The sequence below is a fragment of the Melospiza melodia genome, chromosome 21 (genome assembly GCF_035770615.1).
Source record: "Melospiza melodia melodia isolate bMelMel2 chromosome 21, bMelMel2.pri, whole genome shotgun sequence".
NCBI lineage: Eukaryota > Metazoa > Chordata > Aves > Passeriformes > Passerellidae > Melospiza > Melospiza melodia.
The window spans coordinates 7,262,763-7,404,036 of NC_086214.1; the positions used below are offsets into that span (position 1 = coordinate 7,262,763).

General features: G+C 50.8%; 1 protein-coding gene across 6 annotated transcripts; it reads left to right on the plus strand.

The window, feature by feature from the left end:
• Positions 1 to 3,262: 3,262 nt before the first annotated feature.
• On the plus strand, positions 3,263 to 102,772 carry CAMKK1 (calcium/calmodulin dependent protein kinase kinase 1). 6 transcript variants are annotated; one of them, XM_063174079.1, is made up of 16 exons: positions 3,263 to 3,399; positions 44,678 to 45,196; positions 54,646 to 54,693; positions 56,643 to 56,696; positions 64,384 to 64,435; positions 65,606 to 65,739; positions 66,353 to 66,389; positions 68,274 to 68,295; positions 71,026 to 71,114; positions 81,941 to 82,140; positions 82,767 to 82,820; positions 83,662 to 83,735; positions 87,942 to 88,029; positions 89,249 to 89,377; positions 90,278 to 90,381; positions 98,141 to 102,772. In XM_063174079.1, exons 2-16 carry the CDS (start codon positions 44,756 to 44,758, stop codon positions 98,211 to 98,213), a joined length of 1,599 nt encoding a protein of 532 aa, XP_063030149.1. In that variant the 5' UTR covers positions 3,263 to 3,399; positions 44,678 to 44,755; the 3' UTR covers positions 98,214 to 102,772. The 6 variants fall into 6 exon arrangements, with proteins under 6 accessions (XP_063030149.1, XP_063030145.1, XP_063030146.1 ...); XM_063174075.1 differs by lacking the exon at positions 3,263 to 3,399 and adding an exon at positions 4,420 to 4,483; XM_063174076.1 differs by lacking the exon at positions 3,263 to 3,399 and adding an exon at positions 4,745 to 4,845.
• Positions 102,773 to 141,274: the final 38,502 nt, after the last annotated feature.

Here is a 141,274-nt window from a genome sequence, read left to right on the forward strand (position 1 = left end):
CTGACAGAGGACTCTTGCCTTGATCATGGGTATTAGACAACAAAAGCAAGCAATGAGTGCAGTGTGACTATTCCCATTTTATGGAAACAGAAACCAAGATATGAGCAAAGAATTTTTCAACATGGATTTAAATGTAGTGAGAATTTTCTGCTTCTGACCAGCTTTTGTTATCTATAAAGGCTACTAGGTTGGACCTTGTACAGATATATCTTTTCACTCCCTCAGGCAGGGTTATCTTGAAAAAAATCAAGTAGCACAGATATTCCAGAAGAGCAATTACAGAAAAACTTATTTGGCAATAATTATGCTGGTTAGTGATTCAGCAGAGATGAGGAATTATATTTCAATCTCTGCAGAGCTGGCAACATTTAATCATTATGTTTGTGCTCAATTCCCAGCACAATGAAGCCCTGATTTCCACCTGGTGCTTCCAGACATGTAACAAGGCAAATTAAAATGAGTAACACTCAAGAAGTAGATAACTCCTTTCCTGTGCAGCCTCTCCTATCTTTAAGCCCACTCATTCTTTCCCTGGCACAGCAGACTCCCTGATATTTTTAACCCAGTTCTCCTCTTAGGACATCCTTGGATTTTTCCCTAAAAAAAGCATCTGCCTTTCTGGTTACACTATTTCCCTTTCTCTTTTGTTGTGGGAGCATGTTTTCAGTTGGATAAATCCTCTGGCTGACACACAGTGGAGGACTGGCAGGAACATGCATATCCTCCCAGCTCTGGAGGGTTCTTTTATTTCCTTCTGTCCCACAGCTGGGCATTCTCAGGCCAGACTGTGCTGGGTGGCAAGAGGAGCTTCTTGGCCATTTGAACATTTGACATCTGCAGCTCAGCCTGCAGCCTCTCTCCTAGGGACAGTGCAGTTGTTACAGCCCACTTCCCTGCTGCCAGCCCTGCATTAATTATGCCACACTGTAATCTTTGGCTGCCTTTGGTGAAGTGCTCTCTCCTTCTGTTATTTGTTTCTAATTGCTTTATTGCCTTATTTTTGAAAGAGTAAAATTCAAAACTGTCCAAATGGGTTCTGAATATAGCAACGGCCTGGTCACCTGATGGGCTCCTCAGCTGGGGTGAATCAGAATTGCTCCAGTTAACAGGGCTCTGCCTACCAGTACCAAGCACAGATCCTGCTCAGCTTTATGGAACCATTAAGAGATTTCCTAAAAAAATGATGGCTTTAAATCTTTTTTTACCTAAATGGACTAGTGACATGCCTGGGGAAATAAAAACTCTTTACCTCATGACTGTAACTCAAGGACAGGTTAAATAAACACATTCCCAGTCCTTGCACCCCAAAACCATGCAAAATCATTTAACAACCAACCGTGCTCAATCATTATTGAACAGAAATATCAAAGTCTCATTTAACATTGTTATAGCCATTTAAGCATCAGAGAGACGTTGTCTGTGACTCTCTTTCCACTGGCCACAACTGTTCTGCAGTGTAATCACCTGTGTATGATAAAAAGGAAAGCTGAGGCACATGATTTGTTTCGGTTTTTTTTTTTTGTTTTCTGGAAGAAACAGCACGTTCTGACTGAGCTGAGCCAACCAGGTTATTACATTAAATCAAGTGCTTGCAGTCTTTGCCAGAGTTGATTGTTTCAAATCTTGATACTGGTGCTAAACTGTTCTTCAGACATCTGGTGATTTAAATCACTCACTGGTGATTTAAACTGCCTGGTGCTAAAGGAGGTAGATCCTTAGGGGACAAGTATCAGCACTTTCTAAACAGCCAGCATCTCATAAACATCTCAAAGCCAAATGAATCAGCCCAAATGACTTCTGAAACCCTTGCAAAACCTCCTCAGCAGTAATTAAGGCAAGAGGAGCAGGAGGCTGAAAGGTTCATTCATTGCTCAGGAGAGGCTGAGTTGGCCCTGCATGAGCAAGGCCCTGCTTGATAGCATTGAAAGCCTCTGTGAAACAGGTCAGTGCTTTGGCTTACATGTTATGGTCTGTCAGAGCATCTCTCATGCCCTGAGCCACAGGAGCACAGCCCCTCCACAGGCACAGGCACATTCCTGGCTGGTGGGCACATACTCCAGGCAGCCAAGGAGTTTGCTGGGGCTTTCCCTCAGGCCTGGGAGGAAGTTTTGCTTTTGCTCATGGGCTTGTCTTACTTTTCCTGAGAGATCACCAAGGCAAACACACAGCCCAGGAGCTCAGGCTGCTGGCTGCCTTGAGATGATGTCTGACCAGTGTCATTAGCTGACATCCAGAGCTGCTGGAACACAACAGCAGCTTTGGAACACACAGTCAAGGAGATGGGGCTCTCTGCTGTGCTGTGACCATCACAGAATCATTTCAGTTGGAAAACACCTCTGAGATCAAGTCCAGCCACAAACCCAACACTGACACTAAACCATGTGCCTAAGGGCCACATCTACATGTCTTTGCTTATCCTAAAATGCAGCAGGCTCTGCCATCCTCTCACTGATTACCATGCTGCTGTTCACCTGCCCCAAGAGCCCTTCACTGCCCCAGTGCTTCCTGTTCATGGAAGATCTCTGCTGGGTTTTCTCTGTGAAGAGCTGAAAACACAACCCTTTGTAGCTTTCTAACAGGGATCGTTTCACCGAATTCAGCAACTCTTTAGAAGTCAAGATTTGAACCACGTAACATTTCAATTCCAAGTGGTTTTGACTGAAAACTGGCAAAGAGGATGCACAAATATTTTAGATGGAAGTGAAAGGGTACTAGCCCTGAATAAACCTGTTCATCTGTAGAGAGTTGCTCAGCTGCCTGAGACCAGCCAGGGTGACAAAGCACATTTCTGCAGGAAAAGTAAGACTTGGATGCACATAGCAAATAGCAGCAGGCTGTAGCTGGCTACAATAAATATACTCACAGAATGAGTAAATGAAAATAATGATGCTCTTTGCTAGGCTTACAAGATGACTTTGCTGTTTTAATGCATAATGCCTCTTAATTACATTTCGATACTTCTCTCAAAACAGTTTCAACAGGGGAAGCTTTTTGGAGATGAAAAAATTTGTAGTAAACACAAGATGCATTATTATATGTTGTTTCGAGTTATGAAACCCATGGTAAGGAATTAATTTGTTTCCAAAGCAGAGGCTTATTTGAGACTCATTGGAAGCAGGCACAGGCATTTCTATCTGCTTGTTGTCACAGCAGGAAGGAGCAGCAGTCTGCAGTGGGTTGAGTCAGGATGTGGATTTAATCCATTTAGCTCTCTGGCTAAATCCAAGATTCCTGGCGGGGACCCTGACTGTGACTGGAGTCACAGCAGAGCCCAGCGAGTCCTGCCACCAGTCACTTGTCACAAAATCAACATCTTCAAGAATGCCACTGCAAAAGCTTCACTGTTGGGCGCAGTGGGAACCTCTTGACACACGGTACAGCCCATCACGAGTCAAGAAGGTAAGAGAGAGTGGGGAGGAAAAATAAAGCCAAAATATGAGCCAAACCAAAGAGGGCATCTGCTTGTAGGAATTCCTTGAAGAACAGCAGTGGGATCAGGTGGTGTGCAAGACCCGCAAGACTTGAGGAACTGTATATTTGGGCTGGGTGTTAACTCTAGAGACAGAGCCTGGGTGAGGGGACATTGTGTACTGGGATCCTGGGTGAGGGGACAGCTGTGTCTGGGATCCTGGAACACCTGTTTGCTGGGATCCTGGGTGAGGGGACGGCCGTGTGCTGATATCCTGGGTGAGGGGCACCCGTGTGCTGGGATCCTGGGTGAGGGGACATCCGTGTTTGGGATCCTGGGTGAGGGGACACCCATGTGCCGGGGTCCTGGATGAGGGGACACTTGTGTGCCAGGATCCTGGGTGAGGCGACAGCCGTGTGCCGAGGTCCTGGGTGAGGGGACACCCGTTTCCGGGATCCTGGGCGCCTCACGCTGCCTCTCTCCGCCCGGGGCCGCCGGGCCCTCCGCTCCCACCGTGCCAGTTCCACTGTACCTGATCATACATATTATGGAGTATTTAGGGAGAATTTCTTCACAGAAATTATGATTAGGCATTGGAAGGAGCTGCCCAGGGAGCTGGGGGAGTAATTTTCCCTGACGCGGCTCTCAGTGCTCTGTTCTGTCACAGGCTGGACGCGACGATCTCAGAGGTCTTTCCCAACATCACCGATTCTGATTAGCAAAAAGCCCCGTGTTTTCACCCAAAAGCGCTTCTGGCTGGACACCACACGCCACCCAAAAAAAAAGAAAAAAAGGGATTTTCGGTTTGGTGTTTCCTTTTTTTATTAGCCTTTTTGCCCCTAACCCCAGCGCCCCCTCGCCACCTGACCCCCCCCCCCTCCATCTCCCTCACGGCCACACGCGCGCGCGCCCCGGGAGGCGCGGCCGCCCCCAGCCAATGGGCGGCGCGGGCGCGGGCGGGGCGGGGCGGGGCGCGGCGCGCGCCGGCCCCGCGCGGCCAATGCGGGGCGGGGCGGGCGGCGCGAACGGCGGCGCCGCGGGGCGGGCAGGACCCGGCGGCAGCGCCGAGCGCAGGTGAGCGACCCCGGGTACGGGGAGACCCCCGCGAACGGAGCCCCCCGAGCTGCCAGCCCCGAGTGCCGCGCTGCGGGCACAGCCCGCGGGGACAGCCCACGGGCAGCGTCCCGGCGGCGGCGGAGGGGACGCGGGTGGGACCCGGTGGTCGGCGCGGGTGGACGCGGGCGGGCGCCGCATCCCCCGTGCTGCGGGAGCCGCCGCCGCGGCGCGGCCGGGGATGCGCCCGGCAGCTGCGGCTCCGGAGGTGATGGTTTTACCGAGCTCAAAAATAAATGGGAAAAAATTAAATCCTTCCGAAAGCTGGGGTTTTGAGCAGTGTGAGCAGTGCCAGCCATCTCTCGAGGTGGGCAGAGAAGAAGGTGAGAAGTGCGGTGGGCTCCGTGCAGGTTTGTCACGGCTTCCTAACCCTCCTTGCTGCCCTTGGGATCGGCCTGAGCTCCTCAGAGTTTGGGTTTTCTCGTGGGCGGGTGCCCCGGGCCGGGCTGCCCTGACCCGGGCCGGGCCGTGCTATCCTGCCCCAGGCCGGGTCGTGCTGTCCCCCGGGCCGAGCCGTGCTGTGCTGCCCCGGCCGTGTCTCGGAGCTCGCACCTGGCAGCCAGGCTGGGTGAGACGGGCTTATCTTCCTCTCTGCTTGCCTCGGCTCTGAGGGACAATAACCTGCAGCTCTCTGTGTGCTGTGAGCAAGGAAAACTGCTGATCCTGCAATGGTACCACTTTCTTTAGCTGCTCTGATGAAGGTAAAATTAACATTCTGTTGTAGTTGTAACCCAGTGGAGAAGGTTTTGTTTAATAGGAAGCTGTTGCTTTTCTGTTTACAGTAGCCTGCAATTCCACATTAATCTTCCCATCATGTGTTAACTTCCTCCCTGGGAGGCATTTCTGGCAGCTTCAGTTTGTTCTGGAGTTTGACACAGGATGGCTTTGAAGTGTTGCTTTCCAAACTGGATAAGGCGAGCAGAGCGCTGCTATCTCAGTTGCTGGAAGAGAAGGACCAAAGCCAGCGTGCTGGGGCTGTGCTCCAGCGTGTCCTGTGCATGGTTTGGGTGTGAGCCCTGTGCTCGGGCTGGGGAGCATGGTGTGAATGGGATTAAACTCCAGGCAGAGCAATGATTTTGCTTTCCTGGGCTTGTTCCCTTGGCTTTTGCCTGGAGAAGGTCAGATCTTAGCAACCAGGAGCGTAAGCACCAGGCTTTTATCATTCCAGCAAGGAGTTGAGGCATGTCATGGGTTGGTATGAGCTGAAGGCTGGGCTTTAAGTCTCAGCAGGTGCCAGGCCACCAGGTCCCAACAGATTTCTTTCCTCAAGGGAAGCTGTGTTTGCTGGTGAGAAGTTCCTTCTGTCTGGAGCTGTCTCCAGCTATTTCTCCAGGAGTTTGGGATGGCTCATGTGGGTTGGTGTGGGTTATGTGTGAGTGCTCCCAGGACAGCTCCTGGCTCAGAGAAGGTGGGCAGAGCTGCCCATGCAGGTGCTCCTGGAGTGAAGCTGCCAGGGGATCTCACCTGTCCTAGCATTGCTCAGAGCTGTGAGTTTCCCCTTCACTCCACACAGCCAGGGGATGCTGTACTTCTGCCATGGCAAGCAAGTTACCCCTTCATCTTTGGGATGAAAGCAAGGCTGAGCTGTCAGTCTAAAAGCCAAGTGCAGAGTTGGCATGAGATAAAATGTTCTTGGCTTGTGTCTTAAACTGTAGCAAAGCAGACAACTCTGAGGACAACGATGTATACAGTAACCCTTGTGAAAATTCTTCCTCTTGTGTCTTTGTCTTCATTGTTGCTCCTCTGATTTTCAGTATTTTTTTCCATTTTTTTGGAGAAGCAAACATCCAGCATGGAGGAAGGTGACCCAGTCACCAAAAATAAGTGGTTGAAAAGGGAATGTGTGTGGCTAGCTGTGGGAATGATTGAAGTGTGCAAATCAACTGTTGACATAATGCAGTCATCGAGGCAGTCTGAAGGTTGGTTAGGGATATTTGTGATGGATAAAGTGTCAGGTACAGCTGGTAAGTGGATAATACAAAAAAATTCAAAAATACCATGTGGTCAAGTATGTTGTTTTAATTAAGACAGTGGTTAAGCTTAGCATGGTTGGAGAAAAGTGTCGGAAACCTTCTAAATAGAACAGATCCTAATAACTGATGAAGTGGAGAAGGATGCTGATCTGAAAGATGGTGTGGTGGGAAGGAGCCACAGTGATTTCCATCCATGAGTGGGAGGGTGGCTGTTGGTTTGTGCTGGTGGGTGAGGTGTGAGTACATGTTCCAGCCCTTCAGAACAGGGGTGTTTCAGGCTTGTGTATTTGGGCACAGGTGGTGACTTCATGGATTGAGTCCTTAATCACAGAAAAAGATTTTATAGACTGTGTCATTGGTGCTGAGGTGCAGTCACGGACTGCAGAACTTGCAGTTCTAACTGGCTTAGGAATTTGCAGCCTGGATTTGTTGGTCACTTCTAATGGTTTAAGTTTTTAGAAAGATTTTCATGTTTCATTGCACTCTTCAGTTTTATCATGTATTTTATATATTCATACCTATTTTATATATTAGATATTCACTTTATTTCATAGTTTTGCACAAGTGATATGGATATAACCAGAGGGAGAAGCACAAATGTCATATGTCACGTACCTGACAGTGTAGAAATTTTGTTTGTTTTCAGGTGCTGATGTCCCTGGATGGGGAAGTTCTCCTGAAAGCCCAAACCCTTTTGAGGACACAGCTTCTCTGTGGGCTGAGGCTGGCAGCTGGAAGGGAGGGCTGTCCCATGGCAGCTGGGAGCTTCATATGCCACAAAGCTGCTGCTTTAGGGAGTGGATCTGGCTGCGTATAAACCCTTGTGTTTTATTTCTTGATGGCACCCAGTGCATGAGCTGAGTCATGCTTTGTGCATAAGGTGTGGTTTGTTGAGGACTTGTTTCTTTTGGGTTGTTGCCCTGGGAAGACATTACTTTTGGGTGAGTACTGCTGAAATAGTTGTAGTTTTTGCTAGAATCTGTGTGGGATTAATTTAGGCTGCTTGTGCCTGGGGTGATTTCAGTGTTTCTGCAGAGTGGTGGCTGTGAAATGTTGTGATGAATTATCAGTATTGTTCAGAGAATTGATGGTGAAGTTGTTAGCTATTTAACAGTGGCTGCTCTAATTATTCTGGTGTGAGTGTAAACAGCAAGGCTGTGATGTGCTGGAGCAGCACTGGAATATGTGTCTTTCTGAGAGCCAGACAAGCTTCTCCTTTCTCCTGTTCCCGGGCTGTATTCTCTGTGTATGCCTTGGACAAGCAGAAAAGCCATGCAAGTCCAGCTTTCCTGTCTGCTGCTCCTGGTGCCATGTGGCAACTCCTTCCCTGAGGGCAGTGGAGCCAGATTCTTGGCCTCACTTTTTCTGCTGCCTTCTGCAGTTCCCTGTCTCCAGTGGTTTGCACTCACTCACTCACAGCAGTGGAAGTGAGGACTGTCCTTTTTAGAGCTGGGAGGTTGGTGGGAGTCCTTGCTGCAGAGCAGATTGAGCACAGAGCTGTGTGCCAAGGTGGAAGAGAGCAGGTCCCTGAAGCCTGCAGCTTCTGTGCAACATCCCATGAATATTTCTGGGGTGTGCTGATTGTTTTTCTCAGCCAAGTGACACTGTGACCTTGTGAGGACAGAGCATTGAGTGCTGGGGAAACCCAGGCTAAATGACACTTTCTGAGGATGTGTTAGTGTTGTATTTGTGACTGGTTGGGATGGAGGTGAGTGTGAATCAGTGGTCCCAAGGGGTGTGAGATCATCCTGCCCTGCTGACCAGGGCTGTGGTGCCTGTGTGTGGCAGTTCAGAGCTGTGCTGGAGCCCTGCTCCCAGCCAGGTGCTGCTGCTCTCCTCCTGCTGTTCCTCAGCCCTGCCTCTGCTGCAGAGATTGGTCACAATTCTGCCTTGCAGTCTTGGGAGTGCAGCAGAGCTTGGACCACCCACTCCATGGTTTGTCTTGGTTGTGCTTTGCTTTTGCAGGGTGTATTTATTAACTCCAAGATTGTTTTGCTGTCATGAGACTGTCATGGGTGCCTGTCTCTTCTTCCCTCTCCCACTCCCAGCAGTAGTTCAGATTTCCATTCTACACAACAGAAGTGAGTCCTAAACCCCCAAAAGAGGTGCTGAGGATGGATTTGCTGTACACAAATAATATGGGCACAGCCCTCTGAAGACCACAATTGGAGTTTGTCACATCTACAGTAGATAAAGCTGAAAGAATTGGGCAGCAGTAGCAAAAAAAAAAAAAAAAACCGAGCCAGCACAGCTTTGCAGAGCAGTGTGTGCATGTGTGTACCTACCTGAGGCTGCCTCTAATTATCACAGCTCCCCTGCTGTCCTGCTGATGAGTCCAGCCCTGTCAAAGTTACTCTCAACTACCTCCAGCCTTTGTGCTTCCTCACCATGGTGCTGGCAGCACGCAGGCATTGCCAGAGCTCTTCTCCTGCCCCTGCACCTCCTCATGTGCTGGATGCTGCTGGTGGCCTCTGTGTGCTCTGCTGCTCTAATGTGGTCTCTCAGAAGGAATTTGGGATGCTCAAAGGGACTCCCCTGCCTAGAGGAGGGTCTGTAGCTGTTGCTCCATGCTGGGTTTCTGCTTCCAGACCCTCCCTCTCCCTCATGCCAGCCTGCCCATGGAGTCCTGACTGTTTGTGGACAAGGAGCTGAAGGATGTGTGAGCTGCCTGCTCATTAGGAGCCTGGCAGGGATGTGATGTGAGCATGAACCACAGCTCCTCTGGGGAGGGAGGCTTCCTCCTGCAGTGTGTGAGCACTGACTGGTGGCAGCATCAAAGAAAAAGGATGGATTTGCCTCTCAGTGAGTTGAGTGCTGCCTTGGAGAAGTGGGTTCTGTTGCTTCAGAGCTTCCTCTCCTGTCCTTTGCCAGTGCTTAGAGGTCAGTGTGGAAAACTGGGAGGGAAGGAGAGATGTAAGAGCCTGATTGAGAGATGTGGGACTCCAGGCAGCTCTTCAAAATGCAATTTATTACATCCAAGGTGTTACAGCAGTCATGGGTGACAGAGCTGTGCCCACAGCTGTCAGCTCCAGCTGCAGGCAGGCCTGGAGACCCTGAGTTTAGGTTACAGTGCATTCTAGACTTTTCTTTTGGTTACAATGCATTATAGACTTTTCTTTGCTGAGCATCTTAATACAGTAGAACCAATCTACACCTTAACTTTTATCTATAGCCTATCATAACTCTATAATTACCATTTTCATGTTACTGTTCTCCAATCACTAAAAGTTAGTACATTACAGTTTAAGCTAGAAGTTGTTTCTCAGTTTTTCTTGCAGTGGAAAATTCTGAGACCTTTTTTCTACCTGCAACATTTGCTGACTTGTTTGCCTGTGCTCTCTTTCTGCTTGGTAAAAACATCTTGTTTGGGGTGGGTTTATCCTTTCCTCTAAGCCATAAAAACCCCTTCTAACTAACACACCCTTTGCCTCCTTGGTTATCCAGTGAGACTGGCTCAGCAATTCTTTTCTTCTATATCAAAACTTGCTTTAATTTCTATTCCTTCTTCAGATTCTACATTCAAAAATCTTTCTGCTAAGCACACATATCTGTGAGACTTTCTTGTCAAACTTTCATCCTTCCCAACAGAGAGAGAACTGGGTTTGGATACTGGTGATGTGTAGAAGGGGTAACCCTGTGCCAAAGAAATCAAGGTACTTGAAAGGTAGGAGAACCTGGGGCAGTGTTCCTGTGACAAATTATTACAGTACCCATGTAGAAGCCAACCACTTAAATGAGTAAAGTCTTAATTTTGACAGTTCCTAACACCTGGTTTGGAAATGCTGTCTGGGTAGTGCTGTTCTGGGATATTATCTGTGCTGGACCCAAGGGTTTGGGTCTGCTTGCTAATGGTGTGCCTGCCTCAAGTGCAGTATGAGGACAGGAAAGTCATCTGCTGGCCTCTCACTGATGAGGTGCTTTGATGATGAAATCTGGGCTGACCTTTCTGTGGCTGCCAGGCAGCTAGACTGACAAAGGTTAATGATATCTGAGGCCAGCAGGCAGAGTGTAAAACAGACCTGAGATGAGACCTTTAGCCCTTCTGTGTCAGCACCTCATCCCCAGGCTGACAGATGGGGCTGGGAAAGTGAAGCATGTCCCAGTGCAGGTTGTTAGGGCAGTCCTTGCTGAGTGCAGGGGGAACAGGGACCTGTCCCCTCAGGGCTGGGGTGTGAGCAGGATGGGAATTGTTACAGCAGTGAGAACAAGGGCCTCTGGCTCAGCTTGTCCTGTGGTAGTAGTGAGCATGAATTTCAGTGTTCTCAGCTGTGTTATTAATGTGCACTCCCAGGTTAGAGAGATCAGGCATCTCTTCCAGGGGGCTGTGTCCTTTCTCATGCAGTTTGATGTGAGCAGTGCTTGTAATTTGCCTTGAAGGATGGTGCAAAGGCATGCTTTATTCATAGCAATTGCTGGGAGTCCATTCCTTAATGCCAGGTAGATTGATTTAAGTCTGAATACAGAATGGAACTGGTATTTTTGGTTAATTTTCAGAATTTGCTGTTTCCAAGGAGCTGAAAAGTGTCTGTACTCCACCTGAATGCCACTGGATCTGTCTTCTATGCAGAATGATTATCAGAGATGTAAGAGGACAATCTGAGATTGTCCCACCTGTGGGAACCGATTCTTGTGTGGCACATCCTCTCAGCCACCAAAGGGATGAAAGAGCAAAGCCAATGCAGCTTTCCTTGTGCTCAGCCAAACATCTGCCTGCTTGCCTCATTGTTTATTGTGCTCAGAGCATAAACCTCACAGCAGGGACAGCATTTTCTCTGTGCAGCATCAGGCCCAGGTGCTAACACTGAAGTGCCACAGTAATGGCAAATGAACCTCCAGATCTGAGTCAAAAAATGGCACTGCCATTTGCTCTGGGGATGCACAGGGCACTCTGTGTTATCTGAAGGGATGTCATTTGTTGGACTCCAAAAGCTGGGCTGCCTTTGGTTCAGTGCCTGCCCACAATCCCAGGGGAAGCTCTCCCTGCTCTCCCTTGCCTGCTCCATGCCTGGTGCACCAGCCTCCTGCTGATGCCATGGCTGCAGTGCCAAGGTATTTCTGAGGTTTTGCTGTGAGCTGGACAAAACCACCTGGGTTCATTGAGGATGTTTTGTGGTTACTGCAAAGTGCTGAGAGTCTCATTCCACTCAGGCCTTGTGGAGCCAATGAAAGCCAGAGTCTTTAATATTCCATGCTCTTTAGGTATGAATAAATTTTTCCTTGCCCTGAAACCTTCTCCTGCTGTGAAATCCATTCCAATCTCTTTGTCTAAGACAATCAATCTCCTTCCTTTCCTCTCTGCTCCCATGCCCCAGCTTTTTATTAACCTAGAAATGTGCTGACATTTCACCATCAAACTGGTTAGGGAGCTCTGCAGAGTATTTTTGCAAGTTGTCAGTGTAGCTGCCTGCAAAAGAAGGGGAAGATGGCTCAGAGTTGCTCATCTCCTGGGGAGTTTTGTTTTCCTAGCTGATGGCTTTCTGCAGAAGTGTTTGACAGCCCTGTCCATGTCCTGGTCTATCTGTTCCCCTCAAAAGGAAGGGCACCATTGTGTTTCAATGCATTTAGTTTGGCAGTGCTTTGGCAATCCCTGTCCCACCATGCAGGTGTACTGACTGGAGCCTGTCTGGAGCTGTCCCTTCCACTCTCATCTCCTGTGGATCACTCAGTGCCTCTGCAGTTGTTGTTCTGATTTTTTTGGCAAGAAGCCTGTGCCTCACACTGACCCCTCCCTGCTCCACTGCCCAGGAGGCTGAGGTGTTCCAAAATGTAGGAGAATTGGGGTTAGCAGGGTCGGGATGAACGGAGACGAGAGATCTCTGCAGCCAGGTCTGGAACTTGTGGTTTATTGCAAAGGGCCTGGGTGCAGGGCCCTGCTGGGATTTGGGGTTTATTGCAAAGGGCCTGGGTGCAGGGCCCTGCTGGGAGCTGCCAAACACAGCTCAGAGCAGGACTGAGAGAAGAGAGGGGCAGAGAGGATGAGAGGGTGAGAGAGTAAAAGCATAAGAGAGTAAACAGGGTAAGAGGCAAGAGCAAAGTTCCCATGACAATATAATAAATCTTCTTCTGTGTTGAATATTCTGATTCTCACTAACCAATCCAGTACAATATACAAATCCTACAGCATTTCCATACAGCCTATAAGAATCACTACATTACCATACTGTGTTACATTTTAAACCCTAAAAACTCCTCTTTGGGCCCCTTCTGCCAAGCTGCAGGGTCTGCTCTGACCCTTGGGCCTGTCTGCAAGCAGAGGGTGTTGTTCCATCAAAAGGGGATCACCTTCAGCTGGCCACACCATTGTTTTCCAGTTGTTCAGTAACTGAGGTATCTCAAAGCTTGCTTTCATTTCAATCTCACTTACAGTTTCCATATTCTCAAAATCTTTTGCCAGACAATCATATTTATAAGGCTTTTCTGTTTCATCTTCCCCACCACCCAAAGGAGTTGCTTAGTTCTGCAGTGAGCTGGGTTGGTGGCAGGGTGACTCCTGAGGGGCCCGAGTGCTTTCCTGGAGCAGGTGCAGGTGGCTGCACTGCTTGGGTTGGACTGAGCTGAAGCTTGTCTGGACCTGACAGCTGATACCTTGAAGCAAACTCATCCCAGCCACTCCTTATTTGCTGACATTGAGAAACACCATTTCCAACAGCAGCTTGGCTATTCCAAAGTCCTTGACCTCCTCTGAACCTCTCTGTGGCCCTGGCATCTCCCAGGCTGGTAGTTGGGAAGTCTGAGCCGAACAAAATCAGCATCTGATGTTTTCCAGCCTAGCAGTGCCTGGCTCTCCTGCCCTGCCCTGCCCCATCCCCTGGCTTCAGAGATTCACCAGAGCCAAAGGATTTGGGGGATCTGCTGAGCAGCTCCTGGAGCAGGCAGGAAGCCAAGAGCTGCAGCTCGGGCTGCTGAGATGCAGGGGGTGGGAAAGCCTGTCCAGAAGGGACTCTGAGGCCCTCTGAGGTCACTGTTAAATGTGAGCAGCCACAGCATCACACAGTTGTGAGCTGACCTGCTAAACCTGGAGCCTTAAAGGTTGTGACAGGGAAAGGAATAAAACACCCCTCTGTTGTGCCCTTGGGAGCACACATCCTCCTTGCCTTGCTCCTGTGCACTGCTGGGTGTCACTGGCACCAGCTGAAGCTGCTCAAGGACTGAGAGGAGCAAAGCAAAGCAGCTCCTGTACTTTGGGAGCTGCAATGGGAACAGCTCCTGGGCACTGGGGAGGGTGGTGCTGATGCTGATGAAAGCAGATTCCTGCATTAATGCCAGATGGAATGCAGCTGCTCCTTCCTGTGAGAAGCTGGAAGCCTTTGGGTTCCCCACACCTCTCACAGGTGCTGGGAAGCAGCTGCCCCTTGCGTGGTGCCAGGCAGGTCCCACATCCAGCTCTGCCCTGTGTCAAACCAAACATGCTCTGCTGATTGGGCTGGCCAGAGTCTCCTGTCAAATTATTTGTTCTGGCTGCAGTTTTGTCTGCTTTGGAAACTTGTCATTTTCTAGTCTTTGGAGACCACCTCCCAAAAAGCATGGAAATTGTGAGTATTTAGACATATAATAATGATGTAATTAAAATCTTTAATTTTATTTTTCTTCTTTGAGTGTAATTCCTTTGATTTAAAGGGTGGTAGTAGCTAATTGGATTCTGGGCCAGACTTGCACAGGCAGCCAGGGGGGAGGGACTGCAAATGAGTCTAGCCAGGAAATTGCACATTTAAATATAGTTCTTGGTAGGGTCAGCAAAACACCCAAGGGACAAATTAAGAGTAAAATTTCTACTGTAATGTGTTCATTTTGCTGCAGGCATAATCTTAAGGAAAACAAGGAAGCTTGGGAGTGAGAGGAGCAAATTTCAGGTAAATGTCCCTTCTATAGCGCATTTGTTTGCTGCTGCAGGTCTCTCATTGGCAGATGCATCCTTCTCCTGGCCCTGGGCTGTCTGGTACATTGGCTGATCCCAAGAAGAAACCACTGAAGGGATTTTTGGGTTTGTGGGTGTTGGTGGCTTCACTGGAGGATGGAAAGCTGTAGTTTACATAATGCTGTGGGGCTGCTGCTGTTAGCAGCTTTGGCACCACAGATCACACTGTGGGAGGGACATGGGACCAGCCACCACCTCACTGCATTCCTTGGGTTAATGGGGACAGCTTTCCCTGGGATTCTGCTGCCTTCTGCCTGCCTGGGATGGGGCATGCCCTCCCATGGCTGCTGCCCTGTGTCTGAACAGGCATTCAGGAATGTGGCTGGGCTCTGTGGCAGGAGGTGGATTCAGCCTGAAAAAAAAAAGAATCAGGGAATTGAAGCACTGTGGCAGTGTTTGCAGGGGTCTGAGGATGAGGGAAGAGATGAGGACCTGACTCCATGTTTCAGAAGGCTTGATTTGTTATTTTATGATATATATTATATTAAAACTATACTAAAAGAATAGAAGAAAGGATTTCATCAGAAAGCTAGCTAAGAATAGAAAAAGAAAGAATGAATAACAAAGGCTTGTGACTGACTGTGATTTGCCATTAATTAGAAACAACTCTATGAGACCAATCCCAGATGCACCTGTTGCATTCCACAGCAGCAGATAATCAATGTTTACATTTTGTTCCTGAGGCCTCTCAGCTTCTCAGGAGAAAAAACCCTAAGGAAAGGATTTTTCATAAAACATCTCTGTGACAAAGCACTGGGATTGTCCCTTTGGAAATCTGCAGCCTTGTGGTTTTCCTGTTGGAAACCTGTGACCCTGTCACAGATGGACAAGGTCATTGTCCCTGCTGGGGACATGTGAGAGGAGAACAGTGAGGAGTGAGCAGCCAAAACCCAGGGTAGGACATGGAGCACATCTGGAGTAACCCCTGGCTGAGAGCCAGCACTGCTCTCAAGTTTGACTAACAACATTAATTTTCCAGCGCTGCTTATTTTATTTCTTGATTCAGGCCTAGCTCAGACCATGTGCAGCAGAGCTCACCTCCTCCCTGGTGGCACTTGGGAACAGTCTGAGTTAGTCCTTGGCAGTTGTAATTTCCCTTGAAGGATAAGTTAAAGAAATGTTGCTGGTGATGGGAGATGCAGAAGAGCAGCTTGGTTTATGTTTCCCAGGACCTCAGAGCCAGCTCTTGGTGCTTCCCCTTTCATTTTGACTGTGTCCCCAGGGGAAGGGCACATGTTCAGGGAAGGAGGCAGAGCTTGTTGGGAATGAAGCCTGATCCCACATCCCTGCCCTCTCTGCAGAGCTGTTCACTCAATCTGAATAAGATTTCACAAAAGCTGGGGATCATCCCACCTCTCCTGCAGTGTATCCACTGGCAGGTCTGCAGGTGTGACCAACTGCACTGTGCATCACTTGTTCTGTATATTCTAATTAAATGGTTATTAATTATTTTCTCTTCTTTTCATATCCCATTAAACTGTTTTTATCTCAACCCAGAATTTTACTTCTTTTTCCCCCATTCCTGGAGAGGGATCTGTGAGCAAACAGCTGTTTGGTGTTTACCTGCCTGCCAAGTTAAACTACAACTTTTAAGCTTTATTTTTAAAGCCTGCTTGGATTCTAAGCCCTTTGAGGCAAAGCTTGCCTCTCTTAAAGCATTAAGCACAGTGGGGCAGTGAGCTCTCTATTAATTGATGCTGTTGCCAGGCTATTGAAAAGTTGTAATAATGTGGCCAAATTTTCAAGGGTGGTCTAGGCTTTCTGCCTGGATGTCAGAAAGGGAAAGCTAATTAGAGTGTGAACCAAGGAGAACAGGCTGGCTGGAAGGAAATGTCATTAAGGTTCTCCTCAGGTGCCAGGTCAGCCCATGTCAGATCACAGCTGCCTCAACCTCTAAATTTCTTCCTCCTTTCCTTAAATTACTTCCAAGTGATTTCTTGCAAGTGCAACCACCTTTTATAACAAGAGAATGAAAACTGGCTGTTTGCTTTAAATACAAACAATAGAGGCTGGGCTGGGGCTGCAGAAGCAAATAGAAGAGATCATTTTCTAACCTGGGCATTTCCTGCTGACCCTGGGCTGTGGTCATGGGTGGGGGTGTGTGTGGTTTGTCCTCTCCCTGTGGAATTGGTGTTGGGATGTCTGAGCTCCCCTGTTTGTCTGGCAGGTGTGGCACAAATTGTGTTTCCTGAGCAGTGCTTGTCATGCTGCAGAGCTCAACTGCCCACAGAGCTGTGGAGACTGAGAAAATAGCTTCAGATGGGTTGTGGACAAATTCAGATGTGCTGTCAGGGCTCCCTGAGTGGCTGCTTGAAGCCAGGAGGTGCTGCCAGGAGGCCAAACTCTAAACTTTTCCTCATTATCACGGCTATTTTTAAGCTCTTCGTTTCTGCAGCAGCACTCCTCCCAACATCCACTGCTGGCCACTGTTGGAAATCAGGGCAGGGTGGATACATGGCTTGACTCGGAGTGGCTTTTCCTATAAATGCTCTGCTGGATGGTTTTCTAGAAGCTCTTGACTTCCAGCTCAAACTTGGTGCTGGTTCAGGAGGGAACAGAGTCACAGTTCCATAATGCACATGTGGGGAAAGTTTCATCTCTTGCAGCTCCCTCTCAACATGGAAGGTCTTGGTGTCAGCTAGAGCTGGGTAGGATTAGAACCATGTAAATCAGAGCTTTCTGTAACAAAAATAATTTATTTAATCTGTTTTCCTTCTGAAATGAGACCCTGTGTGAAAGACAAGCTGGATACCTGCTGTAAGTCTCTGTTGTCAGTCCTGTCTCTCACTCTGCAATCCATCAGCTTCTGGAGCCTTTGTGCTCCTGGACTCAAGTGTCTTGCAGTGATTAGGGCTGCAAGGATTTATTACAAGTTTTCAAGGAAATGGGTGTCCAGGTAGAGGGGGAAGATGTTGTGGTGAGGGACAAGTGAGGGGCTCCATTCATTATTTCTGCTCATACAGGACAAGGTGGCTTATGCTGCTTCTCTCACCTTCAGTCTCATTCCTGCCATCATTCCTGTGCCCTTCTTTCCCTTTTCCTGCCCTTGATGCTTGGTTCTGGAGAATCCTTGTCCTGTGACCACATCTGAGGGTCAGCAGGGACTGCTCTGATTCAGGGCTGGGAGGGCACTGCTGGCCAAAATTGGGGTTATTTGGAGAAGCAATGGACAGTGATGGTGGGGTGGATAAACAGCAAGCCTCAGAGCTACTGCAGGTTCTCTGTGGTGGAGCAGAGAGCCTGGGCACACCCTGGAGTGCAGGATGCAGGGAGATTGCCTGACCACAAATTATACAGAAACCTGAACCCTCTCTTCACTGCACTGCCAACAAGGCTCACTCACATGGTGCCACATGGCCAAGCCATTGCTACACTGATGGAGCTGGTGTCACTTTTCATCCTCCTTGGACTGCCATCCTGAGCCTTTCTGAGACTGTTTTTCCCTTTAAAATTTCACCTGGGAGCTTCCACAGGACACAGAATTTGTAGTTCTCTAATACTTAATTTTTCTCCTGCAGTGTTGAGCCCTCTTGCCCAGAGGGAGGAAGATGCTGTGGTTTGAGGTCAGGGTGAGCTGAGGAGTGTCAGGTTAAGCACAAATTTATATCATTAAAGGAGCTGGTGGGATGTTTGCATGTGGGTAAGAGTGGGCAAACTCAGTCCAGCTCAAGTGCTGGCTAATAAAGAGTCTAGTACGGAAAATAAGATCCTCAGAGGAGATTTAATAACTGGGGAGAATAATTGTAAACTACTTCAGAATATTAACCAAAGGCTGAATGCATCCAATTAGCTTAATGAAGCTGGGTGGTTGGGTTCTTTTTTAATCAAACAGATGGGCAAAACATTATGCACAAAAAAATGAGATCTGAATACAATGAACACATTTAATTAACAAATAAAAGACAGAGAAAGGGTTTGTTTTTCAACTTGAGGAGTGAAATCTTTTACTGCACCAAATACTCAAAAAAGAATCTTAAATGTCACGGTGTCTTGAAAGTCTCAGATACTTAGAATTTTTATCTGCAATGGCTCCTGGGTTAATCAGGTGTGAGATCAGTGTCCTTGGTGTCCTGAGGAGTGTTTCCCTGCTGCCCTGTGCTGTGCCCTCATGTGTGGAGCTGCTGCTGGCCCCAGTCTGGGAGATCAGCTCCCACCAGGTTTCTCTGTCCTTGCTGCACCATTCCTGCTATTCCCAGCACAGACAAGCTCCTCTCCTGTCTGTCTGACCAGTTTTATTGGGCCACAGGAACCTGGTGCAGATCAATGCCTTCCCTCTCCGGACAGGACAGTCCTCTCCATGCAGACCTGCAGTGCTTATGTCAGTGTGAAATCCAGAGCTGTAATATCAGCCTTGCCAAGGCTGGGAGTGTTTGCTCTAGCCTAATAGGCTGAACAAGCCATTTTGATATTAAGCCTATAATAATAACACCTTGTAGCTAAAGAGTGTGTTTTCCCCCATTGGTGGATTACTCAGCCCTTTTCTTTTGAGGCAGTGTTGAACAAAAGCAGAGACTTTCCCAGACTATGTTTAATTAAACACAGCTCAGAGATCTCTTCATTTCAGTGCTCTGCAGTCTCATCTCCAGGGCAGCTGCAAATGCATCTTGTGCTCTGCCCAGATGTGCCTGTGCAGATGTGCCCAGTGGTGGGGAAACCCCAGAATTGCTCCCATTTGTGGGGACCCACAGGCTGCAGCTGCTTTTGAAGCTGAGTAGGGATTGTTCTAAGCTGTGTGGCCCATGCAAGGGGCAGCTCAGCCAACATGCAACTCAGATTTGGGGTCCTAATTTCTACCTGCTCCCTTTTTTGGTTGCTGATGTGGCTTTGGGAGCATTTTGAGTGCAATGGCCTGGTTATCAACGGTCACATACAGAGTGAAGGCTTTAATTTGAAGGCTCCTCATTTCTGCCTTAGGAGTTACCCATGAGCAGATGGTGATTTGCTCTGGTTTTGCTTATTCTTGCAGATTATTTGCCAGATAATTTTTCTGACTAATCCTTTGGCCCATAGACTGTTTATAAACCTGGAGTCAGGTTTCAGGTAAAAGCCCTTGTGTTTGCAAATTTGAAAATCTGTTTCTGTGCTGGCTTGCTGGTGTCACTGTGAGCAGGAGTGGCAAATGCCCTCTGCACCATGGGGGAGAGGCAGCTCCTAAAGAGGAACCTCCTTCCCAGTCACAGGATGAAAAGAACCATATTCATGCCTTGTTTGGGGCTTATTTTATTTTAACCTGAAGTCCTAACCCCAGCATCAGTGCTGTCACACATATTGACCTCCCCTGAGGTCACATTGCTGGTTCAGATGGTGTGGAACTTCTGCTGCCACAGAGTTTGTGTCCACAGCTCTCCCTGAAAAGTGCTGAAAGGCTGTGGTGATGATATTATATTATTGTTATTATTATTATCATAATTATTATCATTAATTGGCAGTGGTGATTATATTATTATCAATATTGTTGTTGTTGTTATTGTTGTTATTGTTATTATTATTGTTGTTATTGTTTCCCCCTCATCTCTTACCACCTCTACCTTTTAAAAACAAAATCAGTCCCTTGGATGTCTCTGGAGAGCTGGCAGTGCTAACTGCCTGACTGATTTATTCTGGTGTTTTAACATTTACTGGATTTACATAACAGCCAAACAATCTGTTTCAGGAGTTTAATATAAACCCAGCTCTAGTGAGTCACATCCATGTTAGCAGCAATGCAAAGAGAGGCAGCTGGGGGAGTGAGGAGGTGACTTTTTCTGGCATTCTGCATGAGAATATATTTCAGGAGTGGCTGCCTGAAATATCTCTGACACCTCATAGCTGAGTGATGCTGCCAGTTCTCCTCTGCCATCAGGGATTTGTTCTTAAACTTTGAAAGAGCAGTGGGTGCATCACATTGCTGCTGCCCCTGGGTCTGGGGGCTTTGTGTCCCGAGCCCTGATGTGTAAAATACCTTTACCTGTATGTGCCTGCTTGGAGGAGGGAGTGTAGCTGTGGGAGCAGCAAGATGAGGCCTGTGGGGATTTACTGTTTGTTTTTTTTGAGTTCAAAACCATTTGTTTGTGCCAGACTTTGTGGGGTTGCTCCCCGGGATGTACAGATCAGCACAGCAGCAAGTGGGGTACAGATAGTGCCAGCATTTCCACCTGGGCTCTGCTGGCCCATGGGCCAGCTCTGGGGACAATCTGAGCTGGCCCTGTGTCCCTGGGCAGTCACAGCAAATGTTGGAGCTCTGGGAAATCCCTGCAGGGCTCTGGGACTCCCCTGGCAGAGCCAGGTGAGCAGAGTTTGTTCCCTGGGCACAGCAGGAGTGAAAGCCATCAGCACAATTAACAGCAGGGGCTTCCCAAAGCCTGCTGTGTAACCTCGGGTCCTTTCCAGGCACTGTAACTTTGGGATTCCCTCCAAAAGGAGTTTTCTCCTATAATTGTATGAACACAGCAAACCTGACATGGGCAGCCTGTCCCCTCTGCTCCAGAGGCTCTGTCCCCTCTCTGCTGGTGGGGCTGTGATGTGGCTGAGGAATGTGGGTCTCCAGCTTGAGTTTTCACTTCTGAAAATCCCAAGCAAGACCCAGCTGGGTTTGAGCAGTCTGGTGTGTGCTGCTGCCTGGGTTTGAGGTCAATGTTTTCAGCTTCTCTTGCTGCTTATTTGAATTCTTGTCTTCAGAATGGAAAATAAATGCTGGCTGATGAGATCTATTACAGCACTAATTTTAGAGCATGCCAAACAGTAGGAAATTGTTTTCAGTCTTCACTCTCATTTCTCCTTTATTTCACCCTTCCATTTGTGAAAATTGCCTTTGTCATTCTTCTAAGTGCCCAGTGATGTCCTGCTCTCTGATATCTTCAGGCATTCTCCTTCCAGCCCCGTTTTCTGACATTTCTTTGTTCACCCACTTGACATTGCAGTCAGAGGAGCTCTCTGCAGGCTTCAGGCAGCAGTGCTGGCACGATGCAGGCACTGAGTGCTCAGCCAGCTGGGGTGTGAGATGCCAGCAGAGCCCCCTGTGAGCTGGGGGAGCAGGGGAGGCAGCACCACAGTGGAATTTCTTATCCTTGTGTGCCCAGGGCTCTGTAAGTCTTTCCAGCCCCACCCCAGCCTGCTTTCTTGATGAGCAAGAGGGAAAGTATGAATTTCCCTCTCTTCTGGGGAAGAGTTTAAGAAGCAGTCCCAAAGCTTCAGTGTTTGTCCTTGGCATTAATGAATACCTGAGCCATTGCTCAAGAGGTTGGAGCAGGCAGCAAGTGAGGAATGAAAATGCTTCATCAGTGCCAGAGGGAACAGTGGTTCACAAAGTCTGGATTTTTAGGACACGATTCCTTTTCATAGATGGAAGGTCTCACTGGTTTGAGAAGAGCTTGGATGGTGGTCTGCTCTGACCAAGGTGACAGCAGACACCAGTCCCTCCCTGGCCCTGCTCCTGGCTCTCAGTGCTTAGCAGAGCCTCCCTGAGCTCCACATTAAAGCTGTGGCACAACTCCAGTTGTTTCACCCTGTGCACTTTTCAGAGGCTCTCTGGAATACATTTCATGGTTCTGGCACCACATGTCCCTGACAGCAGCTGCTGTCACCATCAGCACAGAGACTTGGTGCCTGCCCTGCAGGGCTTTGAAAATCTCCTTCTCTCTCCTGCCCCCAGCTCCCTCACCCCTCCTGCTCCTTCACCTTCCTGTCATCCCTTGGCTGGCAGCTGACAGTGGCTTTATCTCTCAAAAAGAGCTGTCTTTTGCCCTTTCTTGTGCTGGAGAGGGGTAGAAAGCTCCCTGCTCCTACCAATTACCATTCCATGCCTGTCCCGGGTGTGCTCCAAGGTGTCAGTCCCCAGGAATTCAGTGCTGAATGTCTTCAAAGTCTTTGTGAACATAGCTGAGATTAAACCCTTTACTGAACTAAATGTGGTAACAGCTAATCCCCTGGAGACAATCACCTGGGCCCTGCACAGTGAAAAGAGGCTTTGCTGCTCTGGTTAACTGCCCTGGCAAGAACAGTAACTCCTGGCTCTTTTTGGAAATGAAAAGCACCTCTCTGGGAGAGCTGAAGGGATTAGGTACCAGCTGGAATGTAAAGGTAGGGTTTCTGCACCTTCCTGATAAATTTGTAGCTTAAAAGTCAGGTCAGGCCTGGTGGGATGGGTGGTTTTGGCTGAGTGTCCCTGGGCTGTGGTGGAGAGGGGACTGAGGGTGTCCCTGGAGGATGGTGGGGGTGAGCAGCTCGTGGTGCTGACTGCCTGTCCTGGGGCGTCAGCAGGGCTCTGGGGCTCACTGTCATAAACTAAACCCTGTCAAACTGGCCAGCCCTCCCCAAAGGGCTGGAGCTCATTTAAACCTTGCTAAGAGCCAAATGACACTAACCTTTTCCAGCCACTTAAGGCAAATGCCAGAGGCTGTGGAGAGCATTCCAGATTTCTTCACAACCCTGGTTTTCTTTACTGGGGGGAGATCTGCACTAATTTCTTGATTATTACTTTTTAACACAACAGTTTGTTTCAAAAGCCTAGTATAGAAATTCTGTCTACACTAAAAGCAAAGCTCCTGTATTTCAGTGAAGGTTTATTGGGCTGTGTTTTCAAGGTCAGGATTTTATCTTGGTGCTGGTTTCTGTGAGGCTGCATGGACCAACTGTGCCCTGGCAGGGGTGCAGCCTGAGCAGAGAGCATCACATGTGGCACTTGCTGAAGAGAGCTGCAGACCAGCAGCCTGACTGACTGAATGGATTAAAACAGGTGTATAAACTTTGTCCATAAAATAAGGTAAGACTGAGAAAAGTTTAAATACTTGTATTAAGTATTCTTTGTTCAGAGTAAATTTGAATGCTCAAGCTAGTTCCAAAATTCTGTTACCTTTCAACCTGTCTTTCTCCTGCAGAATTTTCTATTTTAAGTAAATAGCACAGAGTTAGCTCAGAAGGGAAAAGATACAAGTGTCACTGTTCAAAGTGTGCTTTATTGGTTAGATATTTATGGGAGACATTCAGGAAATGAGTAAACACTTGAAAGTATATGTATTATTTATTATTGTAGCTGATTAATTACCACTTGAAACCTTTTGGTCGGTGCTGTGGCTCTCTGCAGTCTTCACCAGGCAGTGCTGCTGCAGAGTCTAAGGTGGCATTTGTCCCAGTTAAATGTTTCAGGAGGTGCAGGTGCTGCAGGGGGAGTTTGAGCAGTGGAAGGTGACAGTGTGGGCCTGGGAGGTGCCTGGGGATGGCTCAGCCTTCCAGCCCCAGCAGGAAAATTGCTGTTCCTAGTTTGTGGAGAAGCACCAAGGTGGGGTTAAAGTGTCTGACTCTGTCTGATGAAGTGATGACAGTCAGGAGTTTAAACTTGGCTCCCAAGCACTGGGCTGCCAGCAGGGAATTCTAAAATGCTTCTTCACTGCCTCTACAGCAGTGGAATAGAGATGTGCATAAAAAAAGCAAAGTGTCCCAACCATGCAACTGGTTCTGGATCCAAGGGCTCTCAGGGCACCCTCCAGCAGCCTGCTGGCTCCACGTGCTCCCTGCACCCATTACTTTATGTGAGACCATGCACCAGCATCTCTGTTCCTGCCCAGGCTCCTGAGCTGTGCCTGGAAATCCTCTTGGATTCATGCAAAGCCTGGTTGTGAGCAAAGCACAGAGCCCACCCAGCAGTGCCTCCTGAAGCAATACATGTCCTCAAGCATTTGCTCAGCTCTAACAAGACTTAAGCATACAAAGCGTGTGTTGAGATACTTACTTAGCTCTAATCTGCACATCTTGAAAAACAGTGTGATAAAATCACAGTGGAAGGGGTGGCAGGACTCTCTGCCTACAGCAAAGTGGATGTCATGCCCAGTTGCAGTGGGAGGAATCCTCTCTACCTTGCTGTCACTGGCCATCCCTGCAGAAATTTTCTCATTTAACCCTTCCACAAAAAAAGTTTGCAGAATGCTGCAACCAGAAAAGTTCCTTCATCAAATGACTCCTCTGCAGGAGAGGAGTGAGTGGGCCTGGAGAGGAGTGGAAGAGTCATAAGAGAGAAGCATGAAAATGCTTTTTATGGAATGAATGATTTCTGTTCCGGAGGCGGCAGCGTCGTATTTCACTCTAATTTGGGCGTTTTTGGGGAGCGCGTGATGGACGCCCCACGAGGGCTGCAGGAGGCTGTTTCTCAGCAGGCTGTCATTGCCCTGCTCCATTCACCTGGCAGCTCTCCTTGGAGAGTTCTCACTCTGGATGCCATTATCCATTTCCCACAGCACATCTCTGCAGCCTCTCCCAGGAGCACGTGGCACAGGAGGGTCCATCCCACCCCTGCAGCCCCTCTGGAGCTGTGCTGAGGCTCCTTTCTCCTGGCTGTGCCTTTGCTGCACTGGAGAGCAGGAGCCTTCCTGCCCTAAATCCATCTCTGTCTGTGCCTTTGCTGCAGGTGAGCAGAAACCTTCCTGTCCTAGGTCCGTCTATGGCAGTGCCTTTGCTGCACTGGAGCAGGAGCCTTCCTGCCCTAAATCCATCTGTAGCTGTACCTTTGCTGCACAGGTGAGCAGGAACCATCCTGCCCTAGATCCATCTGTAGCTGTACCTTTGCTGCACAGGTGAGCAGGAACCATCCTGCCCTAGATCCATCTGTGGCTGTGCCTTTGGTCCAGGTGAGCAGAAACCTTCCTGCCCTGGGTCCATCTGTGGCTGTGCCTTTGGTCCAGGTGAGCAGAAACCTTCCTGCCCTGGGTCCATCTGTGGCTGTGCTGTTGCTGCAGGTGAGCAGAAACCTTCCTGCCCTAAATCCCTCTGTGGCTGTGCCTTTGCTGCATTGATGAGCAGGAGCCTTCCTGCCCTAGGTCCATCTGTGGCTGCGCCTGGCCTCCCCAGCCCTGAGCTGGATGGTGTTACATCCACTCCAGGCTCACTCCAGCCAGCTCAATGTGCTTTTCCTTACTTTGCACATGCTCAACCCTGGCTCCACTCTGTCCCTGACATGCTCCATCCCCCTGGGAAAGGACTGGCTCTTGCTGTGCCCAGACTCTGCTGGATCAGGAAGGTGCTGCTGGCACTGGGGCTCTGCTTTCTTCCATACTGGTAGTCCTGCCCTTACAAAAAGGGCCATTAAGAGTTTTGTTTTGCTGCAGTATAAACTTCAGCCAACTCCTTCCTCTTGTCCTGTCTCCTTAATGAGGAGTGTGTGTGTTAAATGCTGTGAGCCCAAGCAGAGTCCCACTGCAAAGTAAACAGCAGAGGGGGGCTTAGGCAGGTCTTTTGTTACTGCTGTACAGGGCTTATGTTAATAACAGCTGCAGAGATTGAACCCAATCCCTCATGAGCTTTCCAAGAGTCTGATTAATCTGTTTAACAATGGATCTGGGGTTTTGTTTTGATCTTTTCCATAGGAGTTAAATTTTTGTCCCTTTCAGAGTAGCTATGGATCATGTAAGCTCAGCAGTATTTTCCTAATTGGCTTCAGGTTTATCTCTATCCATTATGTTTAAGGGCTTACAAGATGCACCCATCACCATGCATCAAAATGCTTCCTATGCCAAAAACACTTGATAAAAGCATACATACATGTGCACACACTTATTTTGGTCTGTTGGAAAGTGCAAAGACATTCTGATGGAGGATCAGGTTTTTGCATGATTGTATTCTCCAAATAGTCACCTTTGCAAATCATGCTTTTCTGCTCATGCTGGCTCTGGTCCATGTGCCATTGGAGAAAGATGTCTTTCCAATGAGCTTTGGGCCAGCCCCTGTACAAGCAGAATTTTGCATTTATGTTGTTAAAGGTTCATACTGGGTGATGGCACTGGTGCTGTACACAGATAGGGTTGGTGACAGACCCTGATTGTCTAAAAATCAAGATACAGCAAACAGAGGAGAGAAGGGTGGGGAAGCAGGGGAAAGAGCACAAACTTTTAGCCAGATAAATCTCCCCTGGGCAGACCACAAATGTTCTGGCCTGCTTTGACTTTCTGAAAATTACAGCAGCAGTATGGGGAAGCAGAACATTTAAAGTGAAGATGCAGATGTTGAAGGTAACAGGATTTAAAGACTGTGTGGCACAAAATACAAGGAATGTTCCACTATTTATAGCAGAAGCTTTTTCCTCTCTTGATTCTACCTCTTCTTGAATGCACTCAGTGTTTGCTTTTCATGTGTGAATGCTTGTAAAAAATGGAGCTCCCTAAACAGACGTGAAATGTTTATGTGAGTTAATGACTTCAGAGAGCTCTGCTTGTTTAACCCAGAGTGGCAGTGAAGCTGCCTTGGCTGCAGCCAGTGCCCCTCCATGGAGCAGATCCTGTGCCAGCAGTGGGACAGGAGGGTGGTGGCTGCACACAGAGATCCATCCCTGGGGAGCTCTCTCATTATTGACCTCACTAATGAGCTTATGCTGGGGTGGGAAGTGTGTAACCTCTCTGGGACTTGTGCAGAGTGAAGCCCTCAGCTTGAAATGGGGGGCTTTATGGTCTTTACAAAGTGTTTTACCCTGGGTGTTTTCCTGCTGCTTCTTTGCTTCCCTCTGAATTAGTGGCCAGGAAAGAGCTGTGGCATTGTGTTGCTGGTCACCTTGGGCCAGTCCTGCCTTGTCCATGGGCTGGATGCAAACAGCTGAGGGGAAGGATTTGCAGAGGTGAGGTTGTCCCAAGGCCTCTGTAGAGAACTCCCAGAGAAAGGGACTAAGGAAATCACTAAGCTGCTTTTTACCTGCCTCTCTCTTCCCCCAGGGTACAGCTATTTGTCTGCTCAGGGGATCCATCTGTCCTTGAATTCCCTTTTCACCATTCCAGAGGTATAAATTCAAAGGGCCATGGCACCATGCTGGCCTGCAGTGCTCCAGCAGCCCGTGAGTGATGGCCAGGGCAGCTGGAGGGGGCAGTGAAGCCCTGCTGCCCTGTGAGTGCTTGGCAGAGTGGCTGGGCAGAGGCACACACACAGAGCAGTTATCCCAGTGGGGAGCAGCAGATCTCATGATGCTACAAGCACAGCAGAAGAGCTGGTGATTTTGTTTTGAAGGATGCCTTTAGCATGAAGGACAAGATGTGTTGGCCTGAGTGTGAAGTGGATTTGTGTTGGAGCTGCTGTGCACTCCTCCTGAAGGCTGTTGGGTTTTCCTCCCTCCTGGAGACTTTGTTGGTGCATCCCATTCCATCACCATGGACAGCAATGGAGGGTGATGTGCTGGTGGGATTGCAGCTCTTCCCTTTATCCTGTGTGCCCAGGTGTCTGGGAGGGTGTGTGTGAGGGCATGTGCCATCCTGGGAGCAGCTGGGCTGCTGTCATTCCAGGGAGCCCCATCCAACCCCTCTGGGGGTGAGTGTCAGCCCACTGCAGCTCAGAGGTGTTTGCTGTAATGTGCTGAAAACCATCTTATCCTCTGTTCATCTTGTACCTGCACCTGCAGGCAGCTGTAAGGAGCCTTTGTGGAGATTTTCAGCCTTTTCATCTTTCTTCATCAGTGCTGGCAGCTGCTGCTTTGTGGTAGCATCAAACTTTTTCTGGGCTGTTGCTTTGTGTTTGTCTCTTTGTCCTCAGGCCAGCCTGTTGTGTGGGCTTTCTTCCATTCTGCTTCCAGAGCTGGGATCTTCCCTTTTAGTTGATTATTTTGTGGTGAACTTGAAGTTCTTGGAGGGATGTGGGATGTAGAAAGGTGGTCAGGAGCCATGGGCAGACATGCTTCAGACCAGGAAGATCACTGCCACACCAGCACAGCAGATGTGAAACCAAGGCTGACTGTGTTTAGGGGATTAAGTCCTGTTATTTGACCTCAGATTGTGAGTTGTGGTGACTGGATTTAGAGCAAATGGATGAAAAGCTTTCCTCAGTGCCAAAGGGAATAATGAAGGCAGAGCAGCCTTGGCTCTGTGGAGGAAGCAGGTGGGTGGTGGCAACTGTTAACATATAGTCCAGCAGAGGCAAATTGCCAATTCACCCCTGGTGAGAAATCTCTGTTCTTTTACCCTTGTTAATATAAAGGCAGATGCTCACAGGGCTGGCCATTCAGGTGAAAACCCTGGCTGTGTTCTCCTGTGATTCAGAAAAAAAAAATTCAGAAAACCTAAAGCTGTGGAAATGCAATGTCAAAGCACTGGTCATAATGTGATGTCAGAGGAATGGTGTGGAACAACTTAAATGATTTTGAAGTTATTCCACTTACAAGTGTACTTTTTGTGCTGTGCTGATGAAACACAGAGAAATCAGCAGCCCTGAAGAAAGGCTGTGCAGGGGGCTGCAAACCTGAACAGACTCATCATTTTGGGGGGCCCAGGCTGTTTGTGGGGGCATCACTGCTGCTGTGCTTGGGGCTGGGCTGTGAGGGGCCCTCCAAGGACAGGCCAGAGCTCACCAATGTGCTCACCAGCATTTAGGAAAAGGGCAGGGGGACATCAGCCCCAGATCTCCTGTTGGATCTCAAGGTAGCATTTCAAAGGCATCAAGGTACATGTTGGGGTCTGTTAAGAAGGATTCTTGGGGATCACATCTTCTCCCCAGCCTGTGAATGTATCCCAGAGGATGTTTGTGGAGATGAGCAAATGTGCTTTGTGAGGTGCTCATGTTCCTCCAGAATGCAGAGGTATTTAAGCCTCATTAGTGGTTTGAGTTAATGCTTTTGCAGCTTCAGATGAGAGCTTTTGGGAGAGCAACAGGAGGAGGTTGAGAGCTTTTGGCAGCAGGCCTGGCACAGGCTGCAGTGAGCCCTGCTGGCATCCTGCTGCCAGCAGCAGGGCTGGGTTTGCCTTTGCAGTGCTGAGCTGCACAGGGGCTGTGCCAGTACAGCTTCACTCAAGTGCTGGCTGAGGCTGGAGGCATCTCCAGAGCTGATTTTCAGAGTGCTGTGTAATGCAGATTTGCCAGGTTTTGCTCTGCAGGGTTTCCTGGCTGTGCTCTGTCTATCAGAGCAGGACAAGATAAGCTGCAATTACCTTGGTGTTGGAAACAAGAGCTTCTTCCTGGCCTTGGAGTGCTGCTGCATTAATGTATGAAATGGATAAATGGTTTAGGTAATGAAATGACTTGGAGATGGTTATGGATTGAATAAGATTTCCAGAGCCAATGTGCTTACTCATCAAATGACTCATGTCTTAGTCACTTTTAGAATAAGTGGTTCTCTTTTGGGTGCTTCCAGAATGGGATGGGTGGGGATGAGCTGAAGATTCCACCCCTGCCTTTGATAATTTTTTTTAATAGCATCTAGAATCTGATGGAATGTTTCATCAGACAGAAAAGGAAACAGCTCTATCTTGTGAGTATGGTGTATCCCAGGGGATTTTCCTTAATTCCACAGCAATGTAAGATTTAAATGTTGCTGTTTGCTTCCTGGTCAGGCAGAGTGAGCTCAGGCTTTAGATTAGGCTTTTCAAGCTTTGTTATCAGCTTACTCTAGTGAGTCCCTTTTGTGGGTAGGTGCAAGTCAGAGTCTATTCTCAAACTCCTGTGCCACCAGCAGCGAGTAAAAACACCCTCAGATAGAAGCTGCCCCCTGAAACAGTCAACATTGCTATGCAAACAAAACCTTGTTCTCAACTTTTATTTTTATGTAATTATATTTTTTCTATTACCAAAATATTGGTGAAACTGAGTTATGATTTTTCAGGAGCATGCACATGTGTCAGCAAGTGAGTAACATATCTGAGAGCCTAGAGAAATTCCTTTATAATCCACTGTAAGCTTTATAAAGCAAGTAAACCTATTGGATTTTTCATCTTCTTTCTGATCTTTCATCTCTCTGGTCTCACAGTCATAATGTAGGCAATTCCTGATGAGTGTGGGTTCCTGGTGGATCATTTGAGCTCAGTGGCACAGTGGGATGTCACTTGGTCCCTGTGGCTGGGCTGCAGCTGAGGGGACAGAGTCACACAGGGCATGACCTGGGGCTTTGCTGCTGGCTTAGGCTTAGGCTTTGCTAAGCTGGATGTGGCTAAACTCTGATCTCTGCTTCCAGTGTTGAAAATGGGAATGCCAGGCTGTCAGAAGCAGGTCTGGAAGCACGAGCCCAGTTTTGGTTTGTGTCAGGAATGATGATGTGGTGTTGTTATAGGTACTCTTACAAAGGTGTGTTCATTATAGGAAGAGTACAAAGGTGTGTGAAATAGGCAGAGTTCAGGAATCAGAAATTTGGGATTCTCTCACTGACCACTGAGGTGGTGTCTGGGTGACCCTGAGCAAGAGTGTCTCTTCCCAACTGCTCTGTGTAAATGTGGTTTTGGCCCTTGGTGAATAAAACACAGGTAGGTTATGGCAGGTGACAGGCACTATGGAAATGCATTAGGCAAGATTTTCAAAAACAGCCGAAGAATTGGATTTTATTGTTAAACAGAACTGGTGAAAGGAAAGCTAAAAATAGTTTTCCTATGGGTGTCTTTTGTCAGGTAATAGAGAATAATTCACAGGCTTGTAGGTTTTCAGTTTTCTGTAGTTGCCTGTGCTAGATCTGCTGGGTCACAGGTGTGGAGGATTTCATCAACAGTTCCTCTCAGATAATTCAAGTCAAGATGAATCTATCACTTCCTCAAGAAGTTTTCTTGTTTGCTTTGTCTCTTAATTGCAGAAGAAGGGGGTTTTTTGGGGTTCTGTTTTAAAATATTTTTTCAATTCACCTAACTTATTTACCTATAGTTTCTAGCCTCAAAAGCAAAAGAATGGTACTTATACATTATAATATTATGATAATAATAATAATGGTAGTAGTAATAGTAATAATATCAGTGTTTTGCTGTTGTTACTGAACAAAAAGCCCTTCCAGATGAGGATATTTCCAAAGCTGCCTCCAAGGGAATCAGCTCTCCTCACTGACCATGCAGAGCTTTCTGAGTTGCAGTGTGCTCTGGTGAAAGAAAGAAAGATGGATGGAGGGTAACCCCTCCTAAGAGGATTAATGCAATGAGAGTTACTCTGATAATGCCTTGACAAGAGCCCTGCAGGCCTAAGAAAATGGAAATGTGGAAGAAAATGTTGTTGGCCTCCTGTCCTCCTGGGAAAGGAGCCCTGGGATGGCTCCCACAGTAACTGGGCAGCTTTCTTTCAGACACATGTGAAACACATTTCCCCAGACACTCCTGTGAGCATTTCCACATGTTTTAGGCTGAGATTTTTTGTGTTGTTCACGCTTTGGCACATGGGTGATCATCCCTTGTGATGTCCTGAGAGCTCAGTTAAAGTTCAAGAATGTGTTTAAGTGTTTTACTGGAGTGGAGCCAGCATCTCCATCCCAGAGGTGAGCAGTGTGTTGGGAAACCCAGTGGCTGCACACAGGCAGATTGTTCTGGGATGCAACCTGGAAGGTGCTCAGCACCCTGGCTGGCAGCCAGCAAGGCTTTTAAACACATGCTTTATTTAGTTTTCCACGTTGTTACCAGTCTTGTTCTTTGATTTTTCTTCCCATAGCAACTGGAGAAGGATATCTGAGTAGCCAGAGCAGTGCAATTCGTTTGCCAGCAACACCCCAACCTGCAGCACAGGGATTTCTTCTAGGACATGGGATACAGCTGTTGGGATCAGGTATTGCTACCAAAGCCAAATTGGCTTCAGAGTTTTCCTTCTTTGTTCCCTTCCTGGGCACGGAGCAGGCCAGGCTGTGTGAGCCATGCTCAAACTACATTTGTCAACCACATCCCATCCTTCCACATGTCTTTGCTGGCTATTAAACTGCACACATCATATTTCCTTACCACCTTTTCCTCTGAGATTGTGTTTGCTTTTCTCCTGCCTTGATAATTTTAGCAGCAAACAGCCAAATTCAGGTTTTATTTGCAAGTGGTATCAGCTGCAGTGGAACCCAGGGCAGGGAAGAGAGGAGCCCAGAGATCCTGTGGAGGTTGATGGCTTCTAACTCTTGTTTTCAAGGTTTTGGCTTTGCCTGCTGTAAGCAGGTGGAAGGTGCTGCAGCCCAGGTGGGATGCTGGGAGGTGGCTGTGCAGAGAGGTGGCCCTGAGTGGCTGTGTCTGTCTGTCCCTGCAGCTGGGACAGTGCCCCCTGAGCTCCCTGGGGCATGCAAGGCAGGACTGCACCCTGGCTTGCCAAAAACTCTCTGGACACCTCCTTGCCAGTGGATTTACTCCCTGCTCTGCTCCTGCACCTGCTGTGGTGACCAGAAACTTGCCTTGCTCCTGTGGCTTTGCAAAAATTGTAGCACTTGAGAAAGAGCCCAGCTGGTCGAGTATGTTAAAAATGAGACCAGACTCCCAGTACTAAAGTAATTTCAGCATTTATTATAATAAAAGAAAGGGCTAAAGCACGGGGGCCTGGGCCGAGCAGGAGCGTTCCTGTCGGGCATGGAGGAGTGCCGGGGCTGGGGCTGCTCAGCAGTGATGGTCCTGATGATGGCCCCAGTGTTCCAGGTGGAGCAGCATGGATTCATTGGGTCAGATACTCCTTTTTGTCCTGTTTTTTGTCCATTTGGATTGGTTTCCGTTTGGATTTCTGTTTCTGTTTAAGGCACTCAATTGGCCCTTACACTTCTGTCCAGGCTGGCTCGTTTCGCTTGGGGGGTGCTGCACTTTACTGAGGTGTAATTTCTTTTAACTACCCTTTTAACCCCTCTTACCATAACCAAACTACAAGTACATGCTAAAAACGAGACGAGATTCCTGGTATTAAAGTGATTTCAGCATTTATTATAATAAAAAGAAAGCCCTAAAGCAGGCTGGGCAGGAGCGTCCGTCAAGGATGGAGCAGCGCTGGCCCCAGTGATGGCCCCAATGTTCCAGATAGAGCAGCACAACTTCCCTGGGTCAGAAGACCCTTTTTATCCTGTGTTTTATCCCTTTGGATTGGTTTCTGTTCTGTTCATTTGCATGAAGGTTTAAGGTGCTTGATTGGCCCATTACACTTTACTGAGGTGTGTTATGGTACCTGGGGTACCAGAGTTCTTATAACAATCCTTTTAACCCCTTTTACAATATAACAACCAAGCTAACAGTACATGCTTAACAATTATCAACTATTTTCCAACAGTTTCTAACCTATTTTTAACAGAGTACAATGCACAGCACTTATCCTGAGCCACAAGAACAGGGACACTGCTTTGGTGTCCCAGGACAGCCTGCAATCCCAGCCTGGGTTCGGCCTTTTCATATTCATTTTTTAACTAAAGCTGCACCTGGGAACTGTTGTTGGCCCTTTGGTGCTGTAAAGCCTTTTTCACTCTGACAAATGCTGAGTTGTCATCAGCCTAAATTTCAGGGATTGCACTGCAGTGACTCAAAAGAACAGCTTTCTCCCCAGCAGCCTTTGCCTGGATAATCTCCAGTCATTGACCTCCCGGCTTTGAAAGTGCATTTAGGCTTAAAGGGCTAAAGCTTAAGGCTTCAAAGGAAGTGGGAAGCCTGCTACCCTTTACATGTCCAAGTGTGGGTTGTGTGTGCAGGACAAGGGTAATTGTTGTGGTGTACCTGGTTCTGATTCCTCTGGGATCTGCTTTTCATCCCCCAGAGCCTGTTCCCTCTGTCCAGAGCCTCTCTGCTGCCTTTGATGCTGTGCAGGTTATCTGAGGACATGTTTTCAAGTCCTGGGGTTTCTGAAGATGTGAGGATTATCAGAAGATGGAAGTTATCCATGTGGAAATAGAGCAGATACTTGGAGCTCTGAATTTGAAGTCCATTTGTCTTGTCAAACAAAACAAGAGTTCACTGGTTTTGTCTTGCCCTGTGCAGTTCTGTGCTTTGCCCCTTGCCTGGGGCTATTCAGATTGGCAGAGTTGGTGAAGCCCTTCAGCACAGGGACATTTAGAGATGGGTGCTGGGATAATTTCCCTGCTTTAAAACTCTTTGCAGAGATCACCTTGAATAGAAATCTCTACCTGTGTTTGTATTGCTGGGAAGAAGAAAGCGTGCAGTGTTCTGTGCTTACACTTTTGCTGTAGATTTGCAGTCCTGGAAGAGGTGGAAATTAATGTTTTTAAAATGCTGAAAAGACTTTTCACTGCAGCTGGCTTACAGAACTAAGCAACTTGATATATCCCCTGAAATACCTCCAGATCTCTCCAAGGCAGCTGAAAGCTTTCTCCTTATCTGGGAGGGAGATAAACCTCTAAGACCTGACATATATAAATGCTAACTTGTTCTGCCTGGTGGCTTGTTCAGCTCATTGTGGATGCTTTTTAAACAATTGTTTAAACAGCGCTGCTCTGTGCTGGGAGATGTAAGCCTGGCAAAGGTGTATGATGCTGAATTCTTCTGCTGTGTTGATGATCTGTATGTGTCCTTTCCCAGATCCCACTGTGCTGCTCTTAAGCTGAATAACCAGCATTGTTCTGCAGTGATTTGCTTTCTGACATTGAATTTTTATGTATTGAGCAGCAAGAGGGATTCTGTGAGCACCTGGAGAGCAGAGTTAGCCATGGCAGTCAGTGGAGAAGGTGCTGTGGGTGCAGGGGAGGCAGGCAGAGCTGAGAAATGAGCTGGTGAAATGAATACACTGGGGAGGAGGGCAGAGACACATCTGGGTGCCAATGTGCAGCTTGGGCTGAGCTCTGCTGTAAAGCAGGAGCCTGTCTGTGCAGCTCCAGGTGTGCAGCTTCCCTCCTCCCTAATTGATTTAATTACCAGTGTATCTCCTGGGCTCCGCTGTGGAGGCAGTCCCACAAGATCAGCTGCTGTGTGCACTTGGTTTCTGCTCCTCAGGGTGACAGATTGGTGTGTGAGAGCTGCCTTGCCTGGCTGGCAGGCTCCCTGCTGCTCCAGAGCCTTTGCTGCAGGCTGGGCTCACCAGGCTTGAAAACCAGAGGGCAGGTGCCTTGTGCTGTGGCTGCTCACACAAATCTGTGCAGGAGCTCATTGCTGTGAATTCTGCTCTCAGTTCTGCTTCCCTTCCATTCCCTTTTCTCTCTCTCTGTGCCACAGAGGTGCTTTCCACAGGCTGCTTGTTCCTGCTGTCCAGCAAAGCCACCCAAAGGCTCTGGAAGCTGCACTGGCTCAGGGACAGGTTTGGTTTGAGTGCCTGGTTCTGCTCCAAGAGATCAGTGGGGATTTGGCCATTGTGGGATATTAAATTTCGCCCTAGCAGTCTGAGAGGCTGCTCAGGTCCGTTTTATTTCTTCATTTTCAGTTTGTTTATCACAACAAACAGTGATACATGAGTCTGTATCATCTTCTGGGGCAATTTTGAGGTTCATTATGGATTACAGCAGAACATGGCTCAATTGAGACCAATCTCTTTCCCTTAGAACAACTGAAAGCCTTATTTTTCTTTAACCTGCCATTTACCTGGCTATGGTACAGATGTTTGGAAAGCCATTATTGCAATGAAAGCCCTAAATATTAAAGCCTCCCTGCTTCTGAGGCAGTTGTTTTGCTCATTAATCAAAAAAGTTTGGCTACTGCCTTACTTGTTAGTATTTTACAAATAATCCAAGTCTTTCAACTTTCATATAATCTGACATTCTCAGTTATTTTTTTGAAGCACCCCCTCACTGGCTGTTTAAATCCACCTCCAGCAAGCTGTGCTCCCTGCCAGGGCTGCCTCCTCTCCTGGGAATCACACTGCCCTCAGCCCAGCAAGCGACAGCAAACCATGGCTCCTCTTCCTCCTCTTCCTCCTCTTCCTCCTCTTCCTCCTCTTCCTCCTCTTCCTCCTCTTCCTCCTCTTCCTCCTCTTCCTCCTCTTCCTCCTCTTCCTCCTCCTGCTCTCCCCTGCTCGTGTTCAGCCCCAGGAGCTGCTCCCTGCATGGCACAGCTCCTGCACTGACCCTCCTGGAGGAGCTGCTGTGCCCACCTCAGGCTGTAGCACCATGCACTGTCACAGGTGCTGCTTTTCCATGGGATTTTTGGGGGGAGCAGCTTTCCCTGTGCAGCATGCAGGTTGTGTTTGGGGTATTTCCTGCACTCTTGATGCTGACTGCAAGAGGAGATTGGGGTAGGCAGGCTCTGAGGTCTTGGGGTCTGGGAAGAGGAGATTGAAGTCTGGGCTGGTGTTGTCTGAGAGCAGCTTTAGGAATGGGTTTTTGTTCTCCCCTGACACCTGAATGTCCATGTTGTTCAGGCTGTGTGTGCATATTAACATGCCAAAATCCTTCTCATTGCTGTCCCTAGGTCACTTGGAAGTGGGCAAAGCACCAGTGAGGCTGGTGGTCACACAGCAGGACTGGACCTGGGCTCTGTGCCCACACCTCCATCCTCCCACCCCTCACTGCCCCCCTGTAGAAGCTGGGATCAGGCTGCCACAGTGGCCAGGCTCCTTCCCCATAGGGCTTTTGTGTCCCCTGTCACAAGGGCAAATGGGATTTGTTGCAATCTGAGCTCAGGCTGTCACCAGAGTCAGTGAGGAGGTGTGTGCTGGGGTGTGCTGGTTCGTGGTCACTCTGGGCTGCTGCAGGCGTGGTGAGTCACAGCACCTGGCATCACTGAAAGCAAAATCTGTGGGATATGTGGGCTGAGTGCCTCTCATTGCCTGTGCCTCGTGCTTTCCCAGCTGTAATTTGCAAAATAAAAGCTGCTCTGATGCTCATACACTGATAAACAGCTTTAAGAGATTACAGCAGAAGTGAATATAGTCCAGCAGCAGGAGCTGATGCCCGCAATTCTCACTGAACCTCTACTGTGGAACACAACAAAACACAGCAGCCAAACCTGTCCTGCCAAAGTCATTTGTAGCCAGGGCTTGAGTACAAAGGAGCTCAACTCCTCTTCAGTTCTTTGGTGTTGTCCCCACCAATGACATGGTTAAAATGTGCCAACAGAGCTGCACTCAGATAATGCTCTGGCAGGGCTCCTGTTTCACCTGCATTATCTGGAGTGTTTAATGTTAATATCACTCTCACTTAGATAGACTTGGCATTCCTCAGTGTTTTCTTGTTACAGAAATTTCCTTAAGTAGAAACTTTTTTCTTCAGAGCAATTTTTGGTTGATTATTGCTTATATATGCAATTAGTGTAATTGCATCTGATTATGCAAATGTATTTAACCATATAATTAGAACATGGAGGGATGAAATATAATGCAGTTGGGAAATCTTTTGTAAAACTTTCTAGGCTCAGGACTGTGCACAAGGTGATTGTTATCTCTCGAATTGTAGGTTGGTGGACTAGAGATCTTGGTTCAGCATCCTGGCTAGTTTCAAAACTTCTTTCAAATATGGTATTAATTGCTCTGAAAAGTAGTTACATGGCCTTCATGGTGTGTAGTTTCTGTTTTTTATATGAAATATTAGGAGATCACTGCTGAGCTCAGCCTGTGTCCCATGTGTGCATCTATACTTTACATCCAGGGCCATGAAAGCCTCAGTCCTTTTTCAGATCAAAACCCCAGATTCTGCCTCCAGATGGGGCCTCTCAGGGAGAAGAGATGAGAGCAGGGGAGCACAGAGTTGTGCACCCTGGATTGCTTGTTTTCTGGGGGAAAAGTGGCCCCAGAATCCCTTTGGAAGGCACCTGCCTTGAATAGAGCTGAGGAGGAGGAGGAGGTAGAACACTGCATTTTCCAGGCTGTGGTCTGGAGGTGTTTGTTGTCATTTAAAAAGTCTGGCAGGAAGCAGGGGTCTAAACTTGCTTTTCTGATTTCTCACCCAGTGTTTGAATGGCAAAAGCTGCTGTTCTTTCTCATTCCCTGGTTCCTGTTAAAGCTGTGTGAGGAGCTTCACACAAGGCATCAAAGCACTTTGATGCAGATCTGATTTTCAGCTGTGGCACAACAGCCAGGCTCTCTGCCAGGAACTGTGCAGAGAAGAGGGGCTGGATGATTACAGCAGGATTGAGTGATTTCTCAGCAAGATGTGCTTGTCTGTGCCTTGAAACAAGAGCCCTGTGAGCCCTAGGACAAAGCAAACGTATGGGGTGTGTGCGAAAAGCACCAACAGTGTGTTCTTATTTATTGTTTAGGTTGTGGTAATGTTCTTCTTCTGCTTCTAGTCAGAAATGAGTACCCAAAGTGATTATTGTCCCTTCCAGGGAGGACACAGTCCAAATGAGCAGTGTACACCTGCCTTCATTATCTCTGCAAAGACTGCAGGGATTTGCTTCATTTCAGCTTCACGGAGCTGCAGCTTCTTATTGTCCTTTACCTCTTGGTCTGGGCTGCCTTTTGGCCAGTGAAGTCTGAAACTGGTTGTCACAGATGCCAAGGAGCTCATCTGCTTCTCCAGGGCCTGATTGCTGGCAGCAGCAGAGTGAGTGGAGATGGGCAGAGGCAATCTGACCCTCAGGTGCCCTGCTTGCTGTGCCAGGGGTGGGCAGAGCTGCAGTGTATGCCAAATGTACGCTCTGAATTTAATTACTGCAGGGAAAATGAACCTCTGGCTGGTCTCCCACCATAGCAGTGAGACCCATCAATGGCTGGTGCATTAATCTGCAGTTCAACGTGTTGCCAGCTGCTTGTGGGGTTTGTGGCAGCTCAGAGGTTGCTCCAGGGCATGGCTGTGGGTTCCAAGTTCCCCTCAAACTTCTCCAGACCAAAAGTATTGGAGTGGGCTTGGGGCAAGTGCCTCCCACATGTATAAAAGGTTGATGGGGTCAGGGTGAGGTGTGGCAGTGTTCACAGGGGTCCCAGGATGAGGGAAGAGATGAGGATCTGACTCCATGTTCCAGAAGGCTTGATTTATTATTTTATGATACATATATATACATTACATTAAAACTATAATAAATGAATAGAAGGCTGGCTAAGAATAAAAAAAGAATGATGACAAAAGCTTGTGACTGACCAGAGAGTCTGAGCCAGCTGACTGTGATTGGCCATTAATTACAAACAACCACATGAGACCAATCACAGATGCACCTGTTGCATTCCACAGCAGCAGATAATCAATGTTTACATTTTGTTCCTGAGGCCTCTCAACTTCTCAGGAGGAAAAATCCTAAGGAAGGGATTTTCCATAAAACATGTCTGTGACAGGTGATGGGTGTGGAATTATCTTTCATATCAGGGTAGCAGTGCTTGGGGAAATCCTGCAGAACTGGGAGCACAGGAGACACTCCAGGATGGAAACACTCCTAATCTGTGCTGCTTGGTGTGAGGAGACAGCTTTGGCTCTGGAAGGGACTTGCTGACCTGAAATGTCATTGGAGGAGCTGTCCAGGGCCTGGCAGCCCAGCCCAGGACGTGCTGCTGCTCTCCTTACAGGGAGATTCTGCTGCCCTTGGCAGCAGTCAGAGTGGATTCTTCATTGGGGCAATGTCTGAAAAACACACACAGGACAGGGCTGGGTGTGCTGCCAGCCCTGCCCCAGCAGGAAGGGGTTCCTGAGGAGTCTCACCAGAGCTGATGGATGCTGGTGATGGGGATGACAGTGGATGACAGCCTTAACCTGCACCAAGGGAAATACAGGTTGAATATTAGGACAAAGTTTTTTCAGAAAGAGTGATAAAGTGCTGGAATTGCCTGCCCAGGGAGGTGGTGCAGTCTCCATCCCTGGGTGTGTGTAACAAAGCCTGGATGTGGCACTGGGTGCCAGGGTTTAGTTGAGGTGTTGGGGCTGGGTTGGACTTGATGATCTTGAAGGTCTCTTCCAACCCAGTGATTCTGTGTCAATTCTGTGTCAATTCTGTGTCAATTCTGTGACATCCCCTCTGCAGGCAGCCAGTCCTGGGACAGGGATCCCTGCACTGATTGGAGAGCCTGGCCTGATCCCTGCCCTTGCTGAGCAGAGCAAAGCCCTGAGTGAAGCTGCTGTGATCTCTGGAAGCTCTCTGTGTGACAATCCTGTGGGTGCTGTGTGGTCAGGAGTAGCTAAAGGCTGTGCCAGCAGGGAGGGGCTCAGGAAAGATCCTCATGAGGTTATTTGGCTTCCAGGGTCACATCCCTGATGGGGGGGATGCCAACCATGAGCATTTGCAGCCTCTGGCTGAGCAGCAGCAGAATCTGCCTGAACTTTTCCTGTGCAAATCCTCATTTCAGTAATTATTCACTGGGATTCTTTTCCTGCAATGGCCTCAGCACAGGGCAGGTGTGTTCTCCAGGGCACAAAGGAGAAGCAGCATTCCTCTAAACCTGGAACTGCAACAAAGCCATAAAGTCACTTTTCTGCAGTCTCTAGCAAATTTGGGAAATGAAGCTGGGTTTTCTGAGGCTCAGGGCCTTTTACCCTCCCCATCCTTTCTGACAGGAACATTTCTGGTTAGCCAAGAGGATGAAGAGCCTGGCAGTAAACTAGATTTACATTTTTTATTTTTCAAACAATGCTTTGGAATACTTTATTGAGCAGCAAAATGAATTGCATCTGCTCATCTCCCACTCCCACATAAAATACAGAAAGGTTTTCTCTGGGATTATATTTCTTTCAGAAGGGTTTTTTGTACTATTCTCTGCTCAGTGCCAGTCTGGGAAACATATGCATCCATTTGATAAATATATTGTGAAAATCATGGTTGAAGTGGCAATCTGCCTGCAGCAGAGGAATAGCTACAGGGAAAAATGGTAAATAAGATATCTGTAAGTAAATTAATTTTGCTCATAGAAGCTTGTTTGCAGCTTTGGTTCGTGTCTGCAGCATTTTCCTCTGCTCTCCAGCAGGTGTTCAGTGTTGAGGGGATCAGCAGGGACAGCAAAGCTATGCAGGAGATGAGAGATGGTGGAGGCAGAATTTCTGTTTTGCTGGGATTTCCCACCACAGCAAGGAATGGTTGTGCCACAGCCTGAAAAACTGCAAATCCACCATTGATTTAGCCTTGCAGAAATTATTGGGGTTTTTTTTTTTTTTTGCACTGAGTTTATGCTGGGCTGCACATAACTGATTGGCTTATTCAGAAATCTTTGCTTTCCAATACAGTTTTGGAGGATTTATCAGTGAAAAGGAATCCTTCAAAACAGAACTTGAAATAAAGCCCAGCTCTACAGATGAACAATTATTTTATTTAAAGTCTTGCTGGATTTTTTAGCCTGCTTTTAGCAGCACTGTGCTATTTGTTTCAGCAATGTATGGGTCTGTTTGTTTTGATGGGATGAACTGATTTATGGGGTTTATCTTTAGTTTATCTGGTTCAGTTGTCAGTTAGCTGAGGATTTATTTTGCAGCCTGTGCTGTGAGTTAGAATTGAGCAAGTTTGCTTTTGAGGGGGAGCCACCCTGTGTGCCTGCTCTGGGTGCTGAGGAGCTCTCAGGTGACTGGCACAAGCATCACTGTTTGCTGGGCTGCTCTTCCCAGAGCTCCTGGCCTTTTTTCCTGCTGGCTGAGCAGCAGGAGACTCACAAATGTTCATTCCAGGTGGGTGGTTTGTGGGCTTTCGCACCCATCCACGCAGCAACACGGGCAGATTCTTCCTTCCCCTTGCTCCCACAGAGGGGAAAACCTGGTGGCAGGAGGAGGGAGGAAGGTGAGGATCTGCAGGCTTCAGTTGCAGGTTTATTTTAGCAGATTTATTTTCCTCTTGGTGCTGCCTGGGACTGAGGTGAGGGGCTCAAGCTGCATCAAGGAAAGGTCTTGGGTTTGTTCTCTATGGGCAGAAGAAAGCTTTCAGCCCTGGGTGACCTGGAGGTTCCTCCTGAGCTTTGGGCAAGCTGGGTTGAATGGTGGCAGCATTTTTACTCTCTCCTTGCCTTCATTCAGGATGATTTCTGTGATGGACCAGCCTGGCAGGGGCTGCTGGCAGCAGGGATGGGGATGGGGCTGGTGCAGAGCAGCCCTGATCTGCAGGCAGGGCTGGGGACTGCCTGTGCCTCCCTGGGGCTCAGGAGATGACCTTGTCCTGGAGCCAGGCATGCAGCCATGTCCCACAGATATGTCCCTGGGAAATGTGCAGCTCCCCAGGCTTTGCAGTGCAGAGAAAGCTCTGCAGAGAGCTGGGGTCACTGCAGCCTGGCTGTGGCCCTGACATGATGCTCCTTGTTCAGCTCAGAAGCTCTCCAGGCTTCACAAAAACATTTTACGGACAGCAAATCCTTGGTTTGAGCTCCCCACAGGTTGGTTTGGGCTCCCCACAGGTTGGTTTGGCCTCCCACAGGTTGGTTTGGCCTCCCACAGGTTGGTTTGGGCTCCTCACAGGTTGGTTTGGGCTCCCCACAGGTTGATTTGGCCTCCCACAGGTTGGTTTGGCCTCCCACAGGTTGGTTTGGGCTCCTCACAGGTTGGTTTGGGCTCCCCACAGGTTGATTTGGCCTCCCACAGGTTGGTTTGGCCTCCCACAGGTTGGTTTGGGCCTCCCACGGGTTGGTTTGGGCTCCCACAGGTTGGTTTGGGCTCCTCACAGGTTGGTTTGGGCTCCTCACAGGTTGGTTTGGGCTCCTCACAGGTTGGTTTGGGCTCCTCACAGGTTGGTTTGGGCCTCCCACAGGTTGGTTTGGGCCTTGCACAGGCTGGTTTGGGCTCCCCACAGGTTGGTTTGGCCTCCCACAGGTTGGTTTGGGCCTCCCACAGGTTGGTTTGGCCTCCCACAGGTTGGTTTGGGCTCCTCACAGGTTGGTTTGGGCTCCCACAGGTTGGTTTGGGCTCCCCACAGGTTGGTCTGGGCTCCTCACAGGTTGGTTTGGGCTCCCCACGGGTTGGTTTGGCCTCCCACAGGTTGGTTTGGCCTCCCACAGGTTGGTTTGGGCCTCCCACGGGTTGGTTTGGGCTCCCACAGCTTGGTTTGGGCTCCCCACAGGTTGGTTTGGGCCTCCCACAGGCTGGTTTGGGCCTCCCACAGGTTGGTTTGGGCCTCCCACAGGTTGGTTTGGGCTCCCCACAGGTTGGTTTTGCAGGGTCACTGCTGGTTTGCAGCTGGGCAGGGGTTTCTGGCAGAGGGGAGGCTCCTGCTGCTCTGCCCTGGGTTTGTGGGGCCACAAACAGTGCAGGGTGTGCTGGGCTGGACCCCAAAGCCTTCCCCCACTGCTGAGAGCCACCCCCAGTGCCTGCACCCTGGCTCCAAAGGGGATTTGTGCTTTGGGATTGATGTGTTTAAATATAGTTTTAATGGAAGCTTTTAAAGCTGATCTCACCATTTCATTGCTGTTTTGAGTGAGTGACACTTCTGTCAATTAGTTTCAGGCAAGCAGAAAAGACAGGAGGGGGGAAAGGAGGTGAGCAGTGATGTGGAAGGAATATCTCAGATTTGGATATTCCCTTTCTGACACACTGAGTGCCCAGCTTGGCTCCCTATGATTGGCACATGACTTAGGGTGAAGCCTCCAGTCAAGATCTTTATCTTAATCAAAATTTTAATTTTCTCATTGATATAAAAGCTTGAGTTTGGCTGCCATGGGGCACTCAGGAGCTCATCCCTGTGCGGCAGAGATCACTGTAGAGTGTTCAACTGAGCATTTCTGGGCAGCTTTGAGCCCAGCTCAACCTGTGCTCCTTGGCAAGGACTGTGAGTGCTCCCAGGCTGATGCTGGATGAGGACTCACTCACCCCCACCCTGTCCTCATGTAAATGAAATGGAGATGCAGGTGTCACCTGGCTTGCAGGGGTTTTATTCCCCACCTGCTTTGAATACAGAGAACCACTGGTTGCATTATTTCAGGGTTGAGCCCACTCTGGAATTCACTGGGATGCTGTGAGTGAAGTCAAGTTCTCCTCCTGGCCCCAGGATCTGGGCACAGGGATGGAATGATGCAGTGCTGCATCTTCAGGGGTGATTAAGTGTTGGCAGCCATGTGCTGCAGAGCATAATTTCCTGCACTGCACTGTGCTGGGAAGATTGAAATCTGTTTTAAATTGAGACTGAAATTAGCATCCAGGAAACAGCAATTTTATGCAGCAGTTTTAGCTTTGTATTGCACTGTAGGTCTTTTCCCAAGGAAAAGCTGGTTCCCACCACACTTTAATCATTAAGTATTGTTGATTTGCAAATCACTATAGCATTTATATACTGTGGGCAGCAAGATTAACTTGTGTTTGCACACAGACTGCAACTATGTGGGGCCAAGGGCATCCCTAGAACCAGATTTGCTTTTAAATTCTGCTTTTGCTGACCATGTTGCAAATGGCAGTGTGGAAATCATCAGGCTTGGCGGTTCTGTGACACTCTCCAAGGCCCTACAGGGCAGCAGAGAGACTCTGGGGAACCCTAAATGGCTGTGGAGTTGTTGTTGTGCCTGTTGGGTTTCAGAACATGCCAGAAGCTCTTGTATCCTATAAATAAGAATTTGAGAGGTCAAGAGTTCGACCCTTGGCCCTCAGCTGTTGGGATGCTTCTCCAGTATTGTAAGCTCTGCCTGGCTGTTGGTGTGGCTGCAGAAGGAGTTCTCTTTAGCTGTGTCACTTGTTGCACATCAGATAAAATCTCATTTTTATCTCTTTCCTGTCTAGCTCAATGCCTGGGTTCGCCTTTTAATCTGAGTTTGTACCTTGTTTACAGCCTGCCAGTGTTTTGCCTTCGCTTTCTTGCATGCTGGAAGAAGCCAGAAGTGACTGAAAAAATGTTATGTTTGTGTTGAGTGATCATTTTTATTCAGTTTTCCTCTGTTTGTGATTCCTCTCAGGTGTTTCATGGAGCCTTTGAGCACTAACATCACTGCTCTCTGTGTCACCATTTGAGAGCAAACAAGCTGGACACAGCCATGGGGGACTCTCCAGCAAATGTCCTGGATGGAAGCATGGACACACAGACTGAGCTGGTGGAGAGGGTGGCAGCCATAGATGTGTCTGTTGTCCCAGACAGAAGTGACCAAAATGGTGAAGACAACCCTGAAGAAAACGACACAGTCTTTTCTGATAACATAAAGGACATCCAGAGAAACGGAGTCAGCAGTGACGTGGGAATCAATGAATTTCTGCCTTCCCAACAGTCAGAAGATGCTCACTTGAGGCACGTTCCCAAGAGACCTCTAACCAGACCTGGTCTGTCCAGTAGGAAGCTGTCCCTTCAGGAAAGATCCTCGGGAGGTTATTTGGCTTCCAGCAGCACTGCAGGCTGTGGTCCCTATGCCACAGGGCCATCCCCACGGATAATGAGGAGACCAACGATCGAGTCACACCGCGTCTCCATATCAGACGCTGAGGTAGGCATGTTCCCCCTACAGCTCAGGGGTTCAGGTGAGTCTGTCTCAGGTGTAATGGGAGCCTTCAGGCTTCTGGAGTAGTAGATCTGAAAGCACTGTTGTTTCTAAGCAGGGGAAAAGTCCCTGGAAGCAAGGGATGATATTAGCTTGGAATTGGCTGTAGCCCTGGCCCTGACATTTGGCTCCTTTAGCCCTGGGACAGCCTTGCTAAGGGACCATGACCCCTGTGTCATGGTAGCACACAGGAAATCTTTCAGGTTGTTCAGAGAAAAGCCAAATGACTTTGCTCTTGTGTCCCTGCTGGAGGTGCCCTTTGGGAATTCACCAGTCACAGCAGCTTTGCTGATGGTATTTATGGATTTAAACTTCTGGAGATTATGCATCTACTATTGTGTTCTGCCATGATTGAAGGCACAATTTAATTTTATAAAGAGCTTAAATGCCTGGCTCCTGTCAGGGTTTTCTTTTCTCTTTAAAGCATTTGTAACAGCAGGGACCCAAACCACTGGAGTTTAGACTTTGCCAGTGTGGGTGCAAGGAACCTGGAGCTAAACATCTGTGTGGCTTGGTGTTTCCCTTGTGAGAAATGAGTGTTTTCCTTGCACATCTGAGAGGATGGTGGTGCACACCATCCCAACCTCTGGGGAGCTGTGCAAGCCCCATCAGCTGTGGGATGGGAGGTGCATCCCCTGCTGATAAAAGGACACATGCAGAAGGTGCACTGCAGAGACTGCAGCTTCTCTGGCAGCAGCCATATGCTTTAATAAGGGAGGCAGGGAGGGAAAGGAGCCAGTTCTTGGAAGCAGGACGTGACTTGAGTGCCAGCTCTCCCATCCTGCAGTGCTGTGACTGTGCCAGGAGCGAGGCTTTTCTGAAATCTTTCAACATAACTGCAGTCAAGTGTGACTGGCACATTCCCATCTGCAAGCAAATTCAGAGTTCTCCATCCTCTTCCCCAGCATCTGCATTTTGGGTAGCAGAGGTCACTGCCTGGGGGTGAGCACTGCTTAGTTTGAAATGCAGATGGGGAGCTCTTATGCCCCTGCTCCTGCAGCAGCTCTTGACACAGTGCTGCCTTTTTCATGGTTATTTGGGTATCACTGAGAGAGCAATGGTGTGCTGACCCCAGCTGTGCCTGTTGGAAACCATCATTCCTATTAATGGGGAATTGCTGTGGGAAGGGAGCCTGGGTGAGCTGGGAACGTTCTGGATTGGATGTTTGCCCTCACAGAGGAACTCTCAGGAGCTGTGCTGCCCTTCCCACCTCACAGGGATAGCATCTGTGCCCCATAAGGAGCAGAAGGATCAGGAAAATGCATGCTTGGTTGGATACAGGGTAAGATGTGAGGCTGGGCACTGAGTGGTGTGTGACACCCTGCTCCAGTGCCACCACTGCTGCTGCCAGGTGGCTGTTTAGGGGTTGTTGTGCTGTGAGAGGCACTGCCAGTCCTGATGCCAGCTGTGCAGCTGAGACACAGCAGGGAGCTCTGACAGAACTGCACAGCAGGCCTTCTGTTCTCTGTCCACGATTCTAAGAGTTACCAGGGTCTCCATGTTGGGGCTTTTGGTCCTGTTGGGGATGAAATCAGCCTGTAATGAGAAATAAGTCATGGTGCACTTGGCTGGGTGTCTGGTGGTCACTCTATGCAGGCCCAATGAGCAGCGAGGCTGGTGGGTCACTGACAAGGTCCAGGTCACCAGGCCCAGCACTACCCTGCCTCAAATGGCTCCTTGTTCTAGGCAAGCTGCACATTTGTATCCCAGTCAGTGCTTCTCACCTGCTCAAAGCCATTTGGGAGCTGGTTCTTTGTTGTCATTGCATTGCAAAGGTTCCATATTGTTGTCTCCTTAGTGCAAGAGTTTCATTCCTCCTTGGTGTTTCTCACAGACAGCTCCTCCAAGCACTGACTTTCTTCTTCTCACAGCAGCCAACTGAATCCAGTTCCCCTCAACCAGCCAATCCACTCTTTTATAACACTCTTCTTACTGATCATAGCTGTGGCCTGTTAAAGTCAGGCCTGCTCCTAATCTTTAACAATTAACCCAGCTGCAACTCTTTAGGGGGTAAGGTTACTTTCTATACTACCTTTATTTACTTATATTCTGTCCCCCTACAGTTCTTTGCCCTTGCTTTGGGTTTGTGGCTGATCCTCAGCCAGTGCCCTTCAGCAGCAGAGCATCCACTGCCCCAGCTCAGTTTCAGTCTGTGCAAAGCTGCAGTTCAGGAGCACTCAGGCTTCATCAGCAGCCACTGTCAGTCAGGAGCAGGGATGGGTGGCACTGCTGCATGTCACAATTTCCTGTTGTGCTGATAGCCATCTCCCCTGGCTCTGCCTCCCTCTCCTGCAGGATGGCAGCTCAGTGCCTGCCTGTCAGTGATGCTGTATCCTGGAGAAATACTGGAGATGTGCTCTGCAGAGAGAGTGGGGATGCAGCAGAGCTGGATGCTCTGCCCTCACTGATGAATTATGGAAGAACACTGTGTTCTCTTAGGGAGGTACTGCTGAGCTTTTTAATGCTGCTTTAATATTTGTTCACAGGCTGGGGGGAAAACTTCTGTTCAGGGATCAAGAGGCACAAGAGCTGAAGCTGAGGGAGGATTTATCAAGTGGCAGCAGCAGGCAGTGAACTGGGGCTGTCCTGTCACTGGAACCATTCCACAGCCACCTTCTGAGCACAGCTTTTGGGTTTGTTATTTAGGCAGGTGGCAGGGCTGCAGCAGGGCTGGGGTTTGTTGTCTTGCACAAAGATCATTTCCAGAGACACCAATTAGCCAACTGCCCTTGGACAAAGAGTTGGCAGCTGCTGGTGTCCTGCAGCCACTGCTGACAAGGCTGGCTCTGCAAGAGAAGTAACATGTTCTGCTCTCCCTGTTCTTAATTACCCTGATCTGTCATTCCTCTATCAAAAATTGAGCTGTAATTTTAAAAGCTCCCTGTTTGTTCCCCTCCTTTCTTAGCTTATCCATGGCCTATGGCCTGGAAGGTTCTGTCAGAGCTGCCTTCCCTGGCAGGAGTGCCTGATGGGGTTTTTCTGCTGCCTTGCTGCCTATCAGTGCTTTGCTCTGACAAGGGAATGGCTTTGCCCTTAGCTGTGGCACAGAAGTGATTAGGCTGAAGCTATTAAGGGTACATAAAGCTGCAGAGCTGAGGCACAGCCCCAGAGTTTAGGCCCACTGACATTCCTGGCTCCTGCTCCGTGCTGGCAGCAAGGCAAGAGGAGAGGATTTTCCAGACACTGCTAAAATCACCTTCCACTTCCTGCCCAGATGATGCCCTGGTGTTTGTGTGTAGCAGGGAAAGACTCTGAAATCTTGTCCCTGTGTGACTGACAGAGCTTGTCCCATCTATAACACCCGGTCTTGTGAAAGGGGAGAGGTGCTGTGTGCTGGAATGAGGCATTTGAAGGTTCAAAGTGGGCTTGGTTTGTTGGGTTTTTTTATCCTATTCTGTTATTTTAAAGCAATTTTTTTAGTTAGCCAAGAAAATATGACTTGAAGAGTGGCTAGGAGAAGAATAAATTGTCTTTTTTCAAGCTTTCCCCGCAGACCTGCTAGCACAGTTAATTGCTTTATACAGTCTCTTCTCCAGTCCCTTCCAGTTGATTTTCCTTTCCCTTTCACATGTTCCCTTCCTCTCCCTGAATCCCACATCCCCCTGCCCTGGTGTCCACGTTGTCTCTCCACCCTTTGGGATGTAGGAGAGCATTCCAGGTGCTCCTGCAGCCATGGTGATCAGCTGTGTGTGCTCCAGCAGGAGAGGAGAGGATGAGTCAGGCCAGTGCCTTCTCCTCCCTGGAGATGCTCCTGGCAGCAGATGCAGGGAGGAGAACGAGCTGACAAAGGGAATTTTCCTATGCTGGGTTGTCCATGGCTTACTCCAGAGGCATGGAAAATAAATCACTTCTTTGTCCTTTCTTTCCTTGTTTTTTCTCGTCTTTATCACAGCCCCCTGCTTGTTTGGCCAGCTGGTTTGGAGCAGCTGGTGCCAGGAGCTGAGGCAGTGCCCTGGTGCTGGCCCAGGTCTCACACTCCTCCAGGGCCTGGGACCTGCCTGGTTTTTCTCTCCTCACAAAGTGATTTCTTGCTGTGCACAAAATAAACTCAGGTGGGGCCAGGGCAGAGGCAGGAGCTGAGCTTCCCTTACTGTGGTGCTCAAACCAGAGCTCTTGGAAAGATTAAAGATGCTTGGAAAACATTTCTCCAAAGAAGACTCCCTCACATGGCTAATTTCTTTTCCTTGGTTTAATTAACCTTATGTAAAGTTGCATTTCCAGCTTGTCTGAGGGTGAGGTTTGAGAGAAGGACAAAGCCCAGAGCTGCAGCTGGAGGGGACTGGGAGGGTCTGCCCTGGTGCCACAGATCCCAGGCTCTGCATCAGCTCTGGGCTCTCAGGTGGGTGAGCCCAGGGCTGAGCTCTGCCCACCATGGCCAGGGCACTGCAGCAGGGCTGGGCTTCCTTTTTGCACTTCTTTTTGGATGTTCTTTCAAAATCTGTTTATTTTCTTACGACCACAAGGTCTGGGCTTCCTGTCTATCCTTCTCTGAACCTGAACAACTTTCTAATTTGAATTCATTGCTGCCCTCAATACCCATTTTCTGGCTTTTCTTTTCATTTTTGCCTGTTTTCAGAACTGCCTTCACTTCCCCTTCTAGGCAGGATGAGTTTAAACCAGTGCTTCCTCATTTCTCTTCCATTCCTCTCTTTAAGGTTTATCCCTGAATTGCTGAAAATTCTTTTCAGATTGGGGGATTTGGCTTTGTTTAGGGGACAAAAATCTCCATTATATATGTATTTTCCATTATATGTATGTATTCTCCATTACATAGCTATTCTCCATTATATATATATTCTCCATTATATATGTATTTTCCATTATATCTGTGTAGGCTGTCTGTTTTCAGAAATGTCTGATTTTGGAAATCAGGGAAATCAGATTATCCCTTCCCATCCATGTATCTCCCCTGGGACAGCTCAATTCTCAGTTTCTCAGGGTTTCTGTCACCCAGTGGTGGCCACAGTGGATTTCTGGAACTGAGCCTGGGCTGCATTTTGCTTTATGATTTTTGACCAATTTTTGTTTTCTGTGGCATTGATTTCCCTCCCTTCCTCTCTTGACAAATACCTTGGACTTGTTAACACAGAGGGCATCTTGTTTTTTAAGGTGAAACAATTATTGCACATTTGGACTGGCTCAGCCTAATTTGGTGACAGCTTTTCACTAAGGGATCTCATTAAAGTTCTGCTCTATTTGTATTTATCAGCAGCTGCAAATACACCAGCCTGATGAAATCAAGAGAATTGTACAATGTTATCTTAGAGAAACACTTGGCCAGAGATAGGTGTTTTTCTCTGATAAAGGAATAGGACAATTATCCCACTTCCTGCAGGAGAACCAAATAACAGAATAACAAATGCAGCAACACGTGGCAGGAGTCACTTCAGCAGTGAATTATGGGCTTTTCAGCAAGAGGAAAAAAACATAGAAAGCACCTAAAATCTGTTTTGATTTTTGCTGAGTGCAGCTCAAGTGCTGGAAGCACTGCAGAAGATAAAGGGATGGTGCTTCCCACCAGGAATTACCTGAGTGGAGAGCACTGGGGTGTGGGCCAGGTGGTGACAGTGAGTGTCACCTATTTGTTATGCACTAAGTTCAGGGTAAATTGAAAGAAAAACCAAATTATTTATTTGTTCCTTTAAAGAAAGTAGAGAAATTCATAATTTCATTTATTTGCATAATCCAAAATTCTTGCATTACATTTGGGTTAAAAAAATTCTGTGAAAAATTTCAGAGATTTTTTTTAAGAGTGAAGGACCTTCCAAGGGGTGAACATTGAGGGGGCTGTGCTGCACATCTGGTCATTGCCTTTCCCTTGGAACTTTCTGGGTGTTCCCTCCTGGTGTTTGTCCACCCCTTTCAAAAAACTGTCCCAAAAATGGGAGTTCTGGTGTCACAAGCAGCAGTGAAACACCAGGGAGATGCTTCAGGTGATCAGTCTGGTGGGGATAAGAATGTGATTTGTGGTCAGAGTCAAAGGAATTGGTGGCATAGAGATAAGGCACAGTCCCTGCTCCTGCTTTGTGAGGATGGATGGATGGATGGATGGATGGATGGATGGATGGATGGATGGATGGATGGATGGATGGATGGATGGATGGATGGATGGATGGATGAGGGATGGACTGTGACCCACACAAAGGACTCTGCTCCTTCTGGAAGGAGGGGAAAATGCCACCATGGCTTCCCTGGCAGTCTGAGCAAGAAAAAGCAGGGTTTGTGCTTTAGAGATGCCACCTTGACTTGAAACAAGATGCTGAGTGCAGAGCAAAGGGCTCATGGCTGTGTGTGAGAGGCTTCATCTGCTCCTGCAAGGGATCCCTGCTCAGGGAGGAGGCCTCCTGGCAAGAGCTGGTTTGAAGAGCAGGAGATGTGAGGTGGTTGGAGGCTTTCTTGGAGGAATGGTCACTTTTCCTGCCTGCCCAGCTGCTCCAGTGGGTGTTTCACCCTCTGCAGCACTGCAGTTTTCACAGGACCAGGCGAGGGGCACAAAGCTGAGCACAGAGAAGCCAGGACAGGAGACAACATCAGAAAAGTGTTGCTGCTGAATTTGTGAAAATCACCACAGCCTCACAGTGGGAAGTGAATCTGCTGGCACAGTGTTAGCAGGGGAATTTGTCCTCCTTGTGTCCATACCCTGGGCTCCTGCATGCTGACCCCTCCTTTCATGCCTTGCATCTTGGTTTTTGCTGGGTCCTCTCTTGGTGCTCCAGTTCTGTTGGATTGGTTTTTACCTATGGAAAGATATGTGCTCTGCTAGCAGCAGAGTTAATACAGTCCTATGGCCCCATTACTCACAGATGGCTGCTCTTCCCTGTCAGGGAGCTGGAAAAAGCTTCCTTCCCTGGCAACAACATCAAGATTTAAACCATTCCTTGTATTCCTGACAAGCCATGTGGGAAAAAAGTCCTCAGTCCTGTGATGGTGTTCACAGGGGTTTTTGGATTGGGGAAGAGATGAGGATCTGACTCCATGTTTCAGAAGGCTTGATTTATTATTTTATGATATATATTACCTTAAAACTGCACTAAAAGAACAGAAGAAAAGGTTTCATCAGAAGGCTTACTAAGAATAGAATAGCAAAGAATCATAACAAAGGTTTGTGGCTCGGCTCTCTGTCCCAGCCAGCTGGGCTGTGACTGGCCATTAATTAGAAACAGCCAACACAGACCAATCACAGATGCACCTGTTGCATTCCACAGCAGCAGATAACCATTGTTTACATTTTGTTCCTGAGGCCTCCCAGCTTCCCAGGAGGAAAAATCCCAAGGACAGGATTTTTGATAAAAGATGTCTGCGACACAGTCCCTCATTCCTTTTATTGTGATGATCTATTCATCAGGAGAATTAGGAATGTTTTCTGGTTGGTGATGGAGAAGAATTATCATTTATCAAGATTATCATCTCCCACACCTGTGCTGGCCCTGAGAGGCAGAGGAGTGTTGCTGTTGGGAATGCTCTGGGGCAGGGACTCTCCACCCCTGTTCTTACAAAGGGACTGAAGGCATCTGGCACTGCCTTTATGTTGTGGTGCTGCTTCTGTAGAGGTTATTTTGAGGTTTATGGGAAGGCCAATCTACCTGTCTGCATGTTTTAGATCAGCTTTGTTCCCAAACAAGTGCAGAGGCTGGCTGTGAATTTCCAGCCTGCTTTAGTGCTTGGCAGTTTTGGGGAGAAATGTTCAAAAATGCAGGCTTGGGAAGTGCATCCCATCTAAAGCTCAACCCACACTGTGTCCTGGGGTTGGAAACTCCTCCTTTTCCTCACCCCTCCAAGGTGGGGGCTCTTCCCTGCCCTGCAATGCAGCTCAGGGCTCAGTGAGGACAAGGCAAACTGCACTGCAGCCTCTGTGCCTGGTGCCAGCACTGCAGAGGTGCCAGCAGCAGCTCCAGCTCTGCCAGAGCCTGGCTCTGCAGAAGGTGTGCAGCTCCAAAGGCAGGGTGGTTCCAACACCAGCTGGCTTTGTGGATCCTCTGTCCCACCTTGTTCTGCCCCTTGGCCACCCCTGGTCTGGGAGGAGCTCAGCATCAATCACCACATCCCCACCCCAGTCAGGGCTGGCTTCCTCAGCAGCAGCATCAGAGCTGCTCTGGGGTGATTGATCTTAGCAAATCCCATGTCAGTACCACTGGTTGTTGTAAGAGCCTGAATGACAGATGCAGGACTCCAGGCAGTCTCCAAAATGCAGTTTATTCCATCCAAGATGACAGCAGTTGAGGTTGTGGGTGACAGAGCTGTGCCCACAGCTGTCAGCTCCAGCTGCAGGCAGGCCTGGAGACCCTGAGTTTAGGTTACAAATGCATTCTGTACTTTGGTTTTGGTTACATTGCATTCTAGACTTTTCTTTTGGTTACAAATGCATTTTATGCTTTTCTTTGCTGAGCATCTTAATACAGTAGAACCAATCTACACCTTAACTTTTATCTATAGCCTATCATAACTACTATAATTACCATATTCATGTTACTGTTCTCCAATCACTAAAAGTTAGTATACTGCAGTTTAAGCTAGAAGTTGTGTTTCAGTTTTCTTGCAGTGGAAAATTCTGAGACCCTTTTTTCTACTTGCAACAAGGGCAGGCTTGTTTGCCTGTGCTCTCTTTCTGCTTGGTAAAAACATCTTCTTGTTTGGGGTGGGTTTATCCTTTGCTCTAAGCCATAAAAACCCTTCTAACTAACACACCCTTTGCCTCTTTGGTTATCCAGTAAGACTGGCTCAGCAATTCTTTTCTTCAATATCAAAACTTGCTTTCATTTCTATTCCTTCATCAGATTCTACATTCAAAAATCTTTCTGCTAAGCACACATATCTGTGAGACTTTCTTGTCAAACTTTCATCCTTCCCAGCAGTTTGTGTTGCCCAGCAGAGGAGCTGGGCTCTGTGTGCTCTGCTGGAGATGCAGGTGAGGGTTCCTGTGGTGCAGGCACAGCCAGAGGGGCTTTGTGTTTGCCAGGCTGGTGCTGGGGAGGGCACAGGCTCATGCTGGGACCCTGGGCTGGATGCTGGGGGCTGCCAGGCTGGGCTGAACCCGGGGCAGTGCTGGGGAACTAACTGGGGTGGTTTTACACAGCACAATCAGAATCAGAATTCAGCCCATAATTGTTTTGTCTTGGGTTGTCAAAAAAAAAAAAAAAACCAAAAAAAACCAAAAACAACCAACCAAACAAAAACAAAAAACAAAAACAAAACAAAACAAAAAAACCAACCCAAAACAAAACAAAAAAAAACCAAACCAAAAAAAAAAACCTAAACAGTGCTTATAGTGTAACATACACCCGTGTAAGTGAGATTAAGTCTTTAATTATTCAGCACTCTGCCACTACTTGAACCTGATTCAGACTCTGTCATTTCCTTTACCAATACTCTAATTATGTTCTCCTTTTGATCTGCAGGACTGTGTGCAATTAAACCAGTACAAGCTGCAGAGTGAAATAGGCAAGGTGAGTACTGGGGCTCATGTTGGTCACACCAGCTTGTGTCACACGTCTGAGCAGGGCTGGAAAGGCTGTGCCAGCCCAAGGGACCTCACTGGCCAAGGCTCCTTGCAAGCTGTGTTTGGTTTGGGGGCTTTTCTGATTATTTTTGAGGTTTTTTTCCATATTAATTGGAGCAAGTTTTGTTCAAGGTCACAGTGAGTTACTTCCTTTGAAATCTGCATTTATTTTTCCTCCCTCAGAAGGTGGTTAAGCTGGCTCCCTTTCAGGGGTGTTTGCTTGCCAAATGTAACACTAAGAACCTTTGATACATTAATACAACACAACAAGGAAAAAAAGCCCAAAAAGATGATCAGGGCAGGTGTTTGGTCCCCATCAGGACTAGTTAAATGTTTACATCACATGAAATGTTTGTTTAATTCTAGTGCACGTTTAAAAGCTGCAGAATGATTCAAAAGTGATTCCTGTGAAGTTATTTAGAGGTCTGGGCTGGTGAGCAGCTCAGACACCTGCACCTCTGGCCATGTGCCACCATTGCAGATGGCTCCACAGGCAGTGCTGTGTCTGGGAGCTGTGTCTGCCTCTGCAGCTGAACTGCAGGCACAGGAGGCTGCAACCTGAGCTGCACAAGTTTAATTTAATTAGCCCAAATGCCTCCAAAATGAGAGGCACCCCCACCATCTGTGCCATGGGCAGGGGTGAGGGTGCAGGTGGCACTGCTGGCACAGCAGGTGCCATCCCAAACTCACACACAGCTTCAGACCCACTTAGGCCTTTGGGGTTTTAAGGAGAGTGTGAAACCTTCTCTGAGGTGGATTTGTCCCTGCCTCCCTCCTTCCCTGTGGGTCACAGCAAGCAGGTGGGCACTGTGAGATTGGGAGAGGGTCTGCTGTGCTTCTGGATCAGCCAGGTGGCTTGTGAGTCTCCTCTGAGACCAGAACCTTATTTCAACTCTCAGTGAAGTCAAGGGAAATATTTTGAAGGCTCTGGTGTTCCTCCCACTCATTTATTCAATAGGCATATGTCAGGGATAATACCTGATCATGGCTTACTTGCATAAAATGAGTGTTTATTGGGACTTTGTAAAAGCAGCAGTTTGGATGCAGTTTGGCTTCAGGCTGTCCCTGGAGCTGTGGCTACAGCAGCAGTGCAGGCCTGCACCTGCCTGGGCAGCATCAGCTTGGTGGAACAGGAAAGGTGCTCATGCAGAACTTCCAAATTTGCACCAATAAATTTTTTCTCTCTGCTGCCCATCCCTGTGTGAGTTCAGACAGATGTGATGGCCTTAGCTCAGGGCAGGGGTGGTGGGGTAGCACTTAACTCCTCCAGATAGGGATAATCCTCCAGAGCTGCCAAAACATTCAGCCCTGCTGTAGGGTCACATCACCTGCAGACTGCTCAGGGCAGTTGGGAGTTGTTTTTTCCCAGCTGTGGTCCACCAGTACAGGGATGTGCTCTCTGCTGGCACAGTGATAAAACTCTCTTTTGTTTCCTTAAAAGGGAAAAAAAACTTAGAAGTTTCTTTTTTTTTATTAGGTAAAAAGACACTTCATAGATTTTAGGAAACTTCACCCCAAACTTAAGGATGGCCAATTGAACAGGAGCCAAAAAGTCTTGCTTAAGGAGTTTACTAAAAATAAAAGAGAATAAAGAAACTAATTGCTTTTGTCAAGTGTTTTACTAGGACCAAGAACTTCTTGCACCTAGCTCAGTTTTTCTCTGTAAAGACTTTTGTTATTTTGCCTTTCATTAAAACTTCTGTTTCCAGCACTACTACAGAAACCATCTCGCTAATTTTATGCTTTCTAAAGTAGCTGAGCTATCTTGAGTGTGATATAGATCTCTAAAAGCTTATAAGACATGCCTAGAAGAAACCATATATCACCCCAGCCTCGAGCAGCAGGAGGATGAGGTGGAGCTGCTGAGCTGACCCTGCAATTCCTGTTCATTTCCAGGGCTCCTACGGCGTGGTGAAGCTGGCCTACAACGAGAATGATGACAAATACTATGTGAGTGTGCCTCTGCTCTGCTCCTCTCTGTGCTGCTGTCCCCCCTGGCAGCTGCTCTCAGTTGTGTCCCTGTGATTTTTTGGGGGGCTTGCAGGAGCTGCTGCGAGGGAGGGACGGGTGGGTGCCTTATGTAACAGGCAGAACATGCTGCTGATCTGCCTTGGCATTTTCTAGCTATGAAGCAGGTCACCTGAAATTAGAGGCATGTGGGTGGTGATGTTCAGCACCTGCTGTGCATTGGAAGCCTGTCCTGGAAGGAGCAGGGTGGAGTAAATCAGGGCAACCCTGATGATGGGGAGAAAATGATGCATCTGACTCCATGGTTAGCAGAAGGCTAATTAATTACTTTATTATACTATATTATTCTATACTATATTACACTACATCTAAACTGAATTTGCACAAGCACACACTGCCCAGAATCTCATGACTGTAAGTGACAGTCCCAACACACACACACACACCTGGCCCTGACAGGCCAAGGAAACAAAACCCCATCACTCTGGCTAAACAATCTCCATATTGCATTCTGCTTTGGCACAACACAGGAGCAGCCAATGAGATAAGAATTGTCTTGATCTTTCTTTTTTCTGTTTCTGTCACTGCTTCTCTCAGGTTCAGAGAATGGGAATCCCACAGCAGGAGTGTTTTGGAAGGAAATGTGGAGTTTCTCAGGAAAAGGCTGAGCAGAATGGTGTGGCTGGGCAGTGCCATGCCCACTGCCAGGACATGAGGTGTAGGATACATGACTGAAGGCAAATCTTGGGGTTTAACAAAGCCAGAGTTGGAGAGTTTCATATTCCAAAAGACTCCTGCTCTGGGCTTCCTCTTTCAGAGGCAGCTGAATCCCAGCTGGAATTCCTGTGAAATCTGCCTGCAGATGTGCTCATGTCCCTGGGCTTGCCCTGTGGCTTGTTTTGTTCAGGTTGAGAGCAGGAGCTGGAAGGAAGGAAAACTTCCTTGCTATGTGTGGCTGTGCCTGGAGGCTTCTGGAAAAACTTCCAGCAGTTTCTGATGGATGCCAGGGCAGGAATCTGCTGAGCTGTGGGGTTGCAGTGCTGTTGAACCTCAACCAACACACTGCATTTGGTGAAAGTGGGATGAAAATGGGCCCCAGAGCAGCCAAACAGGCTGGTGTGCTGCCTTGGGACAAAGGGGAACAGGAACGTGCTGTGGAACATAAAGCTTCCTCATTCCCCACTGCTCCTCAGGTAGTTTTTCCTCCCTGACTCTATTACAAGTGGCACACCAGATTGAAGTGGTCAGGTGGGAATTGTGTGCCTGTGGGTATTCCCCAGCTTCCAGCAGGGATGGAACTGCAGCAGGAATGTCTTGAAATGAGGGATGGAAGAGATGAGACAAAAATCTGGACAAGGTGCCCTGGAGCTAGCCAAGGGAAGGAGCCACAATTCTTTCCATCTCCCATCCTTTCCAAGCTGAATCACAGCTGCACCAGAGCTTTTTCCAGTGGCTCCTTTTCTCTGCTGCCCTCCAAATCCTCCCTGCCATGCCCTGCAGCAGAATGGTTTGTTCTGAGTGATGGTGCCAGCCCTGGCTTCCCTGACCCATCTGTCCCACCAGCACAGGCATGCCAGCACCAGCAGCACAGAGTGGGAATGCATCACATCCATAAATCATGTTTATTTCCAGCTGAAAGTATTTTTTCCTTTGAAAATTGGCATCCTTACATTTTGGCACTGCCTTTTTGCTCAGGAAATGCCATTGAGGTGCCAGAGGTGGGCAAGGCATGTTACAGCTCAGCCAGGAGAGCTGGGTGTAGGGTAGCACTGCCTGCTGCACTCCTGTCCCTGTTCTGGATGCAGATTAACCCCATGGGTGTAGATTTAGCTGGTCACATCCAAACCAAAGGGTAGCACTGCCTGCTGCACTTCTGTCCCTGTTCTGGATGCAGATTAACCCCATGCATGTGGATTTAGCTGGTCACATCCAAACCAAAGGGTAGCACTGCCTGCTGCACTCCTGTCCCTGTTCTGGATGCAGATTAACCCCATGCATGTGGATTTAGCTGGTCACATCACAACCAAAAGTGAAAGCCTGTGTGCAGGTTAGCCTGGTGTGTGTCAATTAATCCCCACTTAATCTTGGATTCTAATCTAAGCAAACCCTTTAAAGGTGCTGCAGCCAGGAGGAGCACCATGCCTGGGGCTGTTTGAGCCTCACCTGGGGGCAGGCAGGGCACAAAGACCCCCCCTTAGTGCCAGCCCTGCAGGGATGTGCTCTTGGTTCACCCCATCCTCCTTTTGGGGTTGAGCTGACCCTGGGCTGGGAGGGTGATGCTGAAATGTGTATGCAGGGATGGGCCTCTCTGAGCTCTGTGTCCTTGTCCTTGTTCCCCTCTTGGCAGGGCAGGGGGAGCTGATTCCCTCCCCAGTGCAGCCACATGCCTTCATCCTCATCCTCCCAGCCCCCTGTGCTTGTTTAATGGAGGGCAGGCCTGGTGGAGACACCTGTGCTTTTCCAGGACATTAATCCAGCTCAGGAGCTGGCAGGCTTTTCAGAGCTGCAGGGAAAGAGCTGATTGCATAACTGGCTGAGGGTTGCTCAGCTCTCCACCTGCCTGCTGTGCCTGACCCTGGGGCTCTCCCAGAGCTCAGACAGCTTCCATCCTGCCCTGCCTGTCCTTCCCAGCCCTGCTCCTCAGCACAGCACCCCAGGGCTGCCCCATGACTCTTACCAGCAGTTAAGAGAAGCAATTGGGATTCTAACAGTTGGGAAGGGCCTGTTCTGTGTGCTTGTTTTCCCCCAGATTTAGCTCTGGAGGGTGTTTTTTTTTTTGTCTCAGTGGTAAAAAGCAGCCCTTGGTGATTTCCTTTAGTGATGGGTTTGGGGCACTCTGGTCTAGTGGAAGGGGTCCTTGCCCATGGCAGGGTGATGGAACAGATGATTTTTAAGGTCCCTTTCAACCCAAACTATTCTATGATATTCTGCTTCTACAACTGATTTCCATTTGCAGAGGTTCAGCACGAGGCCAGGGTGTTGCTGCCTTTATTATCTTTTAGCTCGTGTGCTGCAATAACAAGGACCTAAATTGTAAAAAAATAAGAAAAAAATTATTTAGGTGTATAATTCAGAGTGTGGCTCCTGATTCTTGCTGAGGTATGGGACCCTTTGCTGGCTCCCTTCAAACAGGCAGAGTTTAGAGGGAGCAAAGTCTGAATAGAGCTCCTGTCAAAGCCAAAGGAAAGATTGCTGCTGCTTTAATGAATTTTGGATCTGGCCTAGAATTAGGAAAAACTCTCAAGAAAAAAATTCAACCACCACACTTGGGAAAAAATGTAGATGGGTTGTGTTTACTTTGTGGGTTTTTTACCTTCCATTAAAGATGAGGGAGTGCTTCTGAGAGCTTTGCCCTTGGTTGCTGTGAGCACCACAGTGCCTGGCAGGGCTGTGAAGTGTCCTGGCTCACATCCCTGGATGCAGGGAATGTGTTAGGCCATGGAAACTGGAATTTCCAGCACCAGGTTTGTGAGCCAGTGCTGCCTCCAAGGAGGAGACCCCAGTGGAAAGCAGAGCTGGAGGACCCTCCTGCCCCTGGGGCTCATGGAGCTGTCACAGCTCTGAGCTCTGCCAAGGAACCCTTCACACTGCAAAGGTTTCAGTGCCTCAGTTTGAAGGAGATGCTTTGACAGTGACTAAGGGAAAAAAATCAAAGGCCAAGTTCTGTGAAAAAGCAGCAAATAAAAAGCAAAGGCAAATGTGTCCAAGGAGAGATCTAGATTGGAATCATTGTGCTGATGGAATTTGATTCTTTGATGCCTCAGGTCATGTCTTCCTCCTATTTTCAATCTCTAAATCAGCTTGCAAAGAAAAGTGGTTATGATGGGCATTTGTTATGCTACTGCTGGAAGAAGGCAACAGCATTTAGGTTGTCAGTGGATTTTTCTTTTTTTCATCCTTTTTTTAAAATCTTGTTTCCTAAGAAACAAAATTTGTGTGATTGTGCTCTCTGCCTCTGTTTGTACCTAACAATCCTTGCACAGAGGGCTGTTTCCTACCAAGTCTCAGTGGTGGGGAGAAATTCCCTCCAAGTTTCTAAAGGAGTGGCTGAACAAAGGGCTGCAGCTGAGGAGGAGCCCAGCAGCAAGCCTTGAACTTCCCAGCCCCTGGAGAACCCACTTTGGTTGCCATCCAGGAGGGAAGGGAAGGCACAGCTCCTGCATTTCCCATCCCCTGGCTCACACAACAGCTGCTGGAGCACTGCCAGAGCCGTGGGGAGCAGGGAGGGGATCTCTGGCTCAGTGCAGCACCTCTGGTGTTCAGCTGAGGGCTTTGAGGGGCTGGCTCACCCCTTCAGGTGACAGCTGGGACAGGGGATCTGCAGGACTCATCCCTGCTGGGGTGGCACAGTGTGCATGGGGCACAGCCTGATGGTGGAATTCTGCTGCTGGAACAAAACTCAGGACAGGATTTTAAGGCCATGGCAGCTAAGCCTGTCAGGTTTAGGATTTTCTTTCAGTTCTAACATTCCTCTTTGCCAGCAGAGCTTCCCTCTCAGCTGCTTTGTCTGAGGGGTGTTGTTGTTAGGTAGGACGGGTGAAGAAGGGCTGGGAACACCCTCTGGTCTGTTCAGCATTCCCACAGAGTGCCCTCATGCACTAGCAGAGGATTTAGGTGGTTGGTAGGGACCTTTGAGCATCCTACTCCCCTGGGAGGTGGAGTTGGGACTGTGCACAGCCTTCTTGCCTTGCAGCACAAATCTCTCCCTTAGCAAATAAAATGACATTCTGAGCACTTTGAGAGCATCACCAAGGACAGGTGAACTTATCACCTTCCCTTTCAGGTGATAAGTTCACTTGGCTCAATCATTTTGTCACCCTTCCCTCCCAAAACCAGTGGCCTTTTTGCCCCTGTCATTACCCACAGCTTGTGTCCTGCTGCTGTGTCACAGGCATTCCTCCTCTCCATAAGCCTGGGATCTCCTTTCCCTTAGGCAGCTTCCCTGTGCTTTCCAGCTGGAGGGTTGATAGGAAGAGAGCAGTAAACTTAGAAAATAAACACACATCAGAGAAAAGCACACAGTTCCTGCTGTTCCTCCAAGGGACATGTCAAGACCCGTGTCCACGCTCAGGAGGATGTGTGGAGGAAATCTCCAGGCTCTCTCTTTTCCTGAGAATACTGAAGCACCACTTGCCTGTGCAAAGGGAAAATCCCTCAGCTTGGCTCTGAGCTGGTTCTTTATCAGAAAGGCATTATCTGGGTAATTAGCCCTGCCTGTGAGTACAAATGTCTTTGGCTCTGCCTGCACTGAGGTTTGCTGAAGCATCCCTGAGGTGCTCCCAGTGCAGCAGCCACCATTCAGGAGGGAGCCTGGTCCTGCCAGCTCTCTGTAATTACAGTGAGCCTTCACTGCCACGTGCCCTCCTCTCTGCTCTTGTGATAATTAAGTGCTTCTGGCCTGTTGCATGGTGAACTTTGGTGTTTGTCAGCGCAGTGGGACAGGTCCTCTCTTCTGATCCAGCCCTGCCTGTGCAGTAAAACTGGTATAAGCATCTCCTAGTGCTTCTACCAGCAGCAGTGGTGCTTTGCAGCCAACTCTCCTGCAATGCAGTAACCCCCCACTGCCCCTCAAGTGTCCTTCAAGGAGTTTGGGTGACAGCAGGAGCTCCTGTTCCCCCCATTTCTGTCCCCAAAAGCAAGTCCTGTCTTAGATATTTCTCCTCTCTGTGCCTTCCTGCTCCCTCCAGCCTCTCCTGGGAAGGACTGTGCTGATGTGGGCATGGCTGCTGGTGATGGTTCAGTCCCTCAGGCTGAGGCCCCCAAACTCGGGAGCTTTCAGCAGCAAATTGCATCTTCTATTTTGTCCTTTTTCTGAAGCTCCTTGCCAGAAGGCAGCAAGGACTCAAGATGGGATTGGAACAGGAGGAGAGTTCTCCTCCTGGGTTGACAGTGGTTGAAAGAGAAATGGGTGCACTAATTCCTTTGATTTTTCTCATAAATTTTCATTATGGAGAGATAAAATGAGAAGCGTAGGAAGTCCTCCAGGCTTGGTCCTGGCCGTATTTGGAGGTGGTTGTGCTCATCTTGGATCCTCTTCCAGCAGACCATGAGTCATTTGGCTGCCTGTATTGGACACAGAGCTGTGCTAAGTCACAGATAAGCACTCCTGAGTCTGTCTCTCAACACCATCATTTCTAACAGTTGGTTGGAGCTGTCAGGCAGGATTGAAACACTGCTCAGTGTCTCCTCTCAATTACACGGGTGCAAATCCAGAGGATTTCACTGGATCAGTACCAAAAATAACAATCCTTTCAGCAAGCCATGAACCTGGAGCACTGATGGCAGGTGGGGATGTTAGGGCACGTGGTGCCATCACTGCCAGGAACAAAAGCTTGGGAAGGAGCTCACTGGAGTGGGTTTGGTGACTTGTTCCTGGTATGGGGGTTAAAAACAGGTAACAATGGGCACAGACCTTTCCTCTGTGGCACTGATGCAAAATTCCTGGGGGTTTGACTGTGTGCTGCAGGACCCTTGGTTAGTTAGATTGTGTAGGAATCACTCCAGTGGTAATTAGATATTGGATGCTAGATTAATAGGAATATTAATAACCTTCTCCTTAGGGAGGGTGACCACCCCAGCTCCTGGAAGCACGGACTGTTTTCCCAAGCAAATTGTACCATGAGCTGGTTTGTCATTAAATATTCATCTGCTGGGCCACTTTGGGGGTTTGAGTGGCCCTCCAAAAGATTATTAATGCACAGAGCAGGTGGAGGCACAAAGATTATTTATTAAATCCAGATTGCCTTTTGCCACTGTGCTGGTGCCAGCTGGATGGCAGGAGGAATTACCCTGACTGTGGTGGTGTTCTCAGGGGTCCCAGGATGAGGGAAGAGAGGAGAATCTTGACTCCATGTTTCAGAAGGCTGGTTTATGATTTTATGATATATATTATATTAAAAGAAAATTATATACTAAAACTATACTAAAAGAATAGAAGAAAGGATTTCATCAGAAGGCTAGCAAGGAATAGAAAAGGATGAAATGATAATAAAATCTTGTGACTGTCCAGAGTCTGAGCCAGCTGACTGTGATTGGCCATTAATTAAAAACAACCACATGAGACCAATCACAGATGCACCTGTTGCATTCCACAGCAGCAGATAATCATTGTTTACATTTTGTTCCTGAGGCCTCTCAGCTTCTCAGGAGAAAAATCCTAGCAAAAGTATTTTTCATAAAATGTGTCTGTGACACCCTGACCCCTTCCCACACCTCAGCTGCCTGGGCTCAGTTTCCTTCTTATACCTCTGACAAGACCAAAAATAAGATGAAGCAGCCTTGAAATGGCTCTGAGCTGGAGCATGGCCTTAACATCATTTAAAACAGTGGTTCAGCCAGAGGAACCCACCTCCTCCCTCAAGCTTCTGCCCCAAATGCAGAAATGGGGCTCCTTTTTCTTTGTCCATTTGGAAATGAATCTGAAATCCCTTGAAATTGAAATTCATTTGAAAATGAATTTGAAATTTTTTCATGGGGAAAGGTGAATGGAACAGATGGTTAGCAGTGCTTTCAGGAAAGCTTTTGGGTCAGTGTCTGGTGTGGCCAGCACTGACCAGGACCCTGCTGTAGGCTGAGGAGCAGCCCTGAGCCAGTCCCTGATGCCCAGGCCACAGCAATCAGCTCTTTGGCTCCTGTTCAGTTTTAACACTGCTTTTTTTCCTTCCTCCAGGCTATGAAAGTCCTCTCCAAAAAGAAGCTCTTGAAGCAGTATGGATTTCCACGTGGGTATCTCACATTTGGAGGCCTGCTTGTTGTCCTCAGCCAGATTTCTCTGTGGAAACCTTGCCTGCAAGGGGTGCAGAGTGGCCTCCTGTGCCAGTGCCCATGTTAAAATGGAGCTGGTTAAAAGGGATGGTGAGGGGGCAGAAACAGCCACAGGCAAATCCAACACACTCAGAAATGAGATGCCTGGCTCTGATTTTTGTGAGTCTCTTTGAAGTGCTGACTCTTCCATATTCACCATTTATGAAGCCTGATTAAGCACTGCAATTAGGCAGGGTGTTCCCCTCCTTTCCTTCCCCTGGGATAGCACCTGGCTGCAGGCTGAGCCATGGGATGCTGTCAGGACCCAGATCATCCCTCTGGCTGTCCTGGATGGCCAAGAGCCCTGCTAGGGGGCTCAGAAACTCTGGCACAGAGCCCAAAACACCTGTGGGTTTGATTATGACCTGTGGAGCAAATTACCAACCTTATATGAAGATCTGCAAGCCATGACAGTTTAAGTAGAATGATAGTGAAGTTATCACAGGGTGGAAAAGTGGATTTGGGGTTTTTAGAGTGGGGGTTCAGGAGGCAAGATGGAGGGATCTGGCTGTGTCCAGCCTTTCTCCTTCTTCTTCTTGGCCTCTATCTTCTGCTGTGATGATGGCACTTTTAGATTGGTTTAGAGTAGAAGCTCACTGTCTAACATAGGTGATGGGTATTGGAAAGGAATTGTAAATATTGTACAGGTAGTTTTTAGTATAAAGACATAACACTGCCCCGGGGGCAGGCAGAGTGCCTGGAACTGTCCTGCTGGATGGACCTCGACAGGACAGGAGAAAAAAATTTATAGATAAGACACAATAAACAGCCTTGAGACTGAGAAATGAAGAGCCCTGACTCTTTCTTCAAGCACCGGGCTGGGAAAAGAGACTTTCCAACTTTCCTTGGGGTCACTCTGACCAGCCAGAGACCCCAAAATGATGCCCCAGATCCAGCTGGGAGCAGCTGCTCTCAGTGGGCTTGGAGAGCTCAGCTGCAGCTGGGATACTGCAGAGCTCTGGGATGAGAACGAGGTGATGATGAGAACAAGGTGGTGATGAGAGTGATGATGAGACCTTGCAGAGGGGCCAGTGCTGCTCACGCTGCTGCCAAAGCAGGAATTCCTCACTGTGCTGTCCCCCTTGCAGGTCGGCCTCCTCCCAGAGGGTCCAAAGCATCCTCAGGAGAGCAGCCCAAGCCCATGGCACCCCTGGACAGAGTCTATCAGGAAATAGCCATCCTCAAGAAGCTGGACCACGTCAATATTGTTAAGCTGATAGAGGTGAGCTGCTTCTCCACCCTAATTTATGCTGAAAAAAAAATCTGGTTTGTATTGCAACAAGAGGGTTTTTCTTCAACTGTTCCTGCTTCAACCAGAATTGATTTAATATAGATGTTCAGAAATTTAGGCTGGTGATTCCAAGCAAAATCTTACTGAGTGTGACTCTCAGCCTGAACTCTGGGCTGGTGCCCAGGAGAAGGCAGCTCACTGTGCTGGTAGAAATGGCAGTGAGCTTTGATCACTGAAACTTGTGTGCAGACAAGCCTGGGAAGGTGCACAAGTGCAAGGCTCCAGTGCCATTTTCATTATTGACTGAGGGCAGTTTAGGACAAGCAGTACCTTTATTGGTAGGCTGTTTCTCTAAATAGAGGCAGAAACCCAGATTTTTCTGGAGACAGGAAAATCTGTCCTACAAAACCCCCAAAAAAACCCTGTCTTTTAAAACCCCACTCTGCAAGACTCTAAATATTAGCCTAAATTGTTCTCAGTGTTATGCAGCTCAGCTCAATGTACTGGGAGTGTTACTTGCTTAAAAATCTTTTTTTTTCTGCCTTTTTTCCACTTTTTTTCACTTTTTTTTTCTCTTTCCCCTTTTTTCTCTGTGATCTCTCAGGTCCTTGATGATCCTGCAGAGGACAACTTGTATATGGGTATGTGAGTTTCATAAGCTAACAGAACCCTCTGGGCTTGGGCCTGGTGCTGCCAGTGCCACATGCCAGGACTGGGGGTCAATACTGCAGGAAACTCGTGCCAACCTCTGCAGACTTTTTTGTTCTCTGCCAAGTTTAAATGCCTGTAAATGCAGCTGGAATGGAAAGGCCCCGTGCAGTAGGGTAAGGCAGCCTTGTGTCAGCACAGCTGTGCACACCTCTGTGCCATGGGGACACTGAAAACACCTGGCAGCTGCTCTGTCCCTGCTGATTCCAGCCCCAGAGGCAGGAGGGAAGGGAAGGGTGCAGGATGGTTTCCTTGTCCTCCTGCTGTGAAACTTCTGTAGGATGGTGGTTGTGACTCCAAAGTCACTCCAGTCTTGTCTGGGAGTGTCCCCTGTGACCCCTGGTGAGCCTCAGGACCTCCTGAGGGAGCAGCATGGTGAGGAACCCACCTGGGTTCCTCACTGGGTGTTTATGCAGAGGATGAGGCAATTCCACCCATTTTGTCTTCCTCTCCTCCAAACTCTGACAGTGCCAGCCATCCCTAACCCCAATTTGGGTAAAACACCGAGGGACAGGCCTGGGAGGGCCTGAGGTGCCCTCTGAGATGGGCTGGAGGAGGGGATGGCTGACCCTTTTACATCTCTGCTTCCCCAAACTGTTTCCTGATGAAGCAGGTTCAAAGACTGCTCTTCATGAAATAATTATGGGACACTTCTGAAGCTGCCTGGAGGAGGACTCTGCCTAGCAAATGAAGCAATTTGCCTTTGAAAGGCCACTTTTCCCTCTGGGCTGAAGCCCCAGTGGCATCTGACAGCATCTCAAAGTGATGGCACTGGTAGTGGGGAGGGTGATTGAGGCTGTTTGTTTGAAGGACTGAACTCCTGGGGATGGAGGAAAGGGGAGAGATGAGGTAGAAAGCTGCGGAGAGGAAAAAAAACCCAAAACTCAACCAAAAATGCCCCCAGTGCAGAGCAGATGTAGATGAGGAGGTTTTTGCTCCTTTCCTGTGGCTGCTGGGATCAGGCACTGATGTGAGCACTTGGAATGGGGTGTCAGCAGGCACTGAGCAACCTGCAGAGGTGCAGACAGGCTGAATAATGAAATGCTTCCACTGAGAGGTTGGATAATGAAATGCTTCCACAAGCTGCAGCTTCTGGAGGGCAAGGTGAGCCAATTCAGGCTGCCCTGTTGTGTTTGTACCCAGTGCTTTGGGGAGGGGATCTGCTCAGATTTTTTGGGAGGTGCAAGCAATCCCCATGTAATTCATGAGGAAAGAGCTCTCCTACTCTAGGTAAAAGCCGATCCTTCTCCTGTTTGCAGAGCAGGATCAGAAAAACACAGAAAAACACTTTTCCCCAACCTCCTAACCAGACACACAAACTCATGTGCTCTGCAAACCTCGACTCACAGCAGCAAATCCTCCTCAGTGGCTCCTGCCAGGGAGTGCTTGGCCGTGACAAAGCTGTGGCTGTGCTGCTGATTGACACAGCAGAAATGGAGCAGCATGTTCCTACAGCATCTCCTTTGCTATCAGCAGTTTAGTGGGAATATCACACCAAACACCCTCCCTTGGAGGTACAGCAGGGCTCAAATCAAGCAGGGCTGGCACCCAGAGCAGCAGCACTGTGGGTGGTAAGTTAGCACCCACTGTGTCCCTGTGCAGAGCTGGCAGGAGGGGGGATATTTGTCTGTGCTGAAGAGATGAATATTTTCATTTTGCATCCTCTGGTGTCCTTGTCGTGGGTGAGGGAAGAGAAATGAGTGGAAATAAATTGATTTTGCAGGTATGGGAATGGATGTGTGTTTGTAGGTGATGAATAACAAATAAGCTCAGGCTGCTCTTCTCATTCATTCATGGTTTATTTCCTTTTCTTGCAGTGTTTGACCTCATGAGGAAAGGGTAAGTAGCCCTCCTGGGACCCCTTCTGTTGAAAATTTTGGTGTTCTTCATCAGATTCTCATGTGAAGTGGAGGTTTGTTATGTCCAGTGGGGCAGATCCTGTCTGCAGGGCAGGCAAAACCCAAAAATTCCAGGTTGCTACAGCCTGGAATGATGTGGTGAATAAAAATGGGTTGGGAGGACATGTCAACAAATTCTTTGACAATTCCTCATCAGGTGCCTGGAAGAAAAGGTTTGAATAGGAACATTCTGGTGGGTTTCCTCTGACACAAGGGGTGTGTGGTTACACCAAGATTTACTTGGCACCTCAGCACTAACCTCTCAAGGGAGGCTGTGCTGTTGCAGATTTATTTTCCATAGTAAAAGAGGGGATAAGGTGGTAAGAGGTTCCTCCCTGCTCTTTGCTACACCTGCACTGGCTCTGCAGCCCCACTGAGGTCAGGATTTCTGTGCCCAGCATGGAGGAGATTCCCAGAGGGGTTTTTCCTCTCTGCCCCATGAGCAGGCTGCCAGCTCCAGTGGGTTGGTGGCAAGAGGCTCCCCAGTCTCCCTGGGGATCAGGCTGAGGGAGCTGCTGGAAACAGCTGAGGCTGGGGAACCTGTGCCTCACCCAAGTGCAGCCTGGCTGCCTCTGGCAGGAGGCAATTACGCTCCATTAGTGGCTCTGCCAGCCCTGCTCTCACATTTCTCCCTGGTTCCAGCAACAGAAAAATGTGCATAAAAGAGGGACGGGAGGCAGTGGCAGGAAAACACGAATGGGAGGTGAAGGTCATCAGTCCAATGGGCAGCCAGGGAGAAGAGGGAAATGCTGCAGGGAGGATTTGCTGCTGGGTGCTGAGGGGAGCAGCCACAGAGTTTTGGCAATGGCTGTTCTCTGGCAGGGCTTGGGGTCCCAGGAGCACTCAGTGGATGTGTGTGCACATGCAAAGCCAAGCTGTGAGCACAGGCAGGGTCAGCCCCCAGTGCAGTGCAGGTCCTTTGTTGCAACAGGGCACAAAATTCACGACACACAGAAGCTGAGATGTCCAAGGTAAAAAAAGCATAGTTTATTTTTGAACTCTTAATATTTATAGACTTTCAAAAGTGGCTATGAATTGTAGGATGAAATTGCTACTTCTCCAGCCACACTAGTCAAACTAACACTATTCTTCTTCTTTTAAAAAGATTTTTTAAAAATATTTTTAAATATATATTTGAAATATATTATATATTTTAATATATTTATATATATTTAATATATTTTAAAATATAAGATTATATTGTATATAATTTATATTATATATATAATGCATAAAATATATTTAAATATATATAAAACATATTTTAATGTATTTAAAATATATAATAAATATATAAACATATAGGAAATAGATAAATAAATATATAAAATTATATTTTATATAATATACAAATAAAATATAAATAAAATATAAAATCTATTTTAATGTATTTTAGTATATTTTTAATAAATTTTTAATATGTTTTAATAAAATATATTTTAATAAAATATATTTTTAAATGTATTTTAAAATATTTTTTAAATCTATTTTCTTCTTTTAAAAAGAAATACAAAACAATCATTATTTACATTAAAAGTATGTGGAAAAACTCCATTATAAAAATGTAAACATCAAAGAAATTTTTAAAAACTTTAAAAAAACAAAGCAATAGTTCTTAGCTCCAGCCATTCATCCATAAGGGGACAGCAGATTGTGACTGGCTCTTAGAGCCTTTTTGCCCTGAGCTTTCAGCAGGCATAGGCAGGAGAGGGGCTTATAGAGCCCTGTGCTTCCCTCAGCAGTGGCAGCATTCAGAGGAAAGGAGAGGAGAAGCTGACCAGGTAACCTTGGCTGTTCAGGGCTGAATGGCTGAGCTCTGGTGGTGGCTGAACCCTGAGCAGCTCAATAGGCTTTTAAAGCAGTTCAGCGCAATGCACAGAAAATATTCCCATTTAACCTTTGAGCCAGTGGTTGGTGTGTAGATTCTGCCTCAGTGATAGCAGCTGCACGATGACATTGTGTCAGGCCTGAGCCCAGCAGGCAGGACATGCAGAGCACAGCCACAGGCACTGTCCCCACTGTCCCAGTGCTGACTGGGATCTCATGGCAGTGCTGCTGCTCTCAGCATGGGCAGCTTCAGCAGGAAGCCAAAGCCAGGTCCAGCTTTGTTCCTGTGCCATTGGGACTGTCAGTGAATAGTTTGTCTTATTTGGTGCAGACAGCAGCATGATGATGCTGAGGGTGTGGCTCAGAGCTATGCAAAGCCACCCAAGCTCAGTAACCAAAGCATCACCACCTGTTTTGTTTGCCAGGTTTTTTTTATGGGTGTTTGCTTCCCCTCTTTCCCCCCAGTCAATTCATTTTAGGTTTCACAAACAATATTAAGCCAATAACATCCGTGCCAACAAATTGTGATTCTAATCCTGCTTCCTGATACTTGCAATCCTGTTTGTCTGGGTGAGCAATTTGTGTCAGCTGGCTTCTTCCCTGCCTCCCAAATAACTCTGCCACTGTTGGGAAGGCCAGGCAGGCTGGGAACAGCTCTTGTGCTCCAGATGCCAGTGGTGCTCCAGCTCCCCTGTGGAATTAGCATCACCCTGCAGGGATAACCCATCTCTGCACCTTCTGGGAGCCTCAGTGCTGGCACTGGTGATGGAGCACAAGCTGCTGCAGTGTTTGGGTGCTGCTGGCCTCGTGCAGAGCACTGAGAGGCTGTCCCTGTCCCCAACAGGCCCGTGATGGAGGTGCCCAGTGAGCAGCCCTTCAGCGAGGAGCAGGCTCGGCTCTACTTCCGAGACATCGTCCTGGGCATCGAGTACTGTGAGTACCCAGCCCTGGCACAGCCTCTGCCTCGGCCCTGGGGGGAAAAAATGGATGCATGGAAAATTCTCCAAGCCTGCCAGGAGGCTCACACAGTGTGCATCTGTATGCAAAGCTGGAGATAAGAAATGCTGACTTAGAAATGCCATGGAATAGGACAGATATTGTTGAGAGAGAAATGGAGCTAGAAACAAGTTTCAAAGGATGGCCTTGCAAAGAAGACTGGATATTGTAAGTGCAGGTCTGCTGAGGAGGGGAGAGAATGGTACATCTGACTTTATGTTCTCAGAAGGCTAATTTGTTACTGTATTACACTATATTATATTAAAGAATACTATACTAAACTAAAGAATACAGAAAGGATAGTTACTGAATGCTAAAAAGATAATAATGAAAACTTGTGACTCTCTCCAGAGTCCTGACACAGCTTGGCCCTGACTGGCTAAAGAGTGAAAACAACTCACAGCAGAACCCAATGGAACAATCACCTGTGGGTAAACAATCTCCAAACACATTCCACATGAGCACAACACAGGAGAAGCAAATGAGATAAGAATTGTTTTCCTTTTCTCTGAGGCTTCCCAGGAGAAAAATCCTGGGCGAAGGAATTTTTTCAGAGAATGTGAATGCCACAACTAGATACTTTGGAGAACTAGAACTATGAAAGATGCATTGTAGTAGGATCCACAGGAATTAATTTAAGATGATTGGCTTTAAGGCATTCACAGCATGGTGTGGCTAAAGCTGATAGACCAAGAAACACTTACAGTGTATTGGAATTAAGACATAGTTGGCTTCTAATTGTGATAGTGTGAATTACAACTTCTGTATTGTCCCAACCTTCTCATGAGACTGAAAATAGAATAAAAAGTTTTTAAAACACCTCTCAGTTACCCATCTCTGGGTCAGAAAAGGGCTTAGTCCAACACCCCTGCTCAGCTGGGGAGGGGTATCTTGGCCCTGGGGGCTGTTGGATGAGGCACAGAGGTTGTTACCTTGTGTTTCAATTGCCAAACAGCTTTTGATTAGATCCATTAACAGCAGCTCATAAAACAGCTCCTAAATCTCTTAGTTTGGATCGGCTCTTGTGGATTAATAACAGACAATCAAGGAAGTTGGAATACAGCTTTCACAACTGAGAAAAGTCACCAGTACAGTTAAACAGGAACCCATAATGTGGGCTGGGTTGTTCAGAGTATTCCTAAATGACCAGAAAAAGGGTAGAGAACAATAAGAGATTGGTGATGGCACTGAGATGTTCAGGATAGTTGTTGGAACTGACTGGGAAGAGTGGCAGGAAAATGCCATGGTAGCAAGTGATAAAATGGCAGGTAAAAATTCATGTTTCTGACTTCAGAGTAATGCATGAGGGAGAGAAAAACTGAAAATACATACAATGTGATGGGCTCTAAATTATCTCTTCTCACTCAGGCTTTGTTCTGGATAGTCCTCTTGAAAATGCCAGCCCATTACTTAGTGACATTCAGCAAGGCTAACAAGATTTGGGGAATTATTTGGAATGAAGGAAAGAAGAAAGTAGAAAATGTTATTGTGCAGTTGTTTGGATCTCTGAGAGCTCTTAGGTACAGACAAGGAGTATCCTGAATATTATGTACAGCTTGTTGGCTCAGCCTGTCTTAGAAGCAGAACTCCCTAGAACTGAGGCCCAAGAAGGATGATGAGAATGGTCTGGAATACCTTAGGTTGAAAGGTATGAACAAAGCTCTTAAGACTGGAAAACTATCTTGGGAAAGGGTGCTATAGCAGAGGCTTATAAAATCCTAAGTGTCAGGGAAGTGCTGGACAGGAAATGAATCTTTTCTCTCTCTAAAAACACAATATCTAATGGATAGCAAAGAAAATAACCAGGTAGCCAGTTTAAACCAAAAGGAATTACTCACTCTCAGCTACTGAGGGAGAACAAGTCTCTGAGCATGATGGGCCTTGCTGAGGCAGAGGAGCATGGTTTGAGGGTCTCAGTACCTCTCCTCATTGAAATGCAGCACCACCTCACTTTTTGTCTAAAACCAGCAGGGAATAAAATCACTGTTTGCAAGTCTGACAGTCCAGAAGCTTCCAGGTGCTGCCAAAATTAGTCAGGTCACCCCAGAAAGTTGGTAGAATTAATAAATTAATAAGAATCTCAAGACTGTCTTTGAGTAGAGCTTGAAGGATAAAGATGCAGCTTTTTATGTTCCCATTAGCATTCAGATTGCAGCAGAGCCTGTGTGCCTCAGCTGGGAGAAACAAGCTCTGCTGTGCTGGGTGCTGCTGCAGGAACAGTTCCTGCTCAGAGGAAACTTTGAGTTTAGTACACAGGAAAAAAAAAAAAAAAAAAAAAAAAAAAAAACAAAAAACAGCAATGTGTGGGTAGTCTTAAGCAGAGAGAATTAAATTCAACAATAAATTATAGGATGCCCAAGCACTCCCAGCAACAGAACAATAGGATGCTTTGTTTTGGACCATTGAGTAACCACTTATTTTATTAGCAAATGAAAGTTAAAAATGGTGTTCTCTCTGAACTGCTGGGTAAATGCATGGCAATTATTATATAATTAAGAGGAAAAGTGCACTGTTTGTGCATGCTGAAGGAAAAGTGTTGCCAGGCAATCCAGAGATTGCAAGGTAATTTTAATGTAAGCATCCATAATTGTTGTGCAATTTGGGAGGCTCAATAACCTTGCAGCTGCTTGCAGCTCCCAGTCATCACAGCAGCAAATGCATCATTGTTGGTTGGATTTCATCAGGTTAGAAGTTGGAACCTGCATTCCTGTTGGAGCCTGAGAAGTGTTAGGGGTGAGCAGGAAGGGGGAGCCAAGGTGGTGGGAGATGTGAGCTGGCCTTTTAAACACTGGTGGTGCTCTGTGGGCACTGTGTGTCTGTGGGGACTGCACTCACTGGTTTTTCCAAAATATGGAGTGTGCCTGGGGTGGAGACCTCCTGCAGGAGGGATGACTGTGGTCCAGGTGATGAGAGCTGGGTGGGAAACCTGGCTTAGGCATGGTGGGAGGCTGGGACACAGCCCTGGAGCTCCCTGAGCCAGACAGTGGCACTGAGCTGTCACCTGCTTTAGGCTGCTCTTAGTGTGTTCAGTACCAGGAATGCACTTTGACACAAACACAGTCCCAGACTGTTCAGGATCTGGGAGTCAGGGAGAGCTGCCCATGGTTGTCTCCCTTCCTCTGGCCCTGCAGGGCTATTTGGGAATACATTTGGAGTTTAGGCATGGTGGTGTCACTGATTCTGGTTTAGTGTCCCTGTCCCAGGGCTGGCTCAGGGGTGTGTGGAGTGTCAGGAGTTGTTCAGGAACATCAAACTGTCACCCCTGGTGAAATGGGCTCTTCACAGCAAAGTGTTTCTGCTCCCATTTTCAAGACTTCCCCAGTGCTGCTGGCCCTGCACACCCCACACAGTCTGGCCTCTGTGTCAGTGCCAGCAGAGTGGCAATTCCAGAGTGTGCTCAAGTGGCAGCATCCACCCCACAGCTTCTGCCAGGAGCAGGGGCTCAGCTGGGATGGAGCACAGGGGGAAGCTGAGCCCTAACAAAGGGCTGGGAGGTGCTGAGGCTACAAAACTTTGGGCTTCAGCAACTTATCCAAGTGGCAGAGGCTTAATGGGTGCAGCAAGAGAGCAGCAAAACAGTGGAGAGAGGTGACAACACCACTTGGCATGGGAAAGTTTGGATCATTTGAATGGGAAAGTTTGGACTATTTGTGTTGTTGACCAAAGCATGTGCTTAAGCATCTCTGTCAATTAGGGATATGTGCAATTGCCACCTTTCCAATTGTACCTCCCCTCTGGTAGTGCTTTAAACTTCAGTCTCCCTTCCAGTAGGCAAACTTTGCTTTCATAGAGATACTCAGTAGAAATGTTTTATATGTATCATTTCTAAAGGAGCTGTTAAAAAGCAAGATTGTGTTAACCTGCTGGATCTCCAAGGTTTCCAGAGGGGAATGCAGTGAAAAGCACCTTTTCTAAAAGGACTAAGGAACAAGACCTCTTTACCACTTCTATCTCTGATCCCTCTGGGTTTTCACTCCCTGTTAGTGGATTTGATGATATGAAATGGTCACCATGCTTCATCAGCAGGCATGAGGGATATGCCAGGTGGGTATCCCAGTTTGATTTTAGGGCTGGGACATGAGAATATTCATTTAGTAAGAATTCATTAAGAAGTTTCATTCCTTCCTGAGTAAGGAATGAGACTAAGCAGACAGAAGGGCTGTGCAGGCAGGAGCTGGCAGTGAGTCTGGCCAGGAGCACACAGTGCAGAGCACACACAGTGTGGCCCAGGGGAAATCCCTGCTGACTTGCACAGTGCAGATGAAGCACAGTGACTGTCCCTGCTGCTCTGGAGCTGCCAGCTCAGTATTCCAGTCACGAGAAGCTAAAACAGTTTCTGTCAGCCTGGCTGGAGAAGGAAAAACCTTATTTCCTATAAAAGCCTGCTGTTTTCCTCCTGTGACTGTGTCTCAGGGGGGTCAGTTTTGGTCTCCCCTCTGCAGAGGAAGGCTTGTCTCCTCTGAGCTGTGGGGTTGAAGGGAGGGTAATGGCATACAGCTAAAGCCATTGGGAAATTCCCTTTCCAGCAGCAGCTCTCTGCAGTGAGAGCTGCAGTGACCCAGGGCCCTGCATGCTGAGCCTGCAGCCTGAACAAAGCTCTGACTTCTCAAAGCTGGCTTTTCTGAGATAAGAAACTTGGTTATCAATCTATAATTTCCATTACCTTAAAGGAAATTTAAGCAAATGAGCCAACACAGGGTTGTGTGTTCTGAAGAGTGTCTAGTGCAGGGTGGGTGCACCAAGGCATCAGTGCTGTAGGTGGTTTGGTCTGGTTTGAGGTGAGTTCTTCACGCTGGTGTGGGCCAGCAGAGCTGGGATATGGGTCTGTGGTGGGGCTGCTGCAGGCTCTGTGTGATTGCCAGCAAGCTGCTTGCTCCCATGTGGGAAATGGGGACCTGCCTCTTCTCTGCCTCTGTCCTGTACAAGTTTGGAGCTCCTCAAACAGAGCAGGTTGAGGTGAGAGCTATAGCTGCAAGGTTCTGGGTGATATAAATGACACCACCAGGAGAAGAGAGGCTGGTTTATGTTTTATCACATGCAGACAAGCTCTCCTTAGCTGATAACAACCAAACAAAAAAGCCTTTCATGAGCAGCAAGTGTTGCTGATACCGATCGATAAGGACTGTACAAGAGTGAGAGTAATTAGCTGGTGGAGGAGATCAGAGAGATCTGCTGGAGCCTCTTCAGATCAGGCAGTTTGATTTCTGATGTTTGATGCAGTTCTGTGGCTGCTCAGGGTTAGAGCAGCCCTGGCACAGCCTGTGCAGGGTGTTTGGTACCTGCAGTGCGCTGGGGCACTGGGCTGGGTGCAGGCAGCTCTGCACTCCCTGGGGCTGGTGACAGGTGACAGGGCTGTGCTCAGCTGGGCTTGAGGTGCACAGGGACAGCCTTTGCCAGGGTCACCTGTCCCTGTTCTCTGTTGCTTCCTGGTGCTGTCACTGATTCATGAGCTCTGGTTTAGTATCCCTGTCCCAGGGCTGGCTCAGGAGTGTGTGGAATGTCAGGAGTTGTTCAGGAACATGCAAACTGTCACTGGGCTCCTGGTGAAATGGGCTCTTTTGCTCCCATTTTCAAGACTTCCCCAGTGCTGCTGGCCCTGCACACCCCACACAGTCTGGCCTCTGTGTCAGTGCCAGCAGAGTGGCAATTCCAGAGTGTGCTCAAGTGGCAGCATCCACCCCACAGCTTCTGCCAGGAGCAGGGGCTCAGCTGGGATGGAGCACAGGGGGAAGCTGAGCCCTAACAAAGGGCTGGGAGGTGCTGAGGCTGCAAAACTTGGGCTGAATCAACTTTATCCAAGTGGCAGAGGCTTAATGGGTGCAGCAAGAGAGCAGCAAAACAATGGAGAGAGGTGACAACAGAGCTGGGATCCTGCCATGCCTCTGCAGAATGGGGTGTTCCCCTTGTCCCCCCTGTCCCCTCCATCCCTTCCCCACACAGCCCTGAGGATGAGCAGCCCTCTGTTCTGAGCTCTGCATGGTGGTGCAGCAGTTTCAGGTTCTCTGAGTTCCTGCAGCAGCTTCCTTGGGAGGGTGTTAAATCATTCCTTTGCCACAGGGCCAATGTGAGAGCAATACTAAGCAGGCTCTGCAGTACCTCCATATGGATTGCTTTTGTCCTTGGATGGGAATGGGATTCTGGATTTAATCAGCTGAATTCAGCACTGGCCTCAGTAAATAGCAGGATGTGTCAGTGCAGTGCAAAGTTTTATATGTGTCATTTCTAAATGAGACTTTAGCAAGTTTGTGTTAACCTGCTGGATCTCCAAGGTTTTCAGAGGGGAATGCAGTGGAAAGCACCTTTTCTAAAAGGAATAAGGAACAAGATCTTTTTCTACCACTTTTAAATATGCTCCCCCTGAGTCTTGGCTCGCTGGTGGTGGATTTGTTGGCAGACAGATCCCAGGCATTTGCCTCTGAGTGAAAGGGAAAGTTCTGGAATAGCCTGTGGGGTCTGGAGTGAGGAGTGTTTGTGAAATGGCTGTGTTGTCCCACCTAGGACTGAGCAGAAAGGAATGATGGCTTTGCTAAGGAGCAGGGGGGCAGTGGCAGAACTGTGGAGACCCAGAGAGGAGTGCACAGATAGGAACCAGCTGGCCCAGCAGCAGAGAACTTCCCCAAAATCCTGCCTCTTCTCCAGCTCCATCTACTGCACCACAGCTGGCTGCTGGTGCCAACTCGGTTCAAACACAAGGTAATGAAGAAACAAAAAAAAAGAAAAGCCCTAAAAAGCCAGAATTTCAGGGAGATGTTTAATTTTAGGCATTTTTGTCATTAAACACCCAAGTACAGAGTTTTGTAGGTGCAGCATGCCTGCCAGAGCTCTATCTGAAATCAGGAGGGACAGGGGAAGGATGCTCCTTTCCCAAGGATTGCTCACACCCTGAGAGCTCTGAGTCCTCCTTTGGGTTGTATCCTCACACCATCAGCATTCAAAGCATCATTTCCTTGTTTCTGAGCACCTTGGAACTCTGGGTCTTGACTAAATCAAACTTCAGCTATCCCTGGTCAGGATTTCTGACACAAGTTGTGTAAAATGTTGTGCCCAGGCACTCACTGCCCTGCCGGCTGTTCATGGGGTGGCTGTGAGGATTAACAAAGGATTTCTACTGCATTTGAGATCTTTTCCTGGATGATGCTCTAGGAATCCATGGGATTGTTATCCAGATGCAAATAGGCCTGAAGTAGGGTTATCTTTCCACTGCCATGAAGGATGGGTCTAATAAAACCAAATTTAACAGGGTGCTGCATAGTCAGACTTTGTCCTGAGGGCTCTGTGATATCTTAGGTGGTTTCATTTTCATTATGAAGAAAAACCAATCCATGGCAGCACAGAAAGTGCAGGGTGGTTTGGAGCCCAGGGAGGTCATTCTGGTGAGCTGATCCCTGCTTTAAGAGCAAAACCTTTTCCAGGTAAAAGCAACACATGGAGCCATTTTGTCAGCGCGCCAAAGCAGCTTCAGCAAAGGGGCAGAATGTGAAAATTTAAATGTGAAAATTTAAATTCTTTGCCTGGGCAGCTCAGCATCGATTTTAACCAAGGGAGGGGTGCAGGAAAGTGCATTTGCATGGGGATGAGTGGTTTCAGCCGTTGGTGTGGCCTTGGGCATGACTGAAGGGCAACACCACTGGGATGGTCCTGCCCAAGGCATTCTGCATCCAGCAGCCACATCCCATCCATGTGGCTGGGCTGGCTCTGAGGGGACTCTCTGCCTGCTTTGGGACTCTCTCTGTGCTGTAGCAAGAAAAAAACCCAGAGCCTGGCACTTAGAGCAGGACACAGAGTAGCTGGAGGTTCTCTCAAAGGCATGGATTCAGCTTAGGGGTCCCAGTGTGGTTGTGACAGCCTGGCCAGACAGAGAAAGCCAGATAAACTTTCCCAGGAATTGTGCTGGGGAGTTTGAGAAGGCACAAAAAGTTTATTACAATCTCCTGATATTTATAACCAACATTGTTCACCCAGAACCTGATTGGTTCTTAATAACACCTGTTACCCCCTGGTTAATTAGGAACCACCCTTTGTTAAAACACCTTATAAGAAACAAGGATTTCAGGTTTCCTTCATCAGGTTAGCAGCTCCACACCAAATCATTCCTTGGCAGATGTGAGCACTTGCTCTTTCAGTTTTTGTGGGTGTGATGCTCATTTCCACCAGCTGCTGCTCAGTCTCCTGTCTTTCCCCCTTCATGGATGGCTGTATGGAAATGTAAGGCTGGATGGAAAAGGGGATTTGCAGCCAGCTGGCAGGAGACTTTGGTGGCTGTCATACAGTGTGTGGGTGGGACACTGCTCCAAATTACCTCCCCTCTGCATCTGTCCCCTTCCCATCCCAGTCTGGTATTACTTTAGATGGATACCAGGTGTTTAAAAGCACCAGGGATGTGACATTGCAGAGGCCAGGCTCACTTCTTGTATTATTTTAAATGGATGCCAGGTGTTTTAAAGCACCAGGGATGTGACATTGCAGAGGCCAGGCTCACTCCTGGGCTCCTCAGCCCTGCAGGAACTTGTGCTGAGTCTCTCCTGAGAGCACCCAAGGTCAGACTGTCAGAACTGTAATGTTCTCACCTGGAAACTCAAGCATTCATTGGCCATGTGAGCCATTGTTTGATGGCTTTGGTTTGTGCAGAGGATGTGTTTCTGATTTCTCTGCTCTTTGTTTCTGTGCCCAGCAGTCAGCAGTGTCCAGACCTGCTGGGGACCAGCAGCTGCCCACAGTGTTCCTCAGCTTTCATTCGATGGTGCAGAGGCAGGGAATGTATTCTACAAAATACACAGTTACATGAGAGAGAAAATGCTTTGTGGTTTTATTTTGTTTGTGTTTTTTTACTTTCCTATAAGGAAGAAATAATAAAAAGCCTGGAGTACTTGCTTGCCTTGATTTCCACATTTAAATTTTCACATTCTGGCAAGCTCCAGGGATGTGCTCATATTGTCCATATTTGTTTTGGGTTTTTTTTAGAGGCTTTGGGAATCTCAGCCCTGTGGTATCAGGCATGACAGCAGACACCTGCCTGAAGGGCAGCTCATCATCTCTTGAAGGAAAACTTCACTCCCCCCTCACCCTTATTTGCTCTCCCTCTATTACCATAATGAAATGTCAGCTTGCCACACCAGCTCTGCTGCTGAGCAGATGTTTCCTCCTAATTGCTGTTGTTGCAGGGTTTGGGTGTTTATCCTGGCTGTTAGCATTAACTGCCTCCCAGCACAGCCTGGCCATGCAGTTGGTGCACATCTGGAAGAAGATGTAAGCACTGGTGCTCTCCAGCAAGTTTCTGTCTGCTGAATCTCCAGAGCAGCTTTTTAATGTGCCAAGGACAGCATCCCCCAAAAATGCTTTAAACTGAGGAGAAGGCTTTGCAGAAAAAGCACCTGTAAGTGTGACCTCCCATCTCCAGGCATGGCCTGCTGGAAAGTTGGTTTGAAAAGTGCAGAAATTTAAATGAAGTTTGTTCATTCTTGGTCCCAAAGCACAAACTGGGATGCTCCACAGGGCAGGCTGCCTTTGTGGCACTGTGCAGGTCAGGTTTGTAAAGCAGGAAAGGGTTAGACCAGCATTTTCCTCCACCCAGCATGTATTTCCTAGGAGATATGAAAAGTGCTCATGGAGGTATAAAAACAAACATGCTCTGTTGGCAAGAAGGAAATGTGAAAACAGTGCTTGGAGCCAGGGGAGGAAGGAGGCCATGGGGTCCTGGTCCTCTGGGGAGGGCAGGATTAGAGGATTTCCTCCTCCTCCTTCAGTGAAGTCTCCTGGGTTTTCTACAGTTCTGTTTTGGGGTCATTCCATGTTCTGAAGGTTGGTGAGTTTTTTATTTTTCAAGTTCTCTGAGTTCCTGAGAAATCAGCCACCTCCCTACAGCTCCCTGCTTCACTCAGTGGCCTGAAAATGTCTTTCAACTGCAATATTGCACAAGAGAGGTGGTTTGGGTGTTGTTTTCAGTGCATCTCAGCCTCCAGGCTCTCTGCAAGGGTTTTGTGTCATGTTGGATGTACAAGCTGGTGCCTTCATGGAGTGGGACAGAGCTGGAGATTCATGGAATGAAGGGCCAGGTCTGGCTGCAGGAGGGGTGAGAATGGCTGGGCTGATGGGCCAGGGTGGGGTCTGGGGTGATGCAAAGCAAGGTGAGGTTGTTTCTCTGTTTGTGGGCTCAATTGAGAAGTTTAACTAAATAAAAAGTGCCTCTTTGGGATGCTGGTGCTTGCTCCAAGCTTGGAGCTCCATTGTCCCACCTTTTAGCTCCATTATTCCACCTTTTGAGCTAGAAATGCCCACTGATTTCTGAGCTGTTGGCTGAACCTGCCCTCAGCTGTTTGTCACCTGTTTCAGATGGTTCTGCCCCTCTTGATGAGCTTCACAGCACTGCAGTTTCAAAATAAATAAACTCAAAGTGAACCTCTTCATTTGGCTCCCATAAACCTCTGATACAGCAGATGGCCCAGCCCATCAGCTGGTGTGGTGAGGCCAAGCAAATCTGCAGGATCTGAGTGTTCTCCTTCTCCAGCAGCATTGGTTGTTCCCTCTGGCTGAGCTGTCCCTGAGTTTGTGGCTTTTCTTTGCATAATTCTGGATGTATTTCTGAGAATTGTGTTCCAGTGAGGCACCAAACAGGAATGGCTGTAGGAACCATCACGTTCCATCTCCACAGCAGCTGGGAGTGTGGTGCCCGAGCTTGCACCTTTATTTTCCCCTCCTGGGAAGGTTTCCCTGGGTGTGTTGGCTGCTCTGGCCAATTCTGCTCCCTTTTTTTGGCTGTTTTTCAGTGCACTACCAGAAGATCATCCACAGGGACATCAAGCCTTCCAACTTGCTCTTAGGAGATGATGGCCACGTGAAGATTGCTGATTTTGGTGTCAGCAATCAGTTTGAAGGGAATGATGCCCAGCTCTCCAGCACAGCAGGGACTCCAGCCTTCATGGCCCCTGAGGCCATCTCACAGACTGGCAAAAGCTTCAGTGGAAAGGTGGGTCTGTGCTCACAGGGGCTCCTGGGACCCCAGCATGGCACAAAGGGGGTTCTGCCTCACCTGCCTGCTGGCTGTGGTACCAATTTTGGCTGACATTCAGTAAAATTGAAGCTCTCATTCTCTCCAGTCCAGCCAAAGCTCACATTGGTGGCTCTGTGACACTTTGCTGAGAATCCCTGCTAGGCAGGAGCCATGCCAGAGCCCTTTCCCTGTCCCAAGGGAAAGGAGGAAGCCTTTGATTCCCTCCCAAAATTAAGAAGCACAGTGGGCTGCTGAGCACCAAGGCCATACCTTGATTTCCTGGAAGTGACAGACACTGCCAAGGGTGATTTTAGGGATAACAGGGATTTTTTTTTTTTTGTCTGGAAAACTGTTGAAATTCAGCCTTGAATGGTGCAATTTCCTGTAAGATGGGGCTGCTTGTGCTCACAGCAGGGCAAGGGAGCAGTGCCTGGCCCAGCACAGCCCTCACTCCTCAGGTGTGCAAGAGCTGCCCTTAGGAGCCCAACTTCAAAGGGACACAGAAATGTTAAATCCATACAAAGAGTGTTTTCTGAATTGCTGGGGAAATCCAGATCAGCTGTGTTGCCTCTCCTTTACCCTCTGTTCATGCTCTCTTTCAGGCCCTGGATGTGTGGGCCATGGGAATCACCCTGTACTGCTTTGTTTATGGCAAGGTAAGCTGCCTTTCAGTGCTGGAGCCCTGCTCTGCCTGCCTTTTGACTCATTCCTTTCCAAATAAAGGCAAATATTAGAGACAAAGACTCACCCTCTGTAAGCTCCAAACCCCCCTGCAGATCAGAAGGGGCTGAGGCTGTGATCTGTGGAAAGGAGCATTCCCAGCACTGGGCCCTGAATGCAGAGCTGCAAACCCAGAGCAGCATCAGCAGCACCACCAGCAGTTTGTGGGGGGTTATTTTTATTTTCTGCATTTAGAGAGGAGCCAGATAGAGACATAGGGCTGATCCCAAACTGCTGCAGCCCTTTGGGAACCAGATTGCAGAAAGCTCTGGCTGCCAAAGCTGAGTTGGGACTGATGGGGGGTCCAGTTTGGCAGAGGCAGCTCCTCAATGCTGTCCTGTCATGGCCTTTCCCTCCCCTGTGGCCAGAAGCCCCATGGCCCACCCCTGCTGTCCCTGGATGAGCAGAACAGGAGGTGTGAGCACCTCTGAACCCCTGAGCTCTGCAGATGCCACCACAGGCACCCAGCTCTGGGTCAGAAGTGGCCAGGAGAGGTGACAGAGGCACTTCATGGTCACCTGGCAGGCTGGATGAAGGAGGGATTCCAGTTCAGTTGGGTATTCCCCAGATGCCTCTGCTGTTCTTCTGAGTTTTTTTTTTTTTTTTTTTTTAATAAGGAATGAATCCATTTATTGTGTGTGGGAAGATTTCATTTATTTCCATCTCTGTGTGAAATCCAGGGAGTGCAGAGGTTGTACTTGGTGTTACATGAATGACGAATGCCTGAGTGATGCCAGCATCTTGGACAACTGGAAAATCTCTTTGTTTGTTTTACAGTGCCCTTTTATAGATGAATATATTCTGGGTCTTCATAATAGGATCAAGACCAAGCCTGTGGAGTTCCCAGAAGAGTGAGTAAACTTTGCTCAGCTGCTGTAAAATAAAGTTCAGTTTTCAGCATTATTCTCAGTGTGGCACAGTGGTCACCAAGGGGGATGGACATGGGTGAGGTGCTCTGTGTTCTCCTGGGTCCTTCACGAGGGTTTTGTGCTGCTGTTGAGGTGTTCAAAGTGCTTCTGCTCTTCCTCTGGCCTTTTGCAGACAGGGACTAAAGGGAGTGGCTCTTTGGAAGTGAAGGGGTTCCAGGATCTTGGAAGTTCTGCCCCACCTGCTGACCCTGGGGATGTTGGATGGTTTGGTTGAGGTTTTCTCTCTCCCTGTGCAGAGTGATTTAATGTTTTCATTTTCAGAAGCAATGTGGTGATGAGCCTTGGTCTTGGTCTGCATAAACACATCCCCCTCCTGTGGCCTTCCCTTGGAGCAGGGGAGCTGGCTGATGGAAGGATGTGCAACCACAGCTCAGCAAATCCCTCTCCTCCAGCACACCCCAGGAACACATGGCTTTGTCTTCTGCACTGGAGAGAGGAAAAAACCTGGCAGTTATGGGAAAACCAGGAATTAATTCACCTGTGATCTACTGAGGGTCTGCTCCCCCCTGCTTTGGTCAGGGAAGGAAACCCATGTGGGGCACAGTGCAGGGCTGGGGTGGTCACAGAGTGTCCTCAGCAGGGCAGGACAAGCCAAGGCCACTCAGTGGACACCCCAAGGCCACTCATCCTTTTCCCTATGACTTTAATCCTGTGTTGTGCAGAAATCAGTCTAATGCCCAGAAATGTGAAGTGATTTTATATCACTTAACTGCACGGAGCAGTGCAGGTGCAGTGCTGAGCTGTAAGTGCTTGTGGGCAGAGTGGCAGGAGGGTGACACTCCCTGTGTGCTCAGTGATGCTCACCATTCATGGTGCTCCATGGTCACCATTCCTGCAGCCTCAAGTGCTGGCCACTCCTCAGCATCTCCTCCATCTTCAGGCCTTTGGTGACTTCTGCTGGTGAGGAATTTGTTTCCCCTGTTTCCTGACATGAATTAGCCAGAGCTGGACTCTTTGTTTCCCTTCCCAAATCCACACATTAGTCAGGCAAAGAATTCTTGACCTAATTGCTCATTCCAATAAAAATCTATAGATAAAATTACTCGATTTGGAGAAGCACAAATGAAAACTCCATTGAGAGGCAGGTGTGGTATTGGAGAGGCAGGGAGGGATGTTGTGAGGCTGCCTGTGGGATGTGCATGTATCCAACATCTATGGCAAGGCAAGACTTCTATGAGATGCTCACTGAATTTTCACATCAGAGTAAAGAGCTACCTTGGCAGTCCCAGACTTCTGAAGAAGAAAAGGATGGACACTCAGGGTGCCCTCTTTAGACCCCTGGGCTGCATTAATTACCCTGCACTGAGAGGAGCCACAGCCCTGCAGGCAGCTCAGCCCCTCAGTCCTGCACAGGACTCTGGGGCTCAGCCCCCTTTAGGGCACACACAGACCCCAGGGTGGGTAAGAGCACCTCTGGCAGGCTCAGGTGGCTGAGTTGAGGCTTTAGGAGCACAGAGGCTGCTCATGCTCCACTGCTGTGTCCCCACCTGCAGCTGGAACAGGACTTTGTCTTGCAGCACAGCAGCCAAAAACCCCAAACCTGTTTATGTTCCCCTGGCATTTTTCTCCCTTGCTCAGAGCTGCCAAAACTGCCACCCCTCCCTCAGCCACCTTGTATTTGGGTTAGCAGTCAGCTCAAAAGTGACTGTTCCCATCTGCCTCTGCAGTAAGTTATTAACATTTAATGGGCTAACAGGCTTGTGCTGAGATCTGTTCCTTCATTCAGGCATTTCCTTCAGCCATAATTGGGCTGCATGATTTATTTGGATTCCTCAGTGACCTGTTCTCCCAGTCTAAAAAAAGCTGCACCCCTGATTAGGTTGTTGGAGGAGCTGAGGGTTACTAGGTGTTGACAGCTGTCCAAACCACATCTATTTGTTAGAGGTGGCCACAGAGATGGAATTCACTGGAGTGGATCCACCCTGACCTCCCACAGAATTAGCACCTCTCTACAATGAGGAGTATTTTGGTTTCAATTTATTTCACCATGGCTACAAAAGACACATTCCTGTTAGCAGAGAGCCCATGGAAAACTCCTTGCCTGTTTCCTGACAACCTTTAGGACAGATGGATCTGACTGTACCAGTGTCACCATCCTTAGAGACACCAGGATAAATATTTATGGCGCTGGAGTTCTCATTCATGTCACTGAGTCCTTGGCAGGACAGGAGGCAATGGGCTTAGCTCACCCCCTGAGGATCCTGGCATGACTAAAAAGCAAAGCTGAAGCTTCCCTTCAAACATGTGGCAGCAGAGGCAGCAGCTCTGCCAAGTCTCTCCTGGTGAAGCCCAGGTCAATGTTCCCTGACCTGCAGGCACCCTGTAAAGTGAGCTGGGTGCTGGCAACCCTCCTGAATGGATGCTGAGCTCTGTGCTTGGCATCTTCCTGAGGGCTCTTACAGGCTGTGAGAAATCCCAGGCAGTGCAGGCTTTTCCAAGGAAAAATGCCACTGGGCACAGAGTTCACCCCGTGCTGCAGAATGGAGAGAGGGAAAGCAGACTGATGTGATCTGTTACCTGGCCATAACCCACCTGACACTGGGAGATCCTTTTCCCCATGACTTTAATCCTGGGTTGTGTAGAAATCAGTTTGGTGCCCAGAAATGTTAACTGATTTTATATTCCATTTATTTTACTTTAAGTAAAGCTGTTGACACTTTGGCACAGAACTGATTTTGAGTATTTCTTTTAAATGCCATCCCACCTGTATCAGTGTGGTGTCTGGAAGGAATCTGTTCATTCTGAGCTGCTAAATCTCTTCATTCTGAGCTGCTAAATGCACTGTCACTGCCCATGGCTGTTCCTCTGGAGCTCATCTCAAGAGCAGCACTTTTCTTTCCATTCCAACTGAAATTGTCACCTGAGTCTCTGAGGACTCATCCTGTTCTTCCCCTTGTCTGGTCACTACTGCCTGTGTACAGCCGAGCCTTGATGCAACTCTAAGTGTTTAGACTTCAAACTGAACCCCCTTCTTGCCTCTGAACTAGCAGCATTTCCTTGTGGTTGTTTGTAAAGATCTCATAGCCAAAGTCCCAATAAAATATTCATGAATTATTAAACAGCAGCTCTGTTTTCATCAGACTGAAATATCCCTTGCTGTGATGTGGTTTGCATTTTGGTTTGTGATAGTTTATTCCCTTCTCTGCAGAGCAGGTGGGCACAGCACCTGGTGCTCACTCTTGTTTCCAGCCTCAAATCCAGCCTTCCTGGGGAGTGACATTTTGTGCTGCTGAGTTGCATCTCCATGAAGAAACACAATTCTTCAGGAGTCATTTGTGACACAGACTTTCAACTGCCTAATGCAATCCAGTCACATGCTGGCATTTTACTGCAGCAGCACTTTGATCATTCAGATCTGGTGCGTTTCAAAGGCATCTCCTGCATCATTAACCACAGGAATCATTGCAGCCTGTGGGCTGCAGGACCAAGGGCTCCATGTCAAGGAAGTGGCTTCTGGGTTCAGGTGCCATCACGTTTAGATCTTGGAAATAGGGTTAAAATTTTTGATGTATTTATCTTATTTGCATTTGTTCATTCCCTCCTGTTGTTAGCCCAAGGCTGAGCTTTGCAGGTAGAGGATAGTGAGTTACAGGCTGCCTGCAATCTGTGATCTGGAAGCAAGTTAAATTACAGAACCTGGAAGAATTTAAATAACACAACCTGGAAGCTTAGCTGGGAACTTGAATGTCAGATGGGGGTGTTTTATCCAGCATACCATTGCTCATGATGCAGGTTCAGCAAATTAAGCTGTGCCCCTCTTGATTCACAGAGTTCATCTCCAGTTCTGCTCTCAGGAGCACTTTGTTCTTCCAAATCTCCCCTCAGAAATTCCCTGTCTTCAAGAATGTCCTTAGACCCCTTCACCTGTCCCTCATGCTGCATTTTGGGTGTGTGCTGCTGTATTAGGGGGCAGGACAGGATAACCAAGCCAGGATAACCAACATAGAATAACCAAGCCCTGCAGCAGTGACTGTGGTGCCTTCCTTTTTTCCAAGCCAGCTTTGCAGAGAAAATACCTCCTGAGCAGAGCAGATTCTCTGCCAGGTAACTGCAGTAAGAAATGTGCATTGCTGCATTTACAGCTCCCTGGTTAACTGTGTGCTGCTGTTTTCTGTTTTCTTCACTCAGGGCACAGATAAGTGACGAGCTCAAGGAGCTGATCCTGCGCATGCTGGATAAAAATCCAGAAACCAGGATAACAGTCCCTGAAATTAAGGTAAGGTGGGCCTTGATGTTAGAGCTTTGTCTCAGCTGATTTTGTGTCCTTTGGTACCTTCTAATGAGGCAGAGCTGTCCCAGTGTTTGTTTTGGGAGCTGTCTCTAGCACCCTCCCTTGGAGAAGGAGAGCACTCGTTTTGCAGCCACAGCTCCATCACTGCTGCTTGCTTGGGGAATATTGACAAAAGCTTTCTTGTTTGCTTATTTAAATGAAAATTACTCAAAAGCTGGCTGATCTCAGTGAATCCCTGGGAGAATCAGCATTGTCAGGGGAGCTGCTGGCTGCAGAGCCTGGGCTGGCAGTGCTGGATGTGCATTCCAGGGACTGGATGTGTGTTCCTCCTCTGGTCCTTGTGTGCCCAGTGGCCTCAAGGGAGCACATTTTTTTCTATCACCATTATTTGGGAGATGTTGAATAATAGAAAGAATGAACAGGCCTGGCAGAGCACAGTGCTTCACAGGTTGTGGTTTCACTCTGGGTTTGTGTGGGCTTGCTGTCCTCCTGTCACCCCTCACCAAGGCTTTAGATGTGTTGGAAGATTTTCATAGAGATCCATCAGCATGCTCTACAGGGCAAGCCCTGCTTTGCTTTGTCCCAGGCCAACACCAGTATTGCTAGAAAGGGTGAGCTTCAGGAAAAAAATGTGACATCCCTTCCTTCCATGCCCAGGAGGCCAAAGGCAGGTTTGGAGGTGTATTTATGGGATTTCACTTGACAGCAGGTTTGGAGCCGTATTTATGGGGTTTCACTTGACAGCTCTTGCAGACACAGTGTGGGATCCTGTGGGTAGAAGAGCAGAGCTGAGTGCTGGCCCTTGTCCCTGACTGGTGTCCCTGGGGACTTGGATGCTGACAGAGGACGTGTCAGGCTGGGCTCTGTGCTCAGCCCTTACCCTCAGACAGGGCTTTCCTCCTGCTCCCAGCCAAGAAACCATCCCATGAGAGGCAGCAAGAAAAGGGGCCTTTGCTCTGCTGCATGCAAGACAAAGAATGAAAATGCTCCAGATAACTCAGGTTACCAAAGTGTTTCAAACTTGATTCAGGGGATGCCATGGTGCTGGTGGGAGGCAGCAGTGTGACAGCACTGAGCCAGACTGCAGCCACTTCCAAGGGAGCTGGTTAAAAACTCTCTCAGGCAGCGGGAGAGGGAGCAGTGCTGGCAGCAGGGAGCCCCGTGCCCCGTTTGTGTTTTAGCCCAGAGCTGTGTGTCCCTGCAGGTGCACCCCTGGCTGAGCCGGGGCGGCGCCGAGCCGCTGCCGCTGGAGGAGGAGCACTGCTCCGTGGTGGAGGTCACCGAGGAGGAGGTCAAGAACTCCGTGAAGACCATCCCCAGCCTGCCAGCTGTGGTAGGTGTGAGATACAACACATCCTCTGAGCTGGGCTGCAGCCTTCTGCTGCTGGGGGAGGTTTGGAGAGGGGACATTGGGGTCGGGTTCACAGGGATCCCAGGAAGAGGGGAGAGAGGAGAATCTTGACTCCATGTTTCAGAAGGCTGATTTATTATTTTATTTATTATATAAAATTATTATATTATATTATATTATATTATATTATATTATATTATATTATATTATATTATATTATATTATATTATATTATATTATATTATATTATATATTATATTACTATAAGAGAGTTATATACTAAATATATACTAAATACTATATATAATATATACTATATAATAATAATACTATATACTAAATACTATATACTGAATACTATATACTAATTATATACTAAAACTAAAAGAATAGGAGAAAATATTTAATCAGAAGGTTAGCAAAGAAAGGAATAGAATAGAAATGATAATAAAATCTTGTAACTGACTAGAAAGTTTGAGACAGCTGACTGTGATTAGCTATTCATTAAAAACAACCACATGAGACTAATCAAAGATGCACCTGTTGCATTCCACAGCAGCAGATAATTATTGTTTACATTTAGTTTCTGAGGCCTCTCAGCTTCTCAGGAGAAAAGATCCTAAGGAAAAGATTTTTAGATTTTTCATGAAATATGTCTGTGACAGGACACGTGTGTTCCTGGCATGAAATCTCAGCCATTTGACCTGGTGTGAACTTCTTGTGCCTGAGTGCTGCAGCAGCCTGGCTCTCTCAAGCAGCTTTGCTTTGTGCTCTTTGCTGTAAAATGTCAGCTGAATTATTAAAGAAGCTGTTGTTCCTCCTTTGAACTGGCTTCCAAGAGCCAGCCCTACTGTTCTCACTGCTCTGTTCTGTTCCTCAAAGATCCTGGTGAAGGCCATGCTGAGGAAACGCTCCTTTGGGAACCCCTTTGAGGTCCAGACAAGGAGGGAGGAGAGATCCATGTCTGCTCCAGGGAACCTGCTGATGTAGGTACCACAGCCATGCCTGCCCTGCAGCACGGCCAGGGCCTGTGGGGAGGGAGGGAGGGTGGAAAAAGCACTTTGCAATTCTTTCTGTAGCATTTAAAGACAAAACTCCCTTCTGCATCAAACACTGGAGATAAAATCTGCCCCAAGTCCTCTCAGACTAAATTTTTATTTATATAATATTTATTATGTATATATATAATAAATCAGTTTTTAGACTGCAGCCTAAAAACTCTTTTATAGATGCAGGTCTCTCTGTAAGATGGGCTTGGCCCAAACACATATAAGGTGCTAAACCTGAGTCTGTTTTTTCACCTGTTAATTTATAATGCTGTGATCAAAGATCCATTAGAGACTGGTGAAGTGAAATAAATTTAATTAGGGTCTAGCTTGGATATATATTGGAAGGTTTAATTCTTCTTTCCTTTCTATGGACAACAGAAATGGTACCAAATGAGCAGTTTATATAGGTTTTTTCACTCAAAATGAGATTATGGGATTTGGCCTGTGGTCTGGGGCCCAAGTCTGGACAGAGACATCATGGTCAGACAAAAGAGAACACTTTGAAATTGCTTTTTCACTTGAGAACACATAGTGTTTTTCACACAGTTTTCTGCCAGTTAATGAAATAGTGGAACACATTGCAAGGGGATACTTTGGAGGTTGGGTAGAAATTACTATATTGGGATTAAAAAGAAAATAGAGATATTGATGACTAATAGATTCGGCAGCAGTTTTTAACCATGATGGTGTGTACAGGGAGAGAATTCCTCTGTCCTTTACTTGGTTCTTACTCTTTCTCCCTCATTTTTGTCACTGATTCCTTTTATTAGCCAGGATTCTGGGCCATCAGTCCAGTAAATAACGGCTGGACCTAATCTGGGACAATTCTTTTTATATAAATAAAGCTTTCACCTCACAGGATCTATAAGGCTGTGGCAGACAACAAAGTTGTGTTGTCCCAAAATGATTCTTTTCCACCCAGAATCCCAGTGCCCTTCCCAGCAGACTCCCCTGGGGGTGTGCTGAGCCTCACTGCACCATTGATAACACACTTAGAGGAGTCTCTCTCTGTCTCTCACAGGTGTGTGGGGATTTCAGGGCTCAGCTCAATTAAGGATGATCATTTTCTATGTCCCCAGCTGAGTGTTGGAGACGTAATGAAGGCTTTGTCATGGTGTCCATGGGCAGACACCAGTTTGGCATTTAAACACCCTGCTCATGGGTGCTGCTGTGGGACACATCTGGAGCATGGCAGCCACAGCTCTTAGCACAAGGGATCTGCCCTGATTTGTTCCTCTTCACTCAATGCATTCCAAATTAGTCATTGCTAATTGGACACATGTCTCTACCCATATCTTCACTATCATTGCTGGTCACTGCACTGCATTGCTCTGGAATGGGAAAACATTTACTAAATTTGAAGAAAACTGTATTTTATTCTTCCCACTATCCCAGAAAGGTGACTTGGAGCAAGGCAGAATTTCTTTTTAAACCCTGCATGGACTGATATTTCAGGGTGGTAACCCTGAGCCTGTTTCCAAAAGGGATCTGTTCCTTTCTGCCTTCATTTGAGGTGCTTGAAAACTCACCCAGGTGGAGGGAAAACCCCTTGACCCTTGATGCTGATTCCTGCCTGGAGCTGGGTGCTTCAGTATCTGCTCAGAAAAAACAAAGCTCATTTGATCTCAGGTAGCTGTGAAACTTCTGAGCAGCCACATTATCAATGTCTTGTCCTTTATAAAATATTCTTAGGCTTTCAAGATGAGCTGTAAGCCTCCACTTTTGTCTCCTTTTTAAAGTTGCCAGTCAGATTTGTTTCAGTTCATTGAAACCCAGCACCTTTCCCTGTCTCAGCTCATTCTGGTCCTGTGTGTTTTCAGGCTCCTTGTACAGACTGAAAAGTTTATTTTTTAAAGCATTGTGTCATTTCCACTGTTGTGCTGCTGTGTCTGGTGCCCTCAGTTTACAAAACCAAACCAGGGATGGAGCTGCAGCCATGCTGAGCTGGCCTCTGCCCAGCTGTGAGCACTTAAAAATATCCAAAATCAATATAAATGTGCCAGTTCTCCACTGCACCAATCCCTGTGCTTAATTTCTCAGTCTCATGCCATCAGTGCCAATTTTTGGCAGTAACAATTGACTTAATCCTAAATTATTTCATGCACAACTGGAGCTTTGAGAACCCATCTCAAAACTGTTGTTTAAAAGAAAGATACTTGCCAAGCCTCTCCAACAAATGGTGTTGTATATTAAACACCACAGCAGGGATGCTCCTTTTAAGGCATATGGATTATTATTATTTCAAACTTTGGAAAACGTTTTACTGACTGAATCTAATGACAATGACTTCAAATTTAAATAAATGTGTTGGCTCCAATGACATTAATCTCAAGTGAGCCACAGCTAAATGGGAAATATTCATTGTTCAGTGAGTTATCTCTTGATGACAGTGTTATTTCCTCAGGGGCAAACGGAGTAGACACCAAGCTCATCCACTTGTGAATTCATATTGCTTGTTCCCTGGAAAAACCACCCTTGCTACAGATATAAAGTGCCAATGTTATGATTACAGCTGTGTTAAAATAAGTTTCAAGTGAGTCTGGATTTCTGTAAAGCTTTAGGATCTTGCAGGAGCAGAAAATATTGCTGTAGTAAGGCTCTGCAGGATTTCTGCATGTCCATCACCCTTGTAGCTGGGCAGGGGACCCCCAAATTGGGACCTGCCAGGAAAGCAGTGCCTGCAGCCATCACTGTGCTCTGGACATGTGGCTGCCCTGGAGGAGCTGAGAGAAAAATGAGCCACACACTGCAAAGCTCTCCTGCACAGAGCCCCTTGTCCCAGTGTGAGGGTCTTTAGAGGGACAGAAATCAGATTTTGTAATATTGCATCTCCTGGTTGTAGGTAGGAAACAACTTGTTGTGTTTCTAGGGAAGAAAAAAGGAAAGCAATTAGAATACTCCAGTTTCACATTCAATCTATTTAATTAGGCTGCATGTGAAAGTGCCAGAGCCCCACTCAGTGCTGCCTCAAGCATCTCACATCTGTGCCATTTCTGGGGATATACTCTAGGAAATCCTCTGGCACTGAGCTGAGCTCTGCTACCAGAGCTTTCTGCTATTTCATGCCTAATTGATGACTCTTAAAATGGAGCTGTCCTTCAAGCTCACTCCTTGGGATTTGGAGAGGAGGAAACTAAATCATGTGGCTGCATCTTTTTGTAATTTCTCCCTGCATTACCTGGGCTCTGTCCCTGGAAATGCTCTGGGCTGATGTCTGTGGTAGCAGCAGGGCTTTGCTGTGGCAGCCTTGATGCCTTTAGAGGACACCATTAAGACACCACTGATGTGAAACAGTTCTGGAGCCAATACTGGGAGGACAGAACGTTTTTTAGACCTGGAAGAAGTGAATCCTCTCCTGGCTGTTATTTATTGCTCTGTTTATCAGCACTGAGCAGCTTAAAAGGCAGATGTTCAGTGCAGACACACTCAGCAGGTGGAGGGGAACTAAAAGGATGATGCCCCATTTAGCAGTTGCTGTGTTGCACACCTAGAATGGTGTGAGAGCTGCCAGCTGTCACCTCCCTGTCAGCTGGGCAGTGGCCAGGTGTCACTGCATCCTGCCTTTCCTTTCCTGCAGGAGCTCCCAGGAGAGGCAGTGATTCATGGAGTTTACAGATCCTATGGCCAGGTTCAAGCCCATCATTAATGGTGGCTGCAGAACCAACTGATATTTTCTAATTTTCCAGCTTTAGAATATTTTTTAAGCCCAGTTCAGCATTCACAGCTAAGTTCTGGATTTCTGATAGCAGTGTTTTCTGCATTTCTTCTGCCTGCTCCACATTTCTCCTAACTGAGTCAGCCCTGGCTTCACCACATTTTATTGCTCTCATTTATTGCAAGTACTACCTATCAAATTAATTGCTGTGTTTTGACAGACCCAATTTACTTTCCCATTATGGCTGCTAACACTGTTGACGAAATGTGGTTGTCAGCTCCTCCGTGGGGGATCAGTTGGTATTTTAAAAGTTTACCCTGCTTTCAATCTTTCCAATAAGAGACCCAAAAGGTCACTGCCCTTAGGGCCATATTGTCCATGTGGGTTAGGCACAAGGGGAAAAGGAGGTTTAAAAAGTGGCTGGCCAAGGTCTCTGAGCAGAAACAGCTCCTCCCAAAGAGAGAACTGCATGTTTTGTGGGAAATGATGCCCCACATGCAGGTGGTGTCCTCACAGGGCTGTGGCACAGGATGTTCCTCTGGGGGCCCAGTGCTCCTGGGGCTCTGCCCCATTGCACAAGGGACACAAAAGCCCAGAGGTGCCAGGGCAGCACAGCTGGACACCAGCTGGACATCAGCTGGACATGTGCTGGGAGCTGTTTGGAGCTTGGGTTTGTACCAGTGCTGCCAGTGCCTGTCCTCACCTGTCCTTAGGTAAATGTGGCTGATGTTGTTCCATCCCCATTCCACTCTGGACTCTAGGCTGGACAGGCACAGAAATACAAGCTCCTTCACCTGCTGCCATTGTCTTCATGATCACTTTCTTCCTTTGTCTCATTGTTTTGCTCTCAGGGACAGATTCCTCTTAAACACATCTGTGTATTTGCATCCATCTTTAAGGTAATTCCATGTCTGTGTTTCCCCTGGGTGCTGTAGAAACCTGTGTCCCCTCCTCACCCTGTGTGGTTTGTGTGGTAGTGACAGCATTTGGCTCCATCCTTCCTTCCTGTAGGAGCAGTTTTATTGCAGTCATTCTCTGTGTGTCACACTAATGTTTATGTGTGCTCTTTATTATTATTTCTATTTGTGATTCTTTGAGCTGTTTTTAGGGAGGGAGGGGTGAAAAATCAAGTTGGGTTTTAGCAGGAAGTGGTGCTCAGCCCCATGTTTGCAGAGGGAACAGCTACAGAATTTGGGAAAGGCTGAGCTTTGGAATTTGAGTTTATTATTTAGTGGTTGTGCAAAAGAAAAGGCTGGAACCATCTCTGCTCCAGATGCTCCACCACCCCTTGTGCTTCTGCCTCTGCTGCAGCACGGGGAGAGCTCTGGCAGACAAAAATTGGTTGCTCCAAGTGACCACCCCAGCCAGGACTTCATCAAAACATGGTCACTTGTCCAGCCACCAGCACAGACCCTTCTAGGAAGTGTTGATCCAGTTAATTCTGATAAATAACAAAATAACATTAATGCAAACCATGATGAGCTGCTTACAGACACCTCAGTGGAAGTCCTAGGATCCAGTGGTCAGGCAGGACACAGCCTCCAGCCAGGCTGGAAGATCTGGGCTGAGAGACTGGGAAACAACCACACATCTCTAAATACCTTTGGGAGCAGCTCCAGCACTCTGGAGACTCTGTCTGGCCTGGTTTATGGCTCTGGGACACATGGATGGGCCAGAGCCAGGATGTCACCTGCTCTGAGTGAGGAAGGACTTGCAGAGATTCTCCAAAAATAGCCAGGGGAAGGGAGGCAGAGGGAGATGGGGACTGACGTGGTGCCACTGCCTCCTGCTGCTGCATTTCCATAGGGAGGAAGGGACTTGAGCAGCCTGCACTGAATGGGGACTCTTGGAGAAATTAAGCACTTGCCAGGGGTGTGTTTGTGCTGTGTAGGTGTCCCACACCCTCCCTGTGCCCTGCTCCTGTGTTTGGGAGGGCAGTGTGGGGAGGCTCCCTCCTTGTGGGACACAAAACTTGTGTGAATCCTCAGTGGCTGTGATCCCCCACAGCCTGCACTCTCCTGGGGAACTGCACAAACCAGGCTCTGCTCCCCTGTGATTTACAAAATGTAGGAGAAATAGAGGCTTATTTCTCACCAGGAGTTATTTACTGGAGATTCCCACCCAGCCTCAGGCCTCCCAGCAGGAGCCTGGCTCCTGTGCAGACGTAGAGCTCTGGTACTGCATCTCTGCTGCTTTTTGGCTGCTGTTTGCCACCCTGAGGGTCCTCTCAGCCTGCCGTGGAGGTGTTTGGAGAGGCAGAGGCTGCTCAGAGCTGAGACAGCCCTGAAGACAGCCCTGACAGGAGCAGGATCAGCAGCATGTGTCAGACAGGGAGCTGGGCTGTGCTGAGCTGCTACAGCACAGAGCCTCTGCTGCTAAATGAGGTGATCAATCATTTGAAGAGGGGGATGACAGGACTGAAGGCAGGGCTGTTCCTCAGCCTTTCCTGCAGGGAAATGGTCCATGAGTTCAAGGTCAGGTTTACTGCAGGTTTTTGCTGAAGTGGAGGGAGAAGGGAACACGATTTTGGATCATTTCTGGTTTCTTCAAACATTGGGTTAGCCCTGTGTGTACTCTGTGTTGTTCCTAGGCATGAAATACCCCCAGAGCCCCCAGACACTGTGTGCTCCAGGCACTGACACTCCACTGCCAAGCTGGCTGTGTAGGTTCTGCAGAATGCCCAGAGCAGCTGTGGCTGCCTCTGGATCCCTGGCAGTGCCCAAGGCCAGGTTGGACAGGGCTGGGAGCAGCCTGGGACGGTGGGAAGTGTCCTGCCCATGGCAGAGGGTGGAACAAGGTGATCTTCAAGGTCTCCTTCCAACCCAAACCATTCCATGATTCTGTGGTACAGCCAGACTGGTGTGAGCAAGGCTGGACACACCTTGGGACACAACTGCTTGGAGATGATCACCTCCTTTGTGTTGTGGATGGAGAAATGGATGTTCTCCATTTTCACCTTTGTATGGTGGAGAAATGGATGTTCTAGGTGAAGTCACCTGCCTGTGATCGGTTTCTGCTGTGGGTGGCACCTGGAGGTGTCCCCTTTCCTCCATCCAGTGACACTCTCATGCTGTCTGGGGTGGCTGGGCAGGGTGGAGGTGCTGCTCCTCGAGGGTGCCCTGGAGTGCAGTGCAGCTCAAGCCTTCTGCATGAGAAAACATCAAAAGTTAGGAGCAGGAGGAAAAGATTGAAATTACTGTGGTGTATGTGCAGTGCAAGTTTTTGGGAGCAGAGGCCAAGCAGGTGTCCAAGCCGAGCTGCCCATCCCTGCAGGGATATTGTGCTGGGATATTGCTGAGGTGTTCATTGCTGGTTCATTGCTGCTCCCTATTGATATAAACCCCCCCCCCTGCCCTGCTGTGTGCCCACAACATCTTTATCTCCAAAAAGAAGAAAATGCCAATCACTTGTTTTTAAGATTTTAAAAGTTTAATAGTAATAAAATGGTTATAAAATATTAATATAATTAGAGTAATAAAAATTTGGATTATTAGGATTAGACAATATGAGACAATAAAAACAAAGAGTTAGGGACAGTCTGGGTACCTTTTTCTGGGCAAAATAAGCCCGAAAAAGAACACCCATTAACAGAGGATTAACCCTTACAAACATGTTGCATATTATGCCTGTTGCATATTCATACACCTCATACATGATGCATAAATTCCATTCATACGCAGGATTCTGTCTGGTCAGTGTCAGCTTCTTCCTTTGAATCCTGAGGCATCTCCAGGGCTGAGTGAAATGGGAAGAAGTTTGTTTCTTCTGATAATGGAGTAATAAATTCTTTTTCGCTGAAAGATTTAGGTGTCCTGCTATTTAGGTGTCCACCTTTAGGTGGCTGCTATCTCGGTGGGGGTACCTCAGTTTTTGGGAGCAGAGGCCAAGCAGGTGTCCAGGCCGAGGTGTCCATCCCTGCAGGGATATTGTGCTGCGATATTGCTGAGGGGTTCATTGCTGGTTCATTGCTGCTCCCTGTTGATATAACCCCTCCTGTCCTGCTGTGTGCCCACCATGTCTCTCTCTCCCCACACCCTGCAGAACGCAGGGCAGCAGAGAAGCCGCCCGGGACCCGGAGCTGCCCGACGTGAGCGAGGACGAGCCCGCGGCCTGAGGGCGCGGCTGCTGCCGGGGCCGCCATCACCCTCACCGCCCTCACCGCCCTCACGGCCCAGCCCGGGGCCTGCCCAGCAGAGCGGAGAGCCTGGCAGGAGCAGCCCGAGCCCAGCAGGAGCCGAGGGAGCCGGGAATGCCCGGCGGGAGGAGCCGGGCAGTGGCGGCAGCCCCGGCCGAGGTGCCCGCGGCTCCTCCGTGCGTGCCTTGTGCTTCACCCGAGCAGCCGGGCTGGGCTCCCCTCAAGGGGCCTTTCCCCCACAGAGACTTTGTCCTTGTGTTGTTGCATTATCTACATCAAGCATCAGGGGAAAAAATCCTAGTATTGTACGGGAGGGCAACTGTTTTGTTTTATTTTATTTTGTGTACATCAGGAGTGCTGCTGCTGGTGTGGAGATGAAGACAAAATGTCTTTGGGTATCAGTGAAATGAGGACGAGATGCTGCTGTTGGAGTGAACATCATCCCTCCCTGTGTCTTTCTTTCTCTTTCTTCCCTTTTCCTTTTTCCCTTATCCATTGATTGCTTCTAAACTTGGGGTTAGAAGCTTCATCTCAATAATTCGACAACTGGTAAGAGATTACACTTAAAAAGGTAAATACAAAAAGGGAAGAAAGAGAAAGACACAGGGAGGGATGATCCCTGAGTTTTGCACAGTGTCAGTCCTGCCCCAGCCGTGGCTTTAGTCAGGCAGAGCAAAGCAGAGGAGTGCCAGGAGATTCCCTGGGTGTGGGTGAGCCCTGGGTGGCACAGAGCCCTGAGCATGGGGATATGCTGGCACACAGAACAGCTTTGTGCTCCAGGGACTGCTGCCAGGGCTGCTCTGCCAAAGAGCTGGCAATGCTCCCACTCCTGCACCCACTCCTGCACCCATGGACCATGGTCTGCAGCTGAAAAGAGTGGCAGGTTTGGGTTTTATTTTATTTCATTTCCATCTCTTCACTTAATCTCTTGTGTACCTGATGCTTTTAAATTTCCTGAAAATGACCCAAACTGGCAGAAGTTCCTAGGATGGAATGTTGGTGGAGGGTTTTTAGGAAGATACAGAGCACAAGTTCACAACTTGATTTTTAAATTTTTTTTAAAGGCTTTAATTTTTAATTTTAAGACTCTGATTTTTATGCATGTACTGATGCAGCTGTTTTATCCATAGATTGCTTCTAAACTTGGGGTTAGAAGCTTCATCTCAATAGTTTGACAACTGGTAAGAGATTACACTTAAAAAGATAAACACAAAAAGGCAAATGCAGTCATTTTTGTGGCTGTTGATGTACAGACTGTGTGGATAATCAGGAATTTCACTCTTCCATTCAGAGAGTAAAGACCAGTGACATCCATCTGTCAAAATACATGTCATTATTTTCCCTTGAGCCTTACGGGGCCTGAACGTGCCCCTGGGAAGCCAGTGGGATTGCAATCTTATTTTATAGTACTTAAAGAGAGGGCATGATTAAATTTGGTTCCTACATAATCACCTTAGTGTCTGTTTTTAGGTTAATCCTGAGGACTTGGGACATTGTTCCCTCATTTTTTGTGCAGGGGGACACATGTGTGAGGGTTGTTGGTAGTGGCTGGTGTATCCTGGTGCTCCTGTTCTGTTTGCTGCAATCTCATTTGATGCTTCCCAACAGTTTCTAGCTGGGCTTTGCTGCTGGTGCCTTCTGTCTGTCCCCAGCCTGTCACCTCCCCTCACTCAGCATGCCAGTGTGATGCCCAGCACTCCCCAGCCTGGGCTCTTCCTTGGAAATATTGGCAAAATGGGAAAGAAAATTGCAGCTTTTTTAAAATGGAGACCTTTAATGCTGAAAGCTGCTGTTGGATCCTGTCAGGGTTGCTGCTGTGGGGCTGAGCTCTGCATTGCTTCTTCCAGTGCTAAATCCTGCCTGGTTTTTGGTATCTGCACCAGCTGTGAGCTCAGCATCCCCTGAGGAGCCTGCTCCTGCACCTGGAGGGTGCCCTGATCCTTCCCCCAGCCTGGGACAAGGGACTTGCTGCTTGTCATGAAGATTTAGGTACCCAGAGGTAGGGAGTGAAAAGTCTGAGAGCTTTTTCATCTCATTTCATGCAGCATTTCAGGGCTGCAGGGGATTCTGCAGATGGGAAAGGTTGTCCAGGTGGAACTGCTGCCTGTGGAAGGGACAATCTATGGATACAAACTGATCTCTCCTCCAGTTTGTGGAAAAAACTTTCCCTAAGACTGGACCAGGGAGTGGCCTTGGAGCAAAGACACATCTCAGGAACATGCCCTGCCCCAGGGAGAAAAGGGACCTCTGGTAATCCCCATCCCTGTGGGACTTCTGAAGTCTTAAATCCTGGGTTGTGCTCTAAGGAGGCAAACATGATGTTAGTTATTGTATTTTTAATCTGTGGCAAGAATAATTTGCTAACCCAGGCAGCTGGGGTTATTTTAGTGATGCCCAAGGCTGTTCTCAGCCTTAATTAATGCAACCAAGCAAATGATGAGTTACAAATGAGCTCCATATGATGTTCCTTTAGTGGTACCTAAATCATCACTTCAGTTTTGGAGAGGAATGGATGTTTTTTATTATTATCTCAAAATCTACTTTGAAATATTTGCCCTTTCAGCTAAAAGAAATCCTTCTGGAGCTGTTCCCACATGTCCAAGAACCACCTCCTCCAGCTCTGAGCTCGTGTCACACCTTGTTTCTTCAGCAAATCTGCCAACAGGCTTTCCTTTATCCCCCTAAAAACCACCCCTATGGTGTCACAAACAGCAGCCTGAAAACCTGCATGAAATGAGATGAAAAATGTGCCCTGGCAGCAGGAGAAACGCTCAGATAGCAAAACCAGGCTCTTCTCACTCACTGCAATGAAATCCCTGCTTGTTTATGTGCATGTTAGAGCAGCTCAGGGCAACTGGTTCTGCTCTGAAGAGAGGAAGAGGCTGAAGAGAGGGGATTTGTTTGAGAATAAACATCCCAGGCAAGGCAGCGCTTTCAGCTCTTGAGTAAAATCATTCTCTTCAGCTGGATGGGTAAATATTTGTCTGCTCCTCTCTGATGGAGGGGATGGGGTTCAGTGTGGCTGTGCAGAGCAGGTGTGGCACACTCGTGCTCTGTGATATTCCCCTCCAAATCCTCTCCTCTGCTGTTCCTGGAGCACTGGGATGCTCTGGCCTGGGTTAGCTGGGTTTGGAATCACCAGCAGGGCTCCTCTTTCCCCCATCACCATTGCATCTGCTCAAGTTTTCCAGACTCTTCCAGAATTAGGATGATTTTCTTGAAAGAAATTTCTCATTTGGGGGAGCAGCACATATCTGTGATCTCCAGGAGATGGATTTCTTTGTCTCGCTCAATTAATGGCTCTTGGCCTTTGGTTCTGGGGTAGTGCTAAGTAAAAATCCTGGTCAGGTCCCTCCTGTCCTGCCCTGGGGAATGCACAGTCTGTGTCTTTAACCCTTTGGGCAGGAATGTGCTGCTGCCAGTGTCACACCTGCAGGCAGATGAGGTTTGCAGCATCAGGGCTGCTGACTTTGTGTGGGGCTCCAACCAGAGGGATCTCAACAAGGAACAGTGTAGCTGCTCCATGCAAAACAAACAGTGGCTCCATAAAACAACTCCCAGGGTGCAATTTCATTCCTTATGTATTGCCAGACTTGCAAGGAGGAGCTGCTGGGAGAAATTTTGTGTTCCTTCAGCACAGCTCTGCCCTGAAGCCCTCACAGAGCTGCCATGGGGGGGTTTCTCCATGTGTGGTGTGTGGCTGGGAGAATGTTTGCTCTCTCCACCTCAGTGCTTTCCCTTCCATCCCAAATTGCCCAAAACCCCAGAGCTTTGTCCCAGCCCTGAGAGGCCCAGGCTCCCCCAGGGACAGGGATCCCAGTGGATTCCCAAGGCAGGAGGGCTGTGCTGGGGATGCCACTGAGAGCCTGAGCACCTCTGGGTGCAGCAGGGAGTGGAGGGTTGGTGTGGAAATGGCGCTGGGATGAGGTGCCAGAGCTCTCTGCTGGTTTGTAGGGCAGTTTGCTGAGCAGAGCAGTGCAAGGCTTTCCTTTCTGGCCCACAGCCTTCTGTTCGAGTCCCTCCCAAGCTGAATTAGCCCCCATTATGCCATGACCCTGTTGCTGTGAATGCAGCCTTCCATGGGATGAGGGAAGGAAAGCAGCTCCTCAGTGCCTGCCCTGCTCCTTCCCTTCCTGGAGAAAAGCCATGTTTGCTCAGAGCTGCTGCTGGCAGAGCGCAGACCCTCCGTCAGTACCCACAAAGCCATCAAAGCGCTCCCAAAAAACGGTGTAAATGCAAGAAAACATGAATTGCAACCCTTGAGGGTACAATGCAGATCCTCTGTGCTGTAATTTTGCTGCTCTTTCTGATTTCTAGGCCTGTTCTGTTGGTATTTCTGTCTCTTGTTGCACTTGAAGCTGAACCTCTGCCCCTGTATGTGCTCTGCTACGATTCCAGCATGAGGTAAATGCACTCAGTACTGTGACAGCATGGGGCTGTTGCACTGTAAATATGTACCATGAAGAGAGAGGCTATTTTTTGCATGCTTTTGTACTGTAGAACCGATGAGAAAATGACAATAAATTCCACAGAGATGACGCTGGCTGTGAGTGCAGTTCCTGAGGCAGTGCCCCAGTCGCAGTCCCCAGCCCGAGCCCGGCTCTGCGCTCAAGGCCGCCTTCAGCCCTAAGGCCGGGCCCGGCTCTAAGCCCGCCCTAAGCCCCGAGCGCAGCCTAAAGCCGCCCAAAGCCCGGCCCCGCCCACTGGCTGTCTGTCACAGAGCCTCCCAACCAATTAAATCGCTCAGTGACGTCCTGGCCCCGCCCATCACAGAGCCCTCTGGCTGTCGGCCAATCACATCGCCCGGTGACGTCGCGGTCCCGCCCCCCTGCATCTCCGAATCGTCACAGAGGCCTCCACTATTGCTCCGGCCCCCATTGTGTCGTCACAAAACTCCTATTGGCTGTCGGTGAGTGGGGCGGGGTTTCAGCCGCCTATATAAAGTGCGGCGGGAATGCCGGGTTCGGTCAGAGCGCAGCGGCGGCAGCCGGGGCTGGCGGAGCTCTGCGCCCTCGGCCCCGCGACGCCGCAGCTTCGGGGCCGCCCCTGCCTCGCAGCGCCGCGGCCCTGCGCGCCCGGGCTACGGGGGGGGGTGCGCGCCGTGCTTGGGAGGGAGGTGGGAGCGCCCTTTGTGGCTGCTCACGGCTCCCTGCGCCGGCCCCGCCATCTCCCCCGCCCCAAACAGGAGAGGGACAAAGTGCCGGCACCCCCTGAGCGAAGAGGGACAGCGAAAATGCCGGCCCCTCAAAATCGAAGAAGGACAGAGAGCGGCTCCGGCCGGTCCAAGCCACGTAGGTCGCAGAACGGCCGGGGGCCGCGAGGACGGCGACAGCGGCGAGCCCCCGCAAACCGCAGGGGCACGGAGAGAATGGCCCCCCAGAGCGGAGGGCGATGGAACCACCGCACCCTCAACCGAGGCGGGGGAGAGACCCTGCGCCGGCCCAGCCTGAGTCGGAGGGACGTGGACACAATGCCAGGTCCCCCCGCATCTGAGAGGAACAGACGCAGAGGGTCCTCCCAAAAGCGCATGGGGACCGAGGCCGCCCCCAGCCTTGCCAAGGTGAGGCGGATCGAGAAACTGCCCATCATCCTGCAGGATGAGACGGGCGAGGACACGTCCTTCCCAAGCGTACCCCAGGACGAGGGGAACGGAGACCCCTCGAACACCGCCCCTTCCTCCCCTGCCCCCGTGGACGAAGCACAATAAAATTGGCAGGAATCCAGTTTAACTGCACACCGAAGGCTTTGGCTGATGTTTGTTTTCCCGACGAGGGGAAAGGAGCGGGGAGACCCCTGAGCCCTTTCAGGGGAGAGGAGGATGAGACCTCCTGGCAACCCCAAAGGCCAGATGAGCATGGGGAAGCCCCCCGTCCCCCCAAAAGACAGGAGGAGGGGGAACCTCCTGCCCTGCCCCAGCCAAAGGCAAGGATAAACACAGACCCACTCCAGCCATCCCCAAAAAGGGAACTTATATTATTTCTTTATAGGAAATCGTTATTTCACATATAAGGAAACAGGGCTATATTTACATTTCAGTGACATCTTCACAAAGCTAAGTGCATTTAAATTTGAATTCTACCCTTTTATTCTCAAGCAGCACATTCATTTGTCTTCAAGTACACAGATAGCAAAGTGATGACAGACAACACTAGCAGATCACATTCTTACTGTCACAGTGACTCCCAGCTCACTTCACCAGATCCTGTCTGCTGTTTTTTGCTGCCCGGTGAAGAAGTTACATTTTCTTTGTCTGGTTGTCAAACATCATATCCTGCTTCTACCAGTCCTTCACATTGCTCTGGCATTTCATCCCTTAAATGAGAAAAAAATAGTCAGTTGACTTATCATTTCTTCAATATTCTCCAGTCTGGAGACAGTTGCATCCTAAAGAAAAAATACATCTCAGTAAGCATCACCCAGCAGTTCCTACTTTAGCAAATTCCACATTGCATTCAATGGAAGTCTTATCAAAAGAGTGGGACTGTGCTTTGAGGAGTAGAATTGTCTAATTTTAAAAATTGCTGGAATTTTTTTTATTTACAATAGCAACTGTAAGTGATTTTTCTTCTTCCATTAGAGGGAGAAAATGAAATGGGAAAGATTTCCTTTGTACAAATATCTATCCTCGCTCACATTTCAGGACGCTCCCATCTATTTCAACATACTGCCCACTCACAATGTGAACTTCCTGTGTAGCCATGACAATATTACAGGTGCAGAGCTCCTTAGCAATGGGATATGAGCCTGGCAGACTTGATCTCCACAGACACTGTGCCTGCTGAGCCCATGAGGTTCATGAGGCCCATGGCACTGGCCTTTACACTCTTGGTCAACAAAACCATTATTAACTGTCGTTATTTGTTGGCTGCACACCCCACACACCTCCATCCTCACCAGAAGCACTCACTGTGCCTGTCAGGTTCTGTAAATACAAACAAAGATGGCCATTCCAAGCACAGTTTCTCTCATCCTGGAGAACAGGAGGCTCAGAGGGGACCTTCTCTCTCCCCACAATTCCCTGAAAGGAGCAGTGCCACCTCCTTGCTGGCCCAATTCCCACAGGAGTTCAAGCCCCTTTGGGAGCATTTCCACCCCCAGCCAAGCCCCAATGTCCCCTCATGATGACCAACAGGGTGAGGAGGAGTCGCCATTTTAGGCCAAACCGTGATATTTTGTTCAGTGGGTACAATGAGCCCAAAACCATGGGAATGACTCCAAAAACCTCAACATTTCCCGTGGGCTCCATCCCTATGACTGACGACGCTGCAGTCCCAGCATGTCAAATGCCCAGCCCTGCTTCCTTTTTCAGGAGAAGGAAGAGGAACAATTTTGCCAGGGCTCAACCTGTAATGACATTTCCCCACTTCTCATTGATCTACAGCTTTGGAGAGGAGCAAGGTCTCTGTTCCTGCCACCTGGTGGCCCTTGGAATGCACACCCAGGCCCTTGTGGCACTTCAGGCGACTCCAAGTTGCTTTGTCAGTTTGGAAGGCCAGCTGTTGTTTCACTGTTGCATTTCTTGCCTTGCTAAAGCCACTCCTACCAGTACTACAGCCTGGGCTTGAAGACACAAAACCACCTACAAGGAGGAGAGGCATCAAAACCTTGACAAAGGCAGGAGGGAACACTCTGATTTCCCCTTTTCCCAAGAGGTTTCTTTAGCCGGAGTTGCTAACAAGGACCAGACGTGACAGCCCGCAATGGGTTGGTGGCTGGTTTATTTTTTCAGCCCTCGGTCCTGCGTGGGACTCGGTGCCTGGGTGCTGCAGGGGCTCCAGCCGGGCATCAAAGGCGCCCGCCCCACAGCCAAGGGTGGCGCCAGATGTCCTCCAGCTCGGCCCGGTCCACGGGGTGCTTGCCCAAACACCAGCGGATCAGGTGTTGGCACTCTGGGGAGAGAAGGCAGAAAGCGCCGCTCACTGGCACCCGGCTCCTGCCCGGCCGCTCCCGGCAGCGCCTGCAGGAGCCGGGCCAGGCTGCGAGTGCTCAGAGCTGCCCTCGGCGGGACAGCGGCACGGCAGCACACGGCCACCTCCTCCAGCCCGGCGTGCCGCCCCCAGCCCCTCACGGGCCACCTCCTGCGGCCGGCCCTCGAGGGCACAGCGAGCTCCCGCCCAGCTGCGGCAGGGCCGGCCCGGGCTGCGCGCTGCCGTCTGCCAAAGCCGCCTGCTTGAGGCCCACACCAACCTGGAGACACCTGCCGCCAGAAGAAGAGCTGCCCCGACACGGTGTCATGGTCGTCGCGGAAGGGGAAGCACCCGCAGACCATGACATAGAGCAGCACGCCCAGGGACCACACGGTGGCCGGCGCCTCGCGGTAGAAGCCCAGGCAGAGCCACTCGGGCGGGCAGTACATGTGTGTTCCTAGGGGAGACAGGCGGCGCTGGCCGGGCGCAGGCTGCTGCCTTCCAGAGCCTGGCGCCAGCCTCCTGCCAGAGGCAGGGCCTGCACCGGCGGCCACAACTTCCCCCAAGGCCACCCCGCACCCCCAGACAATTGCCCAAAGCCAGGAAACCGCTCTGCAAGGCAGGGAAGGCCAGAAGAGCAGCCCAAGCCCAAGCAGGCCTGCCGAGCCCAGGGCCCGGGGCCTGGCTTCTGCAGCCCCCCTCTGTCGGCAGGGCCAGCAGCGGCTCCTGGGACACCGCACCTGCCCCGGGGCACAGGGCAGCCGGCAGCCGGCTGAATGCCGCAGCCACAGCCCAGGGGGGAATGGCACAGAGCAGGGCCTGACACTGGGAGCAGGGCCCGGGACGTGGGCTCACCGGCAAATTCCCTGCAGGGGTGATCGTGGAAGAAGGTGCCGCATCCGAAGTCGATGAGCTTCAGGCTGCCACTGTGCGGGTCCACGAGGAGGTTCTCGGCCTTGATGTCGCCGTGCCAGACGCCGCAGGCGGTGCAGTGCCACACGGCCTCCAGCACCTGCCGGAAAAGCCAGCGTGCCGCCTCCTCGCTCAGGAACTGCTGCTCCCGCAGCAGCTCCAGCAGATCCCGCGATCGCTCCGGACGCTCCAGCACAAGCACGAAGCTGTCGGGCAGCTCGAACCAGTCCAGGAGCTGGATGATGCTGTGGCAGCCAGAGCCCACCTTCTCCATCAGCACGATCTCCATCGGAACACGGGTGCCGTCGGGCTGCGAGGATGAGACATTGCCTGCGCCAGGCCTGGTGCTGTCCTGTGCCTCCATTGCCCCATTCCTGGCATGCCCCGGTGCCCCCTCGGGCAGCCTCCCTGCTGCTCGGGATCCCTCCCGCCCAGGGCTCGCTTGGCAGCTGCCCCCCTGCCTGGAGCCAGCCCCGGCCTTCGGCATCTCCGGCCCCGCCGTGCTCCGCCTCGCACGCTGAGCCCACGCCCGCTGCCCCCGCCATGGCCCGGGGCCCTCCCTCGGGGCCCGGCCTTATCCCCGCCCGCCCCGGCCCGCTCCGGCCCGCTGGCCCCGCTCACTCACCCGCTCGTCCCAGCGCAGGACGCTCTCCCGGGCCACGCGCTTGATGGCCACCTGCAAGACATGGACACACGGGGAGCTGAGCTCCAGCCCTGCCCAGCCCCGGCGCCGAGCCTCCGGCCGCGCCCCCCCGTGCCGCCCACTTACCGGGCTGCCGTCCGAGAGGCGGCTCCCCGCGAAAACGGTGCCGAAGCCGCCGCCGCCCAGCTGCGAGCCCAGCTGGTACAGCTCCTGCAGCTCCTTCTTTTGCCCTGCAACAGGCCGAGAGCGAGCCGTCAGCCCTGCGCCCAGGAACCCCCCAGTGCCCGCCAGGGCAGGGCCCGGGCCCCCGCGGGCCGCGCTGCTCTCACCTGCTCCCTGCTGCGCGCCGGGCAGCGGCCACCGCCCTGCAGCCGTCGGGCTGGCGAGCGGCACGGCCGGGCCCGGGCAGCGCGCACAGGCGGCTGCAGGAGCCCCGCTGCAGCGGGACACGGCGGCACCGTCGCTGGCCCCGGCCTCCGGGCCTGCACTCTGCTCTTGTGCACGGCCGGGGCTGCAGCCCGAGCTGTCACGCAGGGGGGTCCCAGGAGCACCTGCAAAGCACACAGGGATTTTTTGAAGCCATCAGAGGCACTGACAACAGCCAGGGACTAGGCTGCTCTCAGAGGCCCTGGCCTGGCCTGGCCAGGGAATGGCCCTCAAGAGCCCCAGGGGAGCCGCAGACAGCTCCTCACAAGATCTCACCTTCTGTTAGGGCCTCCTTGGGAGTCGGTGGCTGTCTCAGAGCAGCTTCCTCGAGATGGAGGTGCCCAGGGGTCTCGAGGGGCGTCTCCTCCACCAGGCACAGGCTGTTGCCCGCTGGCACAGCGTCCTGGCAGCTGTGGGCCGACAACTGCCGGCTGCAGGACACTTGCTGCTCCTGAGCCACCTGCTCCTGAGATGGCTCCCCTGCATCGGGCTGGGCTCCCACTTGGACTCCCGGGCTTTCCCTGGCCACCACAACGCTCAGGGTTGTGCCCGTGATGTCCATGAGTCCAAGGGAGCCGGGAGACCTGTCCACGGGCTCTGCGCCTGCTGCAGGCTGACAGGTCTCACTGAGCCTCTCCGAGGGATGGAGGCTGTCAGAGATAGCCGAGGCTCCTGGCACGATGGAGGTTCTCTGACAGCCTGAGCTTCTTGCATGGATGGCCGGTGTCTGCTGCTGTGCCATCCTTGCAAGGCTCGAGGCTCTCCCAGGGATGGTGACTCTTCCTGGGAGCTGCCTCCTCATGGGATGGCGGCGCCTGGGGGAGCGGGACGAGCCACAGCAGGGCAGGTGGCCTCGCCTCACCAGCTCCCGCAGCTCTTTCCTCAGGGCCCGCCACATCCCAGAGTAGAGCGGCTCAGATGTCCCATTGCCAGCCCAGAGCAAGGCCATCAGTTCCCGCAGCTGTCGGGCCACTGCCACGCAGGGGCCGCAGCTGCAGGAGCTGCCCAGGGGGCCGGCGGGAGCACCTGGCCGCTTGCGAGGGGTGGCCCGAGGCCTGCAGGGCCTGGCAGCCGCAGGGGCTCCCCGGTTCCTGCGTGAGCCTCTGGGCCGGACCCCGGGGTGCTTGCACCTCTTTGCTGTCCGTGCCTGCCGCCTCCATGGCTGCCAGTGGCCAAGGGCCCAGCAGACAGCCACAGTGGCCAGCAGCAGGACAAGCACAGTCACGAAAGCGTCACCGTCACCCATGGCTCCGGCACGTCCCATCGCGACTGCACTGGCTGCTGCGGGGGCTGCCCCGGCTTATATAGGCCTGAGGATGTCACAGTGCTGTGGCCAGCACAGTGTGTGACATCACAGACCGGCCCCACCCCAGGCTCCCCAGGGCCACAGGAGGGAAAATGGAGCTCAGCCTTTGGGCACTTTGGGGCCCTCTGGAACACAGGGGATGGACGATTCTTGTCTAAACAGCACACAGGGATGAGGAGGGCAACGGTGATGCTGTCACCTCCTTGCTGGCACAGCATGGGACATGGATTGGCCCGTGGGACACTGAAAAGTGCCTGAATGCAGCAAGCCCTGCTCAGCAACATCCAAACCATCTGTATGCTATCCAGTACAGTCCCATCCTGAATGCAAACCCAGCTGTGTGCCACTGTCTGGGAAGAAAATGGATCCTATCCCATTGAAAAGCAGTACATCAATCACCTCTTCACCCAGCACACCCTGTCCCTGCCCATCTCCCACCTGATGGAGAGAGAATCCAGAAGGATTCTCTGATGGACACAACCAAAACTCCTCTTCAAATCCTCCACTAAAGCCTGCATTGCCTTCCTAGCACCGACGAGCCGGGTGACCTTATGGCAGTGGGATAATCAAGCAGGTAGAGAGGAATTTCCCTCTGTTATCTCATGCTGCCCATGTGTGACATTGGTGTGTCCTTCCATCACTTTTCAGTAGTGACAATGATGACCTTTCCACCATTTTTACTGCAATGCGGATTATATTGAAAGGATGGAGTTTACTGGAAAGTTCCAAGGCCTTCCTATCAAGTCAGATACAGCTGGCGAACACTGAGCCAGCCGAACCTCCTTGGGCCTTCAGGACCTTGGCTACGTGATTTATGGAGATCCCACTGGGACATATCGGGATGACTCCCATCCAACACCACATCTCATGGGTATTATTCTGGTCCAGGTTGTCCCCAGCCATCCCAAATAAAAGATCACTGTCCCTCACAGCACTGTGTCTCCACTGTTTGACACCCTCCAGCAGCCAGAGAAGGCAGTGGTACTTGGCAGAGCCAGGCTCTGTGGGACAAGGGCACTGGGATCAGCTAAAAGCAGAGAGGATGCTCAGAGAGCTGAATTGCCACAGGATTCTGCCACCCTGAGTGGGTCAGCCTGTGCTGGGAGGATGCTTTGCATGGCTTTGGCCATCGGGGCCCTGCTGGCCCTGGGGGGCTGCACAGCCACAGAGGGCTGAGCTGAGTGTCAGACACCCACGGAGAGCCTGGCAGACTTGATCTCCACGGGCACTGAGCCTGCTGAGCCCATGAGGTCCATGAGGCCCATGGCAATAACCTTTACACTCTTGGTCAACAAAACCATTGTTAACCATTGTTATTAGTTGGCTGCACACCCCACACACCTCCATCCCCACCAGAAGCACTCACTGTGCCTGTCAGGTTCTGTAAATACAAACAAAGATGGCCATTCCAAGCACAGTTTCTCTCATCCTGGAGAAAAGGAGGCTCAGAGGGGACCTCTCTCCCCACAATTCCCTGAAAGGAGCAGTGCCACCTCCTTGCTGGCCCAATTCCCACAGGAGTTCAAGCCCCTTTGGGAGCATTTCCACCCCCAGCCAAGCCCCAATGTCCCCTCATGATGACCAACAGGGTGAGGAGGAGCCGCCATTTTAGGCCAAACCGTGATATTTTTTTCAGTGGGTACAATGACCCCAAAACCGTGGGATTGACTCCAAAAACCTCAACATTTCCCGTGGGCTCCATCCCTATGACTGACAACGCTGCAGTCCCAGCATGTCAAATGCCCAGCCCTGCTTCCTTTTTCAGGAGAAGGAAGAGGAACAATTTTGCCAGGGCTCAACCTGTAATGACATTTCCCCACTTCTCATTGATCTACAGCTTTGGAGAGGAGCAAGGTCTCTGTTCCTGCCACCTGGTGGCCCTTGGAACGCACACCCAGGCCCTTGTGGCACTTCAGGCGACTCCAAGTTGCTTTGTCAGTTTGGAAGGCCAGCTGTTGTTTCACTGTTGCATTTCTTGCCTTGCTAAAGCCACTCCTACCAGTACTACAGCCTGGGCTTGAAGACACAAAACCACCTACAAGGAGGAGAGGCATCAAAACCTTGACAAAGGCAGGAGGGAACACTCTGATTTCCCCTTTTCCCAAGAGGTTTCTTTAGCCGGAGTTGCTAACAAGGACCAGACGTGACAGCCCGCAATGGGTTGGTGGCTGGTTTATTTTTGCAGCCCTCGGTCCTGCGTGGGACTCGGTGCCTGGGTGCTGCAGGGGCTCCAGCCGGGCATCAAAGGCGCCCGCCCCACAGCCAAGGGTGGCGCCAGATGTCCTCCAGCTCGGCCCGGTCCACGGGGTGCTTGCCCAAACACCAGCGGATCAGGTGTTGGCACTCTGGGGAGAGAAGGCAGAAAGCGCCGCTCACTGGCACCCGGCTCCTGCCCGGCCGCTCCCGGCAGCGCCTGCAGGAGCCGGGCCAGGCTGCGAGTGCTCAGAGCTGCCCTCGGCGGGACAGCGGCACGGCAGCACACGGCCACCTCCTCCAGCCCGGCGTGCCGCCCCCAGCCCCTCACGGGCCACCTCCTGCGGCCGGCCCTCGAGGGCACAGCGAGCTCCCGCCCAGCTGCGGCAGGGCCGGCCCGGGCTGCGCGCTGCCGTCTGCCAAAGCCGCCTTCTTGAGGCCCACACCTGCTGCTCCAGAGGGCGGTGCAGGAGCAGTGCCCTCGGGCAGGGAGCTCATGGAATCACAGAATTCTTTGGGCTGGAAAAGTCCAGCAGCTCCCTAGCACTGCCATGGCCACACTCACCTGTCCCCAGTGCCACATCCATAGAGACTGGGTCCAATGGCACTGGTGAGGCATTCCCAACTCCATGTCCATGTGTTTGTGGGAGATTCAGAGCCTCATGAACAGCCTGACAAACCCTGACTCCATCCCCAGTGGCCTCTCCATCTGTCCTTGTCCCCTCTGCCCAGGCTCCCATTGCTCTCAGAGGCAGATCCAGAGGTGACACTGGTGACAAGGCAGGCACAGACAGGGTAGCACCAGGAGCAGGACCTGGGACTGGCTTGGGAAGGAGGGCCAGAACTTCCAGGTGGATGATTTTAATGCTCGTTTTCTCCCAATTCCTGCAGGGAGCTGGAATATTCAGAGCCCCAGGCTGGGAGTGAGACACTTCATAATGCCCAATGTAAAAACTGCAACCAGCTGCTGGTAAAACAGTTCCAAGAGCCTTTTTTCAGGAGGAAGAGCCTTGATGTCAAGCACTTGGTGCAATGAACACCCCAGCAGCAGAGCTGAGGTCTGAGAGGAACAATTATTCTGGTTTTCCCACCAGGATAATGCCCTCCTGCTCTGGCACACACAGGATCCACGGGGCTGAGGATGTTGTGGCAGCTGGATGCTCCATCAGAGAGAGAATGGCCTCAAGCCCCTCTACAGTTCCTGGCAATATCAGACTTCAGCAAAACTCACCCCTGGGAACAAAAGCATGTCCTGGCTGTGAGGAGGAGGAGGAGTGCAGCTGGAATTGCAGGCCCTGTGCATGGAGAGGGGTCAGGGAAAGCAGGGAACGTGCTGGCTCTGTGTCCCAGGGATGCTGGTTTGCCCTGCAAACCCCCAGGGGTTCAGCTCCCTGGATAAGGAAGGAGAAAACAGAAAATTTAAACTAAGAAATTTTTGGCAGCATTCACAGGCAGTTGGAGCAGTGTAGCTCTCCTTGACTTATACACTGAATAATGGTGTAATTAGCAGCTGTTAATGAACCCACACCTGGCAAAATGCCGGGGGAGGAGGGGGTTACCATATGCCTCCTCATTAAAAGCATTAATTACAGGCAGGAAATGCTGGTGGCAGCCACAAGCTTTAATCACTTCACCTCAAGCTGGTGGTGGCTCAGGGCTCCCATCCCTGTCCACATCCCACAGCAAGGCTGAAGGGACCAGCAGGGCAAGGATAGAGATACTTACTCTAAAAATTTTAAAAAACCCTTTTGTGGCAAAATATTTTCTTCCAGAGGGATTTTTGCTGGCACAAACTGAGCAAGAGCAGCCCAACTCTGTGGAAATTCCAAATAAAAACTAATGGAGATGGACAGAGAGAGAGCCAGGCAGTGTGAGTTATTCCAGCAGCTCTTCCCTAATGTGTTTGCCCATCACACACCATAAAATGGGATGGGAGTGAACATTCCAAATGCTCACTGGGGTTTCCAGAGAGCTGCCCCAGTGCTGCCTCCCCTGCACCCCAGCCCTAGCAATAAAATAAATGGGGCAGGGAAAATGGGCATTCAGCTCCCATTAGTGGCTAAACATTGATTTACTCGAGCAAAGAAACTCAGTCAGGGCTTGGCTGCTAGTGGTTCCTGGCAGTGTTTGTGGGACATCCCTAGAAACTGTTAGAAAAGAACATGGTAAATGATTTTTTCCTACTCAAGCAGAGGAAAATAGAAAACCTGGAAATGTCTGGCAACAAAGGAATCATTTTCACATATGAGAATTTCTTTTCCCCCTAATTAAACCATAGGAGAGAGGGAATGGGATTAAAAATGAGGGAGGGGGGCCCTTGGAGACAGCTGTGCTTGGTGTGGAGCAGCATGGACAACAATAAAGAGTGAAGTTCATGATTCTCCTTTGCTGGGGACTGGAAAAATCATGTCCCTCACACAGCTCTGCATGGCTTTGGCTGCTTTCCTCATCCTGCTCTCCATCCATCTCACCCTGCTGCAGTTGGGTTTGGATATGAAGGGACCTTAAAGATCATCTACTCCTTGTCATGAGCAGAGATGCCTTTTACTAGACTAGTTGTGACAAAATCATTGTAGGAATTTAATTTCAGCTTGTAGAGGAATCAAAAAATAAACAAACAAAACTAGAAAACAAACGAACTAGAAAAATAACATTGAGGCAAGATGGAGCCTTTGGAGGCCAATCCACTGGGTGGATCCTGCCAGGTGGTGATGCCCCAAAACTGAACACTTTGAACCCAATGTTCCCAGCTATGACCCCTCTGCTTGGGGTCTGTCTCTGTAGCTCTGATTAATCCTGTCCCCTTTCCTGGGCAGTGCTGTGCTGCTGGGGATTCCATTACCCCTGATTTCCCCACAGGAGGGAAATCCTCCTGCTGCTGTGTCTGCTTATCCCTCCTAGGCTCTTATTACTCCCACTTACACAATTCAGAATATGAATCCCTCCTGTCACCTTAATTTCTAATAATTAGTATTTGGTGTAACACTGCAGCAGACAGCAGCTCTTAATGAATATTATAATAGGCACTAAATTATCATTTACTGCTCTAAAAATCCATTTTGATACATAGCCCACCTACAAGAAAATTAGGGGAGGCAGATTTCAAGCCATTTACCTGGCTGGATCCAACCCCAAACTGAGTCTCCAGAAAAATCCTAAAGACCAGGGCATTTAGTGGCCTGAGATGTGCCACTGACCATGTCAGGGCTGGATGTGTTGTGGTGGCAGCAATGTGACCTCACCAGGACTCTGCATTCCCAGGGAAACAGCAATTCTGATTTCAGTGTTTTATTTATTCCCTGACAAAATGCTGGGGTATGAATCCACCTGGAGTGGATGGACAGCATTAATCCAGGAAGAGAGCTTGTGCTGTAAGGAACCCTCAATGTCCCCACCTCCAACCTCAGCCTCTGCCAGTCCCTCCTATGGAGCTGTTTCCCTTCCTTTTGTGGTGGTGGTTGCCAGGAATTTATTTATCCATCAATTAACAGCTAGGTTTGGCATTGGCAGCTGTTGGGGCCCGTTGTGTGTTTGAGCAGAACACAGAGTCCCAGAGTGGTTTGGGTTGGGAGGGATTTTAAGCTCATCTCATTTCACCCTGCCTGGGCAAGGACACCTTCTACAATCCCAGGCTGCTCCAAAGCCCACCCAACCTGGCCTTGGACAGGGATGGGGCAGCCACAGCTGCTCTGGGACAACATTGCCAGGGCCTCCACACCCTCACAGGGAAGACATCAGATCCTAAGCATTGTATAATATAGAAGCAATAAAGGAGAATTTCTTTGGGGTCTTTATTGAGAAATATGAGAAAAGTCTGGTAAAGAATCATGGGGGTCAGAGTGATTTTCACTGCACATGCTAGGCATGTGTGGATGAAATAATTCTATTGCATATCCTGGCCAGAATGAAGGGAAGCCTGCTTCTCTGACAACGAGAAGATGTTCTTGGAGAGTTTCTGTTTTTCCTGCAGTTTTGGTGACACACAGACTCCAATGCTGTGTTCATGGGCTGCACCCAAAGGCTGCCCTCTCTGGGAACAGAGCCAGAGACCTCCATCCTGATTTACTGCAACAGTAACATAAAGCAGATAAAAGAAAATAAAAAAGGAAGAGGAAAAATAATTAAAAAGGAAAAATATAAGGCCTCTCTGCTTCTCCCTTCTGAAGGGGATTGAGGGGAGTCTCCATTCTCCTCTTCCCTAGGGCATCTGGGTGGTCTTCATCCTCAACTGCCCTATTGGAGACCAGGGAACCTTTGTGCACTCTCCCTTTCAGATGGTTTGGGGATCTCTATCCCCTGCATTTGTCCTTAATTTTGGCCAGAGCATCCTGGGAGCCATGCATAGGGAACTGGCAGCTCCAGGACACTTGCTGCTGGAACACTTGCCACTGGGAACATCTTGGAGAGGGCTGGGTTCCCCTTTTTACTTCCAGGCATTTCCTGGCCATCTGCATCCTCAGGGATGAGCAGCTTCTGCAGACAGCTGTGGCTCTGAGGGGGCAGACAGTCCTGTCCAAAGGGCTTCCTCCACCTCTGGTCCAGCAGCTCTCAAGAAGGCATTGGGACTGGTGGAGATTTCTCACCACGATTAACCCAGCTGTGGAGTTCTTCCTCCTGCCCTGCTCCTCCCCTGCCTGCTCCAGAACATGAGCTGGACATGGGGACAGCTGCATTTGCTGCTGCAGGATCTTGCCCAGCACCACACCAAGGCTCTTCTCCTACGGCACAGCTGCATTTTCCTCAGAGCCACGGAATGGGAAATAGCAGCACCAGGATATTTGCTCCTGGGACACATCCTTCTAGGATTGTTGTAGTGCATTGTGCTGGGTTCACTTCTTTGCTTTCAGTCTTTTCCTGGCCATCTGCATGCTCAGAGATGAGCAGGTCTTGCTGAAACCAGTGTCTGTGAGGGAGCACACACTCCTGTCCTAAGGGATTCCTCTGCAAGACAAATTTGCCTACATGGAGAAAAGGCATCAAAAGGTTAACAAAGGCTGCGAGGAACACTCTGATTACCTGTTTTACCAAGAGGTTTCTTTACCTGGATTTGCTAACAAGGGTTAGCTGTCAGACCTGACAGCCCGCAATGGGTCGGTGGCTGGTTTATTTTTGCAGCCCTCGGTCCTGCGTGGGACTCGGTGCCTGGGTGCTGCAGGGGCTCCAGCCGGGCATCAAAGGCGCCCGCCCCACAGCCAAGGGTGGCGCCAGATGTCCTCCAGCTCGGCCCGGTCCACTGGGTGCTTGCCCAAACACCAGCGGATCAGGTGTTGGCACTCTGGGGAGAGAAGGCAGAAAGCGCCGCTCACTGGCACCCGGCTCCTGCCCGGCCGCTCCCGGCAGCGCCTGCAGGAGCCGGGCCAGGCTGCGAGTGCTCAGAGCTGCCCTCGGCGGGACAGCGGCACGGCAGCACACGGCCACCTCCTCCAGCCCGGCGTGCCGCCCCCAGCCCCTCACGGGCCACCTCCTGCGGCCGGCCCTCGAGGGCACAGCGAGCTCCCGCCCAGCTGCGGCAGGGCCGGGCCGGGCTGCGCGCTGCCGTCTGCCAAAGCCGCCTGCCTGAGGCCCACACCAACCTGGAGACACCTGCCGCCAGAAGAAGAGCTGCCCCGACACGGTGTCATGGTCGTCGCGGAAGGGGAAGCACCCGCAGACCATGACATAGAGCAGCAAGCCCAGGGACCACACCGTGGCCGGCGCCTCGCGGTAGTAGCCCAGGCAGAGCCACTCGGGCGGGCAGTACATGTGTGTTCCTAGGGGAGACAGGCGGCGCTGGCCGGGCGCAGGCTGCTGCCTTCCAGAGCCTGGCGCCAGCCTCCTGCCAGAGGCAGGGCCTGCACCGGCGGCCACAACTTCCCCCAAGGCCACCCCGCACCCCCAGACAATTGCCCAAAGCCAGGAAACCGCTCTGCAAGGCAGGGAAGGCCAGAAGAGCAGCCCAAGCCCAAGCAGGCCTGCCGAGCCCAGGGCCCGGGGCCTGGCTTCTGCAGCCCCCCTCTGTCGGCAGGGCCAGCAGCGGCTCCTGGGACACCGCACCTGCCCCGGGGCACGGGGCAGCCGGCAGCCGGCTGAATGCCGCAGCCACAGCCCAGGGGGGAATGGCACAGAGCAGGGCCTGACAGTGGGAGCAGGGCCCGGGACGTGGGCTCACCGGCAAATTCCCTGCAGGGGTGATCATGGAAGAAGGTGCCGCATCCGAAGTCAATGAGCTTCAGGCTGCCACTGTGCGGGTCCACGAGGAGGTTCTCGGCCTTGATGTCGCCGTGCCAGACGCCGCAGGCGGTGCAGTGCCACACGGCCTCCAGCACCTGCCGGAAAAGCCAGCGCGCCGCCTCCTCGCTCAGGAACTGCTGCTCCCGCAGCAGCTCCAGCAGATCCCGCGATCGCTCCGGACGCTCCAGCACAAGCACGAAGCTGTCGGGCAGCTCGAACCAGTCCAGGAGCTGGATGATGCTGTGGCAGCCAGAGCCCACCTTCTCCATCAGCACGATCTCCATCGGAACACGGGTGCCGTCGGGCTGCGAGGATGAGACATTGCCTGCGCCAGGCCTGGTGCTGTCCTGTGCCTCCATTGCCCCATTCCTGGCATGCCCCGGTGCCCCCTCGGGCAGCCTCCCTGCTGCTCGGGATCCCTCCCGCCCAGGGCTCGCTTGGCAGCTGCCCCCCTGCCCGGAGCCAGTCCCGGCCTTCGGCATCCCCGGCCCCGCCGTGCTCCGCCTCGCACGCTGAGCCCACGCCCGCTGCCCCCGCCATGCCCCGGGGCCCTCCCTCGGGGCCCGGCCTTATCCCTGCCCGCCCCGGCCCGCTCCGGCCCGCTGGCCCCGCTCACTCACCCGCTCGTCCCAGCGCAGGACGCTCTCCCGGGCCACGCGCTTGATGGCCACCTGCAAGCCATGGACACACGGGGAGCTGAGCTCCAGCCCTGCCCAGCCCCGGCGCCGAGCCTCCGGCCGCGCCCGCCCGTGCCGCCCACTTACCGGGCTGCCGTCCGACAGGCGTCTCCCCGCGAAAACGGTGCCGAAGCCGCCGCCGCCCAGCTGCGGGCCCAGCTGGTACAGCTCCTGCAGCTCCTTCTTTTGCCCTGCAACAGGCCGAGAGCGAGCCGTCAGCCCTGCGCCCAGGAACCCCCCAGTGCCCGCCAGGGCAGGGCCCGGGCCCCCGCGGGCCGCGCTGCTCTCACCTGCTCCCTGCTGCGCGCCGGGCAGCGGCCACCGCCCTGCAGCCGTCGGGCTGGCGAGCGGCACGGCCGGGCCCGGGCAGCGCGCACAGGCGGCTGCAGGAGCCCCGCTGCAGCGGGACACGGCGGCACCGTCGCTGGCCCCGGCCTCCGGGCCTGCACTCTGCTCTTGTGCACGGCCGGGGCTGCAGCCCGAGCTGTCACGCAGGGGGGTCCCAGGAGCACCTGCAAAGCACGCAAGGATTTTTTGAAGCCATCAGAGCCACTGACAACAGCCAGGGACCAGGCTGCTCTCAGAGGCCCTGGCCTGGCCTGGCCAGGGAATGGCCCTCAAGAGCCCCAGGGGAGCCGCAGACAGCTCCTCACAAGATCTCACCTTCTGTTAGGGCCTCCTTGGGAGTCGGTGGCTGTCTTGGAGCAGCTTCCTCGAGATGGAGGTGCCCAGGTGTCTCAAGGGGCGTCTCCTCCACCAGGCACAGGCTGTTGCCCGCTGCCACAGCGTCCTGGCAGCTGTGGGCCGACAACTGCCGGCTGCAGGACACTTGCTGCTCCTGAGCCACCTGCTCCTGAGATGGCTCCCCTGCATCGGGCTGGGCTCCCACTTGGACTCCCGGGCTTTCCCTGGCCACCACAACACTCAGGGTTGTGCCCGTGATGTCCATGAGTCCAAGGGAGCCGAGAGACCTGTCCACGGGCTCTGCGCCTGCTGCAGGCTGACAGGTCTCACTGAGCCTCTCCGAGGGATGGAGGCTGTCAGAGATAGCCGAGGCTCCTGGCACGATGGAGGTTCTCTGACAGCCTGAGCTTCTTGCATGGATGGCCGGTGTCTGCTGCTGTGCCATCCTTGCAAGGCTCGAGGCTCTCCCAGGGATGGTGACTCTTCCTGGGAGCTGCCTCCTCATGGGATGGCGGCGCCTGGGGGAGCGGGACGAGCCACAGCAGGGCAGGTGGCCTCGCCTCACCAGCTCCCGCAGCTCTTTCCTCAGGGCCCGCCACATCCCAGAGTAGAGCGGCTCAGATGTCCCATTGCCAGCCCAGAGCAAGGCCATCAGTTCCCGCAGCTGTCGGGCCACTGCCACGCAGGGGCCGCAGCTGCAGGAGCTGCCCAGGGGGCCGGCGGGAGCACCTGGCCGCTTGCGAGGGGTGGCCCGAGGCCTGCAGGGCCTGGCAGCCGCAGGGGCTCCCCGGTTCCTGCGTGAGCCTCTGGGCCGGACCCCGGGGCGCTTGCACCTCTTTGGTGTCCGTGCCTGCCACCTCCATGGCTGCCAGTGGCCAAGGGCCCAGCAGACAGCCACAGTGGCCAGCAGCAGGACAAGCACAGTCACGAAAGCGTCACCGTCACCCATGGCTCCGGCACGTCCCATCGCGACTGCACTGGCCGCTGCGGGGGCTGCCCCGGCTTATATAGGCCTGAGGATGTCACAGTGCTGTGGCCAGCACAGTGTGTGACATCACAGACCGGCCCCACCCCAGGCTCCCCAGGGCCACAGGAGGGAAAATGGAGCTCAGCCTTTGGGCACTTTGGGGCCCTCTGGAACACAGGGGATGGACGATTCTTGTCTAAACAGCACACAGGGATGAGGAGGGCAACGGTGATGCTGTCACCTCCTTGCTGGCACAGCATGGGACATGGATTGGCCCGTGGGACACAGAAAAGTGCCTGAATGCGGCAAGCCCTGCTCAGCAACATCCAAACCATCTGTATGCTATCCAGTACAGTCCCATCCTGAATGCAAACCCAGCTGTGTGCCACTGTCTGGGAAGAAAATGGATCCTATCCCATTGAAAAGCAGTACATCAATCACCTCTTCACCCAGCACACCCTGTCCCTGCCCATCTCACACCTGATGGAGAGAGAATCCAGAAGGATTCTCTGATGGACACAATCAAAACTCCTCTTCAAATCCTCCACTAAAGCCTGCATTGCCTTCCTAGCACCGACGAGCCGGGTGACCTTATGGCAGTGGGATAATCAAGCAGGTAGAGAGGAATTTCCCTCTGTTATCTCATACTGCCCATGTGTGACATTGGTGTGTCCTTCCATCACTTTTCAGTAGTGACAATGATGACCTTTCCTCCATTTTTACTGCAATGCGGATTATATTGAAAGGATGGAGTTTACTGGAAAGTTCCAAGGCCTTCCTATCAAGTCAGATACAGCTGGCGAACACTGAGCCAGCCGAACCTCCTTGGGCCTTCAGGACCTTGGCTACATGATTTATGGAGATCCCACTGGGACATATCGGGATGACTCCCATCCAACACCACATCTCATGGGTATTATTCTGGTCCAGGTTGTCCCCAGCCATCCCAAATAAAAGATCACTGTCCCTCACAGCACTGTGCCTCCACTGTTTGACACCCTCCAGCAGCCAGAGAAGGCAGTGGTACTTGGCAGAGCCAGGCTCTGTGGGACAAGGGCACTGGGATCAGCTAAAAGCAGAGAGGATGCTCAGAGAGCTGAATTGCCACAGGATTCTGCCACCCTGAGTGGGTCAGCCTGTGCTGGGAGGATGCTTTGCATGGCTTTGGCCATCGGGGCCCTGCTGGCCCTGGGGGGCTGCACAGTCACAGAGGGCTGAGCTGAGTGTCAGACACCCACGGAGAGCCTGGCAGACTTGATCTCCACGGGCACTGAGTCTGCTGAGCCCATGAGGTCCATGAGGCCCATGGCAATAACCTTTACACTCTTGGTCAACAAAACCATTGTTAACCATTGTTATTAGTTGGCTGCACACCCCACACACCTCCCTCCCCACCAGAAGCACTCACTGTGCCTGTCAGGTTCTGTAAATACAAACAAAGATGGCCATTCCAAGCACAGTTTCTCTCATCCTGGAGAAAAGGAGGCTCAGAGGGGACCTTCTCTCTCCCCACAATTCCCTGAAAGGAGCAGTGCCACCTCCTTGCTGGCCCAATTCCCACAGGAGTTCAAGCCCCTTTGGGAGCATTTCCACCCCCAGCCAAGCCCCAGTGTCCCCTCATGATGACCAACAGGGTGAGGAGGAGTCGCCATTTTAGGGCAAACTGTGATATTTTTTTCAGTGGGTACAATGAGCCCAAAACCATGGGAATGACTCCAAAAACCTCAACATTTCCGTGGGCTCCATCCCTATGACTGACGACGCTGCAGTCCCAGCATGTCAAATGCCCAGCCCTGCTTCCTTTTTCAGGGGAAGGAAGAGGAACAATTTTGCCAGGGCTCAACCTGTAATGACATTTCCCCACTTCTCATTGATCTACAGCTTTGGAGAGGAGCAAGGTCTCTGTTCCTGCCACCTGGTGGCCCTTGGAACGCACACCCAGGCCCTTGTGGCACTTCAGGTGACTCCAAGTTGCTTTGTCAGTTTGGAAGGCCAGCTGTTGTTTCACTGTTGCATTTCTTGCCTTGCTAAAGCCACTCCTACCAGTACTACAGCCTGGGCTTGAAGACACAAAACCACCAACAAGGAGGAGAGGCATCAAAACCTTGACAAAGGCAGGAGGGAACACTCAGATTTCCCCTTTTCCCAAGAGGTTTCTTTAGCCGGAGTTGCTAACAAGGACCAGACGTGACAGCCCGCAATGGGTTGGTGGCTGGTTTATTTTTGCAGCCCTCGGTCCTGCGTGGGACTCGGTGCCTGGGTGCTGCAGGGGCTCCAGCCGGGCATCAAAGGCGCCCGCCCCACAGCCAAGGGTGGCGCCAGATGTCCTCCAGCTCGGCCCGGTCCACGGGGTGCTTGCCCAAACACCAGCGGATCAGGTGTTGGCACTCTGGGGAGAGAAGGCAGAAAGCGCCGCTCACTGGCACCCGGCTCCTGCCCGGCCGCTCCCGGCAGCGCCTGCAGGAGCCGGGCCAGGCTGCGAGTGCTCAGAGCTGCCCTCGGCGGGACAGCGGCACGGCAGCACACGGCCACCTCCTCCAGCCCGGCGTGCCGCCCCCAGCCCCTCACGGGCCACCTCCTGCGGCCGGCCCTCGAGGGCACAGCGAGCTCCCGCCCAGCTGCGGCAGGGCCGGGCCGGGCTGCGCGCTGCCGTCTGCCAAAGCCGCCTTCTTGAGGCCCACACCTGCTGCTCCCGAGGACGGTGCAGGAGCTGTGCCCTCGGGCAGGGAGCTCATGGAATCACAGAATTCTTTGGGCTGGAAAAGTCCAGCAGCTCCCTAGCACTGCCATGGCCACACTCACCTGTCCCCAGTGCCACATCCATAGAGACTGGGTCCAATGGCACTGGTGAGGCATTCCCAACTCCATGTCCATGTGTTTGTGGGAGATTCAGAGCCTCATGAACAGCCTGACAAACCCTGACTCCATCCCCAGTGGCCTCTCCATCTGTCCTTGTCCCCTCTGCCCAGGCTCCCATTGCTCTCAGAGGCAGATCCAGAGGTGACACTGGTGACAAGGCAGGCACAGACAGGGTAGCACCAGGAGCAGGACCTGGGACTGGCTTGGGAAGGAGGGCCAGAACTTCCAGGTGGATGATTTTAATGCTCGTTTTCTCCCAATACTTGCAGGGAGCTGGAATATTCAGAGCCCCAGGCTGGGAGTGAGACACTTCATAATGCCCAATGTAAAAACTGCAACCAGCTGCTGGTAAAACATTTCCAAGAGCCTTTTTTCAGGAGGAAGAGCCTTGATGTCAAGCACTTGGTGTAATGAACACCCCAGCAGCAGAGCTGAGGTCTGAGAGGAACAATTATTCTGGTTTTCCCACCAGGATAATGCCCTCCTGCTCTGGCACACACAGGATCCACGGGGCTGAGGATGTTGTGGCAGCTGGATGCTCCATCAGAGAGAGAATGGCCTCAAGCCCCTCTACAGTTCCTGGCAATATCAGACTTCAGCAAAACTCACCCCTGGGAACAAAAGCATGTCCTGGCTGTGAGGAGGAGGAGGAGTGCAGCTGGAATTGCAGGCCCTGTGCATGGAGAGGGGTCAGGGAAAGCAGGGAACGTGCTGGCTCTGTGTCCCAGGGATGCTGGTTTGCCCTGCAAACCCCCAGGGGTTCAGCTCCCTCTATAAGGAAGGAGAAAACAGAAAATTTAAACTAAGAAATTTTTGGCAGCATTCACAGGCAGTTGGAGCAGTGTAGCTCTCCTTGACTTATACACTGAATAATGGTGTAATTAGCAGCTGTTAATGAACCCACACCTGGCAAAATGCCGGGGGAGGAGGGGGTTACCATATGCCTCCTCATTAAAAGCATTAATTACAGGCAGGAAATGCTGGTGGCAGCCACAAGCTTTAATCACTTCACCTCAAGCTGGTGGTGCCTCAGGGCTCCCATCCCTGTCCACATCCCACAGCAAGGCTGAAGGGACCAGCACGGCAAGGATAGAGATACTTACTCTAAAAATTTTAAAAAACCCTTTTGTGGCAAAATATTTTCTTCCAGAGGGATTTTTGCTGGCACAAACTGAGCAAGAGCAGCCCAACTCTGTGGAAATTCCAAATAAAAACTAATGGAGATGGACAGAGAGAGAGCCAGGCACTGTGAGTTATTCCAGCAGCTCTTCCCTAATGTGTTTGCCCATCACACACCATAAAATGGGATGGGAGTGAACATTCCAAATGCTCACTGGGGTTTCCAGAGAGCTGCCCCAGTGCTGCCTCCCCTGCACCCCAGCCCTAGCAATAAAATAAATGGGGCAGGGAAAATGGGCATTCAGCTCCCATTAGTGGCTAAACATTGATTTACTCGAGCAAAGAAACTCAGTCAGGGCTTGGCTGCTAGTGGTTCCTGGCAGTGTTTGTGGGACATCCCTAGAAACTGTTAGAAAAGAACATGGTAAATGATTTTTTCCTACTCAAGCAGAGGAAAATAGAAAACCTGGAAATGTCTGGCAACAAAGGAATCATTTTCACATATGAGAAGTTCTTTTCCCCCTAATTAAACCATAGGAGAGAGGGAATGGGATTAAAAATGAGGGAGGGGGGCCTTGGAGACAGCTGTGCTTGGTGTGGAGCAGCATGGACAACAATAAAGAGTGAAGTTCATGATTCTCCTTTGCTGGGGACTGGAAAAATCATGTCCCTCACACAGCTCTGCATGGCTTTGGCTGCTTTCCTCATCCTGCTCTCCATCCATCTCACCCTGCTGCAGTTGGGTTTGGATATGAAGGGACCTTAAAGATCATCTACTCCTTGTCATGAGCAGAGATGCCTTTTACTAGACTAGGTTGTGACAAAATCATTGTAGGAATTTAATTTCAGCTTGTAGAGGAATCAAAAAATAAACAAACAAAACTAGAAAACAAACGAACTAGAAAAATAACATCGAGGCAAGATGGAGCCTTTGGAGGCCAATCCACTGGGTGGATCCTGCCAGGTGGTGATGCCCCAAAACTGAACACTTTGAACCCAATGTTCCCAGCTATGACCCCTCTGCTTGGGGTCTGTCTCTGTAGCTCTGATTAATCCTGTCCCCTTTCCTGGGCAGTGCTGTGCTGCTGGGGATTCCATTACCCCTGATTTCCCCACAGGAGGGAAATTCTCCTGCTGCTGTGTCTGCTTATCCCTCCTAGGCTCTTATTACTCCCACTTACACAATTCAGAATATGAATCCCTCCTGTCACCTTAATTTCTAATAATTAGTATTTGGTGTAACACTGCAGCAGACAGCAGCTCTTAATGAATATTATAATAGGCACTAAATTATAATTTACTGCTCTAAAAATCCATTTTGATACATAGCCCACCTACAAGAAAATTAGGGGAAGCAGATTTCAAGCCATTTACCTGACTGGATCCAACCCCAAACTGAGTCTCCAGCAAGATCCTAAAGACCAGGGCATTTAGTGGCCTGAGATGTGTCACTGACCATGTCAGGGCTGGATGTGTTGTGGTGGCAGCAATGTGACCTCACCAGGACTCTGCATTCCCAGGGAAACAGCAATTCTAATTTCAGTGTTTTATTTATTCCCTGACAAAATGCTGGGGTATGAATCCACCTGGAGTGGATGGACAGCATTAATCCAGGAAGAGAGCTTGTGCTGTAAGGAACCCTCAATGTCCCCACCTCCAACCTCAGCCTCTGCCAGTCCCTCCTATGGAGCTGTTTCCCTTCCTTTTGTGGTGGTGGTTGCCAGGAATTTATTTATCCATCAATTAACAGCTAGGTTTGGCATTGGCAGCTGTTGGGGCCCGTTGTGTGTTTGAGCAGAACACAGAGTCCAGGAGTGGTTTGGGTTGGGAGGGATTTTAAGCTCATCTCATTTCCCCCTGCCTGGGCAAGGACACCTTCTACAATCCCAGGCTGCTCCAAAGCCCACCCAACCTGGCCTTGGACAGGGATGGGGCAGCCACAGCTGCTCTGGGACAACATTGCCAGGGCCTCCACACCCTCACAGGGAAGACATCAGATCCTAAGCATTGTATAATATAGAAACAATAAAGGAGAATTTCTTTGGGGTCTTTATTGAGAAATATGAGAAAAGTCTGGTAAAGAATCATGGGGGTCAGAGTGATTTTCACTGCACATGCTAGGCATGTGTGGATGAAATAATTCTATTGCATATCCTGGCCAGAATGAAGGGAAGCCTGCTTCTCTGACAACGAGAAGATGTTCTTGGAGAGTTTCTGTTTTTCCTGCAGTTTTGGTGACACACAGACTCCAATGCTGTGTTCATGGGCTGCACCCAAAGGCTGCCCTCTCTGGGAACAGAGCCAGAGACCTCCATCTTGATTTACTGCAACAGTAACATAAAGCAGATAAAAGAAAATAAAAAAGGAAGAGGAAAAATAATTAAAAAGGAAAAATATAAGGCCTCTCTGCTTCTCCCTTCTGAAGGGGATTGAGGGGAGTCTCCATTCTCCTCTTCCCTAGGGCATCTGGGTGGTCTTCATCCTCAACTGCCCTATTGGAGACCAGGGAACCTTTGTGCACTCTCCCTTTCAGATGGTTTGGGGATCTCTATCCCCTGCATTTGTCCTTAATTTTGGCCAGAGCATCCTGGGAGCCATGCATAGGGAACTGGCAGCTCCAGGACACTTGCTGCTGGAACACTTGCCACTGGGAACATCTTGGAGAGGGCTGGGTTCCCCTTTTTACTTCCAGGCATTTCCTGGCCATCTGCATCCTCAGGGATGAGCAGCTTCTGCAGACAGCTGTGGCTCTGAGGGGGCAGACAGTCCTGTCCAAAGGGCTTCCTCCACCTCTGGTCCAGCAGCTCTCAAGAAGGCATTGGGACTGGTGGAGATTTCTCACCACGAGTAACCCAACTGTGGAGTTCTTCCTCTTGTCCTGCTCCTCCCCTGCCTGCTCCAGAACATGAGCTGGACATGGGGACAGCTGCATTTGCTGCTGCAGGATCTTGCCCAGCACCACACCAAGGCTCTTCTCCTACGGCACAGCTGCATTTTCCTCAGAGCCACGGAATGGGAAATAGCAGCACCAGGATATTTGCTCCTGGGACACATCCTTCTAGGATTGTTGTAGTGCATTGTGCTGGGTTCACTTCTTTGCTTTCAGTCTTTTCCTGGCCATCTGCATGCTCAGAGATGAGCAGGTCTTGCTGAAACCAGTGTCTGTGAGGGAGCACACACTCCTGTCCTAAGGGATTCCTCTGCAAGACAAATTTGCCTACATGGAGAAAAGGCATCAAAAGGTTAACAAAGGCTGGGAGGAACACTCTGATTACCTGTTTTACCAAGAGGTTTCTTTACCTGGATTTGCTAACAAGGGTTAGCTGTCAGACCTGACAGCCCGCAATGGGTTGGTGGCTGGTTTATTTTTGCAGCCCTCGGTCCTGCGTGGGACTCGGTGCCTGGGTGCTGCAGGGGCTCCAGCCGGGCATCAAAGGCGCCCGCCCCACAGCCAAGGGTGGCGCCAGATGTCCTCCAGCTCGGCCCGGTCCACGGGGTGCTTGCCCAAACACCAGCGGATCAGGTGTTGGCACTCTGGGGAGAGAAGGCAGAAAGCGCCGCTCACTGGCACCCGGCTCCTGCCCGGCCGCTCCCGGCAGCGCCTGCAGGAGCCGGGCCAGGCTGCGAGTGCTCAGAGCTGCCCTCGGCGGGACAGCGGCACGGCAGCACACGGCCACCTCCTCCAGCCCGGCGTGCCGCCCCCAGCCCCTCACGGGCCACCTCCTGCGGCCGGCCCTCGAGGGCACAGCGAGCTCCCGCCCAGCTGCGGCAGGGCCGGGCCGGGCTGCGCGCTGCCGTCTGCCAAAGCCGCCTTCTTGAGGCCCACACCAACCTGGAGACACCTGCCGCCAGAAGAAGAGCTGCCCCGACACGGTGTCATGGTCGTCGCGGAAGGGGAAGCACCCGCAGACCATGACATAGAGCAGCAGGCCCAGGGACCACACCGTGGCCGGCGCCTCGCGGTAGTAGCCCAGGCAGAGCCACTCGGGCGGGCAGTACATGTGTGTTCCTAGGGGAGACAGGCGGCGCTGGCCGGGCGCAGGCTGCTGCCTTCCAGAGCCTGGCGCCAGCCTCCTGCCAGAGGCAGGGCCTGCGCCGGCGGCCACAACTTCCCCCAAGGCCACCCCGCACCCCCAGACAATTGCCCAAAGCCAGGAAACCGCTCTGCAAGGCAGGGAAGGCCAGAAGAGCAGCCCAAGCCCAAGCAGGCCTGCCGAGCCCAGGGCCCGGGGCCTGGCTTCTGCAGCCCCCCTCTGTCGGCAGGGCCAGCAGCGGCTCCTGGGGCACCGCACCTGCCCCGGGGCACGGGGCAGCCGGCAGCCGGCTGAATGCCGCAGCCACAGCCCAGGGGGGAATGGCACAGAGCAGGGCCTGACAGTGGGAGCAGGGCCCGGGACGTGGGCTCACCGGCAAATTCCCTGCAGGGGTGATCGTGGAAGAAGGTGCCGCATCCGAAGTCGATGAGCTTCAGGCTGCCACTGTGCGGGTCCACGAGGAGGTTCTCGGCCTTGATGTCGCCGTGCCAGACGCCGCAGGCGGTGCAGTGCCACACGGCCTCCAGCACCTGCCGGAAAAGCCAGCGTGCCGCCTCCTCGCTCAGGAACTGCTGCTCCCGCAGCAGCTCCAGCAGATCCCGCGATCGCTCCGGACGCTCCAGCACAAGCACGAAGCTGTCGGGCAGCTCGAACCAGTCCAGGAGCTGGATGATGCTGTGGCAGCCAGAGCCCACCTTCTCCATCAGCACGATCTCCATCGGAACACGGGTGCCGTCGGGCTGCGAGGATGAGACATTGCCTGCGCCAGGCCTGGTGCTGTCCTGTGCCTCCATTGCCCCATTCCTGGCATGCCCCGGTGTCCCCTCGGGCAGCCTCCCTGCTGCTCGGGATCCCTCCCGCCCAGCCCTCGCTTGGCAGCTGCCCCCCTGCCCGGAGCCAGTCCCGGCCTTCGGCATCCCCGGCCCCGCCGTGCTCCGCCTCGCACGCTGAGCCCACGCCCGCTGCCCCCGCCATGCCCCGGGGCCCTCCCTCGGGGCCCGGCCTTATCCCCGCCCGCCCCGGCCCGCTCCGGCCCGCTGGCCCCGCTCACTCACCCGCTCGTCCCAGCGCAGGACGCTCTCCCGGGCCACGCGCTTGATGGCCACCTGCAAGCCATGGACACACGGGGAGCTGAGCTCCAGCCCTGCCCAGCCCCGGCGCCGAGCCTCCGGCCGCGCCCCCCCGTGCCGCCCACTTACCGGGCTGCCGTCCGAGAGGCGTCTCCCCGCGAAAACGGTGCCGAAGCCGCCGCCGCCCAGCTGCGGGCCCAGCTGGTACAGCTCCTGCAGCTCCTTCTTTTGCCCTGCAACAGGCCGAGAGCGAGCCGTCAGCCCTGCGCCCAGGAACCCCCAATGCCCGCCAGGGCAGGGCCCGGGCCCCCGCGGGCCGCGCTGCTCTCACCTGCTCCCTGCTGCGCGCCGGGCAGCGGCCACCGCCCTGCAGCCGTCGGGCTGGCGAGCGGCACGGCCGGGCCCGGGCAGCGCGCACAGGCGGCTGCAGGAGCCCCGCTGCAGCGGGACACGGCGGCACCGTCGCTGGCCCCGGCCTCCGGGCCTGCACTCTGCTCTTGTGCACGGCCGGGGCTGCAGCCCGAGCTGTCGCGCAGGGGGGTCCCAGGAGCACCTGCAAAGCACGCAAGGATTTTTTGAAGCCATCAGAGCCACTGACAAGAGCCAGGGACCAGGCTGCTCTCAGAGGCCCTGGCCTGCCCTGGCCATGGAATGGCCCTCAAGAGCCCCAGGGGAGCCGCAGACAGCTCCTCACAAGATCTCACCTTCTGTTAGGGCCTCCTTGGGAGTCGGTGGCTGTCTCGGAGCAGCTTCCTCGAGATGGAGGTGCCCAGGTGTCTCGAGGGGCGTCTCCTCCACCAGGCACAGGCTGTTGCCCGCTGGCACAGCGCCCTGGCAGCTGTGGGCCGACAACTGCCGGCTGCAGGACACTTGCTGCTCCTGAGCCACCTGCTCCTGAGATGGCTCCCCTGCATCGGGCTGGGCTCCCACTTGGACTCCCGGGCTTTCCCTGGCCACCACAACGCTCAGGGTTGTGCCCGTGATGTCCATGAGTCCAAGGGAGCCGGGAGACCTGTCCACGGGCTCTGCGCCTGCTGCAGGCTGACAGGTCTCACTGAGCCTCTGTGAGTGTTGGAGGCTGTCAGAGATAGCCGAGGCTCCTGGCAGGATGGAGGTTCTCTGACAGCCTGAGCTTCTTGCATGGATGGCCGGTGTCTGCTGCTGTGCCATCCTTGCAAGGCTCGAGGCTCTCCCAGGGATGGTGACTCTTCCTGGGAGCTGCCTCCTCATGGGATGGCGGCGCCTGGGGGAGCGGGACGAGCCACAGCAGGGCAGGTGGCCTCGCCTCACCAGCTCCCGCAGCTCTTTCCTCAGGGCCCGCCACATCCCAGAGTAGAGCGGCTCAGATGTCCCATTGCCAGCCCAGAGCAAGGCCATCAGTTCCCGCAGCTGTCGGGCCACTGCCACGCAGGGGCCGCAGCTGCAGGAGCTGCCCAGGGGGCCGGCGGGAGCACCTGGCCGCTTGCGAGGGGTGGCCCGAGGCCTGCAGGGCCTGGCAGCCGCAGGGGCTCCCCGGTTCCTGCGTGAGCCTCTGGGCCGGACCCCGGGGTGCTTGCGCCTCTTTGGTGTCCTGGGCTGCCGCCTCCATGGCTGCCAGTGGCCAAGGGCCCAGCAGACAGCCACAGTGGCCAGCAGCAGGACAAGCACAGTCAGGACGTAGTCACCGTCACCCATGGCTCCGGCACGTCCCATCGCGACTGCACTGGCCGCTGCGGGGGCTGCCCCGGCTTATATAGGCCTGAGGATGTCACAGTGCTGTGGCCAGCACAGTGTGTGACATCACAGACCGGCCCCACCCCAGGGCTCCCCAGGGCCACAGGAGGGAAAATGGAGCTCAGCCTTTGGGCACTTTGGGGCCCTCTGGAACACAGGGGATGGACGATTCTTGTCTAAACAGCACACAGGGATGAGGAGGGCAACGGTGATGCTGTCACCTCCTTGCTGGCACAGCATGGGACATGGATTGGCCCGTGGGACACTGAAAAGTGCCTGAATGCAGCAAGCCCTGCTCAGCAACATCCAAACCATCTGTGTGCTATCCAGTACAGTCCCATCCTGAATGCAAACCCAGCTCTGTGCCACTGTCTGGGAAGAAAATGGATCCTATCCCATTGAAAAGCAGTACATCAATCACCTCTTCACCCAGCACACCCTGTCCCTGTCCATCTCACACCTGATGGAGAGAGAATCCAGAAGGATTCTCTGATGGACACAATCAAAACTCCTCTTCAAATCCTCCACTAAAGCCTGCATTGCCTTCCCATCTCCCACAAGCCAAGTGGCCTTATGGCAGGTAGAGAGGAATTTCCCTCTGTTATCTCATGCTGCCCATGTGTGACACTGGTGTGTCCTTCCATCAATTCCCAGTAGTGCCCATGTTCGTCTTCCCACCCTTTTTCCTGCTACCATGGTTTGATTGAAAGGATGGAATGTCCTGGAGAGTTCCAAGCCCTTCCTTTCAATTTAGATACAGCTGGAGAACACTGAGCCAGCACGGAACTCCTTGGGCCTTCAGGACCATGGGTAGATTATTTAAGGGGATCCCACTGGGACATAACGGGATGAATCCCATCCAATGCCACATGTCATGGGTATTGTTCTGGTCCAAGTTGTTCCAAGCAATTCCAAATGGAAGATCACTGTCCCTCACTGCACCATGCCTCCACTGCTGGATGCCCTTCGGCACCCAGGGAAGTCATTGTTTGCAAAAATGTGGAGTCACAGCTTTAATTGTAACTGAGCATATCAGACAGTTCACTAATCCTGAGAGCCTCACATTAAGTTATGACTTTGTTCACCAAATGAGCCTCTCATAGAATGGGATGATCTAGAATGAAGACACAGGGAAGCATTTAACCCCAGTACACCTTTAACTGGTCCTGAGGGAGGAGACCTGATGGAAACTCATGACTGCCTTTAGGTAATGGATCTCTAGATGCCGTGGAGATATTCAATTATCCCACTTGGAATTAATGTTTGGGATTTTTTTTTTCTGGAGCGGTAAATTTGGATGTTTATGGAGGTTTCTGGTTGTGTTCCCAACATGACAGCCATTTGGTGCAGCCCATGAACACAGTGTCGCAGTCCACATCGGTGTAGGACAGATCCTTGTGTTCTGCTTCTTTCCTTCTCCCACTCCCCAGTGCCATCAGCTCCCCATAGCAATGAGGGTGTTCCGGGCTGAGTGAAGGCAGCGCAAACGTGGAGCAGCTCAAGGATCCACTGCCTCTGCACTTCCCGGGATAGGGCTGCCCTGAGCCTTGGCATGGAGGGAGGATCTCCCTTCTCTGCTGGGTCTGACCCTCCTGCCCCAGCCTTGCTGGGTTCCATTGAAGTTCATCCCGTGAGGGACACTGTCCGCCCAGATCCTGCTTCTGATTCCTTGCGTCCACAGCACTATTTTCCCTGTATTTTAGCCTTTGTAAGGGGCTGGGGTACGCAGGGGAGAGTGTGTTGAGCTTTCCCCAGCTAGCATTAGCGGTTTCAGGCCGCCAAGAGCTCTTGCGTCTCCCTCTGTTCCCTCCTTCCCGACTTTTCCCCTCAGCAGCCCCGAGCCTTTTCCCGCCCTTTTTCCCCTCAGCGCTGGCCCCGCCCCCCTCAGCTCGGAGCGGCTCCCGCCCTCCCCTCCTCAATTAAGGCCCTTAGTTCTTCCCTCATTAATACCTCACTTATTAACGCCCTGGCGGCCAAGAGCAGGGCTTTGGAGGAGCTCTGTGGGACACCCTGGCTGCGTGGGGCAGGGCAGAGATGGTCGGTGTTGCCCTTCTCTTTCAGGGCAGGGATCCAGGGTACCCATGACCCCTCGGGAAAGATGCTCCGTCCCAGCCCACACCTACATGAAAGGGAGACGAGGAAAGCAGGGTGCCAGACTCACAGAACCCTTCAAGAGTTCCCCAGCTGTGTGTTCTGCCCCCCACTGTTCCCCTTCCAGCTCTGTGCCATGTTTACAGGAGCTCAGAAAGAGGAAAAAAAGAGAAATAAGATCCACAGCAAATTCTTGAAAAAAAATCCCATCGATGGCCAAGAGGCTCCTATGGCTCCTTCCTGTGAAAATCTAGGCTGTGGGCAACATGGCACAGGGTGTCCCTGGACACAGAGATGGACACTGATCCCTCCTGTTTCTCATTGGCATCCATCCCAGGCAAGGATATCCTCCTGGATCTGTGCCAGGAAGGTCCCTGCTCCCTGTGTGGGTCAGGAGGGGTAGAGGTGGCTCTCTCACTCTCATCCCACTCATTCCCCCCTGTGCTGGTTTTGCCCCTGGGGCCAGGGTTCTAAAAACCACAAAGCTTAGAGCTCCAGGCACACTACAGCTGCAAAATCCCAAGGGGAACACAAAACTGCCACAACATGGCTGCCTCCATAGCTTTTTCTTGGAACCAGCCTTAGCCCAGGGCTGCTTTTATTGCCTAGGATTAGGATTAGGGTTACACCTAGGGTTAGTGTCTCAGAAACCACAAAGCCACCCTCCTTTTTGGGGTGTCCAGTCCTGTTCCCATGGGGAGGGTGATTGGCAGCACCCATGGCATAACCAACCTTTGTGGGAGGCTGGGAGCGCTGGTGAGGGAGGAAGCTGTTCCTGGTGAGCAGAAACTCGGCTCTGCTGTGTGCCAGGGGCTTTCTGCCTGCTGGGCAGGGGGAACAGCCTGTCTGAGCTCAGCCCCACAGCCACTCCTGCCCACAGCTCCTCCAGACACCATCCGCTGTGGACACGTCCTCGCTACTGTCCCTTGGCCAGGGCACTCGTAGCTCATGCCAGACCCTTCTTCTTGCCCAGGGAGCCTCCCCCCAGTTAAAGGGGTCCCCCTAGATCTCAGGACTCTCCAGCTCAGCCCCCCTAGAGCCAGGCTGCAATCTGAGCCCCACCTGCCCTCAGGGATTGGCGGCCATCTTGGCCACAGCAACCACACATAAATTGAGTTTCAAACCTGTGACAATACGAAAAGGGCCAGCAAAGCCTCAACTTGGGGCATGAGGAGAGCAGACTTCAGACTGCTCAGGGAACTGGTAAGCAAGGTCCCCAGGGAAAATATTTTTGCAGGTGCTGGGGTCCATCAGTGCTGGTCACTTGAAAAATCACCTCATAAGGTCACAGGAACAGGCAATTCCCAAGTGTCAGAAACCAAGAGGCAAGTTAGAAAGCTGGCTTGCCTGAAGAGGCATCATTTCTGGGAAAGAGGATGGAAAAGGAAGCTGTGTGCCCAGTGGAATCAAGGCCAGGAGAAGAATATAGAGATGCCTCTTGCCACTGTAGGGAGAAATCTGGTGCAGTGAAAGCTCAGCTGGAGATGAAAGTAGTCAGAAATGTGGGGCACAATAAAAAGATTTTTTAAATTTAAAATAATTTAAATTTTAAAATTTTAAAATAATTTAAAATATGTTAAAGGAAAAAAAAAACATTGCAGAAATAATATTGTCCCGTTCAGGAGGTGGATGGTCACCTCACAAACAGGGACAGAGACATGGTACAGCTGTTTAATGCATTCTTTGCCTCTATCTTCAACACTCATCCCTCCCTTCCCAGTAGAAAACATTGATTGCACCAAGGAACACTGCAAAGTCCATGAAGAGGGCAAGGCCTAGACAGCAGAAAGCAAATCACATCTGATTGATCCAAAGCATTCCCACCTTGAATCCAAACCCAGTATGTGCCAGCTATTGGGAAAAAATGAACCCTGTCACAGTCAAAACCAGAGAAGTGGGAGCACCATAAGAGCTCTTTGGAAAATCCTGATTTATTTAGAATAGAGGTGTTCCAGAAGTTAGTGAGCTGCTAACAAAAAACAATTCTAGCCCACGACAGCCATTTCAGGAGAGCTGCCCAGAGACAAGGGAACTTCAACTCCCTTTGTCTCGGAGGATCTTCACAGGCAAAGAATAGAGGTTGTGTGAAGTTGATACAACTGCAACATCCTGGGAGCCATGGGCTTGACACTGGTGGTAACAGCAGAATTCCTGATGTGCTGCAACTAGCTCCAGGGTATGACTGATCCTAAGAGGCTGAGCTCGGGCCTTAGGTCCGTGCCTCCAGGCTTTTTCTGGACATAGCCATCTTGAGGGATGAGCCTGTTCTCCTGATCCCTGGGGTGGGGCCGGTCTGTGATGTCACACACTGTGCTGGCCACAGCACTGTGACATCCTCAGGCCTATATAAGCCGGGGCAGCCCCCGCAGCGGCCAGTGCAGTCGCGATGGGACGTGCCGGAGCCATGGGTGACGGTGACACTTTCGTGACTGTGCTTGTCCTGCTGCTGGCCACTGTGGCTGTCTGCTGGGCCCTTGGCCACTGGCAGCCATGGAGGCGGCAGCCCAGGACACCAAAGAGGTGCAAGCACCCCGGGGTCCGGCCCAGAGGCTCACGCAGGAACCGGGGAGCCCCTGCGGCTGCCAGGCCCTGCAGGCCTCGGGCCACCCCTCGCAAGCGGCCAGGTGCTCCCGCCGGCCCCCTGGGCAGCTCCTGCAGCTGCGGCCCCTGCGTGGCAGTGGCCCGACAGCTGCGGGAACTGATGGCCTTGCTCTGGGCTGGCAATGGGACATCTGAGCCGCTCTACTCTGGGATGTGGAGGGCCCTGAGGAAAGAGCTGCGGGAGCTGGTGAGGCGAGGCCACCTGCCCTGCTGTGGCTCGTCCCGCTCCCCCAGGCGCCGCCATCCCATGAGGAGGCAGCTCCCAGGAAGAGTCACCATCCCTGGGAGAGCCTCGAGCCTTGCAAGGATGGCACAGCAGCAGACACCGGCCATCCATGCAAGAAGCTCAGGCTGTCAGAGAACCTCCATCGTGCCAGGAGCCTCGGCTATCTCTGACAGCCTCCAATGCTCACAGAGGCTCAGTGAGACCTGTCAGCCTGCAGCAGGCGCAGAGCCCGTGGACAGGTCTCCCGGCTCCCTTGGACTCATGGACATCACGGGCACAACCCTGAGTGTTGTGGTGGCCAGGGAAAGCCCGGGAGTCCAAGTGGGAGCCCAGCCCGATGCAGGGGAGCCATCTCAGGAGCAGGTGGCTCAGGAGCAGCAAGTGTCCTGCAGCCGGCAGTTGTCGGCCCACAGCTGCCAGGACGCTGTGGCAGTGGGCAACAGCCTGTGCCTGGTGGAGGAGACACCCCTCGAGACCCCTGGGCACCTCCATCTCGAGGAAGCTGCTCCAAGACAGCCACCGACTCCCAAGGAGGCCCTAACAGAAGGTGAGATCTTGTGAGGAGCTGTCTGCGGCTCCCCTGGGGCTCTTGAGGGCCATTCCATGGCCAGGCCAGGCCAGGGCCTCTGAGAGCAGCCTGGTCCCTGGCTGTTGTCAGTGCCTCTGATGGCTTCAAAAAATCCTTGCGTGCTTTGCAGGTGCTCCTGGGACCCCCCTGCGCGACAGCTCGGGCTGCAGCCCCGGCCGTGCACAAGAGCAGAGTGCAGGCCCGGAGGCCGGGGCCAGCGACGGTGCCGCCGTGTCCCGCTGCAGCGGGGCTCCTGCAGCCGCCTGTGCGCGCTGCCCGGGCCCGGCCGTGCCGCTCGCCAGCCCGACGGCTGCGGGGCGGTGGCCGCTGCCCGGCGCGCAGCAGGGAGCAGGTGAGAGCAGCGCGGCCCGCGGGGGCCTGGGCCCTGCCCTGGCGGGCTCTGGGGGGTTCCTGGGCGCAGGGCTGACGGCTCGCTCTCGGCCTGTTGCAGGGCAAAAGAAGGAGCTGCAGGAGCTGTACCAGCTGGGCCCGCAGCTGGGCGGCGGCGGCTTCGGCACCGTTTTCGCGGGGAGACGCCTCTCGGACGGCAGCCCGGTAAGTGGGCGGCACGGGGGGGCGCGGCCGGAGGCTCGGCGCCGGGGCTGGGCAGGGCTGGAGCTCAGCTCCCCGTGTGTCCATGGCTTGCAGGTGGCCATCAAGCGCGTGGCCCGGGAGAGCGTCCTGCGCTGGGACGAGCGGGTGAGTGAGCGGGGCCAGCGGGCCGGAGCGGGCCGGGGCGGGCAGGGATAAGGCCGGGCCCCGAGGGAGGGCCCCGGGGCATGGCGGGGGCAGCGGGCGTGGGCTCAGCGTGCGAGGCGGAGCACGGCGGGGCCGGGGATGCCGAAGGCCGGGACTGGCTCCAGGCAGGGGGGCAGCTGCCAAGCGAGGGCTGGGCGGGAGGGATCCCGAGCAGCAGGGAGGCTGTCCGAGGGGGCACCGGGGCATGCCAGGCAGGGGGCAATGGAGGCACAGGGCAGCACCAGGCCTGGCGCAGGCAATGTCTCGTCCTTCCAGCCCGACGGCACCCGTGTTCCGATGGAGATCGTGCTGATGGAGAAGGTGGGCTCTGGCTGCCACAGCATCATCCAGCTCCTGGACTGGTTCGAGCTGCCCGACAGCTTCGTGCTGGTGCTGGAGCGTCCGGAGCGATCGCGGGATCTGCTGGAGCTGCTGCGGGAGCAGCAGTTCCTGAGCGAGGAGGCGGCACGCTGGCTTTTCCGGCAGGTGCCGGAGGCCGTGTGGCACTGCACCGCCTGCGGCGTCTGGCACGGCGACATCAAGGCCGAGAACCTCCTCGTGGACCCGCACAGTGGCAGCCTGAAGCTCATTGACTTCGGCTGCGGCACCTTCTTCCACGATCACCCCTGCAGGGAATTTGCCGGTGAGCCCACGTCCCGGGCCCTGCTCCCACTGTCAGGCCCTGCTCTGTGCCATTCCCCCCTGGGCTGTGGCTGCGGCATTCAGCCGGCTGCCGGCTGCCCCGTGCCCCGGGGCAGGTGCAGTGCCCCAGGAGCCGCCGCTGGCCCTGCCGACAGAGGGGGGCTGCAGAAGCCAGGCCCCAGGCCCTGGGCTCGGCAGGCCTGCTTGGGCTTGGGCTGCTCTTCTGGCCTTCCCTGCCTTGCAGAGCGGTTTCCTGGCTTTGGGCAATTGTCTGGGGGTGCGGGGTGGCCTTGGGGGAAGTTGTGGCCGCCGGTGCAGGCCCTGCCTCTGGCAGGAGGCTGGCGCCAGGCTCTGGAAGGCAGCAGCCTGCGCCCGGCCAGCGCCGCCTGTCTCCCCTAGGAACACACATGTACTGCCCGCCCGAGTGGCTCTGCCTGGGCTTCTACCGCGAGGCGCCGGCCACCGTGTGGTCCCTGGGCGTGCTGCTCTATGTCATGGTCTGCGGGTGCTTCCCCTTCCGCGACGACCATGACGCCGTGTCGGGGCAGCTCTTCTTCTGGCGGCAGGTGTCTCCAGGTTGGTGTGGGCCTCAGGCAGGCGGCTTTGGCAGACGGCAGCGCGCAGCCCGGGCCGGCCCTGCCGCAGCTGGGCGGGAGCTCGCTGTGCCCTCGAGGGCCGGCCGCAGGAGGTGGCCCGTGAGGGGCTGGGGGCGGCACGCCGGGCTGGAGGAGGTGGCCGTGTGCTGCCGTGCCGCTGTCCCGCCGAGGGCAGCTCTGAGCACTCGTAGCCTGGCCCGGCTCCTGCAGGCGCTGCCGGGAGCGGCCGGGCAGGAGCCGGGTGCCAGTGAGCGGCGCTTTCTGCCTTCTCTCCCCAGAGTGCCAGCACCTGATCCGCTGGTGTTTGGGCAAGCACCCTGTGGACCGGGCCGAGATGGAGGACATCTGGCGCCACCCTTGGCTGTGGGGCGGGCACTTTTGATGCCTGGCTGGAGCCCCTGCAGCACCCAGGCACCGAGTCCCACGCAGGACTGAGGGCTGCAAAAATAAACCAGCCACCGACCCATTGCGGGCTGTCACGTCTGGTCCTTGTTAGCAACTCCGGCTAAAGAAACCTCTTGAGAAAAGGGGAAATCAGAGTGTTTTCTCCTGCCTTTGTTAAAGTTTTGATGCCTCTCCTCCTTGTAGATGGTTTTCATCTTCAATCTCAGGCTGTAGTACTGGTAGGAGCGGCTTTAGCAAGGCAAGAAATGCAACAGTGAAATAACAGCTGGCCTTCCAAACTGACAAAGCAACTTGGAGTCGCCTGAAGTGCCACAAGGGCCTGGGTGTGCGTTCCAAGGGCCACCAGGTGGCAGGAACAGCGACCTTGCTCCTCTCCAAAGCTGTAAAACAATTAGCAGTGGCAAAATGTCATTTCAGGTTGAGCCCCTACAAAAGTCTTCCTCTTTCTTCCTCTGAAATGGGAAGCAGGGCTGGGCATTTGACCTGCTGGGACTGCACCGTCGTCAGTCATACCCATGAAGCCTATGGGAATTGTTGAAGTGCTGGTGTCACTCCCATGCTGTTGGGCTCATTGTACCCCCAAAAATACGTTCCTCTGTAGGATATGGGGTCAACGTTATTGAAGCTGCTCAGGCTTATGCTTACCAGAAAGCCCCATGGGCAAGGCTCAGCTCAGGGCGGTCGGTTGGGCATTGGTTGAACGGTGAGAGGCAGTTGGGAGTGAGCAGAGAGTCAGTTGGAACTGAGATTGTGATTGGCTGGAGGAACACATAGCAAGTGCATGAGCAGGAAACTGATTGGCTGACGGGACACGTAGACAGCATGTGAGCACGAAGGTGATTGGTTGAAGGACTGCGTGGACAGTGCATGAGCAGGATGCTGATTGGCTGAAAGGACGCGTGGACAGCATGTAAGCAGATAGCTGATTGGATGGTAGGGCACATGGACCGCAGCACGGCAGCTGAGCCAGGCAATGGGTGCCTTCTTTCTGTTAAGTTCTGTGAAGTCTTGGTTTGGTTTCAGTTATGTCAGCTTTGTGAAAAATGCCATTCACTTGTGTCAAAAATTTGGAAGTTTAATAGGAAGAAATAGTAATAAAAATAGTAATGCAAATTAGGGCAATAACAATTTGGACAATTAAAGTTAGGACAATAAAAAGCAAGAAATTAAGGATGTCCGGGCGCTGTTGCCCTGCCACTAAAGCACGTTTTGCTAACAAAGGACTAACCCTTGAAAGCAGTAGCCTATTGCATCTTTATATATCTCATACATGATTTAAACATTCCTTTCAAAACTAAGGGTGTTTCTGCTTAATGTCTACTTGCCTCCCTCATCTTGTAAATCAATCACTTTGGTCCCTTGAAGTCTGAGTTGTCCTGATAAGGAGGCAATAATTTTTCTCTTAGCATCTTGGTGTCTTGTTGCTGTTACCTCTATGCAAAGAATTTTTGATTTCTTATCTGTTCCTCGAGTTAGTCACAAAAAATATCTTACATAGCATAGTTTCTATTTTAGTATAATACTACAGCCTAAAAACTATATTTACTTAAAAGAGATTAATACAGCATAAATTTCCAACATAATACATATAGGATTAATTTTAATATTTGCAAAAAGCCAATCATATAATATGCATTATTCAAAAGGTTAAAATTGAAAAGTTGTGCTGGTTTTGGATGGGAGGGACTTAGAGAAGGGACGCAAAGAGAAGCTGCTAGCAGTTTTCTCTGTGTCTGACCAAAAAAACCAATCAGTAAATAGCTTTGGGAATTGACAATCCCAAAGTGAAACTCAATGTTGAACCACTGAGAAAGATGAACACCTATGTAAAAAATGAAAAATCCGAGGAAATCCCTCTTTCTTTTCTGGCTGGGAAAGATGTAACAGGGGCCAGGTCAGGTGGCTGCGGGGCTGGACCCTCTTCCCTTGATTCAAATCCTCCCTTGAGTGAGAGATAAGGATAAAGTGCAGGCACATAGAGAAGCAACATGAAGACACCAAGGTCAGTGAAGAGGAAGTTATGTCCCAGGTGGGAGGAATAAGGAGATGCCTTGATATTGGGGCTGAAATTCTCTTGTAAAGCTATGGAAAAGAATTTAATTGATCCATCAATTTTTTTCCCCCTTATAACGCATTGAAGAATTATGGGGGGACGGATTGTTCAAAGCTGTGTTGAAGCAGGCAAATGTTGAAAGAGCTGTGAATTTAATAAGAAGTTTGAAAAGGGGGAGAACTGTGATAAAGACCCTGTCCCCCCAGGGAGGGAAGAAGAAGGCTTCTGTACCCAGAGATGAAGATGATCTCAGAGACAGATATCAAGACAGTGTTCATTTTTGTAGAATTCATCCCTAAAATAGCACCCCATAACTTGACATGGCCCCTAAACAGAGCTGTGGAAATAGCAGTGGAAATGGGAGGGACGTCAGATTTCCAGGCAGCTGCTATTCATGGAA

Excerpts from the sequence above, each read along its gene's own strand:
- CAMKK1 (XM_063174079.1), top strand. The coding sequence starts at position 44,756 with ATGGGGGACTCTCCAGCAAATGTCCTGGATGGAAGCATGGACACACAG. Across the intron at positions 82,141-82,766 it reads GCAAAAGCTTCAGTGGAAAG|GCCCTGGATGTGTGGGCCAT; the intron begins GTGGGTCTGTGC and ends GCTCTCTTTCAG. Across the intron at positions 89,378-90,277 it reads TCCCCAGCCTGCCAGCTGTG|ATCCTGGTGAAGGCCATGCT; the intron begins GTAGGTGTGAGA and ends TGTTCCTCAAAG.